This window comes from Artemia sp. Qi Xiang Cuo, chromosome 1 (genome assembly GCF_049724085.1).
Source record: "Artemia sp. Qi Xiang Cuo chromosome 1, ASM4972408v1, whole genome shotgun sequence".
NCBI lineage: Eukaryota > Metazoa > Arthropoda > Branchiopoda > Anostraca > Artemiidae > Artemia > Artemia sp. Qi Xiang Cuo.
In genome coordinates, this window is record NC_142794.1 from 97,417,797 (window position 1) to 97,549,738 (window position 131,942).

Genomic DNA, 131,942 nt, shown 5'->3' on the forward strand with positions numbered 1-131,942 from the left:
TGAAAAATAGCTTATTTTCAAAGTGTACAAATCACCCCTACTTTTTAAAATTTGGATTATTATTTATGTATTATTTAAAACGCGCTTAGTAGTAGTAGTAGTAGCAGTATGCACATAGTAGCATTTGGTTAATTCACTGTTCCCTACTTTATCGATATTCTGAAAGTTCAAATTTCCAACTTAATATAAGATATTTACGATCTAAAAATTACATAGAAGTTGTAATTTGATTTTGTTCAAACAACTCCACCCCTTCCCAATTTCCAATATTTAACGCTCCCCCTCTAAGCCGACCAGCGTGGCGCTTCCCCCAGTACTTCCCGCGGCGCTTCCCCGGTGCTTCCCGGCCACCATGGCGCAAACAGTTATCCTTTGCTCAGCTGAATTCCCGGTTCCCATACCCATTCACCAACGCGTGAAGAAACAGTCTTTTTTTTACTTTGGTGGTGATAGAATTGAGGCATGTCCATCCCCCCCCTCCCCCCTTTCAGCAATGTCCTAAATATATTTTTAGACCTTAATTTGAAAATAACTCGTTTCACCGGTTCTCCAGCAAAGAGAGATTGCATAGGCCTGCGCTTGATTATTGCAATTGTCTGCATGAAACCGTTTTAATTTGATGGAGAAAAAAAACAACCCCCCTCCCCCCTATTTTCAGCAATTTCATAAATAGCAATTATTATTTTTGGGGGTATAACCATGGGCGCCCATAAGCTGAATTTTAGGGGGGAGGGCAAAATACTGAAAAATACGTTATATCCTTGAATATCCGTATATTCTTCCAATTTCATTCGAGGGCACCTTATTGTACAAACACACGATTTTCCCTTCTAAAATGTAAAATGTAATTTTGATTAACCTTGCTTTCAAAACCAACAAAAACAGACAAAAAACATAATGGTGGCAGAAAATTTTGTCAACATCGGTGGGTTCTGCTAAAGATCACATTTGCCCTCTTAGCGAAATTCTCTGTTGCGAACCACATGAGTGAAATAAAATGAACCACATGAAAGTGAAATGAGTGAAACTGGAGTCCGGAACATAATCACAAATTTTTAATCATTAAAAATTCAAAAAATAAAAAACGGATTTAAGGTTTTCGTTTATCTAAATCTCAAAAAATTGATTTAACTCATGAAAAGAAACTTACACAAGATCTTTAAATCACAAAATTATAGCTTTTCAGGAAAGGCTAATTGTAGATTTCGCTTCTTTTTGGAAAATTTGTCTATAGCTAGCTCTTTCAAATCGAGCTCTTGTGCTCTACACCTGTGAATGCTTAATAAGCTCAAACATGATAGGCGTACCTCGCTCATAGTGCTCCTCAGCTATGTTTTAATTCGCCTCAGGGTGCTAAAGGATCTCTCCACAGTACATGTTGTTGGTGGGATGGTTAGATAATTAGCAAGGGCTCTCATAATTGAAGGGAAAAATGTAGTTTCAGAGAAGAGATCTATGAGCTTCACTTCCTCACCACAGTCTTTGTTTTTCCACAACATCGTACCAGGTTCTTGCTTCCACTTCTAAATTTTCATTGTCATAGAACTTAAATAGATCTTTCATAGCATTAACAAATGTATTCTTCTCTGTGATTTTTAAAATGTTGGGATGAATAAGAATTCCTTTGAACGGGGTTTTGTTGTGGTCATTTAATCTCGATTCAAGTAATACAATTAACGAGTTAAAATAAGGAATGAAAACAGCTAACATACAGTAATCTATAGGATCCTTAAGAGAAATGTCTGAGTGATGACTTTGTCTTGCGGTTGTCTTAGGTGTTTTGATTCAAATTTTCAGTTAATTCACAGATTTCTTGTATTTCCGTGAAAATTTCTTCAAATTCCATGACTGCTTCTACTCTGTGCTTTTGAAAAACCCATAACAATTTCTCTTTTACGTGCATATGTACAGCATGTAGGTCAAAATCGACGGACTGCATTTTGTTTACAACTGGCTCAAGGTATGAAGAGTATCTGGAAATGATTTTCAGACATACGATAAAAACTACTGATGATGTTGCAATATCCAACTGAAAAGCCTGTGAACGCGTATCTTGGTTCGCCTCATGGTCAGTGGAAAGTTGACTCGAAGCTTCCTTGATGGCAATAAAATTGTTTGAAAAGTTGCGTATGCATCTGTACTTCTCAGACCACCTTGTTTCACACAGAATAGGAATTTTTGGGATCCTATTCCTTCTAAAAGTGCTCTCCATGAAGAATCGGATCACTTTTTTTATTGTGCCTATTGTGTTTCTAATTTCTGGTACAATATTGAGGTCATTGACTACTAAATTTAATCTATGAGAGGCACAGTGAAAATACACAGCTTTTGGATATTTTTCCCAGATTCTTCGTTGAACTCCAGTATCTTTCCCGGCCATCGTTGAACATCCATCAAATCCTAAAACAATTAGCTTTGTCATGTCTCGTCCTATCTTGTCTGTGAAATGCAGAATTCCATCAGCAATACTTCCTGCATCTAATTTTTCAAGTTCGGCAAACCCCATAAATTCTTCTTTGATCACCCATCCAACGTTTGAATCCGTTTTTATGTAATGTACCCCTATTGACATCTGCTCTTTCCCACTAATATCAGCAGTCCCATCTGCTAGCAAAGAGAATGCTTGGCTATCATTTACTTCTTTGACTATTGTATCTTGTAGTAGAGTCCCACAAATATTTATTAGCTCATTTTGAACTCTATGAGATGTATATTTAGCTTTTCCTGAATATGTCGTTATGTGGTCTTTAAGGACTTGATCTCCTGCTTCAATGCGAAAACGAAGCAGGTCTTGAAAGTTTCCTCCCTTTGAATGATTTCCACGGAGAACAATGTCGTGAGTATCACAAAATATAATTGCTTTTAAAATTGATGTAAGTTTGCTTCGGTTTATCTGTATAAGATCAGATATAGCAGAATCCAGTTGTTCTTTGATGTCTTTTTTCTTCATCGTCATTGAATCACAGAAGTTATTAGCATCAATTACAGCTTCGTGGTGCCACTTGGATTTGGCATGATTCCGTGCGTCTTCATGAAAATTTTTGAAGTCCTTGTGAGCTTTTATCACGAAAGAGCCGAAAATGCCTCTCTTCAAGGTTGGCTTAAATAACACACAACATTTACAAAGCCCGCCTTTTAGTGAAGTCGAATACACTAACCATGGATAAGCATACAACCAGCTTTCCTTAAATTTATGGGTATCTTTACCAATAATAGAAACATCTTTCTTGAAATCATGAGAATAACAGTTTACACTTGGGTTTGTCAGCAATTCGTATTTTTTACAATCAGAAATACCTGGCTTTTCCAAAAAGCTCCCTAAATCAACACTTTCAACCGCACTGTCATTAACATTCGTGTTTTTGGACTTTAAGGATTGCTGAAACTCAACAAATCTTCTTGAAGTTGAAGGTTGTTCCATTACAGTTTCTTTGGCTGTTGATGACGAGACATCGAAATCAAGCAACTGCAGATCTTTTTTATTTTCTGGAGGCGAGGTTTCCTCAAACTTAGCCTTTTTTATATTTTTTGATTCAAAAAACTTCCAGATATCCATTTTTCTAAAAATAAAGAAAATATATCTATTAGAACTGCCTCATTAGTAATTTGGAGTTAGGGTTTTGTTTGAGCAAGGAATTATTTTGATTTAAATGGAACAAATTTTATAGAAAACAGCAAACTAGCAAATAAGTAATGTAGGTGCCATTATTCAAAGCCATCAGGGTCTTTAATAACATCTGCAATGATTTCTGTGAATCAATGAATATTCTTCGGCAAGCGTACATTCAAATGCCAGGAATTAAATAAAAAAAAAATAGTTTTTTCACCTGAAATTAAGGAGCAGCATTAAAACTCAAAACGAATAGAAATGAACCTTTTAACACCTGACTATTCACGCTAAGATTTTTTAGTGCTTTTAAAAAAGCTTCTTATTGTTCTAATTAAATAACACTTGTGTTTCAGGAATCGTTCTAACAGAATAGGGACAAAATTCAAACTTTAGCATAAATAACGTGGTTTTAAAGAAGAGACAAGGACACCCCCCCTTGTCCTCATATTTATACTCATTCTTGTTCGTTTTAATGTTGCTCCTTAGGCCTATTTTCAGATGATAAAAAACTTTTTTGATATTTACGGTTAGAAGATTGTACTTACGCATTAGCCAGAAAACACACGAGAAATTGTATAGCGAACATGATACAACAAACTAGTTAAGCAGCTTCTTTATCAAGAGAATTCCTTGGGTGCTCTAGGCAAAAAAGGGTTTCTCACTCCGTGAACAATATTTAAACTTTAGTTTGTTGGGGTTGTGGGGCAAAAAAAAGGTACCTAGGTTAGGTTATGTATTTGATTTATACTATGCTTTACCCCCAGCCCCACCCCTCCTATGTGCAAATATATAGCCCAAATTTGTTTCTAAGCTATTGTATTTTCATCATATTTTGATTTACTTCATTAGCATTAACCAACCTTCACCTCTCGCTTGTTTTCTAGCTAATACATAAGTACTGGTTGTATTTAGGGAGGGTTATTAAGAAGAAATTCAATTATAAAACATTTTTAAATTCTATTCTTTCTATCTCAAGAGCCTTTATACAGGGTTACTAATTGTTAAAGCATTAGAAGTTGTAAAGATATGCCTGAATATTTAAACAAAATTTACTAGGCTGTCCCTAATTTGAGCAAAATAGCTTTTCCGTTAAATTTTCTTCGCCTACTTAACAGATTCGCAAGACTGTAAAAAGATCTTAAACTGCAATTTAAAATGTTAAGCCTACCGAAAATATTACGCGGGTGAAGAACCAGAATAATAATTGTGAGGGAAGGGGAATACGTTTGAGGGGAGAAGGTGGCATGACAAGTACAACTCTCAGATAATAAAGAACTTAATTTTTACACACCAAATGAAACAAAATTTAAACGGTAAGAATTCGTGGAAAAAACATCGGTGCTTTCCGAGTATGTCGGCCTTTCTAAAAAGTTCATTTTGGTTAATGCTAATGAAATAAGATAGGATTAATATATAATAGTTTATAAAAAAATTTGGGCAATATTTTTGCACATTAGGAGGGTTGGGGCTGGGGGTATATAATAGAAGATATTGAATACTTAACCTAATGTAACCTCGGTACCTTCCCCCCCCCCAAAAAAAAAATACAGCTTAATATCGTACACTAAATGTAAACCACGCTATCATTGCCAACTTTATAGTGGTTAACACGTCAAAAACGGGTTTTATCATTGCCTACTCTATAGCGGTTAACCCGAAAGGCCCACACAATGGCAAAGTAACAAAAGATAAATTCCTTCAGTATTTCATGCGTTCACTCATTAGGTATTAAACATTAATACAGTATGTACAAAACAAAAGTAGCAAAAAAAAATTAACTTACAATTCGGCTTTCAAAAGAATTCTACTCTAGATATTCAATTTCAGAACTCAAAATACAACTGAAGAATCCAACTTAAAATAAAATTCTTCAATAGTTTTGACCACGACCACAAATGATGTAGAATCATATAGCATTAGGAATACAATATTTGAATAGAAATGGTTTAGTCTCATTTCAGAAATAGAATACTTTTTTAAGAATCTGTTTGAAGAACAAGAACCTACTATCATTTTTATGCATAGTAAAACAATAGACAAAAATTAACGAGCAAGAGAGTAAGGCAGTGAAAAAATATATAGCAAGTAAAGAACTAATAGCTAGGGATGGTTAGTTATTAGTGATAGATCACTGAGGGTGGTGACGTGATTGGGTGATTTTCGGGGAACAATATTTTTTTCGGGGAGCCACAGAGATTTTGGGGAAATCCCCAAAAATGCGGGGATACTAGAAGCCCTGAACGCCACGCAACCTTATTTCTGTAAATTTAAACGAGAATATAGGCCTATATACCTAAAATGAAGATTAAAAACTAAAACTAAAAAAATTAAGAACATTACGCGCATTTTTTGACTTTTAAAACTTTAGCAGAAATCAGAATTTGCCGCAAACTTACAGGGCTCTTATTTGAAATCCACAAACCTTACTTAAACTTTTTCAGCTTTTGACGATCTCTTGGGAAGCAAATGTCTTTTTTACCTGGTCTAATCGGCACTTTCAATGCTATATATAATAGAAATCTCAAAACAAAAATGTAAGGCAACGTAATTCAGCCAGGGGGGGGCGACCGCCCCCCTGCCCCCCTTATGGGCGCCCATGGGTATAACTTGTTTCGCTCTTACATAGAATTCCAATGTCCTAAATATCGATCGCTATTTTTGCAAACAATTCCGCCGCTATTTTCTTGGCCAAACAACAGAATTATGTAAAAGCACTAAAAAATTAGACTTGGCCTAACCACTAACCACTAATGATAGAACAAAACATGAAAAGGGGTGAAACAGATTTATTTATATGCTTATGCGGAGCCTTATTCCAAAAATTAAAACTATAATATTCACGGCGAAAAATAGCATTTTGATGTTCAAATGTTGAGATAGCAGTAAACTATAATTTTTTGTTAAAATAATAGTATAGGGTTGAAAATAGCGACGATACCTGCAATGGGGGGAACATAGTAAAATGGAAAGACGATAAAAAGAGTGTTTTCTTTGCAAAAAAAAAAACATTATATTTAGATATCTCCGAGGGAGGGGGAGCAGAGAAATGTAAAACAATGGGGTGTAGGACTATAGAAAAAATAACATTTTTTAAATATCTCTGAGAGATACTTTTACACAGTGCTGAAAAATAGTGAAAAAGAAAAGACTAAAAAAAAACATTGGAAGAAAATAGATATATATATTTCTATAACCTGAGGTGAACAGACTCACATTTACAAATCCTGGCTGCACCTGAGTGCCATATGGCCTGGATAGCATATGTTTGAGGATTGCTAGTGTAGTGACATAACCCTCTTTTGTAGACGAGAGAGGTCTTGAAGTCCAGAAAAAGAAGCTGCCCGCTCTCTATTTAATTTTCTGCCCGGCTGCATTGTTTCCTACAGGGATTAATCTTGGGAAGGCAACACTAGTTTGGGGGTCGTGTAAGGGCAAGCATGCTTAATAATTGATGGTCTCGCAGGGACTGCCTTCTCCACTCTCGCTTTCTTAGATGGAGGCGGCATACATACTTCATAATTGTCTTTAAAAAAGAAGAGAAAAAAGTTAGTATGGAAAATAATTTCTCCCTTTTTTACAGAAGGAAAATTAGTACCCCCATCCCCAGCCTAACCATAATTTGGTCTAGAAAAGCATTTATCTCAAAGAAGCCCCCTCCTCAGTATTTTCAGCAAAGCAAAAAGTAAAATTTTGCAAGAAATATATTAGGCTTAGAAATCAAACGTTTTTATTACACAACTTGTGAAAAAATAAACCCTGACAATCAGGAGTCTATAGCCTTAGGATAGAAATCAATGTTTCTATTTTTACCATTTAGAAAAAAAATTAAATGTTCCAGTCTATAGGCTTTAAATAAGATAAAAAAAAGATTGTTAACACACAGCTTATAGGCCTAAAATTTGTGATTATAAGTTAAAAATGCTATTCAATTTACGCATAATATAAGCTTCATGCAACTCCTAAAGACTTTTCTTTCTAGTCTTGCATATCAAAGTTAAAACCCATAGTTTTCACGCCCCCTCCTGGGAATATAAAAGAAACTTTATCGAAAGAATGCTTGAAAAAAATTAAAAAGATACCTAGAGACGCAACGCATATACTTACACATTAGTTTTCTTGTCAATGGGTGTACATGTCTACACAACGAATCCCCCCTTACTTTTTATGCGAAGAAACAGTTTGTTTTCACCTTACAACGAAGCTGTTAGAAGCGAGGCATTGCCCCCTCCCTCCCTCCCCCTTTTACATAATGTCCTAAGTATATTTTTAGACCTTAATTTGAAAATAATCCGTTTCACTTCTCCAAATAGAGATTTCACAGGTCTGCGCTTAATTATTTCAATTTTAGGAAAGTGTTTTAATTTGAAGGAGAAATATTTCCTGCGACTTGGCCGCCACTATCGTAAACACACATGAAAAGGGGGGAAAACCCATTATAACCTTGAACGGAGTATTATTTAAAAACAGAGCGGCATAATGCTTTAAGAATTGAAAGAAGTCAATGGACACTTTAAATCAAAATACAGAAAAGCCAAAATTTATCGAAAAGAGAATTATTTCTATTGCGAGAATTATCGTTGTAAAACAATGGGGAGGGATTAGGTTTTTGAGGGTAAAAAGAACATATTTTATGTTTTCTAGTGAGTATAAAAACAGCATGGTGGTGTTTTGGTGGGGGGGGGAGGGGGACTTAGATATACTGGAGGGTGACCAAGGAAAATAATTTATTTTGAAAATAAAAATGTACTAAAACAGAACTTACATGGTAAATTGAGGTTGCCAATACTTCAAGCTCATCAATAATATCCATTCTTGTTCTTTCAACTATGTCACAATAATTTCTGATAATTTAATCACAATGCATGTCCGTTATATACGAAATCTCATGGGTGAATTGTTATGTAACGGGTAAAACCATATTTACGCGAGCATCTGATTGGCTGAGAAAGGAAATGTATCCGACTCGCTAATTGGCTGAGAAGGAAACATGTAATCTAACTGTTTCCTAATTCCAGGACGGTATAACATTTGCCTCGAGCATGCACATGGCCAAAACAACAACAACATCAAATAAATCGACCTTTGGAAATTTAGGGCATTGACCCACTTTGATTATGCAATCATTCTCCCTGGGGATTCCATGCCCATATTTGGTGTTCGTACCGGACCTTTAGGGTCATTTCTACTTAGTATTATTTATGTATTTAGCATTATCTTTTATTCATATGCAGGGCCTTCAAAAATATATTTTTGACAAGAAGCATTAATAAACCCTTTTTAATTACTAATCTTGAACGCCATTTTCAAAAACAGACAAGCTTTGGAAAAATTCCGCCATTTTAGTGGCTGAAATATATATATATATATATATATATATATATATATATATATATATATATATATATATATATATATATATATATATATATATATATATATATATATATATATATATATATATATATATATATATATATAATGTATTACGGTAATTACTTGGCTAAAAAAAAACTGTCTTCCTAATTTAGTAACTGAAATAATTGAGCACTGCACTTGAACAAGGTCTAGACCCTACTCAACCATCCAGTTCCCTAGGACAAAACAGTATATCCAATCCGATAATCCGAAAATCAAGTCCAAATTAGAGCAAAATCAACATCAATAAGCATACGTCAATGTTCTGAAACCAAGCTATACCACCTTAAATCTACGAAAAACTTTATATTCCCAAGGTGATCACAACATATCGGGGCTCATCAGATGAAAACTCATTGCTTAAATGGGTTTCGGCGCTTAAATTTCATTACCCAGGCAAAATGAGTGCGCCATGCCATAATCTGGCATACCCCTATATAGTGACACCTATGGAATAATCATAAACAAAATCCAAAATATCACAAAAATATATACTCCAGAAAATTTTTTTACAAGCAACCTTAACCAACCTTCAATTAACACTGAGAGCCAAACCTTCAGCCAATTTAAATCCAAATAATTACATAGCACTAGCCATCCCCCGGAACAATTTCAGATTCACTCAAATTCTACGAATTATATCATACTTTAATCTTTACCACTTGTGTCGCAACCAACCCTAAACTACCGGGAAGATAAACCAGACTCCTTCAACAGGTTACCGTAAAATATCATTCAAGAGATCTTGATAACTTTTATTATACTTATGAAAATCTGATTATACTAAAAACAAAGCTTTTTAAATTGCCAAGCGAGTTTATTGGCGGAAAAACCTCTTACAATTAGCTTCTTGCTTAGTAACATACATCTGATTCTAAAGTCGATGTAATTAGTACAAATTCTTGCATATCTAAATAGTTGGGAAAAATACCATGAATATGTTATATTCGAATGAATATTACTTTTTGGAAATGGAAAATCAATTATTTCAAAATTAAAATCGTCTGTTTTATTACATATTTAAAAAATTATTGTATTATTAGGTGCCACATTAATCTCTAAATCTAGAAAATGGTCATAATTGCCATTCCCATTACTGGATTCCAGCTTTAACTCTGGTGGATATATTTTACTTGAAATCTCAAAAAAAATTGAACATAATTTATATATATATATATATATATATATATATATATATATATATATATATATATATATATATATATATATATATATATATATATATATATATATATATATATATATATATAGATATATATATATATATATATATATATAGATAGCGCGAGCGCGATAGCGCGCGCGCGCGCGCGCGCGCGCGCGCGCGCGCGCGCGCGCGCGCGCGCGCGCGCGCGCGCGCGCTGCGCGCGCGCGCGCGCGCGCGCGCGCGCGCGCGCGCGCGCGCGCGCGCGCGCGCGCGCGCGCGCGCGCGCGCGCGTCTGCGTCTGCGCGCGTCTGCGTCTGTCTGCATATATATATATATATATATATATATATATATATATATATATATATATATATATATATATATATATATATATATATATATAATTTCTGAGACCACACTAGCTAATCATGATAAACAAAAAATCGCGAAGAAAGGAAACGAGGACAATTAACAGTCAGTGAAAAAATTGAAAAATTATGCAAATATTTCGGTCAAGACCTCCGCTTGACCGTCCTCAGTGCAGAATAAAACTGATAAAAATATAAAAACCAAACCTTAAAATAAAAACACGAAACTAAAATTGGACGACCCTTTCCTAGTAACGGTGAAAGGGTAACTGAATAAAAAACACAAGTCTAAATGGTATTTCAGAATTTCATTTTGCGTAAAGCACTTTTAAAGGCTGATCGCTTTTCAGTTTGATTGTTATCGGAGACTCTATTCGATTGTACAATATAACTTTGTGGATGTATGTAAAAACGATCAGAATTAATAATTTTGTCATAAATGGGACTTAGAAAAATTTCTCCAGTGTCTCTATTGAGAGCTACCTTTTGGTGTATGTGCTTTTTTATTTCAACTGCCTCCCTGAAAACTTGCGTGAGACCTTTAACGGGGACAACGATAGAGGCCTCGGCAAACAAAATGAAATGGTGTGGATTCTCGTACACATGTTGCGCCAAGGCGGAATCAAAAACCTCAGGCCTTTGGCGTAACCTCATTGCCTTGTCGATTTAGGACTTGTGCTCAGATAACCTCTCCCCCAATTGCTGTTGGGTTCTACCAACATAAGAACAGCCACAAGAACAAGGAATTCTATAAACACCACTACCCAGAATGGGGCTGGTTTTTATCTTTGCCGTTGTTAAATTTTTATATATATAAAAATTCAAATATTACACAGAACTTTTTTTTCAAATATTACACAGAAATATATATAAATATATATATATATACATATTTATATATATATATATATATATATATATATATATATATATATATATATATATATATATATATATATATATATATATATATATATATATTATATATATATATATATATATATATATATATATATATATATATATATATATATATAACCCAGCAACTGCCCTTGTAATTGCCTTGTATTGCCCTTGTAATTTATATTATTTATAACATTTATTATATTATTATATGTAACTTATAACAAGGGCAGTCTAAAACTGCCCTTGTATTTCATGAGTCATTTTTAAATAGCTGGGACAAAAAGTGAAACTTTAGCGTAAAGAGCAAGGTATATAGAACGGGGCAACCCTCCTCATATAAATAATAATTTCTCTTCGTTTTAAGATTCAATGCTGCTCCGTACTTTCAGTTAGAAACACTGTTTTTTTTTTTTATAGCATAGGTTATAATGAAGCTACTCAATGACCTAAGTGTAGTTAACTGCATAGAATTTTTGATTATTCAACTTCTTGAAAAATAATGAACATTTGACAAGTATAAAAACATTATAGTTTTACTTTTTGTTACAAAAAAAAAGATTTAAAAAGAAGTCCTGCGTGAACCAAAGATGCGATGACCAAACTGCCACTCTTATATTAATAATTGAGAATTAACTGAGCCATCAAACCCCTTTAATTTTCAATTTTATAGTTTTTTTTTAGTTTTTTAGTCTAATTAAACTGCCCTTGTATTTCAAGAGTCATTTTTAAATAATTGGAACAAAAAGTCAAACTTTAGCGTAATGAGCAAGGTATTGAGCTAATTTACAATCGAATGATCCTCCTCCGAAATTTATACGACCGCACCTTCTATAAAAACCTTATATGCCCTCATGGAACATTTTACAACACTTGCTCCGGATTCTGGGGCTGTTTTATCCCTGGAGTTTTTGTTATCTTATCTTTCGTATATTTTAAACAAAATGGCTACATAAAAATTCGATTGGACGCAATTGGGGAAAATAAGGTTGGGAAGCTGATGTTAAGGATTAGGGCCATTGGATTCGAATTCCTTTTGCAATTTTTATTGTTGTTATTTTTAGTTTCTTGATTAGCATTTATTTGAATTGCATTTTGTTATTTGATTAGAAACAATACCTAATCATCACAGGTTCAAACCGCCGGCGGTTGATTGGACAATTGCATTGATGACCAATTTTTCAGCTTTGAAATTCCTGTTGCAATTCACATTAGGATTAGAATCAAACCGCCAAATTAAGACCGGGGAGGAGACAAGCACTGGGCAGGTATCTGGCCAGCTCGCACACCAACTGGGCAGAATTCCAAGTTACTACAGTACGTTACCTTACCGTGATTTGAACCTAGATCTTTTGAATTTGAATGGAAGTCTTTAAGCCACCGTACTACCGGTGACCGATAGTCAAGATGAATTATTCTCTTTGTGATTATAAGGGAGCCATAGAAAAATCGGAGAAAGATGAAACGCTGGATTATTTCTGTTGCAAATAAAACAGGCCTCATTTTGAAGGAAATTACTACATCTAGTTGCGTTTGTAAGTAATTAAAATTTTCAGGATTTATCCTAGTTTCAATTCACCAATCAAATTTTTTTTTTATAACGTACTGACAAAGCTATGTATTCTTAGACCCCCCTTATATCATTTTTTACTTTGAAAATTTTGTGGAATTTCATCCATGCAAGCTTACTGTTTTTCAATATTGTCTCAAAATGAATAATCTTTCCTAATGTAAAAATTTCGGTGGCTCAGTCGCATAATTTAGTGACTTTTAGTATTTAGGTCTCCCAATGGGAGCCATTATCGTGTTTTTAAGACAGTAAAGTTTATTAAACCTCTCTCTAACTCCAAGGGTACACTGTGAGGGTACACTCCAAGGGTCCAAGGGTAGATGGTGAGTATGCTAGCTTTGTATCTGAATGGCATATGACTTTATCTAGATGGGTCTAAATCAGAGGTTCCCAACCGATTTTGGGCCATACCCCACCTAGGCATTTCTAAATACTGATGCTCCCCTCGTGATATTCAAATATTGTTACTCAAGAGTTTACGCATGTTTACGTGGAAGCTTAAAAGGCCATGCTTTATAGGCATATTTTGTGCTAATGAAAAATATTGGCTGTGTGTATATGGCGTTATTACCATATTATCTTGTTTCTTTTGTGCTCTTTAAACTCATATGATGACGTCATGAAAAATATTTATTTTTTTCAAAATTAAGATTCCAGAGTACAGTCAGCCGGTGGCGCCTGTGCCCCACGTTGGGAATCGTTGGTGTATATTAAAAAGTAAGGAATATATGAAGGTCATTACTCTTCAGTCTTACCTGAAAGAATTTTGCAAGAGACTGTACCCGGAAAACGATTTGATTTTCGGCAAATGGAGTCTCAGGACTCGGACCCAAATTCTGTAATTTATAGAAGTCGGCCGACCGTAAGGGGTAGTCCTATTGTAAACCTCTATTTAGTTCTTTATTTGTATGCCTTCTTATATTGGCAGATGTAATGGTTTACGTAAATTCCAAAGATAGACGATAAACGTTGGTACATGGTCTTTATTAAATAAAGTGAGAATACACATAGGTAGCACAAGAACAACTAGCTAAGACGAAGGCGAAAGATGGACTGCTTTTAGAAATGAGCGAAGAATGTAACTTTCCTGGAACGGAAGTTCCAGCCCTGGGAACGACCCCTTTCCCACGACTAGCTTTAGTCCCAAGAGCTCCCCCTGGACCGCTATCGTTGACGCATAAATGCCCAACTAACTAAGAAATGAGATACCCGTAAATTCTTCTCGAATTGATGTTAAATACTTTACAGATTCTCCCCCCTGTTTTAAGTTAAATTTCCCAAATTTGGCTTATCCCCTTCTCATTAAACCCTCAAACTTTAATTGAATTCAAAACATTCCCTTCCCAAATTATTCACTTCTCGCCTACTAACATTCTACAGCATGAAATAGTAAACAATTACATAATACAAACACTACACAATACTTGCATAAGTAAAAACTTACATAGTATAAGCGAACCACACTAACAACCGTAGTCGGAAACTGGATATTTTAACACTTAATTTTTCTTTGTATACTTTAAAATAGATTTGTTCCCCATACTCCTGAATTTGATGAGGACAAGGAAAGTTGTGATTATGTATAAACTTTGAATTAGGGCAAAAGGAATGACCGGGAAAGGCTAATTAATCCTGAAAATACCAGCGAAAAATAAATGAAATTGCAGAAACTCTAAAAATCATACCATGCTGCAATGACGTTAAGATATGATTCCCAATAAAATCCTCGGGGTTTTATTGCTGCGGAACGCCTCGGTTTAGACCTATTTGGTTTTTCTCTACTAACTTGTGGTTCGACAAATGGCAGTACTACTGTTGATATCTCTACATAACTATTAGCGCTACGCATTAAAACCATCCCGTGAGGCATCAACCTCATCTTGCGAGATATTACAACCAGCTCCCTCTCCCTGGGTATCCAAACCGCCCTCCGAGTCATCAGTCCCATCTCTCTGCTCACCACACAAGAACCACACGTGAGGCACCAGTACCATCCCACGGGACCTCGAAACTAGCTCCCTTTTACGGGTTCGCCCCACCCCCCTGCGAGGCCTCAGTACCATCTCGCTGTGCAACAAAAAAAACATCCCGTGAGGCATCAGTACCATCCCCCGGGAAATTACCAACAGCTACCAGTTACTGTGTTTACATACCGCCCTTAGAGTCATCAGTAACCTAACAATTTGCAACAAAAAAAAAACAATCCCGAGTGCCATCAGTACCCACACACGTGCAATTAAACCCAGCTTCCATTTCCTGGGTCGCCCAAACGCACTGAACAGAATCCGCCCCCACACGCAGTGCCCCAACAAACACCATGCCGTGAGGCATCAGTACCATCCCACGGGACCTCAAAACCAGCTCCCTTTTCCTGGGTAGCCAAACCGCCCTGCGAGGAATCAGTACCATCTCGCAGTGCCTTCTCATTATCATCGAGTCCAAATTTCACCCTCGTCAGCGCAGAAAGAGATTCATCGGAAAAAGAAGACGTGTCTCCTTTCCCCACTATCTGTTCTATCTGTTCATATTGTATTGCAACCTTATACGCATGACCTAAACAAAACAAAAATTCTGCACTATTCTCTAACAAATACCGTTTGTAGGACGGTCTGATCCACTCCTTGAATAAATTTAGAGCAAATCTTCCAAGAACTACACCATCATCCCTGGCTTCTAAGGACACCCTAAATGACCTTCCTAATCTTTGCATCCTTCTATAGAATAGATATACCCTTTTCCTTAAATTGAGCCACGCCTACAAACCCTGCAACCATTTTGCCTACTATTTTGCCTGGGGTATATACTACAAGTAATCCACCTTTTAAACTTGACAAATTTATAATCGTGGGATCCAGATTCCCAAAAAAGGAGCGAAACAAACCATGGGCCAAAAATGGCGCAAAGCTTTTGAATCAGACCAATTTAACAACAACTAAAAAATTTTTTTTTAACTTTGCAACAAACTCAATTTTTGTAACTTTGTAACAAATTTTGTAACAAACTTAATTATTTTTCCACTTTCTGACTTTGTGAGTGGCGTTATTACTAAAAAAAAGGGTCAATTATCGATCCTATTACTTGGGACTGTTGAGGCTGTTCTATTGGAGGATTAATTGGGGTGGTGCTCAGGGGAGTTGTAGGGTTTGTTGGGACCCATGTCTTGATCTTTTGAAGGTAATCTTAAAGTTCATCTTGATCGAAATCAGGATCATTTGAGTCAAATAAAAGAGGTGGAACTATGCCATTTATCCTTCACTGTCTTACAAAATCAAAAGCAACCATTTTGTTATATCCAATTTCCACAGGATCAAGTATAGGAATAAAAAATGACATATTGAGATCAAAATTTGAAAAAAGCAATTACTCTAAAAATTTAAATGTTTGTTTTAAACACAATTCTTTAATTACGGACGCTAGACTTCGGGCAATTAACTTCACTTTTAACAACAATGGTATAATAGAGTTGACTGGGTTGTTTAACCGCTTTAAATCACTTACGAAAGGTCTTGGTCTTATATCCAATTGTAGTTGGTCTCAATTAAATCACTAGCGTCAAATGGAGTCACAACTGAGAATTAATTTTCGATTATCGAATTCACAATGTTAAATTTTGTTTGGAAACTGTCAAATGTAGATCACACGTCGACTGTATAAAATCAGGTAAAAAAAACACCAAACGTAAAATGGCCAAGTGAAGGTAGAAATCAACCGGAGACTCTCAGTTGTAGAAATTTGAATTAGTAGGTAGAAGCTATCGCGAGGAAATCCATATTAGGCATTGTGTAACAGCCGCTTTCAAAATGTTAATTTAAAAGAAAGTGTTTCTCAAGAAGGCGTTTTGAATAGAAGAAAGTTCAATACCTCGTAACATTTCGATGCCTTTTTATCAGTCTTTTGTAGTATTTGCCGTTCAATATCACAAGCAATTTTGGTAGCGGGCGAAATAGCTCTTCAATATGTTGCCAGTATGTAGCGTAAGATGTCGTAAGTACTTACAACGGTCACTCAAATGTCACTTGGAGGTTTTCCCCTAGTGGTATATGCTCCACTAGTCTTAACCACTTGCCACCACTCTGTAAATCTCTATTTAGTTCTTTATTTGTATGTCTTTTTATATTGTCTGATGTAATGGTTTACGTGAATTCCAAAGATAGACGATAAACGTTGGTACATGGTCTTTATTAAATAACGTGAGAATACACATAGAGAAAATAAGGTAGCACAAGAACAACTAGATAAGACGAAGGCGAAAGATGGACTGCCTTTAGAAATGAGCGAAGAATGTAACTTTCCTGGAACGGAAGTTCCAGCCCTGGGAACGACCCCTTTCCCACGACTAGCTTTAGTCCCAAGAGCTCCCCCCTGGACCGCTATCGTTGACTCATAAATGCCCAACTAACTAAGAAATGAGATACCCGGAAATGCTTCTCGAATTGATGTTAAATACTTTACACTATCATGCCTATTAGTCACGGGCAAGTCATGACAAAGGGTCATGTAATCCAGAGGGAAGCCACTGAGCTCTAAGGGATGCAAAAAACGGTTACATCCATAGGGATGCGGAAAAGGGTGGCATTCCAGCGCGCAACGGTTGCAAAAGCTTGTGCTCACAGGGAACTCATGTACCTGAATCTGGTATAGAGTCTCCCAGGCTAAAAATTGAGACAACTGAAGCAAACAAATTACCAAGGTGGCTTCTTAAATATGAGCTGGCAATTCATAATGGGCTAGTTTGTGCAGTCTATAGCACTGGAGATAAAAGACGTGTAAATAAGTTTAAAATTTTGGTACCAGAAGAACTTATCTCCACAACCATTGCCTTAATGCATAACAAATTATTGCTAGGTACCCATCAAGGGTGTATAAAAAGCTAGAGCGAGTACGTAAATTTGCAGTTTTGAAAACTTGCCGGTGCTTGTACAAAATTATGTCAAAATTGTGACAGCACATTTTTGGTTAGATCAAAGTGACTCTTCTCTGAATTATTTGAAAAAAACTAAGTTTTCTAAAGAGTTAAAGAGACTGGGTCACAAGTTCGAACCTTAAACCGTACAGGGATTAGGAGGTACAGTTGGGGGGCTGCCGCCCCCCAAACCCCCCGCTTTTGCAGCTTCTTATGTTACAATTTTTTAAGTCCTGTACCCTGCAATCAGTTGGTCGTACCAACACGAATGAAACTGTTTCAATGGCATTTTTTTTTTAATCTTCAGAGAATTGGGCAATGACAACTCAGTCTGTTACAGTTATAACTACAAACTTGTCTCTGTGCCAGGTATAGTTATGTAAGTAGACTAAGAAGTACCATTTCTACGACTTTATGTTCCTTCCGGTTTTTCTGGTCATTACACTCTCTCTTTGCCAGGGAATGACGCAATTTCAAAAGTTCAGTCTACTGGTCTTTACACTCTTTGTCAAGAGGATTTACGCAATTTCAAAGTTCAGTGTCTTTTTTTAGTGGTAAACCAAAACCGATGTCTCTTTTTAGTTGCCAATTATTTTTTGTATATATTCAGGTTTCATATTAGATTTTCCATCAGTTTTGAATAGTTTTATTTGAGATAGCACTACAAGTATTTTTTGTAAAAAACATTTACATAGAAAAAATGGATAATTCTAAGCAATTTCTGGTGAGTAAAAATATTCTCATTATTATATTAAAAAGACTCGATCGGTAATTTGGGGTTAGAATAAAATGTTGATTTTTTTTTTTAATGTATTAATTGTTACAAAAGCTTCCTTTTTTTGAGTTTCGGTTTTTTCCTTACTTATAGCTCGTTATCATGTACTGCTGGATTAGCGTCTTTATTTGTTGTTTTTTTTTCAGGGGTGACTGTATCGACCCAGAGGTCCTAGAATATTGAGAGTGGCCTCATTCAAATAGAAATTAAAAGTTCAAGTGTCCTTTTTAAGTGACCTAAGGATTTGGACGGCAACTAAGCCCCCATCCTAGGATAATTTTTTCCCAAAGTCCCCGGATTAAAAATTTGAAATTGCCATATTTATTCAAAAAAAAAATCCAATAACTATGTCTTTGAGGATGATTTAATCCCTCACACGCCAGGGAAGAGGACTGCAAGTTATGAACTTTGGCCATTGTTTGCATATAGCATTGGTTATTAGGAAGCATACAGACGTTTTCAGTTTTTTTTTGTGGTCGATGGAGGGTTGAGGGGGAGGGAGTTACGTGGTAGGATCTCTCCATGGAGGAATTTTTCATGGGGGAAGAGAAAGTTTCTATGTAGCTGAAATTTGGTCTATATAATACATAAGTAACGTTGGAAAAGTATTGTCAATTTAAAAAGAAAGGGCTGAAGTGTTTTGAGAGGGATGAGGTGCATGGGGGGTTGAGTTGCCCGAGGGTTCAGTTAAAGGGGCTACAGTTACACGGGGGTTTCGGTTATACAGGGGTTCAGTTACACGGGGGGTTCACTTGCACGGAGGTTGAGTTAAATGAGGATTGAGTTCCACAAGAGTAATAGTTTTCTTTACAATTCATGTTAGTAAGAGAATTCAATTCAAAGAGAATAGTTTTTATTTGCAAGGATATTAGTAGAGGAAAAAAATGAGCGGTGCATTTACATTATTGGAGATTAATGATGGGGCTAACAACAGTGATGTAATTAGTTCTTTAGTTTACGAGATTTGCGAATTTTTTTTGCGAAGAGGTATTAGCGTAAAGGTATTGCGATTGTTAAGAATGCCTCACGGGTAATTAGCGTCTTTATTTGTTTTTTTTTTCAGGGGTGACTGTGTCGACCCAGAGGTCCTAGAATATTGAGAGAGGCCTCGTTCAAATAGAAATTAAACGTTCTAGTGTCCTTTTTAAGTGACCTAAGGATTTGGACGGCAACTAAGCCCCCTCCTAGGATCATTTTTTTCCCAAAGTCACCGGATTAAAAGTTTGAAATTGCCATATTTATTCAAAAAAATCTAATAACTATGTCTTTGAGGATGATTTAATCCATCACATGCCTGGGAGGAGGACTGCAAGTTATGAGCTTTGTCCATTGTTTGCATATAGCATTGGTTATTGGGAAGTATACAGACGTTTTCAGTTTTTTTTGTGGTTGATGGGGGGTTGGGGGGGGGGCGGGAGTTAGGTGGGAGGATCTCTCCATGGAGGAATTTTTCATGGGGGAAGAGAAATTTTCTATGTAGGTGGTGTCAGATTTCCCAGCACTATTTAAAAACGATAAGAAACTAAATTTTAAAATAAAATTTAAACTAGAAACTAGTTTAAATAAATAAAACTTTCAGTTGAAAGTTTTTCAAATGAAAGTAAGGAGAAACTTTAAAACTTAAAAAGAACAGAAATTATTTCTTATATGAGGGGGTTCGCCCCTTCGTCAATACCTCACTCTTTAGGCTAAAGTTTGTTTATTGCTTTCAAAAGAGCTATTTATTCTAATTAAGCGAGTTTTTTGATTCAGGGGTCATTTTTAAAGAATTGGAACAAAATTTGAACTTAGCGTGAAAGGCGAGGTGTTGAGGAGGAGGAACCCCCCCTAATATACGTAATAATTTTGGTTCATTTTAAGTTTTAGTGTTTCTCCTTACTTTCAGTTGAAAATTTTTTTTTGAATATTTCTAATGCACTAAAACATAGAGCGCTACAAACATCAGAATCAACTTTAGAGGGGTTATTATTTCCTCACTAAATTTTTCTTCTTTTTTTTTTTAAGGAGGAAGTGGATTCATGCAATTACTCTCCCCCCGAAAAGCGACCAAGATGGAAAGATACCACATCAATGCAAGCTACCAAAATACACGGTGAAAATATCCCTTTACACATTGATAACGATTCAAGTGAAACAAGAAAACAGTTAAGGACACTTGTAAAAACACAGAAAAAGGACAAACATAGCCTTCTGTATAATGGTAGAGATGTGAGACGCGTTAGTATATTGAATCACGCAATGAAATAGCCTGTTATATCGTTATACCCCGTTATATCGGTATGCTAAGCATTCCAAAACACGAAAATTTTTCAACGACCAAAGAGATTTTTTTTTTTTTTTTTTAATTTTTATTAAATTTTTATTTAGAAATTAAAGGATATTAAATTTTTAACAAGTTAAAAACGGTTAATATACGACTCGAATTTAACTTTAAGCAATTGTAACAATAGTAGATTTTCAACAGATGATAAATCTTCCATCAAATCAAGAGTAGAAAATACACTTTCAGATCCAGCATGCCAGGGAACACACTTTCATATTCAGCATGTAGGAGAACCCTAACTGGTCACCCCCTAAAAATGTAAGTTAACCCTAAATGGTTATGAAATGTCCAGGAGGAAGTCAGTGGAATTTGCAGCTTTTTCGGAGTTGAAGCACTCTACGTAAAGGGCAATGTACCTACAGATAAAGTTTTAATTCAAAAGTGTGACCCTAGGATTCCACTTTTCAATCTAGAAGAGTTTAAGTGTCCTAAATTTGAGGGGGTTATCACCGTCCTGAAGACGAGGTTAGGTTCTTCGCACAGTGGATACCTAAGAACATACCTGATCATGATAAATCCATAAGACATGTTAAAAACTATTCTATATCATGGGACCATCGTTTGTGGCTGTTTAAGAGTGAACTCTAAGTACTATTTTTTTTTAAAAATTTTTTTTTTTTTTTTTTTCTTTCTCAAAAAAAAAAAAAAAAAAAAAAAAAAAAATATTTTTTAAAACTTCGAAATTTTTCAAATTTATTTTTTTTTTTATTTTTGTAAATAAATGAAAATGTAAAAATATGCTTACAGTTCTAACAATTGCGCTCTGTGATTGGTCAGAGACACGATGTGACTTCCCCACCGGTATTCTATGACCGGTTATTCACACTACCTAATCTATTTCATTTATTAAATCAGTATTTTTTACTCAGTTGAACGATAAACACATAAGTAATATCTTTAAAAAAAAAGAGTGAAGATGGAACTTTTTAATAAAGTGTGTTTACATAACAAGGTTATTGTAGCATTGAATGCTGACAAAGAGAAGTATTTAAACTTTGAAACAAGTATAGATGGTAGCTCTATTGGAAATGTATGTATGCATTGTCATGACAGTAAGGAATTAAATTTCTTTGGAATACCGAAAAAATTCAACTCTTATGTTGGTGGTTATGCGAGATTGAGATCTCCAGAGATGATTGCACTCAAAGAAAATGCCAACATAAAAATAATCATTGATGATAGAGGACAACTCCTTGTTACTGGTGCAGCTAACACATTACCTACTGATACATCCAATCGTCACCTTTCGGGTATTAGCATTCAATGGAAGATCAATAAAAGAAAGGCCTACTCTTCTACTAATATCGTAAACCATATCTTGTATACATGTCGAAACTGCTACCTATGTAAAAATAATGTGATAATAGACAGTGAAATTGCCAGAAAAATAAAAAGGGCATTGTCAGAAAATATCACGATGGAATATAAAGATGAATCGATGAAAAACAAAGCACCAGCAAACGTTACTGCCATTGATCAAACAGTCATTGATCCAAATAATACCAAAGACGAAAAGTATATTGAACCTGTTGATGAGACACCAGTAAAAATTGTGTATGACTCAAAATGGAATAATGATTATTCTACTGATTAAGAACTAAAAGAAGACAATAGCTATAATATCAAGAGAGAACATGGTGAACTATTTTATGGAACAGATTCAAAATGTCCAAAGTTAATCATTGATATTAATAATGTATCGTAATATATTTTTTGTATTAATATTCTACATAACATTATTTCATTAAAAATATATTATGCATTACATTGTTATGTGTTCATTATTTTTAGAGTAAGCTAGCATATCAAACGTTTAGAATGTCTAATAAAACGTCGGAGATGTAAGAAAAGGAATTTGCATGCATCTAATGTCAGACACATGAGAACAAATTCTTTCTTGAATTTGCCTCCTGGATAAATAAAAAAAAAGACATTACATTCAAGAAGTTATGACGAAACTCTAAGTAAGCAACAAACTCTTTCTTGAAGTTATATCATAGATACACAATGCAGAAATTTCATTTAAGAAATTATCAAAAATTGTAAGTAAGTAGCAAATTCTTTCAAAAATATGTTAATACGTTTAAGCAACAAATATCTTTAAGCTTAACTCGTCTTTATTCTTTAGAATAGTTTTATGCATTTCATTAAATTATGAATAAATTGTAAGTAAGTAACAATAGCTTTCTTGAATTCGCTTTCTGGACACAATACAGATATTTAATTCAAGAAATCATAATAAAATCGAAATTAAGTAATAAAGTCTTTATTGTTTTCACCTATTGGATACACAATACTTAAATTTCATTCTAGAAATTATGAATGAATTGTAAATAGGTAACACACACAGTTTACCTCATGGATACACAATGCAGAAATGTCATTTAAGAAATTATCAAAAATTTTAAGTAAGTAGAACATTCTTTCTTGAATTCGCCTCCTGGGTAAATCAAAAAGACAGTTCATTAAAGAAATTATGAAAAAATTGTAAGTAAGTAGCAAATTCTTTCTTGAATTCACCTGCTGGATAAACAAAAAGACATTTCGTTCGAGAAATTATGACAAAATTCCAAGTAAGTAGCAAACTCTTTAGTGTTTTCATGACCTAGATACACGATGTAGAAATTTAATTCAAGAAATTATGAAAAAATTCTCAGTAAGTAACAATTTCTTTCTTGAAGTCAACTCTTGGATACACAATACGGAAATTTCATTTAAGAAATTATGAAAAAAAAACAATTTCTTTCTTGAAGTCAACTCTTGGATACACAATACGGAAAATTCATTCAAGAAATTATGAAATATTTGTAAGTGTAAATAACAAACTCTTTTTGTTTTCACCTCTTGGATATACAGTACAGATACTTCATTCAAGAAATTATGAAAAAACCGCAAGTAAGTAACTTTTTTTTCTCTCTATCAAAAGCAATTTTCACTTAGCTACACGATGTAGAAATTAAATTCAAGAAATTAGGAAAAAATTCTCAGTAAGTAACAATTTCTTTCTTGAAGTCAACTCATGGATACAAAATACGGAAATTTCATTCAAGAATTTCATGACTTAGATAAACCATGTAGAAACTTGATTCAAGAAATTATTAAAAACTTCTCAGTAAGTAACAATTTCTATCTTGATGTTACCTCTTGAATACACAATACGGAAATTTCATTCAAGAAATTAAGAAAATATTTGTAAGTAAGTAACAAACTCTTTATTGATTTCACCTCTTGCATATACAGTACAGATTTTTCATTCAAGAAATTATGAAAAAATCGCAAGTAAGTAACTTTTTTTTCTCTTTATTACAAACAATTTTCACATATCTAAATGATATAGAAATTTAATTCAAGAAATTATTGAAAAATTCTCAGTAAGTAATAACTTCTTTCTTGAAGTCAATTCTTGGATACGCAAAATTCTTTCTGGAGTTCACCTGTTTGATAAACAAAAAACATATATTTAAATAAATTATGAAAAAAGTATCAGTCAGTAGAGCACTCTTAATCTTTTTCATAATTTATATTTGCTCCTTATAAATTAAATTCAAGAAACTATTAAAAAACTAAAACTCCGTAGCTTTTTTTTTCTATCTATAACAAACAATTTTCAAATATCTACGCGATGCAGAAATTTAATTCAAGAAATTATGAAAAAATTCTCGGAATACGGAACAATACGGAAATTTCATTCAAGAAATTAAAAAAAAAAATATTTGTAAGTAAGTAACAAGCTCTTTATTGATTTCACCTCTTGAATATACAGTACAGATACTTCATTCAAGAAACGTGATTAAACATGTTTTGAAACTACATGCTATTTGTATGCCTTTCCTTGGCACCTTTCCAAACGAGCGGGGATTCCCCACTGGTTCCTACACATTGCAAAAAAGTGAGCAGTACAAAAACTCCACGTTTTCAACCAGACTGGTTTTTTAGGGACCAATCGGGAGAGATATGTAAAGTCGACATAGCTTTATTTCATTTTTTTTAAGGTTCATTTAGACGAGGTTACGTGCGCGCACGTAACCTCGTTCTCCGACGTTTTATTAGACATTCTAAACGTTTGATATGCTAGCTTACTCTAAAAATAATGAACACATAACAATGTAATGCATAATATATTTTTAATGAAATAATGCTATGTAGAATATTAATACAAAAAATATATTACGATACACTATTAATATCAATGATTAACTTTGGACATTTTGAATCTGTTCCATAAAATAGTTCACCATGTTCTCTCTTGATATTATAGCTATTGTCTTCTCTTAGTTCGTAATCAGTAGAATAATCATTATTCCATTTTGAGTCATACACAATTTTTACTGGTGTCTCATCAACAGGTTCAATATGCTTTTCGTCTTTGGTATTATTTGGATCAATGACTGTTTGATCAATGGCAGTAACGTTTGCTGGTGCTTTGTTTTTCATCGATTCATCTTTATATTCCATAGTGATATTTTCTGACAATGCCCTTTTTACTTTTCTGGCAATTTCACAGTCTATTATCACATTATTTTTAAACAGGTAACAGTTTCAGAATGTATACAAGATATGGTTTACGATATTAGTAGAAGAGTAGGCCTTTCTTTTATTGATCTTCCGTTGAATGCTAATACCCGAAAGGTGACGATTGGATGTATCAGTAGGTAATGTGTTAGCTGCAACAGTAGCAAGGAGTTGTCCTCTATCATCAATGATTATTTTTATGTTGGTATTCTCTTTGAGTGCAATCATCTCTGGAGATCTCAATCTCGCATAACCACCAACATAAGAGCTAAATTTTTTCGGTATTCCAAAGAAATTTAATTCCTTAATGTCATGACAATGCATGCATACATTTCCAATAGTGCTACCACCTGTACTTGTTTCAAAGTTTAAATACCTCTCTTTGTCAGCATTCAATGCTACAATAACCTTGTTATGGAAACACACTTTATTAAAACGCTCCATCTTCACTTTTTTTTTAAAGATATGACTTATGTGTTTATCATTCCACTGCGTAAAAAATACTGATTTAATACATGCAATAGATTAGGTAGTGTCAATAACCGGTCATAGAATACCGGTGGAGAAGTCACATCGTGTCTCTGACCAATCACAGAGCGCAATTGTTAGAACTGTAAGAATATTTTTAAATTTTCATTTATGAAAAAAAATAAAAAAAAAAAAAAATTTTAAAAATTGGGATGTTTTAAAAAAGATTTTTTTTTTTTTTTTCTTTTTTTTTGAGAAAGAAAAAAAAACAACATAAAATTTTTAATTAAAAATTTTAATTTGAGTTACCACTTAAACAACCACAGACGATGGTTCCATGATATAGAATAGTTTTTAACATGTGTTTTGGATTTATCATGATCAGGTATATTCTTCGGTATCCGCTCTGAGAAGAACCAAACCTCGTCTTTAGGACGGTGATAACACCCCTAAAATTTATGAAACTTAAAATCTTCTAGATTGAAAAGTGGAATCCTATGCTCACACTTTTGAATTAAAACGTTATCTGTAGGTATATTGCCATTTACGTAGAGTGCTTCAACTCCGAAAAAGCTGCATATTCCACTGACTTCCTCCTGGACATTTCATAACCATTTAGGGTTAACTTACCTTTTTAGGGGGGTGACCATTTAGGGTTCTCCTACATGCTGAATATGAAAGTGTGTTCCCTGGCATGCTGGATCTGAAAGTGTATTTTCTACTCTTGATTTGATGGATGATTTATCATCTGTTGAAAATATAATATTGTTACAATCGCTTAAAGTGAAATTCGGGTCGTCTATTAACCTTTTTGAACTTGTGAAACATTTAATAGCCTTTAATTTATAGATAACAATGTAAAGAAACATAAAAAAAAAAATAAAAAATATCTTTTTTAGTTGAAGAATTTTCGTGTTTTGGAATGCTTAGCATAAAGATATAACGGGGTATAACGATATCACAGGTTATTTCATTGCGTGATTTAATAGACTAAATCGTCTCACATCTCTACCATTATACAGAAGGCTATGTTTGTCCTTTTTCTGTGTTTTTACAAGTGTCCTTAACTGTTTTCTTGTTTCACTTGAATCGTTATCAATGTGTAAAGGGATATTTTCACCGTGTATTTTGGTAGCTTGCATCGATGTGGTATCGTTCCATCTTGGTCGCTTTTCGGGGGGAGTGTAATTGCATGAATACACTTCCTCCTTAAAAAAAAAAAGAACAAAAATTTATTGAGGAAATAATAACCCCTCTAAAGTTTATTCTGATGTTTGTAGCGCGCTATGTTTTAGTGCACTAGAAATATTCAAAAAAATTTTAAACTGAAAGTAAGGAGAAACACTAAAACTTAAAATGAACCAAAATTATTACGTATATGAGGGGGGTTCCCTCCTCCTCAACACCTCGCCTTTCACGCTAAGTTCAAATTTTGTTCCAATTCTTTAAAAATGACCCCTGAATCAAAAAGCTAGCTTAATTAGAATAAATAGCTCTTTTGAAAGCAATAAACAAACTTGAGCCTAACGAGTGATGTATTGACGAAGGGGCGAACCCCCTCATATACGAAATAATTTCTGTTCATTTTAAGTTTTAAAGTTGCTCCTTACTTTCAGTTGAAAAACTTTCAACTGAAAGTTTTATTTATTTAAACTAGTTTCTAGTTCAAATTTTAGTTTAAAATTTAGTTTCTTATCGTTTTTAAATAGTGCTGGGAAATCTGACACCACCTAAATCTAAAATTTCTCTTCCCCCATTAAAAATTCCTCCATGGAGAGAACCTACCACCTAACTCCCGCCCCCCCCAACCCTCCATCGACAACAAAAAAAAAACTGAACACGTCTATATACTTCCCAATAACCAATGCTATATGCAAACAATGGGCAAAGCTCATAACTTGCAGTCCTCCTCCCGGGCATGTGAGGGATTAAATCATCCTCAAAGACATAGTTATTATATTTTTTTGAATAAATATGGCAATATCAAACTTTTAATCCGGTGACTTTGGGAAAAAAATGATCCTAGGAGGGGGCTTAGTTGCCGTCCAAATCCTTAGGTCACTTAAAAAGGACACTAGAAATTTTAATTTATATTTGACTGAGGTATCTATAAATATTCTAGGACCTCTGGGTTGACACAGACACACCTGAAAAAAAAAACAAATAAACACGCTAATTACCCGTGAGGCATTCTTAGCCATTGCAATACCTTTAAGCTAATAACTCATCGCAAAAAAATTTGCAAATCTCGTATAATAAAGAACTAATTACATCACTGTTGTTAGCCCCATCATTAATCTCCAATAATGTAAATGCACCACTCATTTTTTTCCTCTACTAATATCCTTGCAAATAAAAACTATTCTCTTTGAATTCAATTCTCTTACTAATATGAATTGTAAAGAAAACTATTACTCTTGTGGAACTCAATCCTCATTTAACTCAACCTCCGGGCAAGTGACCCCCCCTTGTAACTGAACCCCTCTATAACCGAAACCCCCATGTAACTGTAGCCCCTTTAACTGAACCCTCGTGCAACTCAACCCCCCATGCAACTCATCCCTCTCAAAACACTTCAGCCATTTCTTTTTAAATTGACAATACTTTTCAAACGTTACATATGTATTATACAGACCACATTTCACCTACATATAAATTTTCTCTTCCCCCATTAAAAATTCCTCCATGGAGAGATCCTCCCACGTAACTCCCCCCCCCTCAACCCTCCCTCGACCACAAAAAAAAACTGAAAACGTCGGTATACTTCCCAATAACCAATGCTATATGCAAACAATGGGCAAAGCTCATAACTTGCAGTCCTCCTCCCGGGCATTTGAGGGATTAAATCATCCTCAAAGACATAGTTATTAGATTTTTTTTTTGAATAAATATGGCAATTTCAAACTTTTAATCCGGTGACTTTGGGAAAAAATTATCTTAGGAGGGGGCTTAGTTGCCGTCCAAATCCTTTGGTCACTTAAAAAGGACACTAGAACTTTTAATTTCTATTTGAATGAGGCCTCTCTCAATATTCTAGGACCTCTGGGTCGATACAGTCACCCCTGAAAAAAAAAACAAATAAAGACGCTAATCCAGCAGTACATGATAACGAGCTATAAGTAAGGAAAAAACCGAAACTCAAAAAAAGGAAGCTTTTGTAACAATTAATACATTAAAAAAAAAATCAACATTTTATTCTAACCCCAAATTACCGATCGATTCCTTTTAATATAATAATGAAAATATTTTTGCTCACAAGAAATTGCTTAGAACTATCTATTTTTTATATGTAAATGTTTCTTAAAAAAAATACTTGTGGTGCTATCTCGAATAAAACTATTCAAAACTGATTGAAAATCTAATATGAAACCTGAATATATACAAAAAATAATTGTCAACTAAAAAGAGACATCGGTTTTGGTTTACAACTAAAAAAAGACACTGAACTTTGAAATTGCGTAAATCCTCTTGACAAAGAGTGTAAAGACCAGTAGACTGAACTTTTGAAATTGCGTCATTCCCTGGCAAAGAGAGAGTGTAATGACCAGAAAAACCGGAAGGAACATAAAGTCGTAGAAATGGTACTTCTTAGTCTACTTATGTATTCAGTGTGATCATGTATGATAAGATAAGATAACATGTATTTCAAGCCAAAATTCGGCCATGTACACAAATAACATACAAGATTAACAAATTACAGCAAATTACAGCACTCGTCACAATAATAAAGAAAAAAATAAAAATAAAATAAAAACTACTCTCTTCTTTTTTCAAAATACTTATCAAGATATTTTCCCACTAGACAAATAAATTGTGACGACGTACTTTACAAGGCATCAGGAAGCAGCACTCCATCATTCTCAAATAAATTTTCCCTTACCCCCAAAAGACCTCGACAACGGCTCAGACAATGCTCCAATTTCTCCTCTTCTTCTTGGCAAAGAGGGCAAGCAAACCTGCCGTCCGGGACACTTTTACTCCTCTCAAAAACTTTCAATCTCGAACGAATCGGAAGACAATTAGATCGTAGCTGCATCCAATATGTAAGGTATCTAGACGGTAAATTTAACTTAAAGTAAAATTTCCGGACCATAAATTATCTTAACCTCATTATAATATCTTAATGTTTCCGAATTCTTAATCTCCTCACCCCATTTCTGTATCGTCTGGTCCTCCAGCACCCGCTTAATTTCTTTGTCAAACTGTAATTGTTGACTAGTTGGTCCATGCGAAAGAAAAACCTGTCTTATCCAATACCTCTTTAACTTTAAAAGGCCAAGATCTTTTCCTATATAGCTGAAGTAACTCATCATATGCAGCCTTCAGTAACCTATCAATGGGTAACTGTACAACCCTTGACCAAAAGGTAATCATTTGGACCATCCTATAACTTTTAAAAGACCAAAGTCCAATATATCCCTTAAGAAACTGGGAATGGGTCATTCTATGCAACCCTTACAATCTCTTAAAATAACCTAGAATAACCTAGCTGAACGCTTTCTAACTGGGCAGCGTTCTCATGTCCCCAGATCTCTGCCCCGTAATGGAGAATCAGCATAATCTTAGATAAAAAAAACAACCTCTTATGCAAAGACAAATTTTTTATTCTACTAATTTTATTCCTGAAAAGTGAAAATGTTGCAGCTCTTCCCCTATTAACACTTCTTTAATATGAGAACTCCATCCACCATTACTTTGGAAGATATAACCAAGATACTTTATTTTTTCAACTGCTTCTAATTGTTGTCCTCCAAATACAAATATATTATCTATTTTTTCATTTCTTTTACTGAAAACAACCACTTTAGTTTTCATAACGTTCAGCTGTAACTTTTTCATTTGTAAGTATTCCTCAATTAAATCCAGCAACATCTGAAGCTCCCTTGCCAACTTCGCCACAAATTTAGTGTCATCTACAAATAATAACACCGAAAAATTAGTTTTTCCAAGACACAGCTTTGGAGCTCATTTTTTTCCAAAAACTCCTCCATATCATTCAAAAACAAACCGAACAGTCTCGGGGACATGGCGCTGCCCTGCTTAACTCCTGTCTTAAGGTCAAATACTGGAAAATCCCGAACCTGCAACCCTGACCATAGACTTAGTCCCAGAATACATACCAACAAATAAACGAATAAAACTTAAAGGTAGACCTACATCTCTTAAACAATTTTCAAGGAGAGGTCTATCTACATTGTCGAATGCCTTTCTTAAGTCTAGAAACACAACATACTGTTTTTTTCTACCTGATCCATACTTCTCTATCAGTGGACTTAACACAAATGCTCTATCTGACGTACTATACACTTTCCTGAAACACCCCTGCACCTCTTTAATTGCCCCACAACCCTCCAACCATTCATTCAACCGATTGTCCAAAATATTTTCTAAAATTTTACTAAGTGCAGGCGCTAATGCTATCAACCTATAGCTATCATGATCACTAGGACCAACCTTATTTTCTCAAATTGCGTCCAATCGATTTTTATGTAGCCATTTTGTTTAAAATATACGAAAGATAATATAACAAAAACTTCAGGGATAAAACAGCCCCCCAGAATCCGGGGCAAGTGTTGTAAAATGTGCCATGAGGGCATGTAAGGTTTTTATAGAAGGTGTGGTCGTATAAGCTTCGGAGGAGGATCATTCGATTGTAAAGTAGCTCAATACCTTGCTCATTACGCTAAAGTTTGACTTTTTGTTTAAATTATTTAAAATGACTCCTGAAATACAAGGGCAGTTTAATTAGACTACAAAAAAAAACTAGAAAATATAAAATTAAGGGGGTTCATGGCTCAGTTAATTCTCAATTATTAATATAAGAGTGACAGTTTGGTCATATTATCTTTGGTTCACGCACGACTTCTTTTTAATTTTTTTTTTTGTAACAAAAAGTAAAACTATAATGTTTTTATACTTGTCACATGTTCATTATTTTCCAAGAAGATGAAAAATCAAAAATTCTATGCAGTTAACTACGTTTAGGTCATTGAGTAGCTTCATTATAGCCTATGCTTTAAAAAAAACCAGTGTTTCCAACTGAAAGTACGGAGCAACATTAAATCTTAAAACAAAGAGAAATTATTATTTATATGAGGGGGGTTGCCCCCTTCTCAATACCTTGCTTTTTACGCTAAAGTTTGACTTTTTGTCCCAGTTATTTAAAAATGACTCCTGAAATACAAGGGCAGTTTTAGACTATAAAAATTTTTAAAAGTTCTTAAAAAAAGCTTTAGCGTTATTTATTGGTGACTTTATCTATTTATTAATTATAGGCATTATTTATGTATTTAGCATTAGCTTTTATTTATATGCAGGGCCTTCAAAAATATATTTTTGACAAGAAGCACTAATAAACCCTTTTTAATTACTAATCTTGAACGCCATTTTCAAAAATAGACAAGCTTTGGTAAAATACCGCCATTTTAGTGGCTGAAATTAATTTGTTTGAAATATCAAACAAATTTTTAATATTTGTGTATTAGGTACTTCAAAAATGTTATTTATCACTAGACGAAATCCTGATTAATAACGAAAGTCAATTCAACCAAATTAAATAGTTGTATAGCCCAGTACAAGGCAATTATTATGCTGTTCTTGTCTAAGAAATTTTAGGGCGTTTTTTACTGCAGATATAAGAGTAGAATGCGGAGAATTGCAAACTCAGTAAGTCTCTTTAGTCGCTTATTTCCAAGCAGAGACGACGCCTGCGCCATGTCCATTAGTTTTCTAATGTACAACATGAAATAAGTCGACAGTTTGACGACAGAATCGTCCAACAATATATATATATATATATATATATATATATATATATATATATATATATATATATATATATATATATATATATATATATATATATATATATATATATATATATATATATATATATATATATATATATATATATATATATATATATATATATATATATATATATATATATATATATATATATATATATATATATATATATATATATATATATATATATATATATATATATATATATATATATATATATATATATATATATATATATATATATATATATACTACTACTACTACTACTACTAACAACTCACCGCAGCACCAAGCCACCTGAGGCCAACACAGCTACGCACGCTCCTCCTCCACCCCAATCTATTCAAAGCCTCCCTTTTTACACCTGCCCACGAAGTTCCCATGGACGAACTGCTTTCCGTTTAGCCCCAGAAGGTTGGCCGAAAAGAACAATCTTCGGCAATCTGTCATCCTTCATCTGCACAACGTGCCCTAACCATCTCAACCTTTCCTTCATTATAGCCCTAGAGAGCGGTATTGAACCACATTTTTCGTATAGCCTATTGTTTGAAATACGGTCAGTCAGCCGGGTACCCAGAACAATCCTTAAGCAATTTCTTTGGAAAATATCTAGCAAATCTTCATCCGCTTTTTGGTGCGTCCATGCTTCTGAGCCATATTTGACCGCTGTCATCACTGTAGCTTCCAATATTCTAATCTTGGTTATCACACTTATCTTCCTATTCTTCAAAACTTTTTTTAACTGTGAAAGAACACCCTGAGCCTTGGCTATTCTACTTTTAACATCTTCACTGCTCCCACCGTCTTTACTAATAATACTAACAAGGTAAGTGAAGCTGCCCACCTGATCAATCTTTTCATTACCCAACGTCACCTTTTCATCTTCACTTATTCCTTGCATAACAGCACTCCTATATACCCTAGTATCTTGTATTAATCCTGCCAGCCTTCGGTTTACTATAACATAATCAATAAGGTTTGCTGTCTTACCATCACGTGAATACCATGTTAACTTATGAGCCATTTTATGACCAAACACCGTATTGATTATAACTAGATTGTTATACCTACGAAACTGCAAAAGTCTGTATGCATTACTGTTTTCTTTTCCTATACCAAATTTACCTAGGCTAGGATACCATCTATCCCTATTTCTACCAACCTGGGCGTTAAAATCTCCCAGTAATAACATCATATTTCTACCTGGGACCTTGTCTATTTGCTCCTGTAACTGTAAGTAGAGTCTATTTGCTCCTGTTTCTAGGGGCCAACGTTGGAATTGGCTGCTAGGGCCCTCCGTTGGAATTGACTGCTAGAGCTCCGTTGGAATTGGTTCCTAGGGTCCACGTTCGAATTGACTGCTTGGGCCACCGTTGGAATTGGTTACTAGAGTCCCCAGTTGAATTGGTTGCTAGCCCCCCCCCCCCCCCCGATGGAAGATTGGTGGGTTATATTAGTGGCCCCCGATAGAAAAGATTATTAGGGCCCTGATGGAATTGGTTTATAGGGTGCCCGTTGGAATTGATTGCTAGGGCCCCCCATTGGGATTGGTTGCTAGACTAGGTTGGATTAGGGGCCCCCCTGGGGATAGGCTTGATAGTGGCCAGGTGGAATTTCTCGCTAGGGCCCGGCATCTGGAAGGTCCCCCACTAGCTGGCCTCGAAGATTTTTTCCTGGCCTTTGCGGGTTTCTTGGACAATCAAAGAAAAAGCAAGCCCTATAATGTAACAAGCACCTGAATCTCTTGGAAAAGATTCTCTTTTACGTAACAAGCACCTGCGTCTTGAAGAATTTTTTTAAGTGTCGAGACTGGATTCAAAGGCATAGGGTCCCTGTAGGATCCAAAAAGCCCCCACTACTCTCCTTGGCCTACTTTCGTCAGAAAAAAGATTTGATTTTTATTAAATTTCTCATCATTTTTCAAAGCATACCGAAAACTCCTCCCGTGTTTTAAGTCTTTCATGGAAATCTTCCCCGCCCGAAAATTTCGACCCCGCTGGCAATTCCTCCTTCCCCCTCCCTAAAATTCCTCCTAAAAGCAAAGTTATCCTTGAAAAGTAAATAATGATTGACAAAAACCTTAGGAAAATTAAAAGAGATTAAAGAAAAATTGCGCCCTAGATATCGAAAAACTCTTTTTGTCTCTTCCCCCACACCCTCCCTCCGAGATATTATTTACACCGTGAACATCTGCAGCGACAAATTACATGATAACCAGATGAATATCAAAATTGTAGTTTTCATTAAGTACGTAAGGGACTGTTCACTATGCAGGATTTTAATTTACAAATAAGTTTTTAAAAAGATTAGTTAGTTATTTTACCATTTGTTATAACTTCTTTTAAAATTTGTTATGAGTTATAAGAAAAATTTTATGAATTTGAGAAAATACGACTTATGTTGGTTTAATGATATATGTTCACAATAATATTGTGTTTTGAGATTATTTCTTTTACAAAATTTTCTTAGACAAAAAGAATATATAAAGTTTAAAGAATTGTTGCTTAAAAACAATTTTCGGAGAGTTCTGAAATTGAGGTTCGATTAGTTCGACCTCTAAATCGTAACTCTGAACTATTGTTTTATAACTAGGAACCAACCTTGACATTCGATCCATTGAATTGATGGACATTGTACCACTGTAATATCAGTTCTATAGTAAAGAGCTTAATCTTAAGTAAATTTACTATTCCATGAGCGTGTCTCTCTTAGGTTACATCTTATACGAAAGGGACGATTGCCGTTAGACCATATTTCCTCCTGTGCCTCCAGAGGCATCCGTAAAAAGTCTCCAGTCATCTCGAAGGTGTGCTGCAGCTAGTACGTCTTCCAATTCGGGCTGTAGGGACGCATGTATATTTGATAAGTTCCTTCTATGTGAACGTCTTTGGGTGTTTCAAGGACGGCCTCGTCTTCTTGATCCTTCTGGTTGCTTGAAGAAGATCGAGTTTGGTAAGCGATATTTGCCCATCCTGATGACATGCCCAAGATAATGCCACCTACGTTGACGGATAACGTCTGTTATTAAAGGTAGCTGGACCTGTTGCCCGATGGTGTCATTTCTTATCCCCTGGATGCAGTTTATATTTAGTATTCTTCTGAGGTATGTGTTTTCGAGTGATTGTATTTTTTTTTCTTTTGTTGCTAATTGAGGTGCCAGGTCTCAGATCCCTAAAGCAGTACCGACAGAATATTGTTTCAGAAAAGTCGTAGCTTTAGCCTCAAAGAGTAATTTGAGATTTCCAAACTTGTCTGAGGTGGTTAAACGCCTCGTGTGCTTGTCCCAGCCTAAGTTGGAGTTCTCTTACGTTCGAGCCAGTGTTTTCGGCTGTACTGCCCGGGTATCTAAACTCATCCACTTGTTCTATTCAGTCATCTCCACACTTAATATCAAGAGGTTATTCACTGGTGGCCATGCTCTTGTTTTATTTGTGTTGATCTTTAGTCCAAATTGTTCTGCTGCATCTTTAAAACTATTTATAAAGGTCTGTAGTCTCAGTTTGCAAGTTTCAAGAATGCTTATGTCGTCGGCAAAACCAAAATCTCCAAGTCTGGCCGGCTCACCAATATCTATCCCATATCCCTCATATTTACTTAAGATGTAGTCAACAACAGGGATGAACAGTAGGGGAAAGAGAACATATCCCTGCTTTACTCCTGACATTATTTTAAAGTATTTGGCATTCCCTTGTCCAGTTTGTACAAAGTATTATGTATCTTTGTAGAAAGCAATGATAAATTTAATGATTTTATACGGTATGCCGTAAAATGAGAGTATTTTCCAGGGTGTTGCTCCATCTACTGAGTCAAAAGCTTTCTCAAAGTCAATGAACACAAGGTATAATTTCTTTCTCACCTCAGTGGTTTCTTCCAGCAGCATTTTGAGGACAAAAATGAGGTCAGTACAAGTGCAGAACGAAGCGGAATGAAGATTTCAGTACAGGAGCGATTGCCAAGGTTGAGATTATGTGGATTTGCAAAATTGATAGCCCGAATTATTTATTTTACATTCATTTTGTCATACGTCCCTCTTGTTTCAACCCATTTACCTCTAAATTCAATCAATGCTGTGGAAAACATAAAAGGAGAAAATATACTTTTGTGGTATATATAGGCTATACAAAATCTGCCTGTGTAACCACTCCATAAGTGAATCCATCAGTTTTCTGGACTGCCTTAAGAAAAAGTAAGAATGTCAACCGCTAAAAACTCCCCCCCCCCACAGGACAATTCCTACAGAAGATAGGTTTGATTGGAAAAACTAATACAAATTGACAAAACATTGGAAAAAGGAAAACAAGAATTGCGCCTTAGATATAGAAAATATTTTTTGAAAAAAGCTTTTTTAGTACTTTTGAAAAAAGCTTATTATTGTTGCAATTAAACAACCCTTGTGTTTCAAGAGTCTTTCTTAGAGAATTGGGACAAAATCAAAACTTTAGTGTGAAGAGCGAGGCGTTGAGGAGGAAGCAACCCCCTTGATATACGTAATAATTTCTTTTCGTTTTAATGTTACTCCTTACTTTCAGTTGAAAAAAACTATTTTTTTAATATCTGATCATTTTTTAAATAATCCCAGAAAATCTGGCCCCAGCTCCACGGATAAATGCCCTTCCCACGGCTATATCCCCTAGACAATTCAATCCCTGTGAAAATCTACCCAGGACATTACCCTTGACAACTCCACGCGTAAAATTGAGACGGAAAGGGGAAAGCAAGAAATATAAAAATAATTTTGTATAGGATTTCTGTAAAATTCCTCCAGTGTAATTTCCTCCGACAAGTTCATCCCCTGGAAACTTCCCTCCCCATGGAAAGTTCTCTCTTGATAAAACCGCCAGCAGAAAATTCGTCTTTCCCCTCTAAAATGTTTGCATGCTTTCCAAAAAATACTATGCGTAAACAATGGATAGTTTTTGTAACTTAAAGACCTTTCCCCTGGGGCTGGGGGTCATGTTACATCCAAAGGCATAGATATTGGGTGTTTAAACTATGATGAACAAAATGGCTATCTCGAAATTTTAATCGGAGAATTTTGGGGGAAAAGGGGTGGGGGCCAAGTTGCTCTCCAATCTTTTTCGTTCCTTAAAAAGGAGTAGTGGTGCATAGATGGGTATTGAATTAACACCCGAGGCTCTAATTATTATAGCCTAATCCTAATGACCTACTTACATGAGTACATTACATATTTAGAATCTTCAGATCATAACAATTATATGAATAATTTTTTTTATTTGGGTTGAATGAAGCTGGTCTTATCACACGCGCTTGAGTAAAGTGAATCGGATGCATTTTATAATACGAACCGAATTTTAATGAATCAAAAAGCGACAAATGTACTACCCCTTTTCTTCTTATGACCCACACTTGTGTAAAAGTAAACCGGCGAATTTATGTTCTCCAATGAATCAATTGCTATGTCATTTTTTTAGAGGGAACTTATGGTCGTCCATGTTCCACCTCCAAGGGGCCCACAGTACCCCTCCCCCCTCCTTTTTTGGACTTAAGATTTTTTGGACTCGAATTTTTTTTTTTTTGGGGGGGGGACTTCTTTGGGAATTTTTTGCGTGTCTTAGAATGACATGTAATCTTTGGTGAAAATGTTTTTTTTTTTTTTTATGCGGCTACCCCCGTGGTATTGCTGGCCATCGACAGTACTTGGTTTATTGTATGTGTTCAATCAGTATTTTTTTTTACATTGGAAGGATAAAGAAATACATGTCGACCAATTTATTTACCTAGGAAGTGTGTAGACATCCACAAACGACTCCTCAAAAGACATCAAACGACACCTTGCTCTTGCCTCCGCATGCTTCAAGTATCTGCGCTCTATTTGGAAAAATCCGTACCTTATTGATTCCAGTTTTGAAACTAAATCGCTCCGAAAGCTCAGTATCACTTACCTTGACCGAGTATCAAACGGACAACTGCTGTCCTTCTTGGATTACACTCAAACCATCATGCAGACCTTAAAACTCCAACAGCTTCGATGGTTAGGACACGTTCAGCATATATACACAGCCTGTTCAAAACACGAAATTGGGCCTTTTTCCAAGAAAATTTGTGATGGACGAGCGTTTAACAATAAGTAATTAGGTTCCAAAAAGGACCACTCCGGTACCGTTTCCACCTTTGGTCCCATCATAGCTGCACACAGCGACCCGTCAAATTTAATTAGTAATTAAGAATTGTTTAACGCAGAAGAAGTCGCAAGTTAAGTTTCAAAGAAAGGTTCGATTTAACAAACTATTGGATTCAGGATTTACTGACTGCTCAGGTTAGGAAAATTTAGGGTTAACATTTTTTGGTACTCCTATGTTAAACGTACTCTTATAAACTGCTAGTTTGGTTAATGCTAAAGAAATAAAATAAGATGAACATATGATAGTTTAGAAACAAATTTTGGCTATATATTTGTACATTAGGAGGTGGGGGGGGGGGTAAAGCATAGTATATATTATTACGTAACCTAACCTAACCTAGGTACCTATTCCCCCCCTAAAAAAAACAGTTTAAATATAGTTCTTGCCTTTGTTTATATCCCACAAGCCAGTGTAAACCTGTTTTTCATCACGCGTCTCGGTCTATTTCATGACTGGTTTGATAAAAGAGTCCGTTTAACATAGGAGTACCCATTTTTTTAACAATCCTTAATTGGGTAAGCAACGGTAATAAGCAATGGTAACGGTAATAAAAAGAAACGGTAATAAAAGTTGTGTAGGGCCAATCGTACATGAATAATTTGGTTTTCAAAGATCTAAATAAATTAATTTTCTAATTCTGCTTAAATTATAATTTAAATCTGTTTAAATTAATTTAACTTGAATAATAATTCAAACATCAGGGTGAAAATTTGAACAGAACTGTAAGGAACTGTAACTATTCTAATTTTGCGTCCAAAGTGACATAATTTTTAAAAGAAAGGAAAGGGTTACGTCTATTTTGGAAGCTGCTGCAGCCAATTTTCATATAATTCAACTTGTCGTAATTAAATTAAAATCAGTCTATATCACACTTCGTTTATTGGACATAAGCGACATATGCCCCTCTTTAACAGAACATTGTCGAGGGGGGCTCAATCATTCCTCTTCTGCTATTTATATTAAGCGTGATTAGACACGTGCTATAATTATACAAAGTATTTAACGGTTTAGAGTGAACAAATTGAAATAGTCAAATTCCTAGGCAAATGAAACCAAGACAAGAACGATACAGTTCCATTTAATTAAATATGAAACTATTTTCAGGACAATACTCGCAATAAACATCATAAGCCATTCAATTCATAAAAGTAGTCAAACATTAAAAATACAAAAGAAAGACAAGAATCGTGTGAAAAAACGATAGCAATAAACAAATACAAATGTTTAAACTTCAACACAGGGATCAATTTTTTGGAAAAAAAAACATATAAATAGGAAAGAAATTAACTATAAAGAAAAGAAAAAGAATTCAAGTAAAAGCAATGCAGGCAGATACTTTCATAGTAAACTTGTCTTCTATTAATCACGCATTAATGTAATGCACTTTTAATGAAATTATACTAAATGGAGATGCGGCAAAAACTATGTTTCAACGTTCCAAAACTATCATTAAGATAGCTATTGTATGAGAGCGTTAACATAGCGCAACATGCAGCAATGACGTTGCATCAGCAGATCGCAACATCAATGTTACAAAATGGTTAAATTCCAACGTAAGGTGGTAATGATGGCAACAAAAGATGATAAGAACGAGGAAAAACGACTAAGAAACGTCGCTCTGGGAATTCCAGCAAATATGTTTGATGGAGAGCGAAATTCGTGAGATCTTCATAAAAAACTTGTGAAAAATAAAGTGTTCTTTTGAATACCAGAATTCTTATTTAAAAAAAAAAACAATAAATTTCAAAGGTTTTATAAACTCCGTTTTTCTAACTCTATTTTCCATCTTTAAACAGAAACCAATCAAATTATCACTCATGTGATTTTTTATGAGGCAGTAAAAAACCCACCGCCTCACTCACAAATAAGACTTGGACTACTAACAGTTTATGCAAGTAGGGGAAAAGGAGGGCGCAATAGTAAAATTACATGGTGGCAAGGAGACCCCTAAAAGAATCTACACAAGGGGACTGAGACCTTTCCACCTGACAATACAACTTGTTTAAAATTTCTTAATTAAAAAACCGAGACATGGTCAGTAGTCAGAAATGGTGATTTTTTTTTTTACACAGAACCTCAGGATGAATAAACCAGAAATAATAAAAAAAGAAAAAGAACAAGAAGCAGTTTAAATTTTGGCTAAAAGGGAAAACAAAACCCTCTAACGTAGGTCTTGCAATACTAATGAACCATAGTGGACAACAAAAAAAAGTCTACCGAAAGGAAGAAAATGGCGGTCTTTTGCGTTGTAAAAGCAGTATAACAGTCAATCAGGTTCCAATCTTTATATTTCCATGAAAAATTCAGTCTCCTCATTTGCAAGTATTCCTGCTATTTTAATGGACGTTGATTCAATGTTATTCCAGAAAACGTGCAGGGTCTACTGAATTCAATCACTTGCTCAGCCTGTTAAATTCCATCCTCCGTCTGCTCAGTTTTCAGTTATTGTAAGGCATTCGGCTATTTTAATGTTAGTTTGAATAGACTGCAAAGGTGTCCCATGCTATTACAAGCTACACTCTGCTGAGGTACCAATCTTACTGCTATGCCGACATATCCTGGTATTCTAGTAACATGTGTCTGTTAAACGACATCACATATGCGTTTTGCTCAATTCCTTAGCATGGTCAGACACATATAATACAGCTGCCATTAGGGTCCAACAATCGACGAGCTCAGCGCAATTTTAAACAGAAATTGTTTGGATTAGAGAGGACATTATTTACAATTCATTTTGAGAGGTGGAGTTTGAGCTCAACGCCCATTTTAGACTTAGGTGATGTGAACCAATAAAAGGCAAAATGCAAATCATGACGAACTGAAAAAAAAAACAAAAAAAAACAGATGTCTTGGGTAATTTTCCTGCCACATCCCCCGCCAAGCCACGGTGCACAGGACAACTGCTCCAGTTGGCCCCCCCCCCCAAAAAAAAAACGGCTCTATCTTTTAGTTATAATCTATTGAAAGCAGATAAACAAGTTAAAGTAAGCCTTTGCTAAACTATTTGTTTCCTAATTTTTGCAAGGGATATCTTTTGTTTGAACAATGTTAGTCTATGGGGCGTAGTAATTCATTGGCTACTCACGAGTATAATAATAACATAAAATATATATAAGAAAAGGGGTTTGGAAAATAACGGGTTGTAAAGCAATCTGACGGTTCTGAATTTTTTACATTTCAAAACCATGTCATGGGAGAAGTTTGCAATACAATATACATCTTCTAGTGGTTAAAAGTTAGCCAGGTTAACGGGATCCTAATAGATCTCTATTCAACATACAAATGGAAAATTCAGGCGGCAACCAACTTGTTTAAAGATGATTTTAGTTTGATTTCCAACAGCCGAATAATTTACAGAGGAAATTTTAAGGCAAGCTAATTATAACGTATTGGTTATAAATCGAACAACTGACAAACTTGCTTTAAAACAGACTGAAAGAGAGAAGTATCTCCTCTACATCCTTTTTCACTGGTATGTACACAGGAATCAGCGCCGTAACTTTCACACGAAATCAGTTGACGTGGAAAATTATTTGGTCCTACCAGTTAAACGACTCGTATTTTCAGTATTAAAGCAAGATTTCCGACCCCTGAGAGGAAAAAAAAAAGTTTGTAGGGGGTGCTACCATTTCGACTACCCGTCACAAGCACTAAACGTCATAACATCTAAAATGAAAATCCATCAGAACCACTAACGGTCATAACATCGACAAAAGAATTTATAAGTTTATATAATAATGATAAGTATACGATAGTTTAGAAACAAATTTTGGCTATATATTTGCACTTCTGAGGGGTGGGGATAAAGTAGAGCATATAGTAAGCACTTAACCTAGCATAACCTAGGTACCTTTTCCCCCCTAAACGCCCAAATAACTGAAGTTTAAAGATTTGATATGATATAACAGGTAGTGGGTCTGACGGATTTGTTTGCCGGTTTTATGAAGGATTTTGTCGATGTCCTGACGTTAGTGCTCCTGACGGTTAGGTGTATGACCCCTTCCCGTTTGTAGCTGGGTCAAGAGAGACATTTGTCTGACTGCATATAGCTGCGTTCACATATAATTGCGAATTTTTTATCCTGGATATTTTGACACATAGCTATTTATGGAAAGACAACATTTTAAAATAACCCTAGGTTTTTTTCAAGCAGAAATCAATAGGAGATTTACAATAACTTGGCGATTATAACTACCCGGGATCTGAAAATGACTGAAATGTCAAAAATGAATATCAGTCATAATTTTGGGGGTTTTCACGTCCTCTGGAAAAATATAGTTCTCGTAGGACTCCTATCCCCACTGCTTCTCTATAGGTGAGCTTGTGATTGCAGGCAAGCAGATTAAGAAATGTTGTAAAATCCCGGTTTTCACTTTTTCCATGAATTTCATAAATTGTACTCAGGCTATTAAAGGTTAGCACTAACACTCGCGAATTATTAAAAAGAATATTCTATAATCAAATATTATCTTGCTAGATGTGATGTTTCTATTGCGAAAATTAATTCACTTATTAAAGATACATAAATTATCTTGCAAAAACTATTTCTGTTTTAATGTGATGTTTTCAGGACTAATCAATTAGCTCTGAAATCCTCCCCCCCCCCCTCCAGATGTTGCAGTACATATTAGTCAATAAAAACACACAACTTTTTTGCAATGCAAAAAATCTAAGTATAGCAAATTATTGATTTAATTGCCTTTCATGCAACGCCCCACGGACTTGGATCCTGAGTTGCAGTCCCCCCTCTGTCATTTGGAATTATCACATGTTTGCTTCCATCAAATTAGAAAAAAGAAGAGATCTCCAAATTAGCCATAAATACTGTCAGGCGATATTATATATACCCCTTACCCAATACACACCCTTTTATTGTTTTGGACAGAGTAAATGGTACATTCAGCTACCGTAGGTCCATATTCAATCAAATAAAACGTCACAATAAGAAACGCTGAATAATATTCATAACAAATAACAGGTGGTTGAAACCAGTGTTTTATAAAATTACAGCATTCTAGGGATCCAAAATTTGAAAAAAAGGGAAAGTTTTGAAATCGATTAGAAATTACGAACAAATTATATGCAATTGGAATTCTGAGAGGCCTCAGACCCTGAAGTCACACTCCTGTGCGTTCAGGGGAGGGATTAGGGGGATTGACCTCCCCCCTGAAATATTTTTCGACTCGTAAAAAGGTAATAAAAAAGTGTAAAAACACATTTTTGAAGCGTTTTTTGAAGTTTTATTTCCCCCCCCCCCCTCCCAAAATAAAAATCCTGGATACGGCCTCGATCAGATCTTTATTTGTTTATACACGACTATGACACAAACGCCAAATAGATAAGTAAGAATCATGGAAAAATGAATTTAAAATTAACGTGATGAAAGTCCTCTACAGAGCATCTCAGAAAACAAATTAATAATTACAGGCTTTAATATTAGGTTCAAACCTGCTATCTCCCCAGGAACGGAATGGCTGGTTTTTGTTAAAAGAACAAAATTAAAAATTGTTAGGGTTTAATTTGAATGCTCAGTCCTTAATTAATTAAAACTTGACTTCTTTACGAATACTATCGGAACATTGTGCTCTAAGCAAAATCTAACTGAATCAAGTTAAAAAAAATTCTAATTTTTAATTTATTGTGGCTTGGAAAAAAAATATTTCTGATTTTGGAATGCGGAAAGCCTTTCAATTAGGAAAAGCGTCTATTCCATGCAAGCGCATATATCTGACAATTAAGTAACAGATTCTACTACCATATTCAGAAAGTAATGCAGAGGTTTATTCCTAGATTAAAATCCAGAATTGTATTTGCAGTACCAAATTTGAGGGAGAATTTCTATTCTGAATATTCTCAATAATGAAAGAACAACGATAGGACACCTCCTACCAGGGGAAGTTTACAAGGACTCTGGGTTGCACGCGAGGCAAGGGAGGTGCTGGACTCCACGGGAGGGGGGGGGGGGGGGCGAATTCCAAGAGGGGTGGTTCCGGGTTTGAAATAAATGAAATTTCAGACCATGAAAAGATGTCACTCTTCTAGGGTTCAGAACATAATTCAATAAAACGGGGTGGAGGTTACCTCCATCCCCTATTTTATGTGCACAAGAATTACTTTAGGGTGAAATCAAATCGGTATCAAGAGAGCCCTAGCTAACTTGTGAAAATCTTAACAGGTTATGTGAGCTAGTAGGATAACTGGGGACAAAACTATACTTTCTTTACCCTCCCCTACATTTAATGTACCCGAAAAGACAATTATGCAGCAGCTGAGGATCAAATAAAGCCACCAAACACTAGATAGAATTGATAATAAAAAAAAAAAAAATCTGCCGAAACGCTAGTTTCCATTCTTTACTTATATTAGTTGCAGTGTACTAAACACTCATAAGGCCCTTGGCCTCCAACGGTGCAACATATTTATTTACTTAGTTCTAAGCTATATGTTTTGGTCCTATTCTGGTTTGAACAATCATTTTCAGAAATGATAAAAAGTGCATATAAGGACCTTTAATTATGTTACATTCAATAAAATTTTATTAAATTTCTACCTGACCATAAGAATAACATATCATCGTTCAACAGGGACAAGGGACCCGTTCTTCCAAAAAAAAAGAAATGGTACCGTTCTTTTCAAGCCCGTAGACCCTAACTTTGAATCCCCATAGATGGCTTACGAGAAACAAATAAATGAAAATACAACAGAAAACTCGCTTTTTTGGTAATTTTAATAGTTTATATTTATGTTTGGCCAGAAAAAAAAACCTTTACAACTTCCAAATCCTTATTAGAAATTACCCAGAGGTAATAGAAATTAGCCCGAATTTGAAAAAAATGCCCTCCCTCTTCGAAAATCTCGGAAGAGGAAAAACTCTCGATTATACAACTTGCATAATTACAGTTACGTCTTTTGCATTAAGAGTTGAGTTGCTGGGGTTCCCGAATTTTTCAACACGTATATCGTTGTGTAACTTTCCATTTAACTGATTTTAAAAATCAGATTTAATTTTTGCTATCCTTGGTAATTTGAGGCTAATTTTATTTTACAGAATTGGCAACAATTAGAAAAATGAAAAGCGAAAGAAGGAAAGATGACGTTAATTTATATGAAAATAAAAGAAGGAAAGATGGTGCTAATTTTCATGAAACCAAAAGAGGGAAAGATGGTGTTAATTTATATGAAAATAAAAGAAGGAAAGATGGTGTTAATTTTTATGAAAATAAAAGAAGGAAATATAGTGTTAATTTTTATGAAAATAAAAGAAGGAAAGATGGTGTTAATTTTTATGAAAATAAAAGAAGGAAAAATAGTGTTAAGATGTTGTTAATTCTTATGAAACTAAAAGAGGGAAAGATATTGTTAATTTTTACGAAAATAAAAGAAGGAAAGATGGTGTTAATTTCTGCTAGATGGGAGTTTTAATAAAATTAAATTTGCTAGAAAATCAGACGGATCCCTGATCAGCAAGGAAAGGCATTATCTATGACAATTTGAAGAGACATGATCATAAACAACTTAGGTCTTCCTAAAACATTGAAATGGACAATTTTTTTCTTTTTTTGCCATTTTTGAAACTTGAAATTATTGATCACGATTTCCGAGAAATTGTGAAAATTATTGTACTACTTAGGTATTAATTCCCACTTTTATTAGTCTGAATTTGGAATGAATTGGATTTGAAATCCATCAATTTAGAGTTTATCTTTAATACAGTTCACAATCTGAACTTCCCATCAACAAATATCTACAAATGGCGATTATCTCGTCTATATTCAACTGGCTTTCCTATATTTCACTACATCCATGGCTCTAGCAAGAATGTAATCTTAGCTATTATTGTTTTACTAGCTTATTTTGAAGACTTGATATTTGTTCAGTCGTAGTTTTCATTACCCTTACACCTGACCATAACAGAACCTGGGTCTATAAAGGCAAGGGCTTAAAGCCACAGCTTTCTTCCCTGACTGACAATCATCCTTCTTTTACTATGCTTTTAGTCACCCTTCTTCTGAGATAATAAAACCGCAGAGAAGTAATTCTAACTTCACGTATAGGTTAATTTCATTGTTTCTATTTTTACATCTGGTCCTAGGGATAAATTCAAACTCGAATAAATTCGAAAACTGGAATTAGATTAGTTCCAATAGGTATGTAGAGTGTACTTTTAAGTCGTCGTTGTTATTACGGGTTCTATCAAGGGGCTTAAAGCTAAAATGTGTTTTAGAAATAGAAAAATTTCTTCGAAGTGTGGTTTGGTGGAGGCCAAAATTGGCACTCCTCCCCCCCCCCCTTGCGTATGTCTCTGCTCTATGTTTTTTAACTTTTTTTTTGTTTACTTTTCTACTTTTAATATTTACTTTTACTATTGAAAAGATCTAAAAATCAATTGCACTGTGTATAACTAAAGAAAGATATAAAAAATTTCTGTTTATAACAGACATAAAAGGGGGGAAGAAACAAATTCTAAGTATCGAAGAAGAAAAAGAAGATAAAATCGATAAGAAGAGAATATCACTACCTATCAACACACAACTAGCCGACAAATATAGAAATTAATGATCATAGATCTAACAATAATGGTAAAGCAAATCCCAATAGAACGTGAAATAATTGAAAATAAATGTCAATTCACTTCGGGAATAAAAAGAACAGCCTATGGAAAAGGAACAAGAATGGATCTTGATATAGAAAATCTAAATAATTAACTAAATTATGACTTAAAAAACAAATAAATTAGAATAGAATCAAAATCAATTGATAATTAGGTGATTAATTCATTCTTATTAATAAAAAAAACGAATAGTATTAACTAGAAACTACTAAAGTAGGCACTTGCAAACATTAGAAAAAAGTAAGAATTAAAACAAAGAAAGAATGAAAATGAGGACACAGAGCAAAATGTTTAGGAACTTGCTAAATGCAAGTTAGGGCATGTTGCTAAAAGCAACAAGAGCCTAAATGAATGTCAGAGGTTGCCTATTCCAAGTCATTTGGAAATGAAACACTGTTTTCGCAAAAACTAATTATAATATTGATACGATTTTTTTCACCTATAACAAGGGTAAGAAATATGTCGCCCTTGCACTTGCACCAACGAAAGATCCCTTTTAGGTAGATGGAGTCTGATCAAATAGATTTTTCCTTTTTTAAACAGATTCCGCTTATTCAAGATGTTGTTTCAATTCCGGAAGAATATTACAAGCTAGTGATATCTCTATGGTTTTAAAGGGTCAAGGAATCCCTGACCAGAAGTAAGTTCATATCAGTAACAGAATGTATTGTTATATTCTTAACAAATGTTTAAAACTGTTTAAACAAATGAAACAAATTTAAAACAAATGTAAAAAATTGTAACAAATGTTTACAAAATGTAGAAGAATAATGTCAATGATACCTTGCGATGACGTAATGGAAGAAGCTGCACCTTCTGACCGAAGTTTGGCAGGTTCAGGTTCAATTGTAATATGAATAATGAAACAATTGACCATTGCCTATTTGAATGTAATATGCTGACGTCTGCACAACATACCTTGCTTTGTAAACTGTTAAAATGCTTCAAACACCACAAAATCTCACTATCAGCCAAGAGCCTAGCCAACTATACCTGCACACAGAGCACAGAAATAGATATCTATCATCTTATATTTGAACTCCTTGAGTCAAAAGATCTACTGAAAGATATCTGAGAATATCTAATAAATAATAGACAACCAAGACAGTAGCTCTGTAGCCCACAGAGTGAAGCAAAAAGAAGAGGGCTAAATAGTACCAACTGAATAGCCCGTCTGCTGTGAATTAGAAGAAGAAGGTTCAACCCCACGTGTCGCAAGGAAATGCCGGATCAATGTCGTCTCATATAATTTTTTTTTTTACATGCTTCACATTCATATGGTTTTTTCATCATTGTAGGTTCTCTAATGGCAAATTGAACCAAACTTTCGAGAGAATCTCTTTTCACATGCTTCATATTCATATGTTTTTTCACCATTATGACTCCTCTTATGCCGAATCAAACTGGTCTTATATAAAAATTTCTTTTCCCACGCTTCACATTCAAATGGTTTTTTCATCATTGTGGGTTCTCTTTTGGCAAATTAAACTAAACTTTCGAGAGAATTTCTTTTCACAAGCTTCATATTCATATGTTTTTTCACCATTATGACTCCTCTTATGCCGAATCAAACTGGTCTTATATAAAAATTTCTTTTCCCACGCTTCACATTCAAATGGTTTTTTTATCATTGTGGGTTCTCTTATGGCAAATAAGGTTATAGAAAACCATATAGAAACGTGGCACATTTTTAGAGGTTTTGTTTTTAACCAAAGCATTTCTCTTTGTTAGAAGAAAATACTTTAGTAAGAAATTTTGAAACCAAATCTGAATGAATCATAGAGTCAGCGCCAAGAAAATCTTACTCTTTCCTTCAAAAATCTCGCAATGAACAATTTCTCTACGCTATACTCCTTAACAAGTATTGTGGTTGGCTAAAGATGGTATGATTTAACAATTTGTCTTTGTTCCCAACAAGTTAACAATTTAAAAAAATCAATTCTGAACTATACCACAACTTGCACAAGGCCTTATCATTACCATAAGCTAAAGAATTATATGGAAGACAAGTGTAATAAAAATATTAAACCCTCAAAATGAAGAGAAATGGTAAGAAAAGGTATGTACAAAATTACCAACTCAAAAAATAAACCCAACGAATTTTCGTCTGAACGCAGTAATCAAATATTATAACCATCTGACACTGATCTGAGTGTCTGGGTAATAAAAATGTCTTTTTTTTAAGTGGCAATTCTTGGGGTGGTTCTCAATCTGAATAAAGAGTTGTTTTTTTTATAATGGTTATATCTTGGTTCTGCTCATTTAATCCCTTTACCAAAGAGTGTGGGTAACTTTTAAGAGTGGGAACTGACGCTAATGTGCTACACAAAGAACTATCAATGCCGTCTAGCGTTTTGCCGCACTTAGGCATTTTTCCAATGTACCAAGAATAATTAATTTGATTAGTGTTTGGTAAAATCAGGGTAGTAATAAGTGTCTGACCTCAGTTCCGAACAAAAAAAAATGATTTCAGAGCTTCAAAAAAAGCCAAGTGTCTCCAAACACTAGACAGCGTTGATATTTTTGCGCCGGTACTAGCACCCGTTCCCACTCTTAGAATATACCCATACTCTTTGCCCTTTCCTAAATAACCCAATCATGGAATAAAATAGAAACTCAAATGGCAGTATGAACACTAGGAAAGTATAGAGTTGTCACTACCTAAATAAAAGCGTGCACAATAAATTGAAATTATAAATATTAACGGGATATCATAATTATAATTGCGAAATTATATTTATATGAAATTATAATTATATTATGAAATTATAATTATAATTATTATACTTATATTTCTAAAAATAAGCAAACTAGTAAACTAATCTAAACGGAAACAGTTATAAGATAACTTGTCATATCTAACAATACACATAAAAGATTCTCCTTGCGAAGAGGGGAACGTCTATTGAGGATAACCTCGAGTAATTATTCATTAATTACTTATTTTATATACCAGTTATATTAGCATAAATAGCACCAAAGTCACTGGCATTGTTCTTGCCACACACATATTTGCCATTCATCTCAACTATTCGTTGTCACGTAGAAACTCGGGTTCTTCCTCCAATTCATGTTGAAGTCGAAGTTCAAGTTCTCTCATCCCAGAGGCAATGCCACGATCTTCGTCGTCCTTTTAAATAGAATTACATAGAATTATCAAATTTTACAATTAATTACAATTAATTACCATTAATTACCTATTTTTAAATTTTCCTCGGAAGACTTTTAATTTTTTCAAACTCAACTCCTTAATTACAATACACTGCACAAAATCTTGGAAGACAGAGCTTTTTAGCCAAAAATACTTATATTTTTTGTCCTTTCTTCATATGGAATTGTATACTCTCACCCGAAAATCTAACCCATCCCATCTATTACGTAATTGGAAATTATTACTTCTCCTGCGCCTTTATTTAATTATGTGAGTGAGAGGGGTCCATTACAACATTGTATTTATCTAATCACAAAATTACAGATGCTAAAAAATAACTTAACAGATAAAATGACTCTTAATACCCCTATTTCCATCATAATATTTAGATGACAATCGCAAACAATAATTAAACAAAATTGTAAATCAATTTTAATTATTGTTATGGGGTCACTCGCCAAAACATTAGAAGGCGTTGAACTTTTTTTCTTCATTAAATTCAATTTGAAGTCAAACTGTGAGTTTTCTCATCCCAGAAGCATTGCTAAAAGGTATTTATCATTCTTTTACATGAAATTATACAGAATAAATAAATTGAAGAATTAATTGGTTAATTCTGTTAATAAGATATCCAAATTAAATTAGTTTTATTTGTTTGAATGAGGATCCATATTATGCCAAATCGTATAACCCACAGAATTCTAAAGACAAACAAAATATAAGGAAAGGCTGGCAATTGCACGGGTGTCAATCCAAAGAAATTTGGGCAATCATTTCTTTTTCATTTTTCCAATGAAAATGCCCCTAAAATAATATTTGTCTAAATATTAGGTACGTGTTGATCCACTGAAAACGCACTTGCCAATTGTCAGTGCCGAGCACGTGTCCAGTATATCATTTCGGGGGGGGGGGGGGGGCAAAGCGTTTAATTAAGATTAGCCTAAAATCAATGGCATTTCCCGTTAAAAAAAAAATCATAATTATCAATAATTTATCCCTTGCTTTATAGTCACAATATTTAATAACAAGCTAAGGTCCATCAAATAAAAATTTGGAGATAATGTCTGCAGAACATAGTAAAAACGTTACATGATTAGTGGTGGGAACACATTGAATTATCATTAATAGTAACAAATAAACATTACAGACAAGACAATAAAACAATCTGTCTAAAAAAAACAGAAAATCAACAGAATAAATCTAAAAGAATTTGTAAGAAAATACACTATTTAACCAGAGACTTAATAATTAATCACAGTCAATCATTAATATTGAAAAAATAACTATCCTTTACCTGGATAAAAAGTGTATGATAATGAACATAGATACAAATGAAATAGAAGAAATACATGAATTTGAAGTTATGCATTGTAAACACTAATAGAATTATTGTAATTAAGAGAAACGCCGTAACCTTGGAAAAGCAGTCTTCTTTTATACTTGATTTGGTAATAGGATTGGTAGGCTAGATAAAAAACACCTAAAAAACCAAATCATTTTTTCTCTATTGTATGAAACCCACAGAAAACAATATATCAATAAAGAAAACAATATAGGTGATCAATATATATTTTTTTAATCTAGGGAGGGGGGCTGTAAACTTGAAACGAGTATGATGTAACACAAATCAAAGGAATAATCATGTTCATGACATCTAGACACAAAAAATTACACAAACCCACAATTGAAGCAATTTTTTATGTACAGCCTAAAGCTATAAATGGGACAATTAAGGCTGATGAGACGTTACATTGATAATGATTGTTACATGTGAAATGAGCATGAAATAGGCAATCAAGTGGAATAATTCTTGTTTTTTATTATTTTCTTTTTATTTGATTTCTGCCGTATAAGCAATTCAACCCCGGCATGCTATTTAAAATATACCCTACTAGGCCTATACAATTACCTGCAATTTTTTTGCAGCCAATCTGCAAACTTTTAAGACTATCTGCAAAAGTTTTACAGATAGTTTAGGGATACATTTGGCTCATTAGGACAAAAGAGAGTAGGCTAGTGACCAAAATATGGTTCTAGACTATCTGCAAAAGTTTATCTTTGTAAATTAATTTTATTTGGCATTAAGAACCAAATAATAAAGAGATATCAGCTGAAAAATAATAAATCCATAAAATTGGCAAACGTGTTTATTATAGTCTAGAGCCGAAAAGGTCCAAAAACTTTTAGAATGTCTGCTTTTAAGCCAAGACTTAAAAAAAGACAAATGGCTAAACCTTTAGTCAACGTTAGTGCATCTATGAATCTGAAAAATACAAAGGAATTGAAAACAGAATTAAACAAAGGTCGATTATTTACCAGAAAAAAAAATTATGCAATTGTTGGTTCAAATTCAAGACATCAAAGTTGGTTCGTTTTTAAAATAATTTTGATACTTATGGACCACTTTCGCCACCCTGCTAATGGTAGGATTTGCCAAACACCTTAACGCAGGACTGTGTAATTCAATACACCCACATAGGTTTAGGCCCTGATAGGTTATACTATAGACTGTAATAGGCTAAAGCCAAGGGATTGCTAATTTTGAGACGCCCTTTTATTTCTGTTACGAGGAGCGAGTACAACTTAAACATTTTTGGTATACTCGAAACTTCAATAAAAAAAGGAGAAAATATTTCACAAGAAAAACCCTCACAATAGGTGCAAGCAATTTCCAACTGTAATCCTATCTAAGGCGCCCCGAAAATGTCATTAACTTAGTGCTCTTATAAGATCTTAATCCGAGTAAATATCACAGAGCTTAGGATATATTTCCATCGGTTAATCTGTCAATAGAAATGTATTAATTATTTAATTTATAAGTTTAGAATGGACCAACGAATAATACATGTTTTGTGGATCAAATTTACAGCTGAATTCGCAGAATCTATTTTGCATTAAAATCTCGATTTATTTGTTGATTTACAAGAAGACTTGTGAAATGATATTGTTCAACCTGCTTTGATTAAGCTAAAGCTAACCATGTTGACATAATTAATTCTACAAACATTGAATCAGGGGCGGATCCAGGATTTGTCTTCGGGGGGGAGCGCAAAATAGGTTGATCCGATAAAAAAAATTCGGGGGAGGGGGCACAAAATAGGTTGATCCGATAAACTTGCCTTAAGAGCAAGTTCAATTAACGCAAACCTGGGTTAATTAAGTAAATTACACTACTTTAGACTACGCTAGGGGGGAGGGGGTGCGCTCCCTGGATCTGCCACTGCATTGAATTATTCACATTGCTGTCTTTTTACGATCTGGTATAATTTTATTGAGGGACGCAAGTGGGGAGGGGGGCAAACACTCCCTTAGATTATTTTACAGCTATCACTAGATTTTGGAAGAAAAAAAAATCGAAATTACGCATGGCCAACAAGTCAATAAGACATCCCTACGAATTTATTGAGTAGTCATTAAACTGCATAATTCATAGTTGACAAACCAACATTAAGGTTCCAGAGGTCAATTATCCTTAATGATTATCAGTTATTTTCATCCTGAGATGGAAGACAATAGCTTATCTCAGTCGCTTATACACATAATTAGAAAGAGGCTAATAGCCTGCTGTAGCCTCTTCTTGCGCTTACGCGTTATGATAATAAGATAAGTCAATTTTTTTTGCTATCTTATGTTTCGTAAGAGAAACAATAACATAAAATAAATTATCTTTACTTTGCCTATGAAAATAAAAATTGACAATACACGGACAGGAGGAACTGATCGTTCAAGATAGGATTTGACTTGAGATTCAAGTCAGGGTGGTTTTTTTTGGGGGGGGGGGGGGGGCAGAGGAGGCACTTGTCCCGGGCACCGAGACTTTAGGGGGTGTGAAATTTCAAATAAATAATCTAACGAGTTATATTCATTTTGTAGTTTTTGAAGTTTTATTTTTATTAATATAGTAGAGAAAATCTTTGGAAGACATGGGGGGGGGGGGGGGGGCTAATCAAGACTTTGCCTAGGGCACAAGAGAGACCAAAACCACCACTGATTCAAATTGGGCTTTTGACTACAGCAAGGATAATTTTTTGAAATTACAGAAGAATGAAAGTGTAGATCGTGACATGGGTTTCAAAGAAGAAGTAGAATAGCTGTTTTTACAGTTTCTAAACAAACAAAATACAATGAAAAATAACCAACTCAAACTCAAAACGAGCAGAAACTACCTGTATTATTTTTAGATAAAATAACACAGGTAACCTTACAAAGTTTACACTTTCCCTACATGCAGGCATTATGTGTTTAAGGTTAGGCTGCAAAACAATAGAAACGGTTCGTACCCAAATGTCTGCTTTTGGTCCATCATATTCTTTCCCTTCAAATAACTCAGGAATACAACTGACGTCCTTTGTGCCTTTTAAAGTCCAGAATATAATTCGTACTTTAATGAAAACAATTTTTATTTTGAGCCAGGTTCTTTTTTCTCATAAAACACACGCACATACACACAAAAAAAAAAAACGTTCAAAATGCGTTTCGTTTTTTATGTGTGTTCTTTTAATAAACCATTGCTTCATTTCATTTCATTTTGTATTATTTCATGTGCGTCACTTGTTTTTCTTCAATTATACACACTAGTGGATCGATGGGGGAGGGGGTTGCCGTAGACAAACAGTTCCATCATTGGGTTTCTGTGACTTGATTGCGAGATCAACGCTTTGATCAACTCATGTTTGAAAAGGATTTGACGACACTCTATGTGCCTGCCTTAAGTCTTTTGGGAATTCTCTAGAGTGTTTGATGTTGTCCGAGCTTACCAAAGCATTTTATAGCCGGTCATCTCGTAAATCGTTGAAGCTTCAAAAAGTGTGCGCGTCAAAACCTGCTTCTTTTTCACTAACAAAGCAAACCTTGAGATGACTGCAATAACAGACACGTCTTAGGCTTAACAGCTATTCAAGAAGGGTATGACAGTATAAGATTTTTGGATCATATTAACCACTTATGATGTCGAAGGGAAGACAGCAGTGAAGGGGAGACTAGGCGAGTAGAAGATCTACGTCTAACTGAAGATAGAAATAATGATAATTTCAATGTTGATAGTGACTCCTCTGACGGATGGTGAAAATGTGGATAATTCGTCAACATCAATTGAAGTTTGTAGCATCAAGTCTAACACAAACATCAAAAATCTAAGTACTTTCGGTGAAAATGATATAGGAAGCTTTATCGATAGAACTGAGAAACTTGATGATAGTGCACGATATCAATTACTTCAGAACCCTTGGATTCCACCATCTAACTACAGCTTCCCCTATTCAGGTCACGGGAAGCAGGGTGGGGACAAAAGATATTTTTCCATCGTACTCCCTTGGAAGAAATCCATTGACTAGTACCCTCAAATAGGATGAGGGATTTATTTTGTAAATATTGTGTTCTTTTAAAATCATAGGGGTTGGAGGCTCCAATAAATGGAAAAGCTAACTGTAAAAGACGGCGACTTGATGTCTCATGAAAATGACCCGTACCATCGCGATTCAGGTGACGTAGGCATATTTTCTTCGAAAATATATAACCAGCTTCATTTTAAGTGTTGTAAACGAAAAATACAGCCAACAAGTGTAGGAAAACAGAGCAAGATTAAAGCCAATCGTTGGAAAATTGAAGCAAGACTTGGAAAATTGTGATTTTTGAATTACAATCGATTTGCCATCAAGCCATGGCTAATTGGAGATAAGGCCAAGACAGATAGTCGGAGTGAGAGGTAAAGCTGGCATAAGCCATGTCTACAGTTTCAGAATATTATGGTGCTGTAAAAGAAGTTCAAAATGTAGCAAAGAATACCCAAAGTTGTCCATGTTTCAATCATGCTCCAAATCTTTCTCTGTCAAAAACTTCTTCTGCCCGAGTGTTAGAAACCCCATCGGAGTAATAAAGAAAATATTGCTCTTTTTGGTGCTTCTGCAAAGCGCATTTCTGTTTTAACCAGAGTCATGAAAGCACAGTTGTATGTGCTTTCATGTCGATCCAGCGTGTGAAACGCGCAGGATCGACAGACATGAAGAGGGGTAGCAATTCCCCCCCCCCCCCCCCATTCCATAATGGGAGGGGTGCTGTTTCCATTATCCTCCCTTCTTTGCAATACTTCTGATTTCTTCTCTACAGACTTTTTGGTGTCTGTTCTAGAGCATAACAAACTATCCGAAATAATCAGATGATTTAATTCCAAAACACCAAAACAACTTTAAGAAATCAATAAAAACTAGAAACATCGAAAGGAATCCAATTTGGCACACATTTTCCTCTTTCGGATCTTAATTTTTCTCTAAAACGGTCTAAAAACGAACTAAGTGATTATAGAATACCCCCCAAAAATACCAGAATATTGTTTATCTTAAATTCCATATTTCTTAAAATCTGTTATGGCAGCAAAATAGGAGCATTAAAATCACTTACATCGTCCGAGCTAGTAAGATTTCTCATTTCAAAATCGGTCATTGTACCAAATGACCAGCTCCTTGCGATACTGGTACGGCTAGCTGCAGAATCCTCCGTCCGGCGTTTTCTTAGAGATGTCGCAGAATTAAGCCACGTCTCCAATTGAATTAAATCTTGATTCAACTGTTCTCTTTCTACGTTAACTGTAGGATCTTGTATGCCTTGACCAGTGGCAGCAACCGCTTTTAAATCGTCTAGCTGCCGCTTAATATTATCCAATTTTTGCCTTACTTGTACAGGTTCAAAATAACTGCAAGCGAAATAAAGGTTAGACAGGTGACGAATAAATCAGCATTTCCAGTACTCTAAGGACTTTTAGTATTTCATATTTATTTATTGAACATTATATGTTTATTCAAAGTTCAAATGCCAAAAAAAACACGAAATTTCGAACAATCACCAGATAAAAAGGTTTTGTCTCACTTATAAATTACGGATGATGCATAGAGTAACAGGAGATGGGAGGGGAAGGGTGAGGAAGATCTTTTGTTTTTAGGATTTTTTTTTCTTTAGATTTTTTTTTTCGACTGTCTGACAGGTTAGTTTTTCGCAGTAAGGTTTTTGTACAGTAATAATACCAACTAAGACCACAAGCAAGCACTTAGAAGATGCCCTTCGAGCCCATATGTTTTGAAACATCCAGAAATCTCTTACCTTTTGCTTTATCATGTAAAAATTTACTTCAATGTTTTTTCAATTTCAATTTTTCAATTTTTGCACCCCTTAAAATATGTTCTTGTTTTTGTGTCATAGTCTGTCATTTAAAAGATAATGGAACATAGAGAATCGAAACGATAAAATGTAAAACCTACAAAAGAAAAACAAAAAGTATAACGTGGTTACATTTTACTTAGGACAAATACAAATTATCTTTGCCAGAGGTAAACCATTTTGGGTTGGAGTACCGAATTTGACCGTTCTTCCCCAAGATTAAGTCAGTTAGACATAATTTACTAACTTACTTAAATTAGCCCCCTAAAAATGATTAGGAAAATGAAGGGGAGGGTAGTAACCTTTTTTCACCCTAAAATTAGAAGATGTGACTGTCCGGTAAAACCTTAAACATTAAGCCTTCAAAGTTACGTTCTTGCTTTTGCAGACAATCCTATGCCTCAAACACTCTGATTACGTTCCACAAAAAAGTATACACAAAACGAACAAAAGTGTGTCTATAAAAATATTAGAGCTCAGTGTTTTTGTTTAAAGATTCAAAATTTAGAAATTACTTCTACTATAGACACAAAACACCCCTGCCTCATAGCGGTGCCCGAATGGACCTATCATGAGCTAGCCTAACCCGAAACGTGACCATAAATGGTACTGGAGGGTGACCTCGAAGAACTTGTAGCCTAGTAAAGGACTCGGCATAGGCAGGATCTAATATGATGCTTTTATTAGAGGATTTTAATGCCTAGGTTGGTGGATATACGCATAGATGTATCCTAGCCTAGGTGAATGTAAGGGAGTTTGTTGGTGATAGGAGGTTCTGAGGGGAGGTCCTTCCTCCCCTGTACAAATATGATTATGGGTGCAATTATATAACAATAAGGAAAATAAAATGAAAGTGTAAACACACACAGATCAGAAGACAGGCGACGCAATGGGACTGGTTTGTAATAAGGAGGATTTCAGGGGTGGACTATCCCTTCTTTTCTTTTTCCTACGCGCAAACTTGATTATAAGTACAGATGTGAACAATGAGAAAGATACGTAAAATAACACGGAATATGTAAGGATAAGATGAAATGTGATATATAGTACCTTGTTACTGATAGGAAAATAAGTACCCCTTCCATCTATCTCCCTTGTGTGCAAATGGTACTATGCATATACAAATAAACAATAAGAAACAACGAAGGAATAAACAAATAACCCGATGGAAGGAAGACAGTGATGCTATGTCATGATATGCACATATTTACTAACTCTATACCCAGGTAATACCCAATGGTAGTACCCGACGGAAGGAAGACATGATATGCCCATATTTACCAACTCTACACCCGGGTAATGCCCAATGGTAGTACCCGACGGAAGGAAGACATCTGATGCTATGACATGATATGGACATATTTAACAACACTATACCCGGGTAATACCCACTGGTAGTACCCGACGTAAGGAAGACATGTGATGCTATGACATGATAGACACATATTTATCAAATCTAAAAACCCCAGTAAGTCATGATATACACAAACAACAAAAGTATAAACAACAAAATGCACCCTAATTTTAAAACCAAAAAAAAAGAAAAAAAAATTAAAGCAGATGTCCTCAGCGTTTCTGTTTTTACCGAAAGATTTACATTTTTATATTATTGTCATCAGATCTTCCATTAAAATGGGGTCATCAGATCTCAATTCGATGCAAGAAGTAAAAATAGGGTCTCATTTTAGGCCTTTTAGGTGTCAAGTCCCCTAATTTTACAGTAAATCCTTTTTTTCTTTTTTCCTAATTTGAATTAAATAGTTTTTTCTACATTTGTACTAGTTTTATTTCAAAATCAGAAATATGAGAAAAAAAAAAAAAAAAAAGAACAAAAATCAAAGCCCTTTTTTATTGCTTGTGTTGAAATCCACTCTCACTTTATAATAAAAAAAGAAAGGAAAAACGGAAATAATTGTTCTTAATGGGTCATGACCACATCAACCGATTTATCTAAATTTGCTATCCTCATAAATGTTTACCCCTTTGTATATTTCGAACCCATTATTTCGTTTCAATCCAACCTCTAAAACCTGAAGAATTCTAATATCATCCTTTTCTCCTATAAATCTCAGCAAACCATTATTTTCTCCCACATTAAATTGGTAAAACAAAGTAATTTTAATCAATTTCAATACGGATCATTATACCATAGCCCCCCCCCCCCCTCTCCCTACATCTTTAATCTTATTATACAGCGCATCAGCTTATTACGGTTCTTTTTATGTCTTTTTATGATGATTCCAAATATATGAAACGCATTAAGTTTAATATTACTCATCAAAAGCTACGAGCTTGAGAAAATTTAACTAAATTTTGAAATAGGGGGAAATCCTCCTAAAAGAGTTAAGTGATCGTAATGAGAATCAGCTTCAGCTTGATAAGCTTAATTAAAACTTCAGCTTCTGAATATCATAGAGCCCTAAAGAGATTTATCGAGTTTTCGATTAATTTTCGGTATCGAGTTTCGAGTTTTATCCACTAAAATGTGGAATTTTGTATTCTTGCCAGAAGACGGATGCGTATTAATGGGGTGGGGTATTTTCCACGGGGAGGATATTTCAAGAGGGGAAGGGGGAAATTCTCTGGGAAGAATTTTCCAAGGAAGATTTTACACGGAGGGGGGGGGGGTGGACTCCTAGCATGATTTAAAAATAATCATAAATAAAAAAAAATAAGTTTTTTCAACTGAAAGTAGGGAGCACCATTACAACTTAAAACGAACAGAAATTATTCCATATATGACGGGGGCTGCCCCTTTGTGATCCCTCGCTCTTTACGCTGAAGTATGACTTATTGTCCCTAGTTCTGTTAGACGACTCTTGAATACTAGGGCCGTTGAATTTAAGCGAGAAGTATTTTTAAAGATCTTTAAAACTTTAGCATAAAGAGCGAGTGCAAAGAGCGAGGAGGGGGCTACCCCCCTCATACAGGAAGTAATTTATGCTAGTTTTAAGTTATAATGGTGCAACTTAAAGCAGTTGAAAAAAAACTTCTTTTTTAAATTTAATAAGAAAGAAAGAATAAAGGTCAGGTGAAACATGGCGCAATGGGGCATTTTACTATTCAAAGAATTCCGGAAGAGTAAGTTAAAAATATTGCCACTGATATGAAAATAAATGGAAGTACGTTGATGACCGATGACCCAATCTCAGTCACCCACGTGCCTGTAGGTCCTTTGGACATGGTTGGTCATAAGTCTTTGAATCATTTTTAGGTCTCCAATTGCCTTCAAACGGCTAAGAGAACTGATAAACTATCTGAATAACCATTACTGTATGACTATCTGCCTTAGTTCTGCCCTAGGATGATAGACTATCATCAAGAAGTAAAAATAATTATTTTTATACAATCCTAAAAAAGTTATACCAGCTTTGCCTCTCAAAGATACTATCTGTTTTGCCTTTACTCTAATTTAGCTCTCAAGCCTGTCATCACTTTGACCAGGTTGACTAAGAGAGCTTCTTTGTGCCTCAAGCTCCGCTTCTTCTTCCAAACATAGATTTAGGTATGCATCATTAGTAAATAACGCACAATAATTTTAGCCGTCGCCTACTCCATCCTGACTACCTGTCGTCGCCCCGTAACTACATTCCAATAATAAGAATGATCGTAACCCCTCCTGACTGCTCCTGTACAATGGTCGTCACTCTGTACGTTCTCTCTTTGAAGGAGGTCGTCATCCCGTTAGGGTGCTCTGTTTCGCATTTACTCTAATTTGGCTCTCAAGTCTTTTATTACTTTGACCCAGGGCATTTGAGGCAATTGGTGACCCAGAAGAGCTGCGGCAATCATTAAAAGAGTGAGAAAGGAGTCAAATGAATGTGAATTAAAAAAGAATAACATTTTCCCGTTTTTTTTTAAGAACATAAACCCTACTTACTATCAACAACTAAGTGTAAATAAAAATAAACTATTAGAAATGAAAATCGCTTCTGATTTAAAGTGGGAAGCACTCGCCCCATATTTGGTGAAGAGAGGCAACGCTAGCTTAACATTTTTAGGTTAAGGTCAAATTTTCGTATTCCATCGTCCTATCTTTAAGCAATAACTTTACCTTTATTAAATCGCTTGTAAAATATGCTGACCTGGCATGGCATTTCAGTTGAACTTTGGAAAAATATAACCCTACTGAAAAAAAAGCAATCAGAAACGTCCTGTTGTGATTACTTCCCCTGACCTGGAAAGTCCTTATTCAGAATTATTAGTTAGAGTCAATTTAAAATCATTGGAGCAAAGAAGGCTGAGCATATATTTGGAAATAAATGGCTAGATTCCCATAAACACAAAATATTCTTCCTTGAGTTTTTATCCCTAAAAGACCTCCAAGGGTTGTCGTGGGCTAGGCCCCAAAATGAAAGAAATAAACAAGAAACATACGCGGTATTAAGGAACATTTGTCCCAGTTTTATCCAAAAGTAAAATGTTACCCATTAATAAATGGCTTATTCTGTTAACCTATTTCTTATATTGACTGATAATATGTATTTTAACGCAAACTGTAATTTGGCAATGGCCATGAAGTAGTTTTCTAGGATAAAACGGATTGATTTGAAGTGCCCTTGAGTTTTCTAACCGCCCTACGGGAAACATACTCAAGAGCTTACGAACCCGAAATCAGAAAGAAAGAAGAAAGAAATGAATAAAGGAGAAGACAAATACATACGGATCAGAAGACACGTGATGTAATGGTGTTTGTTGTTGATGAGGTCTAACAAATACCGACGGTTCCGGCCGGCAAAAGTATCCAGGAATTGGGGGATATTCTAAAAAAGAAGAGTATTCATTAGGAATAACAAAAACAGTCCTTCCAGGTACAAATCCAAAAATGCACAAAATGAATGACTCTTATACAATTAAATCTTTAAGATTTAAGTCTTAGAAATATCTGCCGAGTATTTCTCTGCCGATAAGAAACGGCCCAGAAGCGACAATTTATTTATTCCCCCAATTGCATAAAAGGGATTTGCATAATAAAGTTTATTTGATTTCATAAGAACATTATATTAGTATAAGAACATTAAGGTGATGAACACACTTAGCCTCAGTATTATACAATCACAAACAGTCAAAGTTGCAACAAGTAATCACAGTAACAGTCGGAACTAATTTCAGTCACAAGCGCAAATAGTCTCACAAAAAGTCTCAATTAGTTGAAGGCGTGTTAACAAGTTGACATTCTTGCAATTGTAGGAGTATGGCCTCCAACAGGCTGCATGGCTTCGGCATTGAATTTGCCTAGCTTGGGGAAGTTTTTTGGCCAATCTGGGTAAGGGAGAGGACTTCCTTTCACTATATGCAGGTATGATTCACTGTTAAAGGTGCAGCAAATTGACTTGCTATTATTTTCTTTTTCTCAATTGGGGAGAACTGAGGACCTTAATAAACTTGAGTATAAATCCCATGATCAAGGTCAATTTTAAATACGCCCTAAAAAGCTGCAAAATTTGAACGACCAAAAAAAGGTTTTGAAACTGCAGGCCCCAGGTTCTGATAGTGTGCTAAATGAGTTTATTAACTATGGTGGCTATGAGGTTAGATATAAGTTACTGAAGATTATGAATCAGATTTTTTTAAAAGGGAAATCTATCGATTCGATTTATCTATCTATCGATTTAGGAAAACCCTAATTATGCCCATGTATAAGAAATGTGATGAGAGTGAGTGTGGTAATTACAGAGGCATTAGCCAGGTTTTCGTACGTAGCAAATTACTACACACGCTCATCCTCCGTCCCAAACTATTCAAAGCCTCCCTCTTTGCACCTCCCCCCCCATGAATCTCCGATTTACCTTAAAACAATTTTTTACGTCCTCCCACCCCAACCTCAGACGACCGACTTTTCATTTAGCCCTGGACGGTTGGCCGAAAAGGACAATCTTTGGCAATCTATCATCCTTCATTGCACAACGTGCCATAGCCATCTCAACCTTTTTCTTATTATAGCCCTAGAAAGCAGGACTGAATCGCACTTTTTGAGTTTTATATTCAAATTGCATAATAAAGTTAGCCAGTCAAAAAAGGGATTCCGTTCAACTTTGATTTCCCAACATCTACTCATAGTACAAGAAACCAATAAATTATCGCTTACCTTATTTTGAAAACACCTTTTTCAGAGAGGTAAAAATAGAAATAGAATATTTTCTATATTTATTCAATAACTAATTATTACACTATTAATATATTAAGGTTTTCACATAGCATTGTAATAGAATAAGAATCGTAATATAGTTACAATTAAAAAGCAATAACATGACTTCTAAAATGACACTGACAGAATAGTCATAATTTTAATGGAAGAGATGCAATTCACAAATTGACACCAAATTACCAATATTTACCAATTACCAATATTTGGCTTCAGCTTTTTTAGGAATAACCACAAATCTCAACGTTTTGTTATGTTCAATCTGCTTTTTTTGTTAAAAGGTTTCTAATGAAACTAATTTTTTTTTTTTTTTGACAAGATATGAAGAGGGAAACAGTACAAAGCTTTATCGCAGTTCAGGATATTTTTGAGACATTTCTGTTTGCAACCAAGACATTTGATACCCTTTTTTAAATTTAACCTTTTTTTTAAAATCCTCTTGTAGTATCGCAACCTCCACTTCCATTTCATCAAATAGATGAACGATCCACTCTGGCGTTTCCATTGTCAAATTTGATTCTGAAGTGACAAATTTGAAAACCGGTAAAATTCATATTGACTAATATTTTACATCATAAATTTCAATTTTTCACGAAAAACTAAAATTGCACTTTTTTTTCTTCCTTTCTTTTTTATTATTGAGACTGACCCCTAGTAAATGTAAGTTTATGACACTATATTTTTTGAACAAATCTATTTAATCTATTTTTAAATCTAGATCTTTACTTTCCAGAGACTCTAGAACTGATTCAAAAATTTAGAAAAATCTTTTTAAACATGCACTTTTCGACAACCAGCGTACTTCACTATGTAAGGTCGATCGTTGAGTCTTCATCATTTTCATCGCACAAATGTGTAAATAGATACGTATTAAATGGATTGCTCTTTATTTTGTTGGCAATTTGACATTTGTTGACAAGTTGACATTAATCCCAATTTAAGACGACTGGTGCAATCTATCACTAAAATTTTTAACTACTGCGTGTTTTCGGTGGATGGCGGTTTCGGTGGTGCCAACCCTTTGAGATAAATTGTGCTGGTTTTGCGACCAAACTTGTAGTAGAAAAGATTCTATGCGGTACAGTTATTTCTTTATATTTTTGGACCTTTCTTTGGTGTGTTCCATTTTTTTCAACAAAAATTTCTTTTATTTTATTTATATCCCTAAGAGGTAACTGCAGGAATTCTGAAAGCCTTCGAAAAGAAAACCTCGTTCAGGAAAATACAACAGAACAGCACCAGAAACTTTGGATTGTGCCACAAAATTTCCAAATGTACAGTATTGGACTCCCGTTTACAAATTGTGAACCCTCAATTGGTTGTCAGGGCAACATAGACCCTTATCGAGCCTCCCGTGTATCCCTTTGAGAATCACTGATTTAGAAATAATATTTATTAGAAACATGCTACATTTCCAACTTTACTAAGAGATTTGTAACTAAGAATAAAGTCTCATGGAATCATCCTACACACTGAATCAGTATTTAGTGTTGTTTTTAGAAGTCTCTGCCTCCACCCTTCCCTTCTGGGCGACTGACTTTCTAAAATATCCATAGCTTTTCAATATGGATCTATAAGTCATGATCAAGGAGAGTTTTCAATTCCATAGACCTAGTGAAATTAAGAGACAAAAAAAAAAACAAAAAAAAAACATGAGAACAAAATGCACAGCGGAAAAAATTAAATGTTAATACTCAGACTCTCTTATTTTTTTTTCCTCTGATTTTTAATTTTTATTTTCCTTTTTGTTGATACCAGTAAATAAATTATAATTTAATAAATTAGAGTTTGCTGACTCATAGAGGATAAGTCAGTAAAAATCAATTCCCTCCACGGAAAGTTACTCACTCGTGTTATCCACACCGTGCCACGTCATCAGCTGAGACATGCTTCTTGAAGAGGTCATTGGTGTCTGAGGTATTCGTGAAATCGGCCCGTATCGACTAATTAAAGGCTCTCCAAACGGCACAACTGTATCATCCTCAGCTTTCCGCCTCGGCGATAGCCCATTCACTTTACCTGTGCTAGCCCATTTCACAAACAAATCCCTTGGGTAAGCTTCTATGTTCGGGACAGTTGGCTAAAATGAAAAAGGAATATTAACGACCATACTGACTGAACAAAAGACAACACTGACCAAGAGTGATTATTACAGGGCGCAGAGGCCATCCGTTATTTCAAAAAGGATTAAGTATATTAGAGGACGGGGTTCAGCAGCTATGGAAAGGGCCATTTTCCAGCTATCATACGGGAAGACCAAAAAGTAAATACTTTCACCCATTTTCCCACTTTGATAGAGGTATAAGGCCGTATCTAGGGGGAGGGGGTAGGAATTTGAATCCCCATCCCCCGAAAATTTTATCTGTCTCGAAAAAACATTATAAAAATGCATACAGACCACGTTTTGATGCGTTTTTAATGTTTTTTTTTGTAGCCCCAGCCTCCTGAACAAAAATCCTGGATACGTTATTGCAGCGGACCCAAACCTATTCCAACTACAACAAAAATTCGTTTGTGCAGTTTAAACGAAGTAGATGAAAAACGAGTGATTTAACCCCCCCCTTCCTACCCTCTTTCGCCTTGCCAGATAGATTATTAAACTTAATATCAGCAGATACAAATACCTGTTAAAATATAAACTACAAACGAACAGAAATTAAATAAACAATCATAGCAAAAAAAAAACATACCAACAACTACTAATATAAATGAATAAATTACAAGAAATTACTACTAAAGAATGAAAGGAACCCAAAACGAACGGAAATTACTACAAACAAGAGTTTGGGTTTTGCGTCCTTCACTCACTGTGAAGTCTAAAACCTACTGCGTCATTGGCACTTTACTGAAAACGAATTATGTTACAAATATTTTCTTTTATGCTTATTACAACATTGAAAATAAACATAAAAATAGAGTAGAATTAAATTTTTGAAGTGGTGAGCTTTCAGTAATGAATATTATTATATATCAAACACGGTATTCAGTTAAATTTCATTAGTTCTTTCCGAGACTTCGAGACAAATATAGTTTCACTACAAACAAGAGTTTGGATACTGCCTTCTTCTTTAACTGAAAAAGTCTAAATCCTACTGCGTCATTAGCACTTCACTGAAAACGAATTATATTACAAATATTTTCTTTTCTAGTTATTAGAGCATTGAAAATGAAAATAAAAATTATAGCGAAATAAAATCTTCAACTGAATATCTTTCAACAATTGATATTATTATATATCAAATATTCAGTTTGACTCAGTTTTATTTGTACTTTCCAAAACTGTTCAAGACACATATAGTTTTCAGTAAAGCGCCAATGACGCAGTAGGTTTTAGACTTTTAGACTTTTACAAAGTTTTTTTCAACTGAAAGTAAGGATCAACATTAAAACTTAAAACGAACAGAAACTATTACTTATATAAAGGGGGTTGCCCCCCTTACCTCACCTCGCTTATTGGTCTAATTAAACGGCCCTTATGTTTCAGGAGTCATTATTAAATTATTGGGACAAAATTCAAACTTTAGCGTAAAGAGCGAGGTGTTGAGGAGGGGGCAAACCCCTTTATAACTTCCTTCACAGTTTATACGACCACACCTTCCACAGAAGCTTTATATGTTAATGGTATGCTGCTATATAACGCACAGCCCTTTCCCCCTGGGCTGGGGGGGGGGGGGTCAAACCTGGAACTATAGCTATTTGACATTTGGACGATTTTGAACAAAATAGCTAACTCGAAATTTTGATCGAAAGCATTTAAAAAAAAGGCACGAGGGGGGGGGGTTGCCTACCGTCTGATTACTCTTGACTTTTTAAAATGGAGCTAGAACTTTCAATTTAAATCGAATGAGGCTTTTCCGAAGTCTATGCGATTACCCCTTCGATAAAAACATTATATATGAACAATGGACAGCTAGCATAACTTATAGCCCGTGCACTAGGGGCAGTGTGAGGTCTTGTCACCCCCGAGGAACAATTATCTTAATTACTTCATCTCTTGACTATTTCGGACATAATGGTCATCTCAAAATTTTTATTGGATGCCTTTGGGGAAAAGAGGGCATGGAGGGGGGGGGGGCTTGATGCCCTCTAATCACGTTGACTCTGAAAAAGGGAACTAGAAATGCTTATTTCTAATTGAATGAGCCCTCTCCGAACTTTATAACACCACCTCTTGCATATGAAGTACCTCTGGAGAACAAAAATAGAGCCTTATGGCCTTGGGGTTGGTGGGGGAGGCTAGCTTCCATCGGATCACTTTTAACTCTTAAATAGGGAACTAGAGCTTACAATTTCTAATCGTTTGAGTCCCTTCCGAAAATTATACGACCACCTTTTCCGTAAAAACCTTATATGCCCCCGGGGCATAAGTTACAACCCTTCTCCCGGGTTTCGGGGTTATGTGGATCCTGAAGTTTGTCGTCTGATGGTTGGAATATGTCAAACAAAATGACTATCTCAAGATTTTGATGGAATACATTTGGGAAATAGAGGGTGGGGTGGGGGTATATGTACACCAATCACTTTTGATTACTCTTCATTTCAATTTCCAATCAAATGAGCCACCTATGATGCTTATAAAACCACCCCTTACAAAAAACCTTATCTGCCCCAGGGGCACAACTTATAACACTTCCCCCGGGCTCTTTGGGGCTAAGTTAACCCCTGAGTGTTTGTTATTTGATCTGTAAACTATTTTGAACAAAATGGCTATCTCAAAATTTTGATTAGTTGCATTTGGGGAAAAAGGGGCCTTGGGGGAGGGGCTAGTTGCCCTGCGATCACTTTTGACTCTTAAAAAGGGCACTAGAAATTTCAATCTACAATCGAATGAGCCCCCCCCCCAAAGTTTATACTACCATCCCTTACATAAAAAACATATATGCCCCCGGGCTATAATTTACAACACTTGCCCACAGGTTTTGGTGGGCGGTGTTATCCCTGTAGTCTTTGTTATATGATCTTTGGTCGATTTCGAAAACAAAACGGTTATATAAATTCCATCAGACGCATTTAGGTAAAGTAGCGTTGGGGGGGGGGGCTAGTTGCAATCGGATGACTTTTTACTCTTAAAAATAGAATTAGAACTTTCAATTTCTAATCATTTGAGTCCCCTCCGATATTAACACAACCTCTCCTTCCATAAAAACTGTAAATGCCCCCAGCACACAAGTTACAACCCTTCCTCCGAGCTCTAGGAAGGAGGTTATGTTGAGCTTTTGTTATCTGATCGTTGGACTGTTTCAAAGAAACTGGCAATCTCAAAATTTTGATAGACAGAAAAGAGGGTGTATGTGTGTGTGTGTGTGGGGGGGGGGGGGTAGATGCCTTCCAATCCCCTTTGAGTTACGAAAAGATAACAAGTACTTTCAATTTCCAATCAAAAGAGCAACCTCTGAAGTTTATACGACCTCCCCTTACATGGAAACCTTACATGCCCCGGAGCCCTCTCTAATGTTTATAGGAGCACCCTTTCTATAAGAGCCATACATGCTCCCAGGCCATAATTCAAAACGCCTCCCCGCGGGACCAGGGGGGCTGTGTCGACCCTGGAGTTTTTATTATCTCATATGAGCATCCCTTCTATGAGAATCCTATATGACCCCGGGGCATAATTTGCAACACTTGCCCCTAGGTTTTGGTGGGCTGTATTATCCCTAGTCTTTTTTATATGATCCTTAGTCTATTTTGAACAAAATGCCTATATAAAAACTTCAATCGGACAGATTTGGGGAAAAGAGGGTTGGCCGAGGGGGGGGGGTAGTTGCAATCGGATCACTTTTGACTCTTAAAAGGGAATTAGAACTTACAATTTCAAATGATTTGAGTCCCCTCTGAGATTTATACGACTAATTCTTCCATAAAAACTCTATGTGCCTCCAGGACATAAGTCATAGTCCTTCCCCCAAGTTATAGAGGGAGGGGGTTATGTTGACCCCGAAGTTTTTTATATTTGATCGTTGGACTATTTCAAACAAACTGGCAATCTCAAAATTTTGATCGGATACATTTGCAGAAAAGAGGGTGTTTGTGTGTATGGGGGGGGGGGGGGGGGTAGATGTCCTCCAATCCCTTTTGACTCACAAAAAGGTTTCTAGAAATTTCAACTTGCAATCAAATGAGCCACCTCTGAAGTTTATAAGACCTCCCCTTACATAAAAACCTTATAGCCCTCGGGACATAACTTAAAGCACTCGCTCCTGGGCTCTGGGGGTTTGTGTCGACTTCGGAGTTTGTATTATCTGATTTTTCAACTATTTTTTAACAAAATTTCTATCTCAAAATTTTTATCAGAGGGGTTTGGGGAAAAAAGGACGCGGGGGGGGGCTAGTTGCCTTCAGTCTCTTTTGACTCTTTAAAACTGAATTAGAAGTTTCAATTTCCAATCAAATGAACCCTCTGTAATGTTTGTACGAGCATCCCCAATATAAGAACCATATATGCCCCCAGCTTATAACTTACAACACCTTCTCCCGGGCCCTGGGGGGTTGTGTCGACCCCAGAGTATTTATTATCTGATGTTTGAACTATTTTTAACAAAATGGCTATCGTATATTTTTGGAAAAAAAAGGGCGTGGGGGCTAGTTGCTCTTTGATCTCTTTTGACTCTTGAAAAGGAAACTAGAAATTTCAATTTCCAATCAAATGAGCCCTCTCTGAAGTGTATAGGAGCATCCCTTTTATAAGAACTAGATATATCCCCTGCTATAACTTACAACTCCTGCCCCCAGGCCCTGGGGGCTTTTGTCAACCCCGGAGTTTTTATTATCTGATGTTTGAACCTTTGTTTTTGCAAAATGGTCTTTGGGGAAAAAAGGCGTGTGGGGGGGGGGGCTAGTTGCCCTCCGATCAATTTTGACTCTTAAAAAGGACACTACAACTTTCGATTTCTAATCGAACGAGTCCCCCTATGCAGTTTATACGACGACCCCTTCCATGTGAAGTGCCTCTGGGAAAATAAATACATAATAAACATTGGAACCGTATGGCCTTTACTATAGGCAGCGCTATAGCTTTGCCTCGGATCTGTCGATGAAAAAGTGTGATTTTTGTTATTGTAAATTCGACGATTCTGCTAAACTAAATAATGCCTTCAAGCGTTCCACTAGAACTAATATCCAAACGAAAACAAAACATCCAAAAGAAAATGGTCCTGATTTCTAAATTGATTTTTACCAAATCAATCCTGATGGTTCGATGAAAGACATTAGATTTTCCCCTGAATCCACGTCCACAATCTATTCAATGAATATCACAACTAGGCTTCTTGACGTTAGAGGGACTGGCTATAAAAGAGGTCCTTAGGCCTACCAATATTAATGCACCTTTATTCAGAAAAAATAGCGCTCTCGGATTGAAAAGCTACCTTCAGCTCGTTGGCAATCTACATAATAATGCTATTTATTCACAATTGAAGACAATAACAGTTAACTTTCCAGGCATCCTAATTGACCACAAATTTCACTATTTTCCCAAACATCAAGGCATAAAGTACAATGAGGCAGCAGCCGAACTGGTAAGTAATTCCTGCAAGAATTAAATTCTCTTCCAGGGTGGACTTTATTTTTGGCTACAGAATTAAGAGCGACCCTCGGATCGTTAGGGAAGAGGAGTTTGCACGGATTAAACAAGCTGGCCCATTTTGCAGAATCTGCAATACGACTCTAAAATCACAGAGAAACTTGATTAAAGAATATCTTGTAAAAAGTAGCACATATAAAGCACATCTTCAGTAATACAAACCTCGATATAAACGCCCAAAGCCCGATATGAACAAGTTGCTACTTCAACCCTTTCGGTTGAATCTGAAAAATTGTTGAGCAGAAGCATGATTAATCTAATTAGGTATGTACAAGAGTGTGACTGCACTAGCAATACGCATTGACCCCTTTTCAACAAAAATTGGGCAAAACATCATTAAGCAGATAGGAGACCATAAACGGCTCCAGGAGGGTCTACACTAAAAGAAGAAGGGGGATTTAATTTAAAATTATTTCTAAATAAGTAATATTGATGCTGTTTCAAAGCGTTTAATATTACAATGGCTTAGCTAACCTTAAAATAAATTATTTTGAGGAAATTTAAAAATAAAAATCTGAATGAAAATAACTATACAAAAATCCATACAGGATAGCCAAGTCTGGGTTATATTATACATCTTCAGTATTAAATGCCCGCATGCCTAAATTCCAATTTGCCAATTATAATGGTTTGGGTAGTTTTTACAAATGGTTCAATAATTCACCTGTTTTTACGTATTAGAACCAAAAAAGTCCCAAGTTTGTCACATTGAACACGAAGTATTTTTTCGCAGTTTAGACTCAAGCACCTCAAAATTCAATTTCTCGGGAGATATGTCGACAAATAGGCATTATTTTTATTATTATAGACTCGACGATTCCCCTAGACCGGATAATGCCTCCAGGCATCCCACCAGAACTAATATTCAAACAAAAACAGTTCAAATATATAAATTTTCAAATTCAAATATGACTGTAAATGACACTAAATCTTCTTTTTTAATGATTTCATTTTTAAATTCTTCTGAACCAAATTTTCTACCAACTATTTCTAATTCTCTTAAAGTCAGGAAGATTAAACTCTAGGGAGTTATTATTACCAGTGATTTAAAACGGGAAGCAAACACATCTAGTCTAGTAAAAACGGGTAATGCTGGGCTGCAGTTGCTCAAGCTTATGTCGAAACATGGCGCCCCTCCACATCACCTCCTCCGAATATTTACATCTTTTTTTCGCCCAATTCTGGAATATGCAGCTCTTGCATGGCATTTTGGACTGACGGCTGAGCAAAGCACTAGGCTCGAAAGAGATCAGAAAAGAGCTCTAATGATAGTACCGAAGCAGCCAGAAATGTCGTATGAAGAGCTGCTGACAAAGTTTAAAATGACAACTCTGAAAAAAGAAGAGAAAAACTCTGCAAGGATTTTGGAAGAAAATCTCTGATCCACCGAATCCACAAAACAGTTTTCCTCCCTCAATCCATAACAAAATTACTCTCGCGCAGGGCTGCAGTGCCTGTTGAGAAACTTCAGCCAGTACGCTGTGCTCATCAGCGGTTAGCGAAAAGTTTAATACCTAGTTTAGTAAAAATGTATAACGAAAATCAGGAGGATTGATATCTGTTTTTTTTTATGTACTTGCTTTTTAATGCGACTATACCAAAGAAATTTGGCAGTGCCATGAAAATTTTTGTGAAAATTAAAGTTTATCCATCTATCTATCTAAAACAGAACATCCAAAAGACATGATCATAAAAAATATCCAAAAATATTACCAATTATGCAATTAACTGAACAATAATTTTTTTGACAATATTTTTATTCGGCAATTTATAATTATTAGATAGAATTATTTTGACTTTCAATAAGCTTAACACACCAATATAAGCCTTTCAAAAATCAATATGACAATCTCCACTTTTTTTAATGATTTAGCGTCAAAGACTTTGATTGACTCTAACCTTTAACATGTAACAAGCACATTCTAAAAAAAAGCAAAACGAGCAGGGACTGTTTTACATATATGTATTATTTCAAGGCTTGAGGATCAAATTGGAACTTTTAAAAAATTATTTTTAAAGGGGGAACGTAAGGGAACATAAATTTTAGGGGAAGTGGGGAAATTGTTGTTTCTCTGGTCCTAAAAATCCAGTTTCTGTTAAACTCTTTCCCTTTTATGTCTGTACTCCGACAAAATCTTTGGGTAGAATTTATAATAAGCGAATAAACATATTACTTACAGCAGTGGGTCGGGTATTTGCCGGGTCAATTGCAAAATGAGCTTTTGATGTTTCCTGAAAGCGCTGATCAGACACAGGTGCTGTAGCAGCATACATGGCAGTTTTTGGTATGTTGAGACATTCGGTTGATAAATTATATGGTAGGCTTGGGTTGCCATAGGCTGGCATACAATAATTCCCAACATCAGATGCCGAAAATGTTTTGGGAACAGGAGAAGGGAAAACACTTCCATTGGGTGGCGGTGTTGCATTTCTTTCATCCGAATCATGAGAATCGTAAAAATGGGTTCTTTTCCCAAATGAGTCTTTTCGGCCTCTTCTTAAAAGAATAAGAAGGATTAAGAGACATGTATTGTAAGCGTGTCAGAGGCAAGGAAAAACAATAATAAGAACATAAGAAAAGGTTGTGTGTGAGAGGAGAGAGAGAGAGGGGGGGGGGAGGGAGAGAGAGAGAGATTTTAACTGAAGCGATTTAAAAAATTGGCCAATTACGGTATATGAAATACAAATAACACAAAAACACGATTATATTACAGGGGCCAAAGAGTCAGCTTCACAGGCTCTTGGCTATCACGAAGAATCTCTAGAGGGCTTGATATCACCTACTTCCAATCACGAATCAGGCACCGGAGAAGGTACCCGTTATTTGGACAGGCAAAATATTATTTTTTCTTATTTTTCGGTGACTTTTTTGTACACACGACGGAAACATCCATGGTCCAAATATTTTTAGCACAAATTTCCATGTTTGATTTTTTACTCAATACATATAATAACACAATCATTCTATAATTCATTCTAAACATAAGTTGCAGACAAATTGCTAATTGATGACCCTGTGATGGTCTCCATTATCCTAAAGCGAGCCTATGAACTTGAGAGCTGAGAGCAAAAAAGAAAAATTTTGGGCCATATCGCCTGAGGTAGAGACAAACCTGAAAAAAATAAACTTGCTTTTGCATGAAAATGAAAACGAATAAACGAGAATATGTATTTAATTTTTTTTTGTCAAAAAGTATATTTTTTCTATTTTCACTTACCAGGCTGACTGGGAGAGGAAGAGGGCTAGGGAATAGTCAATCTTGGATAAAGGGTTGACTACGGAAAATGAAATGATACTTTTAATAAGCATTCCACCCTTTCCACCCCAGATGTGACATCAAAAAGTTCAATTTATTTGTATCAAATGGTGTTTTACGATAGACTTATCAAGACGAGTTTATAGAAAATACATATATGCGACCGGGTGCTTTCAAAGGAGTCATTAAACATCACTCGACTAACTTGCAACAGCCTGTTAGCCCTGGCCATAAATATGACGAAAAAGAAGACATCACTGTAACCCAGACAAAAAAAAGCTTGTTCCCTGTTTTTCGGTACGAGGGACTCAAAACATTCACCATTGTATTTTAAAATTAAATTTGTTTAATAAAACCATTAAACAAATTATACAAAATAAAACAGATGGATCGTAAACTAACTTCATATGATGCTTGGGCCTAATTTATAGGGACTGTTACTGTTCATCTTTTTGATTTTTCAAGGTATTCAATGTTACATCATGTTTGATTATTTTAATTTCTTATTAGTGAACTATGTCTCTTTATAATAAACCTCCAAGAACAAGGTAATAAAATTACATTATTCAAATCAGGAGAGGCAGCAGTTTTCCCGCCTTCTATTGATGGTCCTGTGCTTCACGTGAAACGTAGTGGCCTATTCAGGCATGCGCTGTCTTGGTGAGGAAGTAAAACCAAATTCCAAAAAATTCACTGGATTACCCCTTTTAATACCCGACGATGTCCCAATTCCCAATTGGCAGAGGAGAAAATTCCCCTTTAGCGCAACAAAAAAAAACCCAGATGAATCAGGGTTTCAAGGTCTTTTTCTAAATTCTCGAAAAGAAAATTCGCAATTAATTTTTACTTTAAAGATGTATATAAATAGTATTTATTATTCCTGATTCAGATTTGAAAGTGAGTAAAATAGTTTCTTCTACAATTCAATTTCTTTAAAATATTCTCATTGTGTTATCCTCTTATGTATGATTTTAAGGCAGTGTGGTCTTCGTCGCTTTTTATGTATTACCTACTGACCAAGCTCATCTTCAGAATGAGAGAAGGAGATTGGAATGAGATGGGGAGGGGACTACGATTATTTCACTTTTAGTAGGTAGTTTTATTAATTGATAATCCCTAACTGATAAATTTATTCTATTTCAAAATTGTCCATGCTCTCCCCTTAATCCTCCTTTATTCAGGGGCACATAATTAGACTAAGCAATAAGGGTGGTGAGGAGGGAGGGGGGTCTCGGTTCTACAGCAGAGAATTGCGAATATAAAACATGAACTTCATCTGAGATTACACAAACACAATGAGACAATTTCTAGGTTTTCAATTGTAAGCAAATTAGCCAGAAACTGTATATTTTTATGCTTTTACGTCCTAAAATATTTTGCATTTTTTTAATTTTAAGGGTGCGACTTTGAAATTTTGAAAATAAGGGTGCGACTGTAAATACTTATTTCAATTCTTCCGAACATAATAGCAACAGTTATTTTTAGACGTCGTCTAAGCAATTTTTCCGTTTAAGTATAATCCGCCCCTACCAAACTTGCCTTTTATTTATATAGCATATTTAGACACAGCAAGGTCTCAAGTAGATAGCAACATCGATCTTATAATGAAAATATTTTGAGCATAATATAAAACTAAATTAATTTAAGGGTGCAATTAGTTATCTTATGTTTTATTAGACATCAAGAAGCAGAAAAGCAATCTAGTGGACAAGTATATAATATTATTAGTTTATATTATATAAAAGAATATTATAATATTATTTTCGAACTTGTCATAATTATCGAGCTTCATAATATTATTTTTCGAGCTTGTCTAAGTAACTTTAGTAACTTGTCTCAGCAACAGACTTTTCTATAATTTTTTATAGAAAAGTGCAGATTTGAAATTTAATACGAGCCTATTTCACGCCTTGGAATTGGTTTATTCATAAAACACAGTCTTTTCAAAGGTTTTCAGAGCAAGTTTACCTGTATTTGTCAAGCTCGTCTTCAGAATGAGCAAAGGTGCAGGCAGACGCTCTAGGACAAGATCCTTTTGTCAAAAAGTCCCGACACAATAGGGTTTTGTACTTTCCACCAGGGCCAGTATGGCCATTTCCAGTTGGATGATGTTCTAATATCTGAATAAAAAATCGTGTTTAATCATATGAATTGAAGACCCTCAGTGAAAGATGAGACAAAGGTTTTTTCTTATTATTTGTTGATAGTTTTCAATTGTGGATATTTCAGAAACAATCGCACTCCTACACTATTAATACTAATCTTTCGAAATACTTCACCTTTTCTACTCACCGGCAGTATAAAAAAAAAAAAATCCAAAAAGTTTTCCCCACTTTACTCACGCCATCTTTTCCACCTAGTCCACTGCCTACTCATTGAACTTTGAATATTGAAACGGAATAATACCTCCTGTGTTTTGTTCTATTAAGCCAATTTCGGAGATTTTTTCCTCTTTTTTACTATATATCACGAAAAAGAAAAAAACTTGTGAACACATAAATAATATGAGAACCATTTATAAAAAAGAAACCACATAAAAAGCAAAAAAACAAAACAAAAATAGGTGTTGATAATGGAATATTAAGAACAAAAACAGCAGTAAATTGAAAATACGTTTTTTAATGCTCAGAACTAATTAATAACTTAGGTTGTTTTTTATTACAGTTCGTGTGAAATTCCGCATTTTTCAGAAAAATAAGTAAATTCAGAATACTTTCATTCACAAAAACAAATTTCTGAATTTTCGAATGGTATTTCGTTTGTGGTCTGCTTTTTAACAGTTTCTGTGTCGGTATGAGCCATTTCAAAGATTGCCCTCTTGAGCATGATTCCTAGTTCTAAATAATCTGAATGTTAGAAACGAACCTGCTTCAACAGAGCTATTTTAGGCCATTCATCCTACGTGAGAAAAATGGTTAAAGATGGCAAAAAATTATAACAAAATGATTTTTACACCAAAATGTTCACAAAAAGCTGGCAAATAATATACTAAAGTACACTAAAACCTAAAACCGCGAATCCCAACCAGCATGTTTACTGTGATTGCTAGAAATTAGTAAAGAGCGAGCCCCGGCCCAAAGTAACAAGAAGTTCACAGCAAAATCCAATGACAGAAATTTCGAAGAAGACCCTAGAAGTCCCCTGGTCGAAAAAAGTACTTCATTAGAATCATTCTGGTCAAAAACCGTATACAGGAGAACTACGGCCCCTCCTTCTACTTAAAAATAAGCGAAATATTTTTTTGACATGCAAAGCACAAATACGTCTCCCTTCTTTTATCCCCTTTTTCCCATCAGTGATCGTATCAAACCAGTCGTTGCAGAATGTTGGGAAAGGAATAACCTGGAGGGAAATAGCCATACCTATTCTCAAGATATGGATCCCTTCTCAAGCAGCAAAAGAGACCGTTCTTTAGCAAAGTAACGTTTTATTGCATTTTGTGCCATCAAACATCAATTCCTGCAAAAGCGAAACCCTTTAAATTGAGCACAGATCCATCTTGACCAATGTCATTACAAAGACTTCGAGTACTCTCGCTTGCAAGACTATTAGAAATTCAGCCAAGTTCAGAAACAGGCAATTATGCCTAATAATAGATGGCTAATCACCGATAAGCATTATACGTAAACAAAGATAACTTAATTAGTTTTAAAAAAGCTTTATTTTTTGTTTCAAAAAAGGAGATTAATAAATTCAAAGGAAAAATAGCAGGAACATTCCTAGACTTTCAGCATGTACAAGGAAGTAGATCAACAGTAATTTCTAATATTGTGGATAATCTCACAAACAATAAATACAAAAATATAATACTAAGAAGAAACTTAATTGACGCACTGTCGCTACTTAAAACAATTTACAAGGAGTTTATCCTAAAAGAACCTTCTCTTAGTTGCTTTGTTAGTTCTCTTACTTGAAAAATAAGAGAACTTATTTATAAATGATAATAAAATTATTTTAAAAGAATACAGAGACGTATTCTCTGTATTCTTTTAAGAGAATGACATAAATAATAAGATAAAATAAGTTAAGATAAATACTAATAGGAAGGATGTTGTAATAATAATAATTATTATTAATAATAGTAATATCCCTTATTACTATAAATAATATATTTATTTATCATTACAATAATAGTAATATACTTATTATTATAATAATAGTAATATATTTAGTATTATAATAATAGTAATATAGCTACAATAGAATGATAGTACTATCCCTTTTGTTTTCCCAGAATTTCTTGGATATTGAGTTAATAATCTTACTTTTTCTATATTATACCTTATATATAAAGTTATATATTATAGATTATAAACTTACTTTTTGATGATGACCTCCAGATCGTACTCCATGAGTAGCAATAAAATCGACGAGCCCTTTGACAACTGTATGCACGGCTTCAAGTGTTTCTTTTAATTCGGTGTACGTGGGAGCAGAAGCATCTATAAATAAACACAAACTTATATATATATATATATATATATATATATATATATATATATATATATGTCAGTATAGGTATTAGAAAATGATTGTCAAACTTCAATGTAGAGTTACTACTACTGCTATTAATACTAAAACCTTGCTTCACCACCAAACCACCTGAGGCTCCTCCTCAGCCTAAGCCTATCAGAGTTTCACTGTTTATCCATTCCTATTTAAGTTCAATTTATTTCAAAGCCTCTCTCACAAGGCCATATCCAGGAGGGTCAGAGGGTTTGATCCCCCCCCCAATTTTCATTTCTAATCTGACCCGTAAACCGTAACAAAATGGATATAAACACATTTTTTGTTTTTTTTTGTGTTACCCCCCCCCCCCCCCAAAAAAAAAAAAGAATCCTGGATACGGCCTTGTTCCCACGTTATTCCTCCCCATTCCCTTGGGGGACGACCTGCTTTTTGTTTGGCCCCAGATAGATGGCCGCAAAGCACAACATATGTCAATGTCATCCTTTGTCTCTAAGAAAAGGACGATCCATCTTAACTTTTTCTGTTACATAACAGTGGAATTCGAAAGTAGGATCAAGCCACCTTTTTCGCACTGTTATGGATTTATATGCAGTCAGTGAAACAAATACCTAACTATTCTTAGACAATTTCACTGTCAAATATTTAACAAATGCTGTTCAGCCTGTCGAAGCAGCACTCATGACACAGAACCATATTTTACCGCTTTCATTACCGCGGCTTCAAATCCACCATCTTTACCAACAAGGCTAGCCAGTTAAGTGAATCTATTCACTTAATGGGCTTTTCTCGTTAGCTAACACCACCTCTTCCATCCTCATTTATTCTTAGTCTAGGCAATATAGTTATCTTATTATTGACTTTCAAACCTATTTGTACAATTTGACATCTCAAAACTTTCAAAAACTTATTCAATTTCACGAACATATTATCTAGATCAAATCCTTTATATCTAGGTCAAATCATTTAAATATAGATCCAATCCTTACACACAGTCAAGGCAAGGTTTAGCTTCACATTTGCACATAGCCTTTGCCATGTTTCTTAGGACAGAAGCCCTTCAGACTAATTTATATAAACAGGGATGTTACACAGCCCTACTTAAGACAATCCTATTTACAGCTCTCATCTAAAAGGCAAAAGGTAGCTTCTTGTAGTTTCGTCTTGATAACACCATCTATATGAGTACTATATGACATCGAAAATAAAACTTTTCAGCACCATTTCTGGGGCTTGAAAGTCCGTTCTTGAAAGCCCTTAAAAGGATGTCAACAACTTCCCACCTTGTAAAATCCTATCCCGCTTAGTAGGTGAAAACTAAAAAAAACTTTCGGGAAGAAACTACGAAATAAAGAATTTATTTAAGTTTGATTTTCAAAAAAAAATTAATTTATATTGAAATTAAAAGTTAATTACGAAAATGGTCTTTCGGAAATTTCATAAAATACCTCGAATCTCTAATTATTTCAGTTTTTATTCTTTTTATTTCTCCAGCACTAGCTGGGCACCGAAACATTATACAAGCTTAATTTGAAAGCTATCACTTACACCCATTTGGTTAGCATAAATTTTTCTTTGCAGCTACAATTTGGCATATGACACCAAAACATAGGACTTAATAAGATGTTTACCACTAAAATCTCCATGGTCAAAATACTTAACCGGATGCTTAAGATCTTGAATGTTTCCCTCTTAGTTTGCTTAGTAAATAAGTATTTAAAAAAAGGAATTGAAAAAAATCCTTAGAAAAATATTTGCATTCAAATTCAAAACTTATTCCGGAATACTGATAAACAATATTTGAACTAAAAGACATTTTCAGGAATTTTGAAAAGAGAGTGAATTGTTGATGTGCCTTTTTTTCTTAATCGCTAACTGGGCAAAGGAACACCGTATGAACACTTAAATACGTAGCCCTGCGAAGTTATCACAAGTAGGGCTGTTCTCCCCTTTCCCCGACTCGTCAAGGCATGTATGATTCAGTCACTGGTTCTGAAATCACACAGACTCTTTACTTGGGGGTAGGGGAGGGCACTGCTCTCTTGGATCTAGAGAGTTTTCTTGCTTTAACCGAGTATTCTCTATAATAATATGATTTTAATGATCAACCCTCCGAAATACTAAATTTCGTTAAATAAAAACACCGAGAACCTAGTGAATTTTGGCGAGCAATTGTGAAAAACTAGCCCTTTACTGAAAACTGAGCTCACTCCGAGTTTTTAAGAGAATTAAAACGTAAACAAAAACTTAAAATTTCATGGCCGGTATAGCAAAACCCCTTTTCCATATCCATTTATTATAAACTAAGCAGTTTCAAAACAATTCAAATTGATTTTTCAATTTTTTTTAAGAAGTGAAGAAGACGTAACCTTCCAGATACCAAACACGTCCGAAAACATTTGTACTTGCTGTTGGAGTAAGAAGACTGTTCATTTAACAGAAGCATGACAATCTGAAATGAATTTACAATTGACGTAACAAAACAAACGCCAAAAGGTCAAAATGTCTTTCAGACCAGATGTTAGAAATATAATAAAAACCTGATGCCCCCTTCCCTGGGGGATAATCTCCAAATTGTCGATAATAAAACTATCCTTACCATGACGATAAATAAAAGTTCAAATAGGGATAAAATCCTTTTAATAGACAGTGATGATGATAACAGTGATAGAAATTCATAAAAAAATACCAGATATTTCGGTCACATATACAGTGACCGTCATCAGTAGTAAACCTAAAATAAAACAATTTAAAACAAAAGTTTATATACTAAATCAAATAACACTACATATTGTTTAAATCTCTAATTCTTTTCAAAGCAAAGGCGGAAGCTATTCTCTTTGACCTTCTTGGATTCGGTTCATTAGCGTTCAATGATATAACATTTGGACAAAGGTCAACTACATTGGTTGAATTGAACTTTACTCTGTCAGATTTTAATAAATTATCATAGATAGAGTCCAGCCCATATTCACCTGTATCCCGATTCAAAGCAATATTCCTGAATAAGATTTTCTTTATTTCAAGCGCTTCACGAAAATTATGCTTTAAACCCTGATCCCTAGAAATCAAAGAGACATTCTCAAACAAAATAAAATGGTCTGGAAAATTGAAAATATTTTCTGAAAGGGCCGAAGTAAAATCTTCCGACTTAGAATCCTGCTTTAAAGCCGAAGAAATAGAATCTTTGTGTTGTAATAATCTCATTTCCAAACTCTGGTTCGTACGTCCCACATATGAGCTTCCACAAGTACATTGGATCTGATAAACCCCACTTTGTTGCCCCAATGAAGTTAGATCCTTCCCAGAATTTAGAAAACTACCCAAAGTATTATTACTCTTTAAAGCTACCCTTCGACCATTGCTTTGTAAAATTCTTTTAAGTTTTTCACTTAGCCCGGGTACATATGGTAAGGAACTAAAAACCTCCTTCTCCCAAGTCGTCTCCAAGACTTCCTTAGAAATCTCTAGAAACCTTTTTCTTCTTTTTGAAAAAGTCTGGTTAATTAACCATTCTGGATACATATTACTTATTAGTATTTTATTTAGAAAAGACAAATCCTCCTCAACAAATTTTGGAGAGCAAATACTAAAGATCCAATCAGTTAAAGAAATGATCAAACAAATTTTTACTTGGCGAGCGTGACCGGAACTATGAGACAAAAATCTATTGTTATTTGTCGGTTTTCTGTAAATTTTAAAATCCAGACTATTTTGATTTTTCAAAAGAAGAACATCAAGGAAAGGAAGTTTCCAATTCAACGGTAAACTTTAAATCCCCTCCCAAACAATTAAGATGTTCCAAAAATCCTTTTAATTCCTCCTCCCCATAATCCCATACTGAAATAATGTCATCCATATACCGGCCCCAGAAAATATGTTTTAAAAAATATGAATCCAACGCAATTGTTTCAATATTCTCCACAAAAATACTAGCTAACAAAGAGGATAAAGAGGCCCCCGTAAGTAAACCATTTATTTGTTCGAAATACTCCCCTCTGAATTGAAAAAAATAAGAGAACTTATTGCACAACCTTACTAAATGTATAATTACACAAACATCTAAATCGGTCTTGCCGCTGATCAAATCCAAATTTCGGAACACCTTTTCTTCTAGAAGCGTATCGGCTGCTTCTAAATCAATCTTTGTGTAAATTGATACAATGTCGAAGCTTGAAAGAAAATAAATCGAAGAAATTTATACTTTTTTCAGTTTTTCAACCAAATTCGAAGAATTCTTAATAAACGAAATTTGTGTAGACAAAAGTGGTTTACAGATTGACACTAACCATTTGCTCAAAACACTTGTTGGTGACCTTGTATTTGACACAATTGGTCGTAATGGTAAGTTAGGCTTATGAATTTTGGGAAGTCCATATAATTTAGGGCACAAGGAACTGCGTGGAGAATATTGTTTTATAGTCTTATAGTTCCGGTCCCAACATTTGTCGAGGAGTTGTCTTTTCTAGGAAAAATACTAATAAGCAACATGTATCCAAAGTGGTTAATTAACCGGACTTTTTCAAAAAGAAGAAAAACGTTTTGGAGATTTTTAAGGAAGTCTTTGAGACAACTTAGGAGAAGGAGGTCTTTAGATCTTTACCATATGGACCAGGGAGAAGTTAAAAACTTAAAAGAATTTCACAAAGTATTAGTCTATGGGTAGTTTTAAACAGTAATATTACTTTGTGTAGTTTTCTAAATTTTGGGAAGGATCTAACTTGATTGGGGAAACAAAGTGGAGTTTATCAGATCCCACGTACTTGAGGAAGCTCATGTGTGGGACGTACTAACCAGAGTTTGGAAATGAGATTATTACAACATAAAGATGCTATTGCTTCGGCTTTAAAGCAAGATTCTAAGTCTGAAGATTTCACTTCAGCCGTTTCAGAACATATTTTTAATTTTCCAGACCATTTTATTTTGTTCGAGAATGTCTCTTTGGTTTCTAGGGATCGGGGTTCAAAGCAAAATTTTCGTGAAACTCTTGAAATAAAGAAAATCTTATTCAAGAATATTGCTTTGAATCGGGATACAGGTGAATAAGGGCTGGACTCTATCTATGATAATTTATTAAAATCTGACAGAGTAAAGTTCAATTCACCCAATGTAGTTGACCTTTGTCCAAATGCTATATCATTGAACGCTAATGAACCAAATCCAAGAAGGTCAAAGAGAATAGCTTCCGCCTTTGCTTTGAAAAGACTTAGAGATTTAAACAATATGTAGTGTTATTTGATTTAGTATATAAACTTTTGTTTTAAATTGTTTTATTTTAGTTTTACTACTGATGACGGTCACTGTATATGTGACCGAAATATCTGGTATTTTTTGTGAATTTCTATCACTGTTATCATCATCACTGTCCATTAAAAGGATTTTATCCCTATTTGAACTTTTATTTATCGTCATGGAAAGGCAGTATGGTCTCCGAAATTATCTATATCCTTACCACTTTCTGTCAATGCTTCTACGGACTTCAGGGAGCCATTAGAGCCTTTTGTGAAAAAAGTTTCAGAAAAGAAGTCTCGATTCGGTCATCATGACCTGATGGGAGCTAAGTATATAAGTACATAACGAGTCCATATTTTTTTCACAGATTCAATTTCTGTTAGTGAAAAAATATAGCACTAAAATCAGTAATTCTTAATATCCGATTTGTTACGCCCGCACTCCTAAAGTATAAATTTGTTAGTAGTAAAAAACTGTAAATACAATCTTGAAAAGATGATAAAATAAAAGAAAGTGCAAGAAGAAAGTTTAAAGAGAGATATATGAGAAGAGGAAGTGTGAAACTTAGGTCTTGGGTATAAAGAGCAGGATACCCAAATACCTGAAGAAAAAGAAGACGAGAAAAAAAGGACCAAAAAAATAGACCCCGCAAGGATAATTTTCAGCCACAGAAAGAGAAATCCACATTAAATCAGATATTCCGGGAAAACAATGCTTATCTAATTGTTTAGAAACTCTCTTATTTTTATTGAGGGTCAAGTGGCTGGCTCATTTGCTTCCGTTCATAGTTGAGTTCTTTTCAGTTCTTTTATAGGCAGAAAATGTTCCTTGTTCTTCAATTTTTGTTCGTTTTTCGTACAGCATCTACGAAAAGTGCAGTCTTACAACCTACGAATACCGATATTATACGAATTGCCAAACTATCTCCTTCATCGAACGCAGTTTGTCATTCCAACAAGTCAAGGCTACAAGTAAGACATAATTGAAATGAACTGAAGCAGTAAGCCCTTGTGACCTGAGCTTTGATTCAGCTTGGTAAGCGAACCAACGACACAATATGATACGAGTGACATCTGCAGAAGGCACATTGACAGAATGTACAGTATATCAATGTAAATACCCCTAACACAGGTCATACAACTCGTAAGGCTAAGCATCATTAAAGAAATCAATGACAGTGTTAGTAGAAAAAACGAAATTGCACAACTAAATGCATAACATCAATAAAAAAAATATTATACCAGGTCTAGGGCCAGCACTAGGCAGATGCTTTGGAGCCAGTCTTAAATAAAAAGAAAACGTTATAGAAGGATTAGCCGTAATACTAGCCAAAAGCACCGAAGCCAGTCTTAAACGAATAGACAAATTCATAAAAATAAATATAACAACTGAACTAGGACAAAAACCAACTAGTCGGAGGTTTTAAGAAAAGGAACAGAATTATTTTTATTACTAAAAAGAAATAACTAAATGGTAAAAATAAAATAGCTTACCTGGACTAGGATCAATACTAGCCAACAGCTCTAGGGCAGGTCTTAAGCGTGTCAAGTCTCCAGGGTCGCCAGTCCTTTGCAAAGCTATGACTAGTTCTTGAACGGCTTGAGAGAATGCAGCTGGCGTCTGCAGCTTATCGATAATACTTTGCATGTGCGATTTATGACATGAATCACCATATAGAAGGGATGACCACTGATCAGGAGCAATTCTAAGTCCAGCCTCCATAGCAATTTGAACTATTTGGGCATCATGTTCTCTTCTTAGAGCGTCGTAAGTTCGAAATTCGTCTTTTAGCTGCATTAAAGAAGAATCGCCTTCCCGCTTCGAAACTATGTTAAAAAAAGATCACACATAAAAATTTAGACTTGCCTTTTTCGTAAATGAAAAATCTAGGGTGGTAGGGGAAGGGGATTCTTGACATTATTTTTCATTAAAAATACAAAAAGTCATTTTTCATTGAAAATACTACAATACGTATTTTTCAAATCTAGGGAGAAAAGTATATCCACCCCCCCCCCAATTGATGCCACCGCAGTTCTTAAGAGAAAAATTGCATATCAAGTCCAAATACACCACACGAAATGATAATATACTATGCTAGGAGACAAATTTCTCTTCTCACTCCATATTTATCTGGAGCACTTCTTACCGAAAGTTGGAAAAAAAAAAATCCACAAGAATGGAGCTTTTCGGACGTCAGTCATGTCACACATATAGAATAGGCTTAGAACACAATTTCTTATAACCAACTATTCAAACTTCATCTAATCTCTATAAAATTTAAATCCGCAAATTTTACACTGAAAATATACCAAGAAAACTATGAGCTTTATAGTCCAAGCCTTTAATGACTTTCTTAAATACCCTCAAAAATATTTACGAATTAGGCCATAAGAGTTAATCAATATAAAGAGGGGTATCCTATATGAAGCTTAAAGACTTCTACAAGACTTATACGTCTATGAAATTCAGGAAATGGCCAGACGTTTAATGTGATATTCATAAAAATCACAAAATTCACACTACCTTCAAACTGGGTTGCCACTCCTAGTGATTCATCACTATTTCTACTGATTTTTTTATATTGCCTAAACAAAAAAAAAAATCATTAAATCAGCACGTAAATCACTGGATTACAGAAGAAAATCACTAAATCAACCCTAAATCACTAAAATCTAGTGATTTTCTTTTCACCAAATGGCAATCCTGCCTTCAAATCACAATATGCTTCAAATGGATCGTGTAATTCAGACTCAAATTGCTTAGGAACAACTCAAATGAATCGTATGAGACAAAAACGAAGGCTTATGATTCCTAGTTCTAAAAAATCTGAATGGTAGAGACGAACCTGCTTCAACAGAACTATTTTAGGCTATTCATCCTACGTGAGAAAAATGGTTAAAGAGGGCAAAAAATTACAACAAAATGATTTTTACACCAAAATGTTCACAAAAAGCTGGCAAATAATATACTAAAGTACACTAAAACCTAAAACCGCGAAATACCCAACCGACATGTTTACTGTGATTGCTAGAAATTAGTAAAGAGCGAGCCCCGGCCCAAAGTAACAAGAAATTCACAGCAAAATCCAATTACAGAAATTTCGAAGAAGACCCTAGAAGTCCCCTGGTCGAAAAAAGTACTTCATTAGAATCATTCTGGTCAAAAACCCTATACAGGAGAATTACGGCCCCTCCTTCTACTTAAAAATAAGCGAAAAATTTTTTTGACATGCAAAGCACAAATACGTCTCCCTTTTTTTATCCCCTTTTTCCCATCAGTGATCGTATCAAACCAGTCGTTGCAGAATGTTGGGAAAGGAATCATCTGGAGGGAAAAAGCCATATCTATTCTCAAAATATGGATCCCTTCTCAAGCAGAAAAAGAGACCGTTCTTTAGCAAAGTAACGTTTTATTGTATTTTGTGCCATCAAACGTCAATTCCTGCAAAAGGGAAATTCTAATATAGCCAAATGATTTTCCATGGTCTGAAACCATAAACAGAAGGCTTTGAGTCCCAGATCTTGACAAAGCACAGTACGTTGGTTTTCTGCAATTTTGTCACATAATCTCAAGTAGGTCCAAAATACCAGGGAGTGCTAATTCCAAAAGAACCAAGATCTTTTATGGTTTAGGAACCCAACTAGAAGACCTTAAACCACCCAACTTGGAAAGAAAAATTCCACTGTTATCTGTTACTATTATTCGGAATTAGAAACCCTAGAAGGGTGAAAATCTTACCATGAATGGATGCAGTTTTAAGACGCATGACTACAGGTGACTGCGCTATATTTATATGAAATGAGCGATCAAAGTAACTTGCAAACAAAGTAACTTGCAATCTTGGTAAATAAATGTAAGTAAAAACCAATATTTTGCCTAAAATGCTATCCTAAATGCTTTTTCCTAAAATGCTATCCTGCCATATGGCGTTTTTGGGCCTTTTCTGGAGTGAAAAGGCTCAGAATAGTAAGAAGAGTACTATTATAAACTTCATGGCTAAAAATTTAACTGGAACATCAACCCCCCCCTCCTCCTGTCTTCTTCTCCTACCTTGGTAAGTGAAACTAAAAATGTGCTTTGGAAAACAACCTAAGGATAAAAAGGCATTTATTTATATTCATTTTACGAGAACAACTTAATTTTGTATGAGCTAATGTTAAAAGATAGCGATAATGCCATACCCCAGAGACACGTGCAAAGTTGCACATATATGATGCAAAAATTTTAAAGATGTAAAAAATAGTTCTAATGACATATTCGTCGGACTCTTTATTTACAGAAATTGCACATAATTTATGGGAACATTTAAAGGGTTTCGAAAGCAAAACCTATATTTAATGCCGTAAAAAAAAAAATCATGTTGAAATTCCTAGTTTCATTGCCCAAGTTCATTTGTAAAGTTAATTAGAGTAATAAAAAAAAAATGAGAGTAATTGATTTTTCTTTTATATAAAGTTTTTCTTGTGGAAGTAAAGAACGAAGTTGAAATTCGAAACGAACAAAAATTATTAGCTGGCAGATTATGCAAGATATACCTAAAAACAAATTGTTCAAATAAACTGACTCGTGATACTTTCTAATATCAATAGAATTTAGGAACCAACACTCTATTCGAAAATAAGCTTGCTTAAGGTTTTTAGAGAATTATAGTTGTATACTAAAAAATATTAATTTCATTGTCGCAGATAGACTATTTAGAGTCGTGATTCCCAACGTGGGGCGCATGCCCCACCGGTGGGGCATGCACCCCAATTTGGTGGGACTTGGGCAGGAGATGCACTCATCAGCTGACTGTGCTTTAGTGCCCTAAGTTTTAAAACAACATTGTTCATACGAATTACGTTACATGCATGTGCACTTAAAAAATAAAAAAAAAAACATTATAGAATTAGAATAACGTTATACACTATATAAAAGGTATTGTATTTTGACAATACTTTTCATCAATATAAAATATGCCTAGGGGGACGACCCGTAAAGGGATACCAAGTTAATCGCATTTTAAGCTTCCTTCAAGTGAACATACATAAAATTTTAAACAAAATTTTATTTAAAAAACAACAAAATTTTGAAAAACAAACTTTAAATACCACGAGAGGTTATGAAGATTTTAGAAATATTTAGTGGGACAAGTTCCAAAATTGGTTGGAAACCATGCATTTTGATACTTATATATTAGTTTTTTTTTGTGCAGGCTAGTCATGGATTTTTCTACTCCTAAGAGAACATCCTGTTTTTAGGAGTTGTTTTTGTGTCAACAATAAAGGACTATTTTTTAGAATCCGATAGATATTAGAAAAAATTACAAATAGGTTTATTTGAGACAGTGTTCTACATGAAACTTGCAAAATCAGCAAAGCAATAGATTTGGTTCTTTTTAATGTTTCAACATAAGACAACTTTTTCATACTTAAAGACCAAACTTAAACCTTAAAGATTTTTTTTGAGGGTGGGGGGGGAGATTTTAATGAATCTTTTGACCTGCTGATGACAAATATCAGCTTTAGAATTTCTTTAAACTTTGGTTTTGCCAAAAAAACATTACATTCAAAAAGCAAGCGATATTTTATTGAAAAATTACTTTTCTTCAAAATATTTTGGAATGACCTTTTATGCCTTATCTTACCTCCTGAATTGCACAAAATTTAGGCACAAAAGACCCTATGACCTTAAGCCCACGTAGTCAATACTTCTTAGCCAGCGCAAATTAGGCCAAATATCAAAACAAAATTTTTTTTAGTTGGAGATTATGCTAAGGAAACATACGCATTAGAAAAACATAATGCATTTAAAAAAGACGATCATTAGTGTTTGGTTATTTGAAGTCCTGACAAGACATCTTAGGCAAACTTGCTCCATAAGGGGTATTCGAGTTTTAACCCAGTGTCCCCCCAGCCCTTCTCACCACTACATTATTGATGGAAGGTGGTTGCTGCACAGGATACCATGGCAAGTGAAGCTATCTTATGGGGATACCTATGAAAACTATCTGGCTTACTTGACGCTGTATTTCAAAATAGAGGTCCACTGAACACGTTCTATACCGCTTTCGATTAAGCAGAAAAAATTTCTCACAGACAAACCAAACAAGCAGAAGTGTATCTTGCTTACTGCGCTGCGACCTGAAGAGAAGAGAATTAATGAACATCATGCGACCGTTGATGATAACTTTCTTATTATTGAGATAGCTATTTTATTACGACTACGACAAAAGTTCTGTTTGACGGTTGTGATTCAGAGAAGTCGGTTCGACTGTTGTATCATTCGAAACTAAACAATGGCAGTCTCCACAAGCTGAAAGCAAGTCCATTGCGAACCATTTTAGTATTCTAAGTTAAGCAAAGCCTCGATGACGCTGCAACTGACATCTGTTCTTGCGTGCTTTCTTTGGTTGTGACACTACATCAAGACTGCACGGCTTCATTTAGCCGATAAGGCTCATGCTTGAAACACGCAACAAACATTTTCCCGAGGCTACTTAAATTTTCAGTCAAAACACAGGGTTAAAATGTTAACTCGTTGAATCTGAAGAGTAGTCACTGCTCAGCCTTCTTAAGGCTGAAAGAAGCGAAACGTTACTTTCCCTAGGACAAATGCTATTCGTCAGCAAACTATTAACGTCAATATCATTTGCCAGCCCTGACACTCTTCCAACCACATCCTCAGCTGCTTGAGACTAATTCTATCAAGCCTTTTTTTCAGAAAACTGAGGGGGATAAAAATCCTTGCAGTTTGGACTTTACCTCTTAGGCTCGGTAGTTTCAAGATGGTGTGCTCGTGCCTGTCATGAGAGATGCGAAATCCGCACCAAAACGGCTGCTTGGTGTCATAAAGACCACGTGCAAATTGGATTGTCAAACATGTTTCCTGTTTTCTTTTTAGTTTCTTTTTCAATAAACTGCACTTTTAGCTCCGTTTTGCGTTGCTTAGAGAGCTTTGGCTACATGAATTTTAAGATGTAACCTTTTCATACTTAAAATGTATGTAATTCGACAAGTAAAATAAGGCATGAAATAACACACAAACATTTTTGAAGAAAGGTAAATTTTTGGGCCCTTTTCGGTGAAAATTTTCTTTTAGGTGCATTTTAGACGAAACTGAATCCTATGGCAATTTTAATGCTGATATTCCTTCTCAGAAAGTTGAAATACACAAGGCCTGGTTTATTAAGAAACCTCCATTCCGATTTATTTTTCACTTTCTACATTTTATTAAGGAAAGATGTTACGTTAACTAAAGAGAATACGCAAACAATTCATATTTTATTAAGGGACGAATCCTTTCCTGTTAAACCAAGTTAATGAACGATAAGATTTAAAACAATATTGATGTTGTTGTTTAAGGCTCTTCAGCCGGGAAGTGTAATGGGGGGACGGGGGCCAGCCATCCTGTACTTTCGCAAACCCCCTTCATGTTTAACTTCCCCAGATTTCTACAGGTACCCATTTAGAGCTGGATAATTACCACTATCTTAAAATGAATCGAAATCAACCTAATAGGTAAAAAAAACCGAAGGTCCATAACTCTATTTGGGAACAACACCAATGTAAGTTTTGAATTTTGCAAAATTTTGAAAAAAATACCCCCTCCCCCATTGGCCTAAATAATTGAATGAAGAAAATACCTTTGAAACAGGAAGCTCTATACAGCAACTGAACAACATGACCAATTGACGTTTTGGATGCATGAGGGAAATGGGGTTCTAATCTTTGGACAACAAAAAGGACTAGAGTCTTTCGCGATAGGGATGAACCTTCGTCAAGAGCCAAAAGCACCAATTTCAAAACCTCTTCTTGCATAGCTGGACCTAAGAACTGACAACCCCGGGCTCTAACTGCAGCCCACAAATTTGTTGATAGTTGTTGTGGATTCTGGTGTTGAAGCAGGAGCTCTGTTACAGTCCTATCTCCGAGTGATCGCACCTTAAAGATATTAAAAAATTAAATTTATTATAAGCACAATTATCATCTTTAAAAAACATCTATCTGGTAGAAAAACACAGGAAGCTTCGGATGATTTGCCCCCAACCACACATAGGACATCCAGCCGAAGGCAGAGAATCAGGAGATGGGTAACTGCGCTACGCGGACTATTGGTCGAGCCCCCAAAAAGTATTTTTGAAGTTCGTTTATAGGTATCATTTTATACTTAAATAAGATATAGATTAAAACGATAATTGAAAATTAAAGAATGGATATAAATTAAAATACGATTTTGAATGTTTTGGTACTGACGGTGCAGTTCTGTGATAATGCTGTAGTATACTCGGATGATTCAGTTGCGGCCCTGTTTCCAAGTGATTACAAATATAAAACGTATTGATAAATGATTTTTATCCAAATTTTTTTATTCTGAATAAAAGAAAGCATTTTAACAGAAAAATAAAATTTTTCTTGCATTGAATTTGCAAAGAAAATTTCCCCAATGTAAATTTCTCCATTCACATCAAGATTTAACTAATATTGAAATTCAGCCAATACCAAAGCGTGTTTTGATTTAGATTAGCCCACTCGCCCCCCCCCCCTAAATACTCCCTGAAAGCTTAACCTTAGTACCCCTAGCTACAGTAGTAGCAATACTTATAGTAATATTAGGATTAATAGCAGTATGCACACAGTACCTATTGTTTTTTTTTCTAATATCTCCCTCAACACGCAGCTGCTTGCCCTCCAATCACTTTTGACTCTTAAAAAGGACGCTAAAACTTTCAATTTCTCATCGAATGAATCGGAAGGGAGATTTCTCATATCCCTTCCGATGTTTCTACGACACAGCCTTCCATACGTAGTGCCTTGGTAAAAAAAAATCAAAAAAATAAATAATAAATTGTGCCCACTACGCTTTTTATTTAGCAGTGCTAACAATGATTTTCTCTGTTATGTGGTAAATAACCTGGATTGACACTTAGGACAGTTTCACTCGCCACCCCCACCCCCTGAGGCTGCATAATAGATCCTGCAAAATAATCCCACCTCTTGAGGGGGCAAGTGTTTTAAGTTATGCCCAGAGGGCATATAAGGTATGTATGTAAGGGGAGGTCGTATAAACTTCAGATGTGGTTCATTTGATTTGAAAGCTCTAGTTACCTTTCTATTTTTCAAAAGCGATCGGAGGGACGTGCCCCTTCAAAATTGGGGAAAAGTTTTGTTGCTTTCTGTAATATTAACCCACAATCTCCCTCTTCAATCCATTGGGTTATTTGTAAGCACCTATCAATGAATTGTACCTGAATCGCCGAAAACTTCCAAGAACTAGCTGCAAATGCAACACCTAAAACGGAAGCAATAGAAAAGAACATCACAGGCTCAATATTACAAGCACTAGAGGCTCTCAAAAACCTACACAATAAAAGTAAAAGTAATGAGGATAATACAAATTATTCAACCAAGGTTGAATAAGTTGACTGATCGATTGAATCTAACAGACTGAGAAGCTGCATTAAAAGAAACCATTCGTCTGATGTTAATCAGATTTCCCTCCGAACTCCATTCATCTCTGCACTTATGTCCAGCTACTCAGTGAGAACCTCGAAGAGGCTACCACCTTTGAGGAAGAATTGTTTCATACGAGCTTAAATAATTGTGCAAACAAGTTTTTCTTTTACATTAAGCCTGCTAGTGACAATATGTGCAATCGCGGGTCTTCTGAAAATCCTCAACTGTAAAGCACAAATAACAGAAGTATTTTCAACGGTTCTCCTGGCACGAAATACACGGCAACTGAACCATTTTTCGGAGAAGTAAAAGTGTCTACCAGAAAAAAAAGCACATATTTTAACCATTTACGGTTAGGGACAAGGTTGCATAATCCCCAACGAATACATAGTGTAAGTTGATATTTTGGAGTCCAGGAAGGATAGTATCAGGAGTCCCAGTGTCATCAAAAGAAATTAATAATCTGGTTCAGAAAATACAAGTATCACTATAGAGAAATATTGTTTTTTATTAGAATATTCAGATCCATTCCACCAGGTACCTCTTACGTGTTTCCTATCAACCGATCCCACACAACTTGGGAAGTTCCAATTTCCCAAGGAACCTTTGCAGCAAGTTCTTAATAGTTTACTGAATATACAAGGGTTCAAGTACGTATGCATGCGTCTCTAATTGTCTGTATGATAGTAGAAAATACCAGCCTAAAAGCTAACAAGCCACTCTTCATAGAGCTACCTTCTACTAAATATCGTAAAGTTAAGGCTACTTTTTCTTTCACTGATATAACTCCCCTTATTTGACTACTTTTAAGTTTTGGTCTTATAAACCCAAAGAAGAATCCACATTGATAAGTAATCCCTCTTAAGTATTGAAATATATTTTCACTGTCACACGAATAAAAGTACTTCGTTCATTAGATAATGGCAGCTACTTTCTCTCCATCAAACGTTGTCAGCCTTGGCAACTGGTCTAACCCAAACAACTTTATTTTTATTTGAATATTTATTATTCTTTTGCAGCAAAATCCAGCACCAAATACAATAGCGAAGCACGTTACGGTAATTGTTCCGTTGGTCACATCCATTACCTTTTGTAGTTTACATCTATTACATCTCAGTTTAGGACAGAACCAGAACTAAATATCCAAATGGAAATTTGCCTCTTATATTCACTTTAATCCCCCAAAAAATTAACTGTCAGATGTTAATAATAATCTTAATTTCTTAGGAAATCGAAATTCAAAAAATTCGAAAGATTCAAATATTTAATAAGGCGGCTATCCCTAAATTCACGGCGCCAGGTTTTTGTTTTAAATATTTGATTTGCAGTTAGTTTTTAAAACAACTCCCTCACAAGGTTTTAAATAGTTTTTGAATCACCTTTTGATGAAGTCAACAGAGGAAAAGTACCCAGGAACATCATTCCAAATCAAAGTGCAAAGTTCAAAGGAGCCGTTCTTCAGGCACTCCGTTCTCGGTGACTCATCCTTAAGATAGTTGGACCGACCTCTGTTGGTCAACCAATATTCAATTAATTTTTTGTTAGCGCAACTGTTTGAGCTTGTGAATTGGGTCACTTGCCTCACACTGAAGGCAGGTGGGGCCCCCTATTAGGCTAAGATGAATAAACGTGATATAATAAATGATATGTATTTAAAAAAATACTATCACAAACCCCAAGGGCCGATTTCAACTTCCGAGGTCAATAAATATAACAGGGCAAACTAAAGGATAAAAAGAAGAAAAACTAAAAGACTACCAAAAGAATCGTAAAAAAAAATTGCTAGAACGAATATCCATTCATTAGTCGTTATTGAGACTGAGATTGGCCATAACATCTTAAAAACATAAAAACAAATAAAAATCAATGAAAAACGGTAAATATAGATGTAAAACAAATTTAACCGGACAATTAAAAAAAAAAGCGAGAAAAAAACCTAGCAATGGATACATAACATGGGCAGCGCAAGTAAGGAGAGGGAAACTAGCGAGACGTTTTGCTTTTTTCTGCAATGTAAGGGACAAATATTTTTTCATATTTTATGAAACAGCTTTGAACGGAAGACAAGCTAGAGACAGTCTTGGAAACTGCCCAAGGAGGGCGGGATCCGGGTGGGGACTGTTTTTTCGGAAAAATGTGTTTTTGGCAAGGGTTTGTCATCGCATTTTCAGAAAAACCAAGACATAACATACCTCTCCCCCATTCAAGCATTTCTAAGCTAGCTTCTTTTAAAATGAGAGAAAATGGAACTTCAACTTCTATAAAAATCGTTCAAAGGCCTCTTTTTTGGCTTTATCTCTGACCCATTCCTGAAGATGGCAGGGTACAAAAATGGAAAAGTAGATTACAGATGAGGGCTGACAAAGGAAATCTAAATCCATTCCCATGGATTTAGAAGGGGTTGATCTGATGTCCAAGTTTACGGTCAGCGACCGTAAGGTCATCGACAGATTTCTATCTGTTATTAAGTTCTTAGCCAGGCTTTTGATAATGACTTAGAAAAAGGAGGGGGCTTAGGAAAGTACCTTGAGATATTTATTCCATTGTGGATAGTAGAAGAATTGGAATAATGATTTAGATATTAAATAAATTGTGATCTATTTAATAAGAAAGAGGTAGCCAAATTTCATTGGGGAAGAACTAGTATTCAGTGACAAGTTTGGTCTCTGAATATCAAATCCTCATACTTGTATAAAAATCATGGACGCCACATCAAACCTTTCATTAAAAAAGAACAGAGAATCATAGGTAACGAGGGAACCTCTCCTATTCACCAGATTCGCAATCTTTTGAAGCGATGCCAAAACTTTTCGGAGTACAAGCATACTGCAAGAATCCATACTCGGTGATGGGTCTGATTTAAGACTTGGAAAGCGGGATGATCGAACAGGCCGGTAGAAAGTTATTGCAGTGAGGAGTGATCCCCAGCTTTCCTGGCCAAGAGATTCTCACTCGATCAAGGTAGGTTTTCCAAAAGAAATCTGTGGAGTAGTGGATTCCAATGAGAGGAGGATGCTTATCGAATCCCTTCATAGCTTCGTTTGTGGAGATGAAGCTGGAGTGTAGGCGTGGCACTTTCGATCGGGAGATCGAGAACTCCTTTGGTTTCAACAGATTGGATTTTACCGCCAGACGGCTTTTCAATTCTCAAAAGATACATCTATAGGGCTAGTTAAACATGGGTTGGAACTTCTTCTATTGGGACGACTAAGTGTGTCGTGATGTCGTACGTGACGTCATACACTTGCAAGGTTGTCTCACATATCATTTATTCAGACACTGAAAAGCGAAAGTCCCAAGATACTACCTTGGGGTACACAGGCATTTATTGGGATATTTGCGGGGGTGAAACCGTCAAGAACAACCCGCATTGAAAGATCCGAAAGAAATATCTTGGTCACTTAAAAAATGTCGACAGAAACTATTTCAGATGAGATTCATCAGCAGACCAAGATTCCATACTCTGTTGAATGCTCCAATAATTTCGAATGACTAAAGCATACGTCGTATCTATTTGCCGGAAGTTTAATCCACTCCTGGCGCTGGGCCACTAGTAAGTCAAGCGTCTAAAGCTTTTGAGAGAATCCGTATTGGCGGTGGCCCAAAACTAAACCAAACCCCGGCTAGTCCTAATGATAAAGCGCACAGTTGGAAGCACTTTTGCAAAGCCATACCCAATGCTGGAGAGTAGGCTAAGAAACCAACATGAACCCAAGCTCGTTAGATTGCCTTCTGATTTAGGTATGGAAATGACATGCAAGTGGATTTTCATGTGTACAGAAAGGTTCTAAAACGAAGGCACAGCCGGAAAAGCTATTATAAAGTTAGGGTCCAGAAAAAATGTCTGCCATTTGATTTCCCATTCCATACAATTTCTAAATACGATTATTACGGTTATTATAATATCCCCACATCTAATATTATCAAAAATTTCCCTAGATTATCTAGATTATCTTTTTCTCTCTCTCTCCCTTTGTATTAGGTATTATGAAGCAGCTGTCGAAAAAAAAAATAAGCACGGAAAAAGAAAAACCTACAAAACCAGTTAAGTTTTTACAGTCTTGGGCTAAATTCTTAGGGTGAGAAGATGCAAGTACCTGAACTATTATCTTCGGAACTGAGTTTTAATCGTTGATCAAATTGACAAAAAAAAGCATAAAAGTGGTATTTGAAGGCAAAAACGTATTTTTAATCTCCGTTTCTTCTTTAAATTGTTTCGCATAAAATTAATTTTTCATTTTTCTGTTTCTGATTTTACTCACTTATTTACTTTCTTACAAGAATATTGTAGATAGAAATTGAATTGAGGAGAAAGTCTGAAAAGCAGAAAAACTTACAGCTCGATATGCTCTAGATTTTCCTTCCAATTCAGCAATCTGACAGGTTACGAGAGTTACGAGCTTCCTTTGCATTGGCCGTGATAAAGTCGGGGCAGATACACTCACGCCACTTAAAGGTCTAAGAAAACTTGCTAACTTTTCGATCATCCGTCGACATTGAGTATAGCTAGACACTTCGCTGGGGCTGAGCAATTCAAATACACCCGATCGGCTATCTTCAGAATCGGTTTCAGACTGATTCAAAGTCACACCAATGAGACGCAGCAAGGCTGTATTTGCAGGCAAAAATTCAGCTTCAACACTTAGCAGTGTCTAAAATATAAATATATTTTATATTTCATATATAGTTTTTCTTTATATTTCGAATATAGTTTCTGATGAAAGATATTAATGGTCATAATCTAATGGTACCAAACTTGCCAAAGCTACTTTTTCAGATATCAGTATTTTTTTAGTAGTCAAAAGAATGATAGACGTTTCGTATTAGGGGAACAAAATTTTCCGAGGGGAAATAAGTCAGTGGCAATATCTAAATATTTCATTATTTTGAGGAATTCTAAACTGGTTATAGTGAATCGTGTTTGTCTTATCGTTCTTGGGAACATGAGCTATCGTGAACAATGGAAAAGAAGGAGCTCTTAAAGACCAGAAAAAAATTTGTACTTTACTGAAAAGAGTCTTTACTTCGAGTTATGTTTTTATTTCTCATAACATCAAAAACAAAAAGGACTCGTTCTTGGGAACATGAGCTATCGCGAACAATGGAAAAAGAAGGAGCTCTTAAAGACCAGAAAAAAATTTGTACTTTACTGAAAAGAGTCTTTTCTTCGAGTTATGTTTTTATTTCTCATAACATCAAAAAAAAAAGAAAAAAAAAACAATACCATCATAACCAAGATTGCTGAAAAGAATAAATGAATGTGGTTTGAAAGTTTATTATATTTGTTCCTGAGAATCTTAATAATTTTGGACTTAGTGATGTTATAAAAGAGAAAAAAGTCTATGACGTATTTTATTTTCAGTAAATTGCAAATTATGTTCTGGTCTGTAGAAGGCAAAGGGGGTGTTAGCCCTATTCATCTTTGTGTTTGTTTTTTCTGATTTTATGTTTGCCTTGGTTATTAATTGTGCTTTCTGTTTGTTTTAGGTTTCATTAATTTTTTTTTATAGCAATTTATGGTAATTTTATGCTTGAAAAATTGTTTGATTTTATTTCTGCTTATATTGACTTTAACGTAAATTAAACTTCTTTTGTGGAAGAGGTTTTTTAAATAGATTTCTATTCATTTTTAATTGACATGGTCTTTTTCGTTGAATAAGAAAAGGCATTTTAAATCTGTTCGGTTTTTCTCTACAAGAATCAGGACTTTGACTTATCATTTAAATGTCGAAAAAATCTTGCAATAATTTCTAATAATACTAGTTATACTATATATTGGAAGAATAGTAGCCCATATATAGGAAGAATATTCCAATATATTGGCTTAAAAACCGCATAATCATTGGGGCTCTTAGGGGCTGACAGAATTCTAATGCCCATCATGTTACAACCTTGAATATAGACAAATATTAATCGACTATCCCATTCCACAAGTGCTGAAAGTTTCAAATTAATGCAAGCTTTATTTAGATATCACAGATACCACTTTATAAAATCTTGGATGCACATTGTGCATTTTGATTTAGTTCGATTTCCCACACAATATACCACTACAATTTTAACTTAATACCATTAGCTATTCCTGAGATATCCCAGATATGCCATCGGGACGAAATTGAATGCACATAATGTCTTTTGATTTAGCTTAATATCTCCTAAACATAAACACTGAAGTTCCAACGTAATACCTTGAGTTTTTTTACGGGGTATCCCAAAGACGCCCTTTTGACAATCCGGATACACATAGTTTATTTTGATTTAGTTTTATACCCCCCCCTCTCCAAAAATTCCTGAGAGTTTCAAATTAATACCCTAACCCGTTCATGATATATTGCATCTGTCCCATTTTGACAACCTGTATGCATTTAAACTTTTTTGGATTATTTCAATAATAGCAAAAGTAGTAGTAGTAAGCGGTGGTGGTATTAGCATTAGCGGTGGTAGCAGAACCAGTTGCATTACAAGTAGCCACAGTAGTATGTAGCCGCAGTTCTAAGTAGTCTAAGGAGCAGTCACAAGTGTTCACAACAATTACTCGCAAGTAGTCGCAGTCGTAAGTAGCTGCGGTCACATGTAATAGCTGCAGTCGAAATCACACGTTGTCGCAATCACAGTTAAAAGAACTCAGAGCCACTGTGGCAAGTACTCACAGTCACACTCACAAGTAGTTGCAGTCGCAATCGTAGGTGGCTGCAGACGAAAGTAGTATTTACAGTCAAATTCGCACGTAGTCGCGATGACATATCACAAGTAATTGGAGTCAAAGTCGGAAATAATCATAATCACAAGCAGTCACAGACGTACATAGTCACAATAGTAGCAGTAGTAGTAGCGAAAGTATTAAATGTAGCAGTAGAGGCAGCAGTAGTAGTTGCAATATCCCTAAAAGATTCAATTTAATACCCTTAGTCGTTCCTGAGATGTTGTTGAAGCGCCCTTTTAACAACCTTTCATGCATATAGTACGTTTTGATTTTTTTTTTTTTTTAAAAAACACCCCCAGAAAGTTTAACCTTAATGTCCTTAACCATTCCAGATATATCGCAGATAAGCCCTTTTAACATTCATATTTATTTACCCCCCCCCCCAATGCATGACCTGAAATTTTTAATGTAATACCTTAATCCGTTCTTAAGATATCGCAAAAACGCCCTTGAGACAAACTTGGATGGACATAGTGTCATTTGATTTATTTCAACATGCCCAAAAATTCGCTCTAAAGTTCCAAAGTAATAGCCTCTTTCTGGGATATCGCACATACGCACTTTTGATGCAAATAGCTGGATACAAATAGCACCATTTGATTTACTTTTACATCCCCCTCAACTTTCCCTATAAAATAAAACTAAATATCATATTCTGTTTCTGAAACATTGTATCTATGCCATTCTGACAGCATTGATGCACGTTATCCTTTTTTATTTAGTTCAATAGTAGCAAAAGCAGTAGTAGAGTGATTAGTAATAGAACTAACCCATAAAGCTTCACCTTAATATCCTCAGTTGTTAATGAGATAATGCTGATAAGTCCTTTTGACAACCAGCATGCGCATAGTGCCTTTGGTTTAGTTTTATAGAAACATAAACTTCTATAAAATAAAGTTTAGAAGTTTATAAGAAACATACCCTATTTCAGTCCTAAAATATCCCCTTTATGCTATTTTGAGAAATGGATGCACTGAAACTATTGTGAATTGGTTCAATAGTAGCAGTAGTAGTAGTAGAAATAGAAGCAAAAGTGGTAGTAATATATGGAGCCCTGAAAGTTTTAACTTAATAACCCATGGCGCTTCTAGGATACTGCTGATAGACCTCTTTGATAACCCGCATGTACATACTGTATTTTGATTTAATCCAATATCCCCTATAAAGCCCTGAAAGGTTCAACTTAACACCCTATGCTGTGCCTGAGATAGTGATAATACACTCTTTTGACAAGTTACATAAAAACAGTGTTTTGATTTAGATGGACACTGCCCTCACCATTCTCTGAAAGCTTCTCCTTAATATCCTTAGCATTAGCAAAAGTATAAGTCGTAGCAACAGCTGCTGTCGTAGGAGAAGTGGGAGTATCAGCAGTGAAAACAGTGACAATATTAGTGGTAGTAACAGTAGTAGTATTCTCATAGTGCCTTTTTGATTAGTCCAGCACCCCCTCAACATGCCCTGATAGTTTCAACCCAATGCTCTAAGCCGTTTCTGATATATTACTGATACGTTCTCTTGATAACAAGCAAAAGCATAGTTTGTTTTTATTATTTTATCATTCCCTTCAACAATCCCTGAAGTTTCACCTTAATACTATTAGCCTTAGTCATAGTAGTAGAGTAATAGTAGCAGTGGCAGTAGTAGCACAACTACTAGCAGTAGTAGTAGTAGCAGTATGCACATAGTGTCTGTTTATTAGTTAAAAATCCCCTCAACATGCCCTGATAGTTTCAACTCAACGCTCTAAGCCGTTTCTAATACATTAATGATGCGCCCTTTTGATTCCCTGTGTTTTGATTTAGTTCAACGCCCCCCTCAACAATCCCTGAAAGTTTCACCTTAGCAACATTAGTCTTGCTAAAACATCGCTTTTGGCGCCATTTATGGGGTTGAAAGCCTACGAAACGAAAAAAAATGGCGTGGTAATCTCCATGGTCGAAAATCAGTAACTGAAGGTTTATAACTCCTACGCTTGTATACACCCCCCCCCCTCCCAGCGCTCTTATTAATCTAAACTAAAAAAAAAGTTCAGAAAAACAGCCCAATAAAAAAAAATCTTGATTTTCAATATGACAACTGTTATTTTTGTCAATCTGAACTGTAAATAATGAAGAGACAAGTTTTTGGAAATTTCAGAAAAGAACTTTAAACGTTGATGTGGCTCTTTTCATTTTATTTATTTGTTCAGCACTAGCAAGGGACAGAAACATCGCAACAAGCTTTGTGAGAGCTCATTTCAAAGCTAATACTTACATCTATAGACCTGTGCTCATTATAAACTTTTTTTGACAGCAACGTCATAATTTGGCACACAAAAAGGACTGTTTGTGTCGTGTAACAATGAAATCCTTATGACAAAGTCCTTAGTAAAATACTTCAATCCTTCAAACTCCGGTCCCCTTTGTACCATAAGTAAAGAAAACTACCTAGTAAAAAAAAAAAAAAAAAATTCACTCAAATTCAAAGTTTATTCAGGAATAATGATAGATAACATTAATGTTTAACCTAATAGCAAAAGGTAAAGTAATAAAACGCATTGGTGCCTATTGTATTTTACTTTTATTTGCTTCGCTATCCAGATTTTGGGACATCATAGAAGCGTTGAGACGTGCAACCTCATGAGGTTTTACTTCCCCCTTCCCGTCAAGGCCGGCTTAAATTAATGACATGAGATCCTCTTCCAAAACTGAAAGCTTCTGCTCGGTTTGCCCAACAATTACCAAGATATTATAGACACGCGATTTTGATAACCTGAATATACAAAGTTTAAGCCAAGTTGAGAAAACAAACTTTGTTGGCTCAGTTTCAGTTGTGACATATCAATATAACCAAGCTGTAAAATGCTCCGACTCTATTGAGGTTTATAAAGCCCTCACTACACGTCCTGAAAGTCTGAAACCTTTCAAAAATGAATCTAATTCCCTTGATTCTGATCCGAATGTGTGGACCATTCCCAATTTTTTGTGACAATGTATCTAAAGACGAACATAAATTAATTATGAGCGAAACAAAAAGTAAAAATACAAACCTGATCAAAAGGACATTGTTTTCTGTGTAGCTTAGTAAGGCATTGTCTGCACAGAGTATGGCCACAGGCTAAACTTATTGGGAAACGCAGGATTCCATCAAAACTATGGCGGCAAATAGGGCATGACAAAAAGTCAGTCCACTGCGGGGCTTGTATTGGCATTTTGAAACAGTCACCAAGCGTTCACGATCACTAGTTAATACTCGCTGAAGAAACTTAAAATTCACTAAGTTCACAATCATTAAAGGCATGTACTAATTTGTCCACAGGGATGGGGGAGGCTTGTAAAATGCGTCTTATAAAGCCAGTTGGCCTCCCTCCCACCCCAAATTATGTGACCACCATCCCAGATCTGCAAAAAAAGAAAAACAATCATAAATCGTTATAACTATGAAAAAAGCGCATAGTATATGATTATCGACATCAATGATAACAAGCTGAGATAATATTAAACAAATACAATTTGTTATCATCTGTTATGACTTTTAAACTGCAAAAAAAAAAAATAAGGACGGAGTTCAGCTGTATTTAAAGGAGGATAATTAGATTCATACATCCAACATTTGACAGGAAAGGAAGTGTTCGAGAATAATTTTTAAGAACGGAACGTACCATGAGTACGTAGAAAGTTTCAAGGAAGAATTATCTTGAACGATCGTATTCAGTAAGTTGAACGGAACACTATTCAGTGTTGTAGTTATATAGTTTTTTCTATATAAACTGTCTCTTACAGTTATACCGTACCCTGGGTGGAATAAGTGAGGAGTGTTCTTTCGCTAAGGTTTGTTTAAAGAGCCCCCTGAAGGAACCAGAGGACAGTACACCGAAAGTGTTTTTTTTTTTCTATTATGCCTCCCTCCCCTCTCTCCTCAGGGCATAAGATGTATGTGCAGTAACAACGACATAGCCTAAAGATAATTTTTTCACGACATCATGATATAAATTCTACGAAGAAGTCGCCCTAGTAAATCAATCAAGCACATTTATTAATATTGGACATTATGTTGATTGAGTAAGAAAAACTGGACATCAATAAAACCCCAGGGATTTAGAGAGAAAGGAGAGATATTAAACACCGTTCAAGTACAGGAAAACTTAAAATTAAAAAATATCTCTCAAGTTAAAAATCTCTGATTCATCCCTCGGCTTCGATAGTACGCAAATATTCTCACCCCCAAAAAAACAAAAGTTATTTAAAATTTTATAATTCTATACACGAAAGAAATTAGCATTCTAAACCTATTGTCTGAAATGGTGTTTTTTCCCTGATTCTAAATCTGCGAGTTGAAAAATTGAATACAAGAATATGATGCATAGCTGAATAAAGTGATTTCAAATTTGTGCGTCTTTTAGATTACTTTGATTGAATTTATTGTTTTTTCTAGACTTTCCACCATCATAACTCTAGTCCGTCCCTGTAAGACAGGCTACTTTTCTTTTGACCACAACAATTTACAATAACTATATACTTTTAATAAAGGTTGTCTGGCAATGTTGCACATGAATAACAAAGCTTAATGGGAAAAATAGCTGAGGCTTTGGGTATTCACGAACGGGCTCGACCTTTCACCTTGGCAAAGGTGCCCTTAAATAAACCCTTTAATAGACCCAAGGGCAGGCCCGACTTCCAAACACTGGGAAGTAGTTTTTTGTTAAACAGGAGGATGAGTTCTGCCAAATTTAAACTATATTAAGAAATTTCTTTGAAGGACTTTTAACGAAATGCACCGTTTCTTTGAGTATTGTTAGATTCCACTCCCCCTCTAGCGAAAAATGCATTTAACACCTCCGAGCTACCTTTAAGCTTTAGAGTATACTAGTCAATGACAATGCATACGACCTTGGTAAATTATGGATGATATTAAACACAAGTTGGTTATAAGGAAATTTAGAGATGGACTATACATTAAAACTAAAGAGGGCAAAGGTGCCCTTACTTCAACTAGACCTTCTACCCTTGCACGCTTGTTATCCTGACAACGATGGTGAATGTCATGCAGTATAAAGCTAATTTCAAAATGGAACACACTAGCATTGCCATTGCTGGAGAACTAGGCACAGCAAAATAGTACCAAAATGACCAGTGCAAGAAAATGTACCAGTGGGTCTCAAATTTGAATAGTCTCATGAAACATGTATATATTTGCAGTGAATAAACATAATTTCTCTCTGGTAGCTCTTTAATTTTTAAACAAGGAATCCTAGGGACTCCCAACGCCACAAACGCGTAAAGAAGCTCAACCGATGCAATGGCTAACAAACGGCCTGACCAACACAGGCTGTCTATAAAAGGTTGGAGATGTTCCATTGTTGTGAGATGATTGGGGTCTCTGCTCTGTCATAAGCTCCTTCCTCCGTCCCTATTATTGAAAGACACCCCCTTTATGTAGCCTAAAAGTGGTATTAGGGTAGAACATTCACAAGTTTGCTTCGTCAGAACTTTAGCTGCCAACGGAACTGCAGGGTGACCTTGAAAAGCGGCGCCCCTCAAGGAAAATACGGCCTGGTAAACAACAACACATTGAACGGAATCTTTATTAATGGATAGTTCTGCTGGGTTTCGTTTGTTTTTATAGAGCTTTTCTCGGTTGAGCAACCTCTTCTTGATAAAGTCAGACAGATTGCCAGAAGGACGAGAGATTGCTAAAGATCATCCTTTTCAACCATTTAGGGTCAAAAAAAAAAAGCAGGTCGTATCCAAATGGGATGGAAAGAGATCTTAAGAAAGAAACTAAAAGACGATGGAACTTCTTGGGAGGGGTAAAGAGGCTTTTAATAGATTGGGATTCAGAAAGAGCGTGCCCAGCGGAGTTAGCTTCAGGCGGATTGTTGCTGCATTGAGTTTTTAGTAGTATTAGCACTATAGGTTGAATTTTGAACCCTCATGAACGAGCACGATCTTTCGTCCACGTAATATTAGCACTTTCACCCAAAACTTTGGACTAGATTATCAACCGCCAAATTAGCCTATACAGTAATCCATATCTATTACAATGATTCCGAGACCGTTCTGTATATACACTTAAGTTTCTAGACTGTTTAGTTTTGGGAAAAAACCGATATTTCAGACTTTTTGTACAAAATGGTGGATAGAAAAAATACACAGGAGGGGGGCTGGTCGCCTTCCAATAACTTTCATCTTTTAAAGAGAGAACCTGAATTTTGAATTTTCCATCTCAATTATGTCATTTTGTTCTCAGGATATTACTGATTCCCCACATTGGTCGTTTACCGTTAGCCTCAGTAATAGTAGCAGTAATAGTAATAGTATTGGTATTAGCACATACTACGTTTTGGTTCGTTCAACATCCCCTAATCATGACTTGAAGGTTTCAACTTACTAACCTAAGCTGTTCCTGAGATATTTCAAGCACGTCATTTTGACAGCCTGGATGGACATTATGCTTTCGATTTGGTTTATAATTCCCCTCAGCCATGGGCGCCCATATGGGGGGGGGCAGGGGGGGGCTCTTGCCCCCCTGGCTGAATGATGCTGCCTTATTTTTATATTTTTGTTCTGAGATTTTTATTATATAGCATTAAAAGTAGCAATTCGACGAAGTTTGCCTCCCCCCTGGAATTCAGCTTATGGGCGCCCATGCCCTCAGCATCCCCCGAAAATTGCAATTCAATACCCATAGTCGTTCCTAATATATTACACATATATCGTTTTGACAAGCTTGATGTGCATAATGTCTTTTAAATTGTTTCATTATCCCCGTGAACATTCCCCTTTGCATTCCTTTAAAATTCCAACTCAACACCTTTAGCCATTCCTGAGATATTACAAATATGCCATTTTTATAACCTGGATACATAGTGTCTTTTCATTTAGTTCATCATCCTCCTAAATATTCCAAGAAAGTTTCAACTAAAAAGCCAAAGCTGTTCTTGAGATATTGCAGTAAAAGAATTTTGATAACCGGCATTCACATAGCGTCTTTTGGTTTAGTTCAATAGAAACAACCACTTTCGCTAATTTGAACAGCGCAATCTACATAAATGGTATTTTTTTCTTCCTTTTATTTCTTAATACCTCTCTTTTGCTCAACCAGATTATTTATATTGTTTTATTTTTTTGAGTAAAACTTATTTGGCATTAGATTATGTCCAACATGCATTTGGTGGTGTATAAGCACAGTATAAAACCGACCTATAAGAAAAAGGATCCTCTATGTTCAGAAAGTTCCATAAGTACTCCAGGAAATAAAAGACTAATTTACAAGTATCTCAATAGGAAAGCCGGATATAGGTTTTTTCCCGGGGGGAAGGGGGTCAAAGGTATATTTTGCCCCCCCCCCCCCCTGCCGCACAATCAATACTGTCAATATTACAATTTTCGTTTAGAGTCAAAGTTGAACATATTCATGAGAAAATAATGGTGCCAGTATGTATTTATTAGATGTACGTTATTTTATCAAAGATGCTGGTTTTATGAATTAGCAATTTATTTCAACTACTTTTGAAAGTTGCATAATATCATTAATTTAAAAAGAGCCTCACTCTCTCAAATGTAGCCCTCCAATTTTCAATGGGGAGATTTTTCCGTTGGGAGGGAAGTTTTATGATGAATTTTCCAGGAAAATATTACATAGGGGATTTACCAGAATTCATATACGCAGTTCGTTTGATTTGTGTTACTTTCTCTTTGGCAACTCAGTTTTATATATGAAGGTAGTTCTGGGGAGCTGTCCAGGAGAAATTTTCTGCAGGGTTAGAATTGTCTGGGGGAGGGGGATTTTCCACAAAAAAAACTTTCCATTTGAGGTCGGGTTTTCCAGGAAAAATTTTTTCAGAGGGAGAAGAGATTTCAGGCATGATTTTAAAAACGAACTCAACAAAAAAGTTTTTTTTTCAAAGCAGAATCTTCCAGGTGAAAATTGTAAGCAATAAGTTTTCCTGGGAGTATTTTCAACAAGGAAGTTTGTCCGGATGGAATTTTTGGAAGCGGGGAAATTTTATGCGGTAAAAATTGTCCAAAGTGAAATTTTTCGTGTGGGGGGGGAGTCCAAAAGGGGGTCAGATTTCCCAGCATTGTCTGAAAACCCATCAGAAATCAAATAAGAAGAATTTTTTTCAACTGAAATTAAGGAGCAACATCAAAACAGAAAACCAAAAGAAATTAGTCCATATACAAGAGGAACTGGCGCCTCCTCAACCCCTCACTCTTTATGTTAAAGATTGGCTTTTCGTCCTAATTCTTTAAGGACGTCTTCTGAAACACAAGGTCTGTTTAATTAGAATAAGAAGCTTTCTTAAAGTACTAAAAACTTTAGCGTAAAAAGCGAAGTATTGAGGAGAGGACAGTCCCTCTTATATATGGAATAACTTCTATTCATTGTAAGTTTTAAAATTGATCCTTGCTTTCAGTAGAGAAAATTGTTTTTTTTATTATTATTATTTAATAACATAAACACAACAATGTACTTACTATACAATGCGCAGTATAAAATTCGAGATGCCTTTTTTTCTGCTTTACAAATTCAGAGCTCATTTCAAGAATTAATATGGATACAAACACTTTATTTTAAATGGTCATTTTTCGAGTACCACTTTTCTAGCTTTTGTTTCAGTTAGCCTACTCTCTTCTTTTTCTTTTTTTCTGTCTCCAAAATGCAAGAAAAAATTTATTATGCGCTCACACCCCGGGTGGTTATAAAAACTTGTATAGGCTTATATTTCTACTAGCGCTGCATTTTATGTTGCAAATATTAACAATTCATCAATTTGCCTTAAACTTTTGATCTTGATTTCAATGCACAAATTTAGGTTAAAACTCGCCATAATTAGTCCAATGAGAGTCATAAGGCATCTTATATCTTAAGAAGCTTTGACACAAATTAGGAGAACAGAGCCCGCCTTGTCTTAACTAAATAAAAAATAACTATTTTTTTCAACTGAAAGTAAGGAGCAAAATTAAAACTTAAAACGAACAGAAATTATTTCGTATATGAGGGGGTTCGCCCCTCGTCAATGCCTCGCTCTTTACGCTAAAGTTCCAATTTCGTTCCAATTCTTTAAGAATGACCCCTGAATCACAAAGGTCGTTTAATTATAATAAATAGCTCTTTTGAAAGTACTAAAAATACCTTAGCATAAACAGCAAGGTATTGACGAGGGGGCGAGCCCCCTCACATACATAATAATTTCTCTTCGTTTTAAGTTTTAATGTTGCTCCTTACTTTCAGTTGAAAACACTCGTTTTTTTTTTATTTATTTCTGATCGTTTTTTAAATAATTCTGGGAAAACTGGCGCTCCCTTCATGGAAAATTCTCTTCCCTCATGAAGAATTTCTCCATGGAAAGATCCTACCACGTAAACCTCTCCCACAATACCAAGCAGAAAAAAATCACCCTGAAAACGTCTGTAAAGTTCCTAATAAACAATAGTTTATGCTAACAATGGGCCAAGTACATAAGTTTTAGCTCTTCCCCCAGGGACTTTGGGGAATTAAGTCGTCCTCAGAGACATAGTTATTAGATTTTTTGACTATGCTGAACAAAATTGCTATATCAAAATTTTGATCTGGTGTCTTTGGGAAAAAATGAGCGTGGGAGGGGGCCTAGTTTCCCTGCAATTTTTTTTTTGTTACTTAAAAAGAGCACTAGAACTTTTAATTTCCGTTCGAATAAGGCCTCTCGCGACATTCTAAGACCACTGGGTCGATGCAATCACCCCTGGGGAAAACAAACAAACAATTAAACACGCATCCGTGATCTTTCTACAGACAAAAAAAAATTACAAAATTCCACATTCTTGCAGACATGAGCTTGAAATCTCATCAGTCGGGTTCTCTGATATGCTGAATCTGATGGTGTGATTTTCATTAAGATTCTATGATTTTTAGGCGGTGTTACCTCCTTTTTTCGAAAATAAGGCAAATTTTCTTAAACTAGTAACTTTTGATGGGTAAGAATAAACTTGATGAAACCTTTTTTTTAAATCAGCATAAAAATCCAATTCTTTCAATGTATCTATTAGTATCAAAATTTCGTTTTTAGGGTTTCGGTTACTATTGAACCAGCTCGCTTCTCTCTTTTCATCATTGTTCTTCCTCATTGTCTCTCCTTTCCTTGCATTGTCTTCTCTTTTCGGAAAAGATTATGCCTGTAAACGTGAATTACTTCAAACCTAAGATAAATTATGGTTGCAGTGATAGCAACCTATCTTAGTAAGAAAATAAAATTGTGTTCCATTTGAGCTTTACTAGCTTAACTAAAGTTAATGCCCAAAAATAAACTGTCCTTAATGCTGTTATCCATTGATTAAGACTAGCTACAATACCAATTATGGTGGGCTTTTGGCTGTTAGAAAAACTTTTACTTGCCTCTTTCACTGGCACTGAATCGCTCAAACGTTAAATTTAAGTGAAACAAATATGTAGGCAAAGCTATGACTATGCTAACTTTACCAGGGAATAATTAATGTTTGTTTCTGTAGCTTAAAGCTTACCATTTTTATTTCAAAATTGTTTCAACAGGGAGTAATGAAGTTAGTATGAACTTTATTACAACTGATTAAACGAAATAAAAATGTCACTGTGTCATTAGACACGAATGCTAGAAAAAATATCATGAATTTCAAAAAGTAGGCCTACATTTTTTGTGTCTTCATTAAAAAACAGCAGATCCATTGCCCCCCCCCCTTTATTTTCGTAAATTGGTGCCCCTGAAAACTCATATAATTATTATCAGGGTGACCTACTTTAGTATACATACCTAGCTGGGCAACAGACAACTGTCGAAGCCTCACTCATGCCCATTATATTGCTCTATCATCTCAATACACAAATATACCCTTAAAGCAAAGCAGGAGGGAAAGGCCAGAGGCTATTAAAAATGTATAACTATTCCTGACATAACACTTGGGTGTTGTAATTTAGATAATTTCAAACGTTGAATTAGTTCTTCTTTTGGTAGTTTTTCTTTGTAATTTACAACTTAGCTTGTTTTGCTACCCCTCAGGGCTTTGTTGGGCAAAAATCAAAACAGACTATAATCATGTAGGTTGTCAAAAGGGCTTATCAGTAATATCACGGGAACGACTGACAGTAGGAAATTTAACCTTTCAGGGCTACTAAAACTACTCCTTCTAATTTTAATACTAAAATTACTACTTGTGCAATTACTAATATTGCTACTATGACTATTTACAACAACAACTGCTTGCGTTTGTGACTGCTACTGTGACTACTTGGAACTGCAATTGTCACTAAATGCGACAGCTACTACTACTACTTATACTACTGTTATTACCATTACTACTAGGCCTACTACTAGTAATACTACTACTACTACTTCCATTTTTTTCTGTCCATATCAATCCAAAGGATTATAGCACAACTATTATTCAAAATTGTTGCAAATTTTTTCTTCAACTTATAAATAGTTGGCCAAAATCTGGATTCTAATAGAGAAAACCATAAAGATTTAAAAGGATTTTTCTTAACCAATAAAAAAAACTATAGTAATTAAAAAGACACATAAATTAATTTTATAAATACCAAGAGAAGCTTTTCAAAGAAAGCCAAAGAGCTAAATAAAACCAAAGATGAGCATTATCAAAGTCAAATAATTTTCCAAGTGTAAAACTACCATAAATAAATAAATGATACCCAAAATGAATATAAATTACAACAAATAACCAAGACAAAGTCAAACCGAGCTGGAACTAAGAGGAGTAGGGTGGATGCTTCAGCCCCTTCTAAAGATCAGAACATAATTTGCACCTTACTGAGAACAAAATGTATTTTAGATGTTTTCTCTTTTTTAACTTCACTAAATCTAAAATTATTAAAGGTGCAAAACTGGACAAGTATATTCAAGATGAGGGGTGGACAAAGGAAACATAAATCCTTAAAAAGGGGGAGGGGTATGCCAAATTTATTTCAAAGCTTGGGGAGGGATATAGATGCATTAGCTTTATGGAAGACATTTTTGACATGGATACCCTATTTTAAATTAGAAAAAATTGTGACATCAAGCATGGTAATTTAAAGGAGGACATGGAAATTTCTGGAGGGATAACATTAATAAAATGGAGCATGGATTTAAGGCCTTCTCACTGGAGTACTTTAAAAAAATATCTAGGAAAGGGAATAAGGGACTTTACATTCTTAAAAAATTAATTGCATGAGTTTTATTTTAGATAAATTCCTTTTTATCTGACTCTTTGCTGGAAATGTCAGGGTGCCAAATAGAACAAGCATATTCAAGAGGAGGGAGGAGAAAGGAAGCATAAATCTTTCAGGAAGGGAAAGAGGGATTCAAAATTTATTTAGAATCTTGAGGAGGAACATAAATGCGTTATATTCTTAACATGGATAACCTACTTTAAATTAGAAGAAATTGTAACATCAAGTAATGTAAAGGAAGCCATAAATAATTTCAATAGGGATTAAGAAAATAGGACAGAGTATTAAGAAAAACAATTGGCCTTATCAAGGATTTAGTAGGGTTTACCCTCATCTCCAGGTTAGAGGGATCTTGTGCAGTGACATTGAGAATGCTCATAGGGTTGCCCATATATTTGTATAGCAAGTTTCATCAACTGTGTTTTCTTGTACTGTAGTTTTTTAGCATCATCCAATATACCGATTTTGAATAGCTTTAGTTTATTTCTATGCAGTGTCTTTATGGGTTGATTGATGCAGAGCTTATCACTGGAGTGCTTTTATCCAATTTTCTCTGGAAAAAATAAATATCTATTGTTTAGCTTTTTGTGGACAAGAGTTTGTAACTTGTAAATGTTATACCAATATTTGGTATTAAGCTATGTGCCAAAGGTAAGAAGGCCAGAGTTATTAACAGGGCAGTAAGGGCCATAGAAAGTATCCTTTAGACTTGAAAAGAGAAAACAAGGGATAGACACATGATTATTTCCACCCAATTGGGACAAAGCTTAGGGGAGACTGTAAAAAGGATATACTCGTATATTAGCAAGAATAACCTTAAGAAAGGCATTTTTCCTAGTTGATTTTAACCATTTGCTTGACCTTACAATCAGAGCAAGTTGAATCCACTAAATATTCATTAACATCACTAACTAAAAAAAATCCAGCACTGGGATAGTTAGAAATAACAACATCAGCATTTTCTGGATGAATCTGTATTTTTCATATCTCTTTTGGTTTGACAATTTGTCAAACACAACCTTTTGTTTGACAAGCACGCTAGTCAAGCTGGAAAAACTCTAGTCATTACCATTGACCAACTGCTTTACTGGAAGGCAAAGAGTATCATTGATGCAGAGCCTGCCACAAGTGCTTTTGATTATTTTTTTTCTTTTGTTCTTAGTTTATTGATTTTATAATATGTGCTTGTTGTATAAATCTTACAGCCTAGAGGAAAACCCAAAAATATATACAAAGTTGATGGATGTTCAAGCTTCTTTCAGGTGAAAAACAAAATTTAAATACCACAAGGGGGCATCAGATTTTTATAAAATAAAAGGGATGGGGATAAGGGACCTGTAATATAAAGAAAAATGAAAAAAAAACCATTGGTTTGATAGCCAAAGAATTTTATCATACTCAGATGAACTAGGGACTAGAATTATTTTGATGTAAAGATTACACTTAGTAATATAAACCAAATACCATCATTTCTATTTGCAAGTGAGATGACAAAGATTAATATGCTGCAAGTAATTTTACAAAGTAAGGAATCCTGGATGATGGAATTGTACTTCTGTATAAACTAAAAACCTTGCCAAAAAGTAGGCCTGCAGTAGTGGTAACAAGAAATTCAGGAAAATTAAAAATATGCCCAAGAGGCTGGGGTGGACTCCTCAAGCCCTCCCCCCATTTTGAATAACCACAATAAAGTGGCTTTTTCTGCCATTTTGTGTCAAAGAACATCAATTTTTACCAGAGGGTCAAAAAGCAAGGAAATACAAATTCTATTACAGCCAATTGATAAGATCCCAGAGGTTTTGTTCCCTTACAACTTTAAAACAACTCTAAAGTAAGACTGGACTAGTCCAGTGAGTTCTGAACTTATTTTAAATAATATTCAATGTATTTGGAAAAAATGTTTTCTTTTTCCAAAAGAGGGTCACAGCAACAGAAAATGTACATTCTAAGACAGCCAATTGATCTGGCATGGTCTAAAACCCTCAGCTATAGGTTTCATTGCCCCCGCCCTTTCCTGTCTTAGAAAATGATAAACTAAAAAAGGTTTGAAGAAAACTGCCTAGCAAAAAAATCATTTAGGGCTTTTCATTTTCATACAAAAATGAAATTCTTATACAGTATGCTGATGACATTATACTCCAGGGACTCTAGTTATGTGGCAAAATTATTTAATTTCGTTTTTTTTAATCATATTGATTTCTTACCCCAAGAATTAAAGAAATATCTACATGTAAGGTTTTTGTGTCTTCACAACAAACTCAATAGAAAGACTAGTTCATTAACTTGAATTCAAAAATCTACTGCAAGACACACAAGTGTTCTGAGCTTCAGGTTATGACCCTTGATTCTGTATAGTTTATTGATAAAAACTAATACTACCCTCATGTTTTATCTAGTGATTATAGTTTTATAACAAATTGTTTGATTCTACCCTATATATTCTAAATGTATTTTGGAATATAGTCAGAATTTATAGAAGTTCTTGTCTTCTTCATTCTTTTTATTTGTCCTAATTTTGTTTTGACTGCTCATTTTACATTTGGAAAGAATTTCCCATGGGGAATATGCCAGACCCCATTGCTTTAAGGAAGATAAATAAGTGCCATTTATTTTGGTTTTCTCAGACAAAAATGTGATAATTTATTCAATCTCAAAATAAGTTCTGTAAATTTGAAACACGATACAAATTCCCAATCCCTCATGTCTAAAAGGTCCTGTGCTAAACAAGCTTTATTAGATAGTTCTCCCTCTTGTTATTTTATTTCATTCAAAAGAATCTTGGATGCTTGTCTAGCTTCTAAATGAGAACATTATTAGTTGATAGATTATGGGTGAGTCACAGACCTTTCTTTGATTTATTGTTTTTAATCTGTTTATTTTTATCTTAAAGTTCATTTTCTTCCATGTTGTTAGATTTTTCATTCTTCCAAATTGTGTTTTTGCTTTATTCTATTCTTTCCATTGGTGTTTTTTTTTTTTTTTTTTCTAAATCATTTAGACCAAGAAAATGTGAGTTTGATATTTTGACACTTTCTCTAATACTGCTGAAGAATGGAAGTAGTTTTTTTTTTCTCCAAATATCCATTTTGTTGCATACAGTATTTCCCATGGCCTTACAAAATCTCATTCATGCTTTCCTCCTTCTTTGTTTCTTTTTTAGAAAAATCATTGCTAATGAGCCATGGATTGTTACCTGTATGCTGTTTGAAGTGGGGGGGAGGCATTAAATTAAACTATATGAATTTACAATATAACCACTTAATTTTTAATTGCACCAAAGTAGACATTGTCATTGGACCACCTATTAGAAGATGCTACAAACCTAGAAAATTATTGAAAACTCACATTAATTCTTCAATAACTGAAAAAACACATCAATAAGAAATTATCAGTAAAACATGTGCTGACTGATAATAACTACATTGCCATACTCAATAACTATTATCTCTAGATTGCTTTCAGGAGGTTATGTTACAGGTCATTTTAAAGCTAATAAAGCACACAGTTCAATACAATTTATTGTTTAAAGAGGGTAAATATATAATTTACTATTTCTGCACAAACAATATAACCATAGTTCAATATTATGGAGTTCTTAATTGTACCAGAGTGGATATTGTCATTGAACATAGCATCTAGAAGATATGGGATAGAAGCTAGTATCTTTGAGTAGTTGAGATTTTTTATTTTGTTCTTAAAGAATAATTTATCTTAGGGTGACAGTATGGGTTCCAGGTTACATAATTTTTCTGTGCAAACCATGAAACTTGGAATGAATGACAGTTTGATATCAAAGGAGCATTGTATGCTAAATCATTAGGTATGTCTCTTTTCTAGTTCTTTATACAAAGTAATGATATCATACTGATCAGTTTTAAGGTTTAAAAAGGGATTTGCAAAGGCAGTAGTTACTATATGCTGCTGGTTTTTTTTTCATTTTTGTTTGTGTTGGAAAGGGGCACTGTAATTGATTTTGCTCTGGGCACTACCAACCCTAAAAACAGTCCTGTAAACAGTAAAAAAAAGAACCAAAAAATAATGAAAACACTAAATCATTTATTGACAACAACCCATATAGTGGCATAATTTGCTATGAGGCAGAGGGGCAACAACCACCCTCGCCCAACCCCAGTTTGCCCTCTCTCCCCAGCTGAAATTAGTTTCTTCAAAACTATTCTCAAGACTAAGATAAGCCTACAGAATTCAAGCATCCACAGAAATGGGCCAGTTTTCTTTAGTAGCCTATATCTTTGCCCTTTTGGTACTATATGGCTCATTTTTGAGTTTTCACTATAATTTTCAATTCATTTGGGAGAATGGCTACAAGCTTGCATCTCTCCCCAAAATATTGACAAAATTTCACAACTGAATCAGCATATTACCAGCCAGCAAAAACTGAAAGAAAACTGACCAGGATATTATACAGATGTAATGATGTAATTCAATATTTAGTGAGAACTGTGGGGTTACAAGGATATGTAAATACAGATTCTATAGGGCTGTTCTTTTACTCATCTCTGTGCTAAGATCTTACATCTTTTAATAAAGAATGCTTAAAAGTGAAATCTAAGCACTAAGATCTTACATCTTATAGCATTCTTTTACAAACATCTTTAATCATTCTGCTCTGATCATTGGTCTAAGAACAATGATGAGTTTATCATCAAAGATCTCTCATCATTGTTCTATATGGCAGAAAGATGGCATCTTCCACACTTTTTGCTAACATTAGTGAGCTGTAAGATCTTAGAACAAAGATGAGTTAAAAGGACAGAAATTTTTGCAGAAAGATGTGAGATCTTAGTTGTAAGATCTTAGTGCAAAAGAATGGGCCTTATAACTAAGGCCAGTGGGGCAAAAAGGAGGGTACCCCCTCCCCCTAATGTAGTCTAAAGTATTGTAATTTACTTAATGCAAGTTTGCATTAAATAAACTTGCTCCTAATGCAAGTTTATTGGATCAACCTATTTTGCCCACCCCCCCCCCTCAAAAAAATCCTGCATCTGCCCCTGACTAAGGCATAGATAAGGTGAGCCCACTATTTAATGTCTTTTTTCTATTCTTCCCAATTATAATAATCACTTCACTTTCAAATATAATCCAAAACCCTTTAATGAACCTTGAGGTGACAATTAATTTGTTATTCTTGGCACAAGAACCAATCCTTTCTAACACATAACTTCAATAAATATTGATTAAAAACATACATATTCAATAAACTTAGCAACTAATTAATCTAATTAACAACTAATTAAATTGGGCCTGCATCCATTTTGGCAAATATTCAACACTGGTTTGTTTTCTTTTTGAATGGGGTTTTCAACCCATCAAAACCATTAGGCCATAGCCAATCTGATTTTGAAAGGATTTATGAGCAGTTGAATACAGAAAATTTTTCAAAAACAATTTATGAGTACAGATTACAGTGAAAGCAATAGTACAACATGATTAAAAATATGCCACATAGACCTATTATAAAGTGGGAATCTTTCTGTTTCAGCATTTTCTTAGTCTTGCAAAAGCTGAACTCAATTCACCTAAATCAACAACTTGTCAAGAAAGCTAGATGTCTCTAAACTAGCCTATATTTTTACTGTTCATTTTTTAATAGTGCATAGGGTAAGATGACACCATAGGGTATCCACCATACAGCTAATATAAAATAGTATAGTTTATATATAGAGAAAAATACCTAAGCCAATCATTGTATATAGAATTTTTTTTTTTTAGCTGACTAGGTGGCTAAAATTAAGGAAAGTGTATCTATAGAAACCTTTTAATTTGCCAACCAGTCTAGGGGGGGGGCTGAAATGAATTTCAGCCCCCCCCCCTATATAGGCTATAGCCTACCTAACCTAACCCTGAATTGGCATATATAGGGGGGGGGGGCTGAAATTTCATTTCCGATAGAAATGCTTATTATATTCATAATAAGCAGAAAAAAAGGCATCAAATGGTTTATTCACTTTTAGTCCTAACTCAATAATATGATTTGGTATATATTGACCCCCCCCCTATAAAAAATTTCAAATTTTTCTATATATAAGCTATACTTTTTTATTTAACTCTGTGGTGGATAGGCCTATCTGTCTTGATATTAATCAAGCAGTCTAAATATTACCTGGAGATGATGAAAAGAAAGCAAGATATTCTATATCCTTGACCCTCCTGCTCAATCATAGTAAAATGATGGGAAAGAGAAAATCATAATTAATTTCCATCTTCTTGTGTGTATTTCAACTGTTTTTAATTGCCAACTGGTTGGCTATTTTTAGGACTGGTAGTCAGCCACTTTAGTCACTTAGCAAAATTTTTTACATTTAATATACTCTATTTATTCTATTACACCACCAATAGACTTGATTGTTTTGCTGTTAGAATTGGCTAGGCTATCTTTTCTAAACAAGTAGCCTACCTAGCCTATTTTGGCATCTGAAAGTTTTACTCGTCTGTTATCTAGATAGAAGGGCCTGAGGATACCTTTTGGGGTGCTAAACTATTAACATTACCTTAACCCTCCTGGACTCTTAATGTCCATGAATGAGCTTGGAAAAAACCTGACATTTTGGTCTTCCAGGTTGCAGAGTTTAGTCCTCTGCAATCTTTCTTAAAGCTAATTAATATCATAATTAATATATTGAATAATATAAGATCAATAGTACCATTAAAAAGGAACAGATATGCTTTCCATCTTTGGCTTGCAAATCTTGTTGTTTTTTTTTTTTTTTTTTTTGGTTAGAACAGACAAAAAAAATTGTGTAACTCAGCAGCAACAATAAAGCAGTGATACGACTTCTGTACCCGAGATATGTGCTGTAAAATCGGAAAAAAAGTGTCGTTGTTAAAGCGCGTCTCCATTTGGCAGATTCTGCAAATCTGCCAGAATGCCGAATCCGCAATCATTGTCATCTCCATTTGCAGTTCTTCGGCCCAATCTTTAAACCACAGGTTCATGTGTTTACAAAAAACACAATGGATATGCTTCAGATGCATCTTGTTCAATCAAATTTAGAATTAATGATCTTGTTGCAGAGTTTATCTATGATAACAAACTCGATCTTCACTAATTTATCAAGGTCTAGAAGGAGGAGAGACAATGTAAATTTCACAGCTCATGGAGCTGCAAAGGCTAAGGAGGGAGCTATATTCTAGACAAGAAAGTTGCTGTTGCCATCTATATTTTAGCAACAAACAGTGATTATAAAACAGTAGGCTCACTATTTGGCTTGGGAAGGAGTACTGTTGGGAAGTGCTTTCATGATTTTATAGATGCTGCACTGAGAGTTATTGTGCCAGAATTAATCAAATGGCCTACCAGCTTGGAACAATTAATGGTAAAAGAAAAGGAATTTGACAAACTTTGGGGATTTCCTATGACTATTGGGGCTATAGACGGTTGCCATGTCCCTTTCCACCCTCCCAAAAGATATCAAAGTGACTATTATAATTTTAAGGGCTGGTATAGTGTGAATATGCTTGTGATATCAGATGCCAAGTACCAATGTTTGTATGCTAAAGCAGGCATACCAGGTAGATGTAGTAATGTTGGTGCATTTATGTCCACCAATATTTACCAAAAAGCTATGAATGGTACTCTCTTTCCAAGCTATTCAAGGTATTTGAATGGTGTCAAGATTCCATTTCATCTTATTGGGGATGGGGCTTTTAGACTAGAGGCTTGGATGATGAAGCCTTTTAGTAAGCAATCAACTGAGCCAGAAGAATTCTTTATAATAAAAGGTAAGCTTTTTGCATCTTTTCTAGGCTCCAAAGCTTTCATCCAAAGATTATAGTCTACTTCTTGAGCTTTCATTAGCAGACCAATTCATGTCTGCTTTCTTTAAAGTATTTTTGGTTGTTAGAAACTTCATAGGTTAAATTAGAAAAAAAATATCATTCATTTGCTAGTATAATTAAAAACTATAGGTCTTTGAATAAAATTGCTATATTTGACTGTTTATTTAATGAGCAATACCTACTACAACAAAAAATAAAGCTGTTAAACTTGTTGTTAAGCATAACCAGCAAATGGCTTCCTTTTTCTTGTCACTTTGAACAGAGTAGGGCAAAAATGTAGAGGATTTAAGGTCCATGTTTTCTCTAAAGCAAGTAATTTGGCTTGTTTTTTTTTTAAGTAAATTTCTCAGAATCAATCAAATATTTCTCAGCTTAGTATAGCTACACAGCTTAAACACTTAACTATGTTATTAAACCTAAATGAATAACAGTTAGAATTCCAAGCTCAGAAGCTAATTGGTTCTATAAAAATTAAAAGAAAAATCAATAATGATAACAATAATGTTTATTGTTTTAAAAGCCCTAGGACAATGACAATACAAACTGAAAAATTTAATTATAATGAAATCCTGTAATGGATATGGCTTCAAAAATGAAAGATCTAAGGTTAATGTTTCCTTTGCAAGTTTTGGTATGCTATCTTTCTGCTTTCCTATAGTTTGTTAGTAAAAACACAACATTTTAATATTTTTTCATAATTTAGATTTTTTCTATCCATATACTGAATTGAATCTTGAAAATTTTATGTAAAATGTTTTACAAATGAAAAATCAAAAGTAAATTGGTTGAACATTGTTGATTAAAGACAAATTATTATTTTTGTGCATGGTATTTAAGGTTTATATTCCCTGCATATGTTTTGGTATGCTATCTTTCTGCCCTCACAGTTTTAACATGTGAATAAAACCAATCACTTGGCTACTATTTCATGGCTGCAATTCTATTCTATCCATAATCTGAATTAAATTTTGGTTTACCCTGTTTTTAATGTTATAAAGAAAATGCAAATTGGTTGAAAGTTATTGAAAACAAAACAATTTTTGTATTTTCTTGAGCAGTTTATATCCTTCTCTAAAAGAAAGTAAAATCATGATTCTTGCCAGTCAATGAATTGATCTGACATAAAGGACCCCAGTGATATGTACAGACCTTACCTTAGGACCATTGGGCTGTGTCACTTTCTCTTGTAGGCTATGAAAATTGACAATACACACTGAAAAATTTAATTATAATGAAATACTTTTATGGATATGGCTTCAAAAATTAAAGATCTAATGTTAACGTTTTATGTGCAAGTTTTGGTATGCTATCTTTATGCTTTCCTTTAGTTTGTCAGTAAAAACAAAAATTTTTAATATTTTTTCATAATTTATTTTGTTCTATCCATATTCTGAATTAAATCTTGAATATTTTGTGTAATCTGTTTTACAAATTAAAAATCAAATGTAAATTTGTTGAACATTGTTGATTAAAGAAAAATTATTAATTTTATGCATGGTATTTAAGGTTTATATTCCCTGCATATGTTTTGGTATGCTATCTTTCTGCCCTCACAGTTTTAACATGTGAATAAAACCAATCACTTTGCTACTATTTCATAGCTGCAATTCTATTCTATCCATAATCTGAATAAAATTTTGGTTTACCCTGTTTTTAATGTTAAAAAGAAAATGCAAATTGGTTGAAAGTTATTGAAAACAAGACATTTTTTGTATTTTCTTGAGCAGTTTATATCCTTCTCTAAAAGAAAGTAAAATCATGATTCTTGCCAGTCAATGAATTGATCTGAGATAAAGGACCCCAGTGATATGTACAGACCTTACCTTAGGACCATTGGGATGTGTCACTTTCTCTTGTAGGCTATGAAACTTGACAATACAAACTGAAAAAATTTAATTATAATGAAATCCTGTTATGGATATGGCTTCAAAAATGAAAGATCTAAGGTTAACGTTTCCTGTGCAAGTTTTGGTATGCTATCTTTCTGCTCTCCTTTAGTTTGTCAATAAAAACAAAAAAATTTAATATTTTTTCATAATTGATTTTGTTCTATCCAAATACTGAATTAAATATTGATAATTTTGTGTAAACTGTTTTACAAATGAAAAATCAAATGTAAATTGGTTGAACATTGTTGATTAAAGACAAATTATTAATTTTATGCATGGTATTTAAGGTTTATATTCCCTGCATATGTTTTGGTATGCTAAATTGGTTTGGTATGCTAATTTTGGTTTACCCTGTTTTTAATGTTAAAAAGAAAATGCAAATTGGTTGAAAGTTATTGAATGAATTGAATTGAGATAAAGGACCCCAGTGATATGTACAGACCTTACCTTAGGACCATTGGGCTGTGTCACTTTCTCTTGTAGGCTACTCCCTCTTGTAAACTCCCTCTTGTAGGTCTTATGCTCTGATGCTTGTGTCCAACCACCCAGCTCTCTTGTGTGTAATATGTTTAAGAAAGTTAATTTTATTTCAGTGCCTAGATTTGTCACGCCCTACGATATTATAGATGATTTTGCAAAAGCTGGTATCTCCCTTTAATACCGGTCATTATAAAGAATCATGTACTGCAAAAATAGAGTAAAACATTTTATCCAAAGCTCTAGATTGTAAGAACATGTCTTTTTAATTTTGTTCATTTTCTTTTTGTTTTAACTTCATTCTAACTTGGTGTCTCTTATCTAATCTTTTTCCTCAAAATGTCTCAGTTGTTTTTTTTTGTTTTTTTACTGTTCATATTATGTTCTAACATACCATAAAGTCAAGGTTTAAAATTAAGAACCCTTAACTCAAGTTTCGACTGTTTCTTTTGCTTTTTTAGAAAACTATTGAGACTTCAGGGCTATTTTTCGTTTCTTTTCAGAAATAGATTCTTTTTTTTAGGTTTTCCAGAGTAAGAAGGGTCATTGAAAATCTATTCGGCCAGGTCAAAACCAGATTTCCAAGGCTTGCTTATAACTTAAACTTTAAGTTTGGGACAGAAAATAAAGTGTGTGTAGTAGCTTTAGCACTTAATAATTTTTGCTCAATGAGGAACTTTGAAGTGTTGCAGGAGTGGAAAAATTATTTGTCTGGCCTTGAAAGGCATTTACAGAATCGCAGGGTAAACCGTGTCAAGGTCATTGGAGTTCAGCCTAGAATATTCCTGCATGAAAGTCACCAGGGGGTCTCTACAAGTGGATCTGATGTCCGACAAGTCTTAGTGAGTCATTTTTGGGCTCAGAGAAGGCAATAAATTTGTGAGTTCAGTTGTTAAGAGTCTGTCACTAATTTTGTTTAGTGCAACTGTTATTTTGGTAATTAAAAAGTTGTTTTACCTATGGGGATAAAGTATTTATTACCTTAGAACTGTCAAATTACTACTTTTCTACCACATGAAATTCAACCAGAGAAGGCTATAAATTTGTGAGTTCAGTTGTCAAGAGTCTGTCACTTATTTTTGTTTAGTGCAACTGTTATTTTGGTAATTAAAAAGTTGTTTTACCTATGGGGATAAAGTATTTATTGCCTTAGAACTGTCAAATTAACAGTTTTCTACCACCTGAAATTTAACATCATTTTATGTGTAGAAAAGTGTCTCCTAAGATGCCAATTAAAATGAAACTGTCTTGGCTTTAAGTAATACAAAAATAAATATATAAATTTCAAATTGCCTTTAAGCAAGAGATCCTAATTCCAGGAGAACATGCAAAATTTTCCATCACAAAATATATTTTATTCACCTTAATTTTTATAACATCTAAAACTATTCAGTTATATGCTTACCAATTAAAAAAACAAGCAGCAGTTATTTGTACTCTTTTTTAATAATCATAATTTTTGGTTTTACTGTGTTAACACTATTTGCCCTCTTTGCATCTGTGGGAACAGAGAAAATGATATGAATATCATCCATCAAATTGCAAGAATTAGTTTGAAGAACCTTCACATTGCTCATTTTGGGGTGATGGCAGCTATGCATGCTATTCACACTTCTTTTGGATTGTCTTTCTTTTGAAATTTCCTCTAGAATTTCATTATTTTTTTTAACAGCATCAAATAGTAATTTTTGAGTTTCAAAGAATGAAGAAAAGAGTTGTTCCCCCTCTTCCTTCTCTGCAATCTCACTTTCCCTCAGCTCCTGGATTAGGTTTTGCTGTTCTGTCAATAAGGCACCTCTTCTTTGCTTTCTGATCTGTTTTTGAAAGTCACCTAAAAAAGAAAGGGAAAAAAATATGTAGTGATTACTCCTTTATGGAACAACATTTTTGTTTTTTTGCATAATATTTTATACAGGGTAATAATACTGGCCACTGATTTTAAAGTTTAGTGCCTTTTGTAAATGCATGATTGACAATGAAACTTTCCCTAAGCTTCTGAATTACTTTTCGCTGCTCTGTCAATAAGGAACCTGTTCTTTACTTTCTGATATGTTTTTGAAAGTCACAAAAAAAGAAAGGAAAAAAAAATGTAGTGATTACTCCTTTATGGAACTATATTTTTTTGCATAATATTTTATACGTGGTAATGATACAGGCCACTGATTTTAAAGTTTTGTGCCTTTTCTATATATTATACAGGATGATTGTGCAGGCCACTGATTTTAAAGTTTAGTGTCTTTTGTAAATACAGGATAGAAAGATTCTACAGAAAAAGGAAAATGTTGGTATTTCTTGTATTTCCAGTGCAAGTCTCGTAGTTTCAGCATTTTCAACCCCTCTCCCCTTTTTAACGTCTTACTCTTTGTCGTTTCGAGTTAAAATATGCTTAATAATAGTATTTTATCATAATTTAAAAAAAATAAATAACATATATTCTTTTATTCAATTTCAAACGTCAGGAACACCCCCCCCCTACAGACATGTTTGAAAAGTACAAACTATTATAAGCAGAATTAACCAGCATTATTCTAACATTTCCTGTGTTAATAAATAAAAAACAGGGTTTTTATTGCTATTTGACTGTTGATATGGCAAGTAGCTGACTACTGGGTATCTTATGAAAAAAAATAATGTATTTGTTATCCTTGCTATTTATTTGGCTTTTTTTTATAAGTGTATTATATTTTATTTAACCAGCATTATTCTAATGTTTCTTGTGTTAATAAATAAAAAACAGATTTTTTATTACTATTTGACTGTTGATATGGCAAGTAAATGACTACTGGGTATCTTATGAAGCAAATAATGTATGTTTTATCTTTGTCATTTATTTGGCTTTTTCTTTAAGTGCAATATATTCTATTTGACCAGCATTATTCTTATGTTTCTTGTGTTAATAAATAAATAACAGAGTTTTTATCACTATTTGACCTATTGATTTGGCAAGTAGCTGACTACTGGGTATCTTATGACGCAAATAAAAGAGGAAAATACTCTCCAATTCTCTATCTAATATTATTTCCAAAAATGAAGATGGGAGAATGTAAATATTGGAGCAATGAACCAATTGCTTTTGCAACAAAGTCATTTTTACTTTACTAATATTAGTAAGACTTCATGAATATACTTACTGGTATCATCTTTGCTAAGCTGTCTTTTCCTTGAAATGCTTGGCCCTGGATTTGCATTTTGAGTTCCTTAAACAGAAAATACACATATATAAATATATATGAGGGGTTAGCTAAACATTGGATCTATATAAAAAAGCATATAAATCGTAATTACATAATTTGATCTTCGTCCAATTTTGAATTCTATCTTATTTTTTTTATATAAATAACAAGTTAAAAAGTTTCAAAATTTCAAATTAGATACTAGATTTTCACTAGCAAATATTTTATTTGGTATCAATCTTTTGAGGGAGGAATAGAAATAGTTTTTATTAAAAATAAGTTGTGAATACATTTACTCCCTCCCTCCTGGGAAATATTTCACAATTTACCACAAAATTTGTGATGTTTTGGATATAATCAAGAAAAGCATCATTTTTACAGACTTCTCTCAACAAGAATGGGAGTTTTGACTTCAGTGCAGTCATGGCAACAGAAAAGGGTGGCTTAAAGGTCCAATATTTTGCATATCTTACCGAAACCATTTCATAGTACTGCAAACCTGTCTTGAAATGTCTGTTTTGGTAAAAACAAAATACCTCAGCCATTAATCATTTCCATTCTTAGTTGTTGCTTTGTGTCAACTTTTTAAGTTGTTTGAAAAAGGAAATAAAACATTTTATTTATAATTCTAAAAATAACAATGTTAGGCCATACATAGTCATGCCAGGAGTTGGAATCCCAGTGCCTCAATAAGAAAAACCCCCTGTCCTTCCAGAAGCTATAGTTCTATTCAACCACAATTCAAGCTTATTGTCCAAAGTCATTTCTTAGAAAAGATTTATGAATTTCAAAGATCCCATGGGAGTTCTTTTTTATTGATCCCAGCAAAATTAATTACTGGGAAAAAATTAAGAAAAACACTCCAAAAATATATACTGTACAAGTTAATTACTAACCTTGATTATGGTTTTCCAATATTTCATCTACATCTGCTTCAATTGATGTTTCATGTGTCTCAGCAATTTCTTCATTGAAAGCTGGGCGTACTCCTAGAAATTTGAAAAATATAAAGCACAAACAACAAGGTATTAGCTGTCACTGTTGTATTTACAGAGCCATATTAGGAACAAGATTTTCATTTGTTTATATTTGACTCAGAATTTTTTTATATCTAAGGTTTTTTTTATATGGTATTCAAGAAATTTAACTTTGTCAGAAATTTTTTCTGACCTTTTATTTAGTTAATTTAATGACAATAGTTTCCATTTACAAAAAAAGTTTAAGAGGGCCAATACAAAGTTTCTTCTAGAAAGTAGAGGCAGGGGTGCCTAGTCTAAGAGATAAATTTGAAAATAGAACATAGTCAAAAGAAATCATACAAAAATCAGATAATCCATAACTATAAAGATTCATAATAAATACTTTAAATACTAGATAGTGTGTCCAACAACTTTTTAGGTTGCAAGATTCTACATTATTTTAGCCAGTTTCTAGGGACCTCACAGTGAACTGCAATTTAAAATTTAGGTCTTTGGATATTATAACTAGAAGGCTAAGCATAGTTCAAATAAAACACTTTAACAAATAACAAATATAGCAAAAGCCGACCCACAATAGTTTACAACCTGAAATATAGCCTAATTGCTTTTGACATTTCTGTTTTTCTTAAACCTGTTTTTTCTTCATTTTCAATGTTTTGGCAGCTAATAGAATCAGTAAGATACAGCCAAAGCACATATGCAGTTTTGTAGGTATAAGTATGAGATTTGGGACTGTCATAGACCCTAGTAAAGTGTCCTTTTACCCTATTAAAAGTCAACAGAACCTGTAAAGTTTTATAAAGAGCCTAGGTTTATCCCTGGCCCCATTAAGGTGGAGGGGGGCAAGGATGCCTATTATATTTACAAATAGTGTTGAAAGGGGATGAGATGGTAGGCTACTTTTTTTGGTCAATATATACCAAATCATATTATTGAGTTAGGACTAAAGTGAATACACCATTCGATGCCTTTTTTATGCTGATTACGAATATAATAAGCATTTCTATCGGAAATGAATTTCAGCCCCCCCCCCTATATCGGCCAATTTAGGATTAGGTTAGGTTGGGTTGGGTTAGGTAGCGCCTATATAGGGGGGGGGGGCATACATTAATTTCTGAAATAAATTCTTATTATATTCTTAATCAGAATAAAAAAAGGCATTGAATGGTGTATTCACTTTAGTCCTAACTCAATAATATGATTTGGTATATATTGACCCTTTTTTTCAGTATTACAGCACTTGTTTTAGAAGAGACTGAGCAAACACTTTTCAAAGCAACAATTCCTATAAATTCAAGTTTCAATAAAATATTAAAAAGTTATCATTAGACATAACAAGTTTAAGAAATAATCTTACCTAAGATTTCCTGCACCTGACCGTAAAATATCCATGCTGGCTTTTCATCTCCACCTTTCCCTGTATCAGAAGATCTTGGTCGCACTCTATTGTACTGATCTGTTAAGTATCTAATTCTTATTTTTATATATGTAGGGGATGTCTTCTCATAGCCTTTATCAACCATCAGATTTGCAATTTCCTCCCATATAATAATTTTATTTGCCATTGAACAAAGTTGGTGATAAAAATCCTTCCATATTTCTATTAATACAATCACCTCTTCTGTTGTCCATTTTCCAGAACCCTTTATAGCTTCTGTATCTTTAGCTGTTTTACCCATTTTCATAAATCATCAACAACTTCATTTAAAAATTATTTTCTGAGAATATTTACAAGAGTCTTTTATTTGTACGGTAGTTATTTTGTATCCGCCAAGTCTGATCTCCATTATCCCTGATTCTGCCATCTTGCAGAAAAAGCAACGTCGAAGGTTGCAGAATCTGCAAACTGCCAATACGGAGACGGAAAAGAAGTCTCCATTGAAATAAAATTTGCAGATTTGCAGTGCAGATTTGCAGAATCTGCCAAATGGAGACGCGCTTTTATAGAACATCTGTTGTGTTTCAAGTAACTTGTGTATCAAATGTGGAATCTGTTACGCCCCTGTTAAAAATGCTTTTGTTTAAAAGGAAGTTTATCACTAGTTCATCAGCCTTCGGCCACCGTAGGATTCAATTCCAATTACTGAATCAGAGCCAACACCCAAGCGTTGCTTACATGGGCGCCCATAAGCTGAATTCCAGGGGGGGGGGGCAAACCGCATCTAATTGACATTTTTAATACTATATAGTAGAAATCTCAGAACAAAAATATAAAAATAAGGCAGTATCATTGAGCCCGGGGGGGGGGGGTGGGAGCCCCCCGGCCCCCCCCTCCCATATGGGCGCCCATGGTTGCTTATAGCTATTCTTCGAAGCAGTGCCGAAGACCAGCAGCATGCCACTAAAAATAATTCAGCGTGCCGCAAAGGCTTCGGCGCGCCGCAAATTTTTTTAGCGCCGAATTATTTTCTGAGATTACTGAACGGTAGACATAAGGAGAAATCCGCTATAAGATTATAAGGGAAGATTAGTAAACACTTTTATTGCTCATTAGCAGAAGAGACTTTTCGAAAATTTGGTCTTTCAGCTTGTTTCTTTCACAAGTGAGGAATGAACTGCGGTCTGAGGAAAGGGGCTCAACCGGAGCAAATGACCCGATACATGTGTAATATATTCTAAAAACCTGCAATATTAATGGATACTGTTGGATAGACACAATATATTTGCAACTATCACCAATGGGTTGCAACAATTCTACTTTCATAATACAGTTACTCAAGTCATTTGGTTCCAAGATCTTGCTCGCGACTTCCGTGAATGAACAAAGATCATCATTGTTTGGTTTCGGTATGTTTAAATCAGCTAGAGGGCAGGACAGTTTTCGGTTGGCAGTTCTTTGTTGAACTGTAGCAATTATCCTAGTCTCCGCCAGTATTCCCTACATCAGCACACTTTTTTCATCATCTAGGACTCATCTTGCTTCGAAAGCTAGATGAGTACCACTGGCGATGGCAAATTCTCCAAATGTGTCTTTATTAAATCCTTGCGAGAAAAAGATTGGAAAGCGTTTCTTGAAGCGAACGAGCATCGCGTCCACAAGAACCTTTGAACTTTTCAAAACACTGCAACGTTTCATCTCTCCAAGATTGTTTTTTAGCTCTATCAGAATAGATAATTCAGTACTTCAAAAACAATCCTTCTCCCCTTGCAATTTTTCTAAAGCTATTGAAGAGACTATGTGACTTTTAAATATTCAGCTAATAGCTCAGTTTCAACACTTTTTAGTATTAGCACCTTTAGCTCATCACATGTACTCATTAGTTCATTTTTTTCCTAGATGGCTTTGACTCGCATTGAAGCATCCTATATTGGGTTATATCTTGTGCAATTTGGTAATGAAGTTGCTTCCCTATCCAATTCTTTAAGCTTATCTGATGCTTTAGTATTCCAGCAAATTGTATTCCATAAGGCTTGCTATTTTATAAATACTGTTTTACTCAGCCTATTGTACGGTTCACACGTGAGAGCCTGCTGATTATATATATTTCCTACTAAGTTCACAATGTGGCTGCAGCAGTGTAGATGCTCTGGTAAATGGTAGCCATCGTCCATGTCAGTCTGAGTAGTACTATTGGCTAAAATCCTACCCACCGACCATGTATTGACTGCTTCAGGAGCACCTACTTCATCAGACTGTTGCTCAACAGTGACAAAATGCTCTTTGGAGTTATGCTCTTCCATTATTATTGACTCTTTTGAAATAGATTTATTTAGGAAGGTCAGAGTGATTAAATCTATTATAAGTCATATAAAATTCTTACTGTCCCAGACAATTTGGCAATTTTAAGGTTGCTTAATCACGTCTGAAAACGTTGATGGAAATAAATTACACAATTCAATGATAAGTAAAATTAGATACTTAGTTTATGTTAAATTAACCTACATTGCGTTATTTTTGTTTAAGTTTGAATAATTAAGGGTGAGTTGACGCCCTAACAGTAATTTGATTTTCAAAATCAACGTAAGAACTGCAGAAATTTGAAAAAGTCTGTAATTCTTGAAATATGAAAGATTTGCTTATTACAAATATTAAAATTCAAGGGATTTTAAGGAAGAAAACACGACATTTTTTTTTCAACATTATTGAAAGGTGAAGTAGGCTATCTTGTGGTCGAAATATGATATCAAAACTTTGGAATTTGAAGAAGAAAAAGCTGTAATTCTTGAGATATGAAAAGCTTGGCTATAAAAAAAAAAATGAAAATTCAGATTTAGAAGGAAAAAAATATTAATATTTCTTGGAATGGAAAGCGTTTTTTTGTCAAAAATCATGACGCTAACTAAGAAATTTTGGAAAAAAATATGATTCTTGATGTGAAAGGTTTAGTAATAAAATATGGAAAATTACCGGGTTACAAGGAAAAAATCTAAATTTTTTACATTCCTGAATTGGGAAGTGTTTTGATGTCAAAAAGTGGCATAAGAATTCTGAAATTTTGAAAAAAGAGCTGTGAATCTTGAAATGTGGAAGGACTACTTATAAAAATCTGAAATTTGGATGTCTTGGGCATAATTATTATGTAAAAATAACAACAAAAAGAAAAAAAAATATCAGCCTTTGTGAAAGGAGCAATCTTTAAATACGTTAAGGTTATTAGCAGGAGGAATTAAATAAAAATCCCCTAGAAAAAATAAGAATTTCAAATTACACGAAATAGATGGGGCGATGGCATCTATTTAGGGAGTAACATAGTATAAGATTCTGGGTGAATAGAGTAACATTAAAACATTAGAATTTATTGACCTCAAAAATATTTTATCTAACACAC

General features: G+C 34.7%; 2 protein-coding genes across 4 annotated transcripts; both read right to left on the reverse strand.

The window, feature by feature from the left end:
• Positions 1 to 44,214: 44,214 nt before the first annotated feature.
• On the reverse strand, positions 44,215 to 119,587 carry roq (RING finger and CCCH-type zinc finger domain-containing protein roquin). 3 transcript variants are annotated; one of them, XM_089088039.1, is made up of 12 exons: positions 119,520 to 119,587; positions 103,724 to 104,075; positions 98,327 to 98,641; positions 92,180 to 92,477; positions 86,049 to 86,381; positions 79,177 to 79,298; positions 76,825 to 76,976; positions 73,778 to 74,093; positions 65,870 to 66,101; positions 62,540 to 62,639; positions 57,124 to 57,415; positions 44,215 to 50,706 (listed from the first exon to the last, which is right to left on the reverse strand). In XM_089088039.1, exons 2-12 carry the CDS (start codon positions 103,883 to 103,885, stop codon positions 50,605 to 50,607), a joined length of 2,424 nt encoding a protein of 807 aa, XP_088944165.1. In that variant the 5' UTR covers positions 103,886 to 104,075; positions 119,520 to 119,587; the 3' UTR covers positions 44,215 to 50,604. The 3 variants fall into 3 exon arrangements, with proteins under 3 accessions (XP_088944165.1, XP_088944152.1, XP_088944158.1); XM_089088026.1 differs by having other exon boundaries at positions 73,778 to 74,096; XM_089088032.1 differs by lacking the exon at positions 119,520 to 119,587 and adding an exon at positions 113,186 to 113,322 and having other exon boundaries at positions 73,778 to 74,096.
• Positions 119,588 to 128,513: 8,926 nt separating this feature from the next.
• Positions 128,514 to 128,852, reverse strand: LOC148956973 (myb/SANT-like DNA-binding domain-containing protein 1). Its single transcript, XM_089092716.1, has one exon. It carries the CDS (start codon positions 128,850 to 128,852, stop codon positions 128,514 to 128,516), a length of 339 nt encoding a protein of 112 aa, XP_088948842.1.
• Positions 128,853 to 131,942: the final 3,090 nt, after the last annotated feature.

What these genes read in the sequence shown, in the direction of transcription:
- LOC148956973 (XM_089092716.1), bottom strand. Translation starts at nt 128,852, where the DNA reads ATGGGTAAAACAGCTAAAGATACAGAAGCTATAAAGGGTTCTGGAAAA.
- roq (XM_089088026.1), bottom strand. Translation starts at nt 103,885, where the DNA reads ATGCCAATACAAGCCCCGCAGTGGACTGACTTTTTGTCATGCCCTATT. An exon ending in AACAATGTCCTTTTGATCAG is followed by an intron (nt 98,642 to 103,723) that starts GTTTGTATTTTT and finishes TTTATATTTTAG; the next exon opens with ACACTGCTAAGTGTTGAAGC. An exon ending in CAAATACCCGACCCACTGCT is followed by an intron (nt 66,102 to 73,777) that starts GTAAGTAATATG and finishes TTTTCATTTTAG; the next exon opens with CCAACTGTCCCGAACATAGA.